The sequence below is a fragment of the Sturnira hondurensis genome, unplaced genomic scaffold, assembly GCF_014824575.4.
Source record: "Sturnira hondurensis isolate 20B ecotype Veracruz unplaced genomic scaffold, ASM1482457v3 Scaffold0024385, whole genome shotgun sequence".
NCBI classification, from domain to species: Eukaryota; Metazoa; Chordata; class Mammalia; order Chiroptera; family Phyllostomidae; genus Sturnira; species Sturnira hondurensis.
The window spans coordinates 276,548-410,940 of NW_028097016.1; the positions used below are offsets into that span (position 1 = coordinate 276,548).

The 134,393-nt window shown below is 52.8% G+C and overlaps 2 protein-coding genes across 5 annotated transcripts; one reads left to right on the top strand and one right to left on the bottom strand.

Annotated features, from left to right (window-relative positions):
- The first annotated feature begins 26,132 nt into the window (after positions 1–26,132).
- Positions 26,133–29,063, top strand: TPBGL (trophoblast glycoprotein like). The gene has a single exon (XM_037038425.1). The coding sequence runs from the start codon at positions 26,374–26,376 to the stop codon at positions 27,541–27,543; it is 1,170 nt and encodes a 389-aa protein (XP_036894320.1). The 5' UTR covers positions 26,133–26,373; the 3' UTR covers positions 27,544–29,063.
- Positions 29,064–39,582: 10,519 nt separating this feature from the next.
- Positions 39,583–110,902, bottom strand: ARRB1 (arrestin beta 1). Of its 4 annotated transcripts, none has more exons than XM_037038429.1 (16): positions 110,322–110,902; positions 64,552–64,582; positions 62,780–62,840; positions 60,000–60,044; positions 59,105–59,260; positions 57,734–57,793; positions 56,835–56,902; positions 54,604–54,739; positions 53,648–53,732; positions 53,143–53,215; positions 52,171–52,308; positions 51,403–51,486; positions 50,167–50,190; positions 47,992–48,062; positions 47,128–47,179; positions 39,583–45,795 (listed from the first exon to the last, which is right to left on the bottom strand). In XM_037038429.1, the coding sequence occupies exons 2-16, from the start codon at positions 64,557–64,559 to the stop codon at positions 45,684–45,686; spliced, it is 1,173 nt and encodes a 390-aa protein (XP_036894324.1). In that variant the 5' UTR covers positions 64,560–64,582; positions 110,322–110,902; the 3' UTR covers positions 39,583–45,683. The 4 variants fall into 4 exon arrangements, with proteins under 4 accessions (XP_036894324.1, XP_036894321.1, XP_036894322.1 ...); XM_037038426.1 differs by having other exon boundaries at positions 59,105–59,301; positions 110,322–110,900; XM_037038427.1 differs by lacking the exon at positions 110,322–110,902 and adding an exon at positions 77,628–77,649 and having other exon boundaries at positions 59,105–59,301.
- Between the last annotated feature and the right edge of the window lie 23,491 nt (positions 110,903–134,393).

Below are 134,393 nucleotides of genomic sequence, written 5' to 3' on the forward strand. Positions count from 1 at the left end.
ACCTCAGACAAAGAGACCACCTCCTCCTGTCCTCAATGACTGGAACTGGAGACACCACAGCTGAAAAACAGAACCCGCTCCCCTCTGCTTTGGAATCTGACAGGCATGGGGCCAATCCCAGCTCGGCCACTTTCCAGGTGTGGGAAGCCACTACACTCATCGCAGCCTTGGTTTTCTCATCTGAAAAATGGAAAAATCTAATTCCACCTTTCCAGGTTGTCATGAGGATTTAATGTGATAACGTGGTATGTAGTTAATTATTGCTGAGTAACAAATTACCTCAAAACTTAGCAGCTTAAAGCAACAAATTTTTATGATCTCACACAGCTCCTGAGGACCTAGAGCCCGCAAGTGAATTAACTAGGAGATCCTGGCTCAGGATCTCTCAGGAGGTTGCAGTCAAGTGTCAGCCAGGGCTGCAGTCATCAGAAGGCTCAGCTGGGGCAGAAGGACCCTTTTCCAAGCTTATTCTCAAACTACGGTCACAAGTTTCAGTTTCTTTCTATGCAAGCCTCTCCATAATGAGGCTGCTCGTGACATGGTGGCCAACTTCTCCTAGAATGAAATGAGTCAAAAAAGGGAATGTGTGTTACGCAGGTGAAGGTGAAATGACATACTGTAACTTTTGACATATTCTATTGGCCATATGGACTAACCTTGGTAAAACATGGGAGGGCAATACAAAAGGGTGTGAATACCAGGAGATGTGGATCACTGGGAGCCACTTGGAAGCTGGCTACGCAAGTGTCTAGGGCAGTGCCTGGCCCCAAATAGGTACTTATTCAGTAGCAGCTGCTATTAGTCTTCCAATGTTGATAGACTGAGAAGACAAGATTTGGACACAAAAAGATGAGAGACTTTGTCAAAGTAGACTGTGACTTGAATAGAGCACTGCTCAATTACATGATAGAAGAGAGTGTGCTGGGCAAAGGGGTATGAATCAGGGAAGACTTCCTGGCAGACGATGGAGAAAAAACAGGAGGCCAATCTAGAGAGGAGGCAGAGGGTGAGTATGGCAGGCACAGTTGGTTGCCTTCCCATAGCCAATTCCCTCTTCCTTAGTTCAGTAGCAAGATGCCCAGCAACAGGGATGATCCAAGCCATTCATGGGAATGCCTTCTCCTTTGCCAGTGAGTGGTCTCAGGGTGGACATATGACCTCATTTTGGTCCATGACATATAAGAGGATGGTCTGCTTGGAAAGCTCCCCTCCTGGATAAGAGAGAGGCATGAGAGGAGAAGACCCTTTTTGCTCCCAGGCCCTTTCTTCCTGTTGTGGGAAGACATGGTGCTCAGTATCACATCGGCCATTTCACGATCACGAGGGGAGTCTCCCTCAAGGCTTAATGGGAACAGTCTGGGCCATCAGAAACATGGTAGAATCATCAGACTAACCTTCCTCTGGCCCGTCTTAAAGAAATAAAAGGTAAGCCACTCTAAACCAGCCTTTCTCTAACTTGCATTCTAACTGACTCAGTGAGTGAAATATTCCAGTTCCCTCTGGGGTTATTTCCCTTTCCTGAGGAAGGCAGAGTGGAAATGTGAAACAAGAAAGAGCCCTGGCCTGGGAGTCAGGAGTCCTTGGTCTAACTCCAACTCTGCCTCTGAGTTGTGCTGTGATCTTGAGCAAGTCCCTGCCCTTTGGGCCTCTAATAATTATAGCTAATATTTATTGACTGCTTACTATGTGCCAAACACTCTGCTAAGCGCTCCCTTGCATTATCTCATTCAATCCTCACATCAACTCTGCTGTGTCAATATTATTATTCTCTTTGTTTCATGGACAAAGAAGCTGAGGGGTACAGAGATATTAGGTTGCCAGAAGTTACATAGTAAATTAGTGCTGTATCTCTGGATACAAGTCTGTCTCTCTCTAAAGCCCAGACTTCTGGCCATAATGCTGTACTGTCTTGCCAGGCAGTCTCTGGACAACATGACCTTAAGGGCCTTTCCAGCTCATAATATTCTTTGATTTGCTGTCCCATTTCTAGCTACATGATGAACAAACCAGCTTATCCTAAAGAAGAAAGAAATAAGGGATGCCTTTAGTCATCTGAAAGGCTGTGCTGTGAGTGGAAAACTAGCCTTATTCTGTGTAGCTCAAAGGACATGAACTGGACCAATGTGGGGACACCACAATAAGACAGAGTATAACTTACATAAGTTAGAACTTTCCAGCTGTTATTCAGCAGGGGGTAGACGTATGCACTGAGGTAAGGTAATTACTCCCCTATAAAGCAGCTTGTGGAAACCTGTGCTTGACAAAACTTTGTCAGAAGTGCTGCATTGAAAAGGTGGTGGGACTGAATGGCTTAAAACTTGTAATAGGAATTAAATGAGTTAGCATACTAGAATACTCCCAGCACCATAAGCAATACGGAGGAAGTCCATAAAATAGTGTTTCTTTTTCTCTTTGACACTGAGATGTCTTGGATTTTTAGATTCTCTATTATGGATTTTTGGTTATTTGGCTCTAAGATTCTACAGTTCTATAATTTCAACACACTGTGATTCTGCTCTGTTACAATGCAATGATTTTAATACTCCAACTTTCCATGATTGTGTGGCTCTAGAGGTTGAACAGTCTATGATTTTGTAATTTAATCGTCTCTAGCTTTAACAACCTAAGATTCGATAAAGTGTCTCTCGCCAACTCCAGAAACATGAGGGAGTTGCTCTAAATGATGTGCTTCATTGACCTGCACACGCCCAGGGCTACTCCTTCTGTCCCTTTTATCACTCCACTCCAATGCCCCCACCAGCCTCAGGCTCTCCCTTCCAACCAACCCTCCTCCCTGATCCCTACTTCATTCCCACTCTGCTGTCTATCTGCTGGCAACTATTCACTAAACAAGAGCCTTCTCTATACCCAGCTTGTGCTTATTACACAGGGGGTATAAGGGAATGAGAAGGTATGGTCATGATTCGCAGGGGGTATAAGATCTAAGGACCCAAGTACCTTCCTTTTCTTTAAACTCAACTCAGTTTCACCTCTACCAGAAAGATGTCCTTGATTGATACTAAATACCTAGCACCAATAACTGCAATCCCACGTGTGAAGATCTGGGCTCTTTGTTTGGTTATTTTGCACATTTTAAGTTATTACCTGTCCTTCCTGTCTCCTTGATTATAACTGAGGTTTTACCCTAAATCAAGAGCGTGTCTTCTTCAACCAGACTGAGGGTTTTCTAAAGACAGACAATGTCTTCCCCACCAGCCTGGTGGGTCCACATAGATACGAGCCATGACTCCCTTATACCATATTTGAGGTAGAGTTAAAGGTAGAGTGATGTTCCTCCACCAGATGAATGCATTCTCAAAGCAAGTTCATCTTGCACTGAAGATTTTATAAAAGCAGATGCTACATCTCCCTTTAAAATGGGGAGGTCCCCAAGGCCAAGGACTAAACTTCTATCCTCATACTGGGGGCTGTCTCCTTGAAAGCAAAGGGTGTAGAATTCTCTCCTCTTTTTCTATTCCTTCAATCCCGGCCCAGGACTCTGGCCATAAGAAGGGATATTTTTCCTAAAGCTGATAGATGAGTGAATGAAAAATGAAGATTCAGGAGGCAGAGCCTCTTTCCAATATGTCCAGACCCTTCCTCACTCTATTCTGGGCCATCTCCTACAAGCCATCCCTCTGTCAAACTGGGTTCCTCCCAGCTCCTCCCAGCAACTCAGAGCATTAAGTGAAGATGTCAGCACCTTGGACAGCGCCCAACCCATTACAGGACTCCGCAGCCAGCGGAAGGCAAGCTCTCCAACTCCCTTAGCCTCTGGGTGATGGATTTCCTTGTTTCTCAATTTGATTAAAGACCAGTAGATAACCAGAGCGCCTTGTTCCGTTCTCTTCTCTCTTCCTGATGAACATAATTAACTCTGCCAGGCTGGGAATACTTGCTCTTAAACACTGCCTGCCCAGCCTCCACCCAGGCATGAATCAGTATAACATGCAGCCAGAACACTTATTTGGAAGAGTCATATGTTTTGTCCTAGGGAATGGAGGTGGGAGAGGAAACTTGCCCTGAGAAAAACAGAGGCTGTGAGTGGGTCTTAAATGTAGTAGTTGGGTAAAGAAAACCCTGATCCAAAAGTCAGGAAACTTGAAATTTAGTTCTTGCTTTGCCACTAATCTAGATATGATCTAGAGCAAGTCACATGGCCTTTATGAGTCAGTTTTTCCATTTGTAAGATGAGGATGTTAGACTAGACAATTTCAAATGCTGTGTTCAGTGCTAAGATTCTATGAAGGGGAAGAGGAACCTTTAAAACAGAGAGGGAAAGAGATATGCCTGAGGTCACATAGCAAGCTCATGGCAAAGCTGGGTTTGAATTTGTGGCCCTGGCTCTCTACTTCAACCCTATTTCACTTGCACAGAATTTTTTCCTTCATCCACATCACAGACTTTGTTGCCTGGGTATGCAGCTGAGGAAGTTGAAGACAGGTGGGACTGAGTTCACTGGTGCTGACAAAAGAAAGTAAGTTTTAAGATACATGGAAATACTTCTCTCTCACCAGAAAGCAGAGCATGATAGAAATAATAAAAAATTGGGGGAAAGGGCCACCTGATAGAGACAGAAATACAACCACAAACTCACAGAAGCCCAGAAAGGTTCTGTGACTTGTCCAAGGCCATTTAGTAGGATACTCACAAAAATGACACCGTATCCAGATCAAGTGTAGGGGGGTGTCTCTGTCAGAGAAGGGAAATATGAATGAACAAGTATATATTACATTATTATAGTGTGCCCACCTGTGCACTTAGGCAAGGATATAAAGAATGATACATGAATTCTGCTCTCCAGGTCTTTGATGTGCTTCTTCTTCTACTTGGAATTACTTTAAGTGCATCTCTGTGTGTCCAAATACTGCTGTTCCATTAAGGCCCAAACCCAAAGTCTCCCCTGTTAGGAAGGCATCCATAACCTTATCCAGATGACATTTCTCCCTCCTCTGAATCCCCAAACCATTGTCTTTGTTTCTGTTTTATAATACTCAGCATCATCTACCTTATTAGCTCCCATCCTCTACCTAAGGAAGAGTGAAAAGAGAGGGGAGGGAGAGTGGGAGGGAGGGAGAGGGAGAAAGAGAGAGAGAGAGAGGGAGGAGAAGAGACAGAGAGCACACTGGTATTTTATTCAGCTTTAAACTGTTCAAAACATTCAATATTTGAAATGTAATAGAATCTCAGAATGATGGATGGATGAATAGATGATTAATATAGATGTACGGGTGACTAAAATAGAGAGTAAATGAAGGAGTGGGTGTGTGGACTGGTGAATGGGTATATGGGTATATGGTGGGTGAATGGATGGATGGAAAGGTAAGTCCGTGATCAGACAGATGAATAGAAAATGGATAGAATGGGCTGGTAGGTAGGTGGGTAAATGAACAGGTGAATTAGTGCATGAATGAATTTATGGACAACTGAATAGAAGGATATGTAGGTAGATATTGGGGTGGGTTAATGGATAGATTAACATATAGTTATAGTTGTGTGGATGAAGGAGTGGATAGATAATTGAATGACCATATGGAAAGATAAATGTCAGGGTAGATGAAAAGAGGAATTATGGGAAAGAAACATGGAGATGTTCCTAACATCACAGAGGTCATTTTCATGGAGACTTTCCATTGCTAATGTCAGAAAAAATGGCATTAGTCATTTGGGGGTTAGCTGACTCTGTGTTTAAGCTAAGTAAAAAATGTGCTACGGCCCCAGAAGATCTCAGACAATTTCGGGCTATATCAATGGAAGTCTAATAGCAAGATCAAGAGCGATGATGGTCCTGCCCTGACCTGGGCTGTTCACACTGCCCTGGAGTCTTTGTTCCGCTCTGTGCATCTGGGGTGATAACATCCATGGCTTAACCACAGAGCTACAGTGAGAACTAATCTCTAAAGTCACCAGGAAGAAACTGGTGGAAGAGCTTAGCTTAGAGAGGAGCAGTCACAGATGACATTCACCAGGTCTCAGGATCTGGCTGGCTTTCCTGGGATGTGCTCTGAACCCCAGAGGCAAAGCTGAGTTCCAGAGGAAGTTACAAGGCTGTCTCAGTCCCTTGTGAGAAAGGCCATCTCACAGGGAAGAATTATCTTTGGGGAACTCCCCACCTTAGGGGTGTACAAGCAGGATCTGGACATACTCTGTTAAGAAGCTGCAAAGTGGGAACTTGTTTGGTGTGGAAAGTAAATAAGGCAACTCCAAGGTCTCTTCCCACCTCAAAATTAAATCATGTATCATCTCTTCATCCCTCAAAAAGTTAGGTTTCCTGTGCCCTATGCTCAGATCAGAATACTGGGAATTTCAGTCTACAGCTGAAGGTTTAGGGAGATCTGAGAGATAGATAGGGTTATATGGGACCCTCAACTTTCTCTCCATGTAGGACTGAGCTTTGAGGACTGAGGAGGAGCTGAAATGTCCTTTCAGAGACCCAAATGACTGGGAGGGGGAGAATCAGAGCCAATCCATGACCTAGATTTCCTGTAATTAATGAGCCTACGTCACTGAAGTGTTGGCTCCTGATCAACACTGTCTCCCCAATCCCGCCCCACTCTCTGGTATGAGAAGATTAAATCAATTAGGAGGAGGAGGAGATCTGGCTGGCGCTGGTTGGGAACAGCAGATAATTCACTTACATAACAGGGGATTGAGGTTTGGGCTTGGCCCTTGAGTAGGGGGGTGGAGCCTAGCACCCAGGCCTTTGGGAAGAGACATCAGGACTTGGGAGTGAATGCAGGAGCAGAGTCCAGGGGAGGAGGCAGCAGCGACCCCAGGCGAAGGCCCACCTTCCATCTTCCCACTGAGAACTAATCCACTGTTCTCTGGGCTGGGAAACGGCCAAATTAAAAAATCACTCTTCGTTCCCCAAATGAGGGGGTCCAGCCACCACTATCATTCAACAATTAAAATCTGATTAAGCCTGTCTCCTTAGTCTGGCATTCAAGTCCCTGCAAGCTTTCCAGCTGCATCTCTGGCTTCCAAGGGGTGGGGGAGGGGACAGAGGAAATGTCCTGGTTTTCCCTTTGTGCCAGGCCCTGGCTAGGCACTGGAGGTACAGAGAGAAACAGATCCAGTTCCCCCAGAAGTGTTGCTTAGGGGGGAATACACACCCAAAACACTGTGCCACGTGGCATAACAGAGGCCTGCATGGGCAGGGCCCAGAGGAGGCACGATGGGAGCACCCCGGGCCAATTCCAGAAGGCTTCCCAGAAGAAGCGGTACTTACATTCATTGGGCCTTAAAGGAAGGATGGGTTAGTGGCAGCTGATTGGGCTGACCTGGTTGAGGGAGGGCCTTAGGTGGAGGGAACAGCATGTCCAAAGGTGTGGACATATACAAAACCTGGAACATATTTAGGGAACAGGTTGGTGTGGTTGGAGCCTGGAGCTCAAGGTAGGAATGGGGGGCATGAGGCAGGAAAGGTAGCTGGGTCTAGGTCTTGCTTCTGATGGCATGCCAAGAAAGGCCTGAGGTAATGATCCCAGAGCTTCTGATCCATCCACACTCCCTGAGCACTGACAGCAGGCCAGGCCCTGTGCTGGAACCGGGGGCAGGTGGGAGGGGGGCAATTAGAGACGATCCAGACTCAGGCCCTGTCCAGCAAGAGTTCGGGGCACAGAAACACTCCCCCTGCCAAGATGGATAGTCCCGGCATGGCTCCAGGTGTAATTCAGGTCTGGCTTGAGTCTTTGGAGCTCTGTTTATTGACTCCCCACAGCCCTCGCCTAAGGACTGAGAACCCCAGGAAGCAGTATTGCTTATCAAAAGTGAGCTGGCCTCTGGGGGTCTGCTCCTGTCACACGGCTGGCCTCCTGCTCACCAGCCCTGTGGAGAGCAAGGTCCCCATGAGCAAATTCAGATACATGAGAGACAGTGATGGGCTGGGCTGGTGTCCTGGGGAGGCAAGGCATGGATTGAGAAATGTTTAGGAGGTAGACGGGAAGGGTCTTGGGAGACACCCAGGGTTTTTATCTTGGGTCGTGCCGTCTCTTGGGAAAGCAGAAGCACGTAAGGGCAGGAGAGGAAGAAGATGAGTCACAATGGTTTCAGGCTGCTCGAGTCACAGGATTCATCAGATAGAGGCCGAGGAGCCTCGGGAATGCAAGCGGAGCACACACACACTGCCTGCAGGAGGTGGGCATGTGGAAATGCCTTCAGCAGCTCTCAGCACCTCCTCTCTCTAGGCAGGCTCTGGACTGAGAGCAAGACACAGATCTAGGGTCGCCCTGTTCTCTGGCCAAACGGCCTGCATCAAGTACATTTCTAGCACATCCAGGACTTGTCTGCATGAAAACTTTGGCTGGAAATTGAAGCTAGTGCCTGAAATTTATTCTGCTGTTGAAAAGATTTAGAGCCTAACTTTTGTGACTGCAAGCAACAGAAACTGACTCAGACTAAGCAAAACAGAAAAAAAAATTATTGGCAGTTCCACTAGGCAGCTCAGGACAGATGAGAAAGCTGGACGACCAAATGAGTGGGCAGCCAGGTTCATAGCCAAGGTCATACCATAGGAAGAGCTGGTCTCCATGCCTCCACCAGTACAGCCTTTCAGCGTCACCACCACTCTGCACACGCAGATGCGGCACTGCTACATGACATAAGCACAAATGAGTGCTAACACATCTTTCTCCCAGCCTCACTAATTGTCACACCAAAATCCTGAGCCAGGTACAGCTGGCCAAACTGCCAGGGGGTGGCAGCGGGAGAGTATCTGGCTTTCTTTGCCTTAGAAGAGGAAGGTGGTGTCCTAGTTTCCACAAGGACTCACCTCGTGGGAGATTCACGCAAAATACAAAGCAAGGGATTAGCCTAAGGCAGCAAAGCATGTGAGAAACATCCACTACGCCTTCACTGAGGACTCACTAAGCGCTGCGTGCATGGCCAGGGCTTTACATACACACGTCTGCAAAGCAGCTCTCTAACCGTATGATGGTGGATCCCATCTCATAGCTGAGGAGACTGAAGTTTTGACGGTGGGGTAACTCCCCGAAGGAAGTGAGCGAACCAGGACTTGAATACGGGTATGCGTGCGGCAGGGGGTGGGGTGCGGTGGGGGGAGGGTTGCTGAGTGCATTGTGCTGTCCCCCAAACTGCAAACACGGAGCACTTGTACTCATGGTTCTTAGCATGTGTTTTAAATGCTTGGGGCACAGAAAAACGATGGCATAAATATTCCAATGTCTTCACAAAATGGTTGATGGGAAAAAGGGATTATGAGTAATTTTTTCCTGCTCCTTAATGTTTTTCTGTACTTTCATTCTTTAAAAGCTTAATAATCATAAGAAAAAATAAAGTAAAATAGCTTTAAAGATCATAGCAGTGTTAATACAATTATGAAGAAAATATGCATAGAAAAAAAGTCTGGAAGAAAATTTGTCAAAAAAGTCTCTGGAGCCTAGAAATAAACCCATGCCTGTATTATTATCAATTAATATTTGACAAAGGAGGCAAGAACATCCGATGGGGTAAAGACAGTCTATTCAATAAAGGATGTTGGGAAAATGGATGATACAGATACATGCAAATAAATGAAACTGGACCACATTCTTACACCATACACAAGAATAAACTCAAGATGAAGACTTAAACGTAAGTTAAGACTCGAAACCATAGAACTCCAGAAGAAAACATAGGTAGTAAAATTTCTGACATCTCTCTTAGTGATATTTTTTCTGATATATTGCTACCAGAAACAAAAGAAAAAATAAACAAATGGAACTCCATTAAACTAACATGATTTTGTAGAGCAAAGAAAACCCTCAACAAAATGAAAAGATAACAGATAGGAGAGCATATTCACCAATGACACAACGAGAAGGGGTCAATATCCATAAAAAGGACTGAAATTTAACCACTGGCAACAGCATGGATGTACCTAGAAGGCACTGTGCTAAGTGAAATAAATCAGGCAGAGAAAGACAAATAACATGTGATTTTACTTATGTGCGGAATCTAAAGAACAAAACAAATGAACAACATTGAAACAGACAACAGACACAGAGAATAGACTGGTGGGTGCAGGGGGTGGGGACTGGATGGAAAGGCGAAGGGACTGAGACATACGCAGTGACAGCTACGAAGCAGTCGTGGGGACGTGAAGCACAGCACAGCGAATACAGTCGAGAACCCTGTCATAACCGTGTGTGGGGCCGGGTGGGGACCGGAAATGTTGGAGAGAACGCACCTGGAACTAACACAAAATGATATTGGATGTGAACATAAATGAGAGATAAAATGAAAAACCATCTTTGGATTGTGAGATTACGTGTGTTGATTTTTCTTTCAATTTACGTATAGTTTTCAAATTTTCTATGGTGAGCACACTCCGGGAAAAAGAAAGTAGAGTAAGTTACATTTTAAAACCAAGCATTAAAAAGTGACATTAACAGAGAGATGGAACTGCTGCGTCTCTGTCCTTTTAAATTTCTGTAGTCATGCCCTGGAGTAGTTAGGAAGCCGAGGTAGCTCTGGGTTTTCTGGGGGCAGCCTGGCAGTCCCTTGCAGTGTTTGTGTTTGCCACCAGGGTGGCACAGCTGGCATGGATCACAGCCCCCACCGCTGTCTCAAACCAAACACTCAGCCAGGTGGGGGACAACCCAGCGCACCCACCTCTTGTAACAGCGTGTGTGTCCCTGGGCCCTGCTACCCCGTGAGAATTCTGCTCCAGAGGCCGGAGTCCTCCCCTCTGCCGGCTTTACCTATTTCCCAGGCTTCGAGTTTTACTGACCATCTGCGAATGGGGCAGGGCTGCTCAGTCACGTGAAGTTGAGCCCCACCCCTGAGGCGCCTTCTATATATCCTGGTCCCAGCCCTTCCCCTCTCTGCCCTGCCCCAAGGCCAGTGCCCTGAGGACACACAGGGTGAAGTTCTGGTCCTGTCCCGGCCCCAGTCTGGTGGAGGAACCAGCCTTCCCACCTCAGGAAGACTCCAGACTATTCCCTGCCTTAGAAATGCCCCAATCATAGGGAAGAGGCAGTCCCTATCTTTCAGGAGCTCCTGGTGTGATGGGGAGACAAGCAGGGAGAGAGCGGGGGCTGATCTGTACAAGCAGAAATCAGTCCCAGCCAACTGTGACTCCTGACCCTTCAGCCCCAGGGCCCCCACACCTTTCCACCCATATCTTGAGGGGGGCAGTCACCAGCATGGCCTCTCCTGGCCTCCAGGGTCCTCTGCCCCTCCCCCTCCTCACATATCCGGGCACAAGAAAGTTTCTGGTGCTCTGTGCATCCTCTGGCAAGTCACCACTGCCCCCCAACCATCACCACACCCAACCCACTCCTCAGTTTCTTTCTGGACAAGGTAGGAAGCCAGATAATCCTCAAGGGCCTCCAAGCCAGGGGGACATTTTAAGTCTTGTTAGCTCCTTCCCAGCCCCTCCCGTCCCCTCTCCCTGCCCAGCATCTTCACTGATCTGCTCCCTCTCCTCCTCCTTCCAGGTACATCCTCTTCTTGCCAAGCCCTCAGAATCTCCAGGCAGATATCCACTTTGGCTCCTGCAGCAGCCAAGTGGCTGCAGTAAGGGGTGCAGGGGGGTAGAACAGAGGTGGCTGGGGAGGGAGGAGGGCCAAGCCAAGGCCGAGTTCGAGAAGGCTGGGCAGGGCACGCCGCCAGCCCTAGCAGCCCAGGCCAAAGCTACCTCAGCAACTTCTGCTAAACTCTAGCAAGGCATCTTGCCTGGGTGGCAGCCCCAGAGTTGAGAGGCTTGTGGGAGAGAAGGGCATCTGGTGAGGTCAGTGCAGCCTCCAGAAACCTCTCCAGAGGCCACAGAGAGTCCAGCCCAAACCCTGGACTCAGGAACAAGAGGACATGACATGTCCTCCTCCCTAGGGGATGTGCTCAGGTCCTGGAAAGCCAGAATCCAGAGCTGAGAGGGCCCCAGAGGACCCCTGCGGGATACAGGAATCTCCTCTACTCTCCCAGGGGATGTAGGGCCCTGCTCACGAGCCTTCAGGGGCAAGAAGATCATTCCCGCTGCGGCAGCCGCTCGCCTGAGAGGTGGTTCACGCATCAGTTATCAAACAGCCACCAACGCCTCCTCTTTGCCAGGACCTGTGCTGGGCTCTGGGGCTGCAGAGATGCCTGTGGTCCCTGCCCTCAAGGGGCTCACCTTCCAAGGGGTGAGACAGACACTGCCCACACGCTGCCATAGAGGAGCTATGGGAGCCTGAGCCAGCCTTCTGGCAAGGTAGATGGGGGGGCGGGGTCAGGAACTGCTTCCCACAGTAGACAGTGGACCCACAGGGCCCCTGAATAAGCAGGCAGCTTCAATTACCACTTAAATGCTGACGACTCTCAGCTTTGCACCTCTAGCCCTGACACAGCTCCCGAATATCCAGACTTAAATATCAACTGCCCGCTCAGTGTCTCCACTCGGCATCGCTAACTGATCCAGGGCACAGCCAAAGTCACCCTCTGACCACGCACTACCTGGTCTCCCTCTCTTGGTGAACAGTCTCATCATCGATAAGCCAGACACCCAGAGCCAGGCCTCCTCCTCACCCTGTGTCCTGCCTGTCAGCAGGGCCCTGCTCCTCCCCACCTCCGCCCACATTGCCACCCAGCCCAATCATGCAGTCCTCCACCAGCCCTCTTCCAAGTCTCCTCATATGTGTTTCTGCACTCAGCCTCCTTCAATCATTCAGTCACAGTGATCTTTCTAAAATGCAAATAAAATGATCACCTCTCTGCTTAAAAGCTTTCAGTGGCTTCTCCTTGCCTTTGGGATAAAGGTTAAAACCTTGAACCAGGCCTGCCCAACTGTAGCTCCATGGCGTTCCTCCCCCATCTCTTCACCCTTTGTGCTGGACCTACCTGGCTTTGTCCCATCTCAGAGACCTTTGTACATGTTCATTGCACTGTCTACGTCACGGGCACAAGGACTTGGGTGTCCCTCCTTGCCTCTTCCAAATGACTTCAGGGATATCTGTTCTTTGCATGTTCACTGAACACCCATCTCTGGTCCTTTGCACTTGTAGGAACCGCTATGGGACACGGCCAGTAGTTAGAAAGTAATTTACACACTCAGAGCCCGTGATCCCAGAGCCTCCCAGCATTCCCAGAGGCACGTCCCTGATTCTAGCTCCCCTCCTGCTCTCTTCTTCCATTTCTGGGCTGGGGGCTGGGAGCAAAGAGCTGGCAAAATTCCCCCACCCTTCACAGCCTAGACCATCCCTGGGCCTTAGAGAGAGCCCAGAAATGAAGTGCTCAGGCTGGTACACTCCACCTGGACCTCAACCTGCGCGTCCCCTGGGCTCCCAGACAAGCCAGCCGTCCTCTGTGCAGTCTGCAGGGACTCCCTGAAGCAGGAGGCCCCTGGTTATCCCTGGGCTCCTGTGACACTCAGCACGCCCAGCACTGTCAATTCGCTTGTTGTTGCACTAATCTTCCCCCCAGACCAGAGAGCGCTCGGCCTGCTCAGGGGCTGTGTGTTTCCATCTGCGCATCCTGAGCCTGGTTCAAGGGTGGTCCTGAAAAGGGCTCAGAAAAGCCTCGGCATTACAATTTGGGACTGATATCACACAACTATATGTGTCTGTTTTCTTTTTGCACAAACTACTATTCTATCTGCTTCCTCCGGAACCTTCTGTGAGAAAGGGCACTTCTGAGTCTGACCGGCCTCAGCACTGGTCTCAGCCATGCCTGTTACTACCTATGACCTAGTGCAAATGCTGAGCTCCTTAGGGCCTCAGTTTCTGCCCCTGTAAAAGGACAACATCCTCTTCTTAAGGGTTTCCATAATTAAATGAGTTGTTATGCAAAGGGTATGGCATGCAGTCTGTGCTCATTAATTTCTCCCCCTCTCCCCCACTCCAACCTTTGCACCCCCATAAGGACTTGATATTTACCTCCGTGAACTTGAACCTATGGTTGTCACCTATAGATCCACTCAATCCAGGTCATTTTGAAACCCAGTCCTGACACAGTCACTCTCCTGCCCACAGATTCTGATACGTGTGTTTTCTTTGGCCTCATCTGAGTACTTCAAAAATGCACCAGACTGAGCAAGTCAGCCCGAAGGACCGAGCCCCAGTGGGGCTGCAGCCTGCCCTCCAGGCTGCTATCGACCCACCAATCCATTCTCCTCCTCTGGCTGTCCAGCCAGCCAGGGACTCCCCGAGAGCATCACTATTTGATCCCCTCCCACACACATCTTACCATAAATATACCTTGGGAGATGTTCCAAATGCCTTTTCAAAGTCAAGAACCTCAGGACTCTGACAGACCCCTGACTGGTTCTCCCAGAGGAGGAGAGAGGGGAGGTTGGCCTGACTTCCTTTAAGGTAAACCCATGCTGGGTCCTGGTGACTATCACATTTTCTTCTTCATTTTTAAATAATATAAATCCACGTTGGGCTGTGTTTGCTAATGCTGTTAAATCTGAAACTTTTTCAGTCCTCGGCGAAACGGCCTCACTCAGGAATGACCGAATCCACCCAGGTGACTCTTCTGTAACAGTTGGCTCTCAGATGAAAAGCTTCCAACACTTAAGTGAGAACCTCCTTCCACCAGAGGCAATTTGCCTTCTGAACGAAGGTTTTCCACAAGAAGGTAAATTTCCATCCTGCTCTTCTGATTCATTGTCAGTGTGGAGTGGTGCAATTCAAATCACTGCTGTCCTCTTGTACTCTGGAGTCAAACTTTCACTTGTTAAAAATATAACAACATTGTGTCTTAATAAGAGCTTAGCTGTATATTTTAAGACCAAGAAACTAAGCGTGGCCAACTATGATGTCTGAGGTTTTGTAAGATTGTTGAGAACACAAAAAGCCAGTACAAGAGGGAGCACAATGACATCCAGCAGGAATAATTTGTAATTAGAAAACCCCACGCAATTCTTCAGCCAGGGATAATGGTGATCCGCCTCGACAACACGTGTCCCATGCTGGGCGCTGATGAGCCTCATCAGACACGCTCCACCGGCATTTTGCACCATCCTGAAGGGCCCCTCACTGCCGCTGGGTGCAGACAGGCAAGCTTCTTGCTGCTCCTCTCAGAAGACCTCGATGATTAAGAGCAGGCCTGGGGCCAACCAGCCAGGGCTGGAATTTCAGTCCTCCTCCTACTCTCTCTGGGATCTTAGGCAAGCTGCTTACCCTCTCTGGGCCTCCGTTTCCTCATCTTCAAACTCAGCTCTGGGAATCACTGCCTCTCAGGGCAAAGGTTACGAAGAATGGACGAGCTGCTATGGGACATCTGCCTGACTCAAAATGTGTCTTTACTCTCCCCAGTTGCTGGGGCGCTCATGAGCAAGGCCAAAGAAGGGTCCCTTCCCCACTCCCCGTCCTGCTGCCTTTTTTGTTAGGGACACGTGGCCCTTGCCAGAAGTTCCAGGCTATATAGAGGGGCACCATGCCCACTGTGGCTCTGCCCTGAGGTCCGGTGTTTTCTCTCCTCAATGCTTCCCACACCATCCTGGACCACACCTGGCCCTGGCCCTGGCCCTGGCCCAGCTGGACTGCTGGTGATCTGCCCAGCCTAAGCAGGGGTGGTTTGGCTCCAGCAAGGGCTAAAGGTTATTCATTTTGTTTTCTCTACAGCTTAACCACCTGGGTTGGGTAGAGGGGCAGGAGAGTGGTCAAGAGGGGAGAAGAAATGCACTGTCCCCACATTCCTTCCTCTCCCACCTGCCCCACCCCATGGTGAGGCACAGGCTGCATTCATTCTAGACTGTCCTCAGCCCCAGGAGAGCTCCCCCCAGGGGCCCCCTGCATGGTGTCTCAGGAGGTGGCAGGGGTCTGCCCCCTGTCTCAGTAGCACCTCCACCATCCCTCCACCTGCCCCACCCCCCACCTTTTAATGTCCTTCCCTGGTTCAGTCTGTCCTGCCTGTTGAGTTCAACAGCTTCTCTCAGCACTTGCCACGTGCCTGTCCCTCCCCGGAGCTGGGCACTGCGGGGCACAGAGATGATGCAGGCCAGGGCTCTGCCCTCCGCGCACTCATCTGACAGCAACAAGAACACAGGCAGCAGAGCGCACAGCCTGAGCTGGACTCCCCGCTCAGCCCCTTTTAAGCTGTGTGATCTGGGGTCAGCTACTTAACCTGACTATCCGCTTCTTTATTTGAAAATGGGGGCCAAAGTACCTCCACTTCAGGGCCCCTGTGAGAATTAAATGGAGTCATGTATGTGAAGTCCTCAAATCCGCACACCGCATACAGCAGATGCTCAGTCAAGTCTGCCTGCCTCCCCTCCCTCTCTCCTTCCCCCTTTCCCTACAGGCAGCTGCCTCTTCCACAGGAGAGGGTCATGGTAGGGCCAAGGGTGGATGCAGAGCCCTCCCCCGGCAGGGGGACCTAAGAGCCAGGGCCATTTGGGCCTGTGTGGGGCCAAGTCCCATGCTGAGCAGTGTGGGGCACAGACCAGCAGGGTTCTGCCTGCCAGGTGCTTTCTTTCAGAAGTAGACTCAGTCCTGTGACCTCCTTTTCTTTCTCCCAGTGGCTCATTAAGGCTGATTGTGGGCTCCTTTTTAGCCTTTCCTTTTCTGAACTTCCAACTGGCTTCTGTTTTCCCTCCCGGGGGCGTGTGCCAGAGACACACTAGCAGGGCCACCCTGAAGCCCCGCCTCAGCCAGGGAGGGGGTGAGAGCTGTTTACGCTGGGCGTCCCCTGGGAGCTGCTGAGGCACAGAGTGCGGGGTGGCCCCAACAGAAAACTACTTCTTGACTGCTTAGGCTGCTGTCCCTCCATCTGTCCTGAGGTTCCTGTCCTGAGTCCAGGAATATGTGGGGCAGCCAATATTGGAAGTTCAGGCCAGCTTTCAAGGGCTTCCTGCCCACCCAAGCCTTCCAGAGAGCGATGAGCTTAGAGACCCCCGGGGACATCTCTACTAGGGTGGAGGAAGCTACCCCAACCCCACCTGTGGCTGAATAATTTCTCTATCATTTTGAAATACAGTTGGAAAGTCCAGGGACTAGAACCTGACCCACTGGGGGCAACCAGCACTAGATCATCCTGGGAAATGGCCAGCATGAGGCTGGAGAGGCAGAGGAGCTCTGGGGTGCCCAGGAACCGCCAGCTCTGGAGGCCTGGGCTGGAGGCAATAAGGTAGTCTGTTTGCAAGGAGCTGGGCTCTACCACTCAGCTCTGGGCAGTGGGTCAGTCATGAGCCCCAGGGGCAAGGACTAGCAGCAGCGGGGCTGAGACCTGGGGGGACCCAAACATCTCCAATTCTACGGAAGGACTGAAACCGCAGCCCAGCAAGGCTGCTCTGCCTGGGCAGAGGGAAGGGGGGCCAGTGGCTGGAGCTGAGCATGGCTGACACATGCGAAGAAGCACAGATCTATGGAAAGGGCAGGCAGATCGGGAAGGTGTCATCTGGGGGCTCTGAGCTGAAGCAGAAAAAGAGACAAGGGCGTGCAGACAGAGGAGTCATCAGAAAGTCTTCCTGGAAAAGAGTGTCACTAAAAGTCAGGAAATCTGGTGTCAGAGATTTAGGAGGTGAACTAGAGGTGGGCTCACTGCCCATCTTGAGCACCAGGGCCTGTGCCATGGTTACCTCTGCAGTCTAGGTGGGTGCAGGGGGTGATGCTGGAACGACTCAGGCCAAGGTGTCCTCCCTGCTCCAGCTCCCGCTCCTGCGGGCAGGAGGCTGCCACATGTTCTCATCAGGGCTCCTCACCTGGAGCCAGAGCCTGCTGGCTTCTCTGTTAAGAGCTTCCAGGTGTGTCCTTGGGCCCGTGGGGGAGACATCCAAGAACGCACCCCCTCATACCCAAGTCTCACCCCTCTGGTCACCTTCAGCCGCAGAGCCTGGGCTGGCCCAGTGCCTCCTTGTGAGTCGGGTGTGTCTCCACCCGTGGGTCTCCATAACTGTGGGCCTGCTTCTTTCTACGCATCTGTAACTCTCTCTGCATGTGCGTCTTTGCAGGCACTGCCTCTATTTCTGAGGCTATGTGCCCAAGTGCTTCTCTGTGTATTTCATAGCAAAGCTTTCCTAGACTGTAATACCAAATTCCATCAGTGTTTATTGTCTAATAAAAGGAAGCCCAATATTGCACTTCCTGCTTCGCCTCCCTGAGGCCCTAAGTTTTTATTCCAGAGTTATTTTCAGCCTAAATGGAGAAAATCTGATTTATGCTCTGCTGGGGGTGACTTGGGCTCAAGAAGATGAGAGGCTCATGGCTGATGAACTGCAAAGAAGCCAGGCCACCGTAAATCACACCCCTGCAGCTCGCAGCAGGCCCCCGGCTCCAGACACTGGGTCCGTCTTCTGGCATTCTCCTGATCCAGAGGAAGTATGTGTTCCCGGACCAGAGCTTATACTGACCATCAGCCTTATCAGCGCCATCCTCACCATCACCTCCTTCTTCTTCACCTGAATCACCCATCTAGGAATGTCTCCACCACCACCGTTCCCACTGCTATCACTATCAGTGCCACAGTGACCGTCACCATCAACACCACTGTTCTGCTGCTAATGTCGAAGATGCCATTACTTTTCAATAGCTAGCTCTCCTTCTTCCTCAGTCATAAGAACCACACCTCTTTGCTGGGAACACTGCCTCCCAATTAAAAGGCTGTATTTCCCAGGCCCTTTGAAACTAATTAGATGTAGTCACGTAAGTGAAAGTGTTGAATGAAATTACAGGATGTATCCATAAAGGGAAGGGGCACACTTATTTATCCTTTGCCTCCATCTGCTAACTGATGTGATGGCTGGTGCTCTAGCAGCCATTATGCACCACAAGAATAAGGACTACATACTAGGGAAGGTAGAGTGGGAGGCTAGTAGGAGTGTTGGTTTCTCATGACTGTGGAGTAACCCATCAGACTCTGGACTGTTACATCTGGACTTTTTAAAAAGACTTTATTTATTTATTTTTAGAGAGAGGGGAAGGGAGGAAAAGAGGGAGAGAAACATCAATGTGTGGTTGCCTCTTGTGTGTCCCCTACTGGGGAACTGGTTTGCAACCTAGGCATGTGCCTTGACTGGGAATCCAACCTGCAACCCTTTGTTTCACAGGCTGGTGCTCAGTCCACTTACATCTGGACTTCTTATAAGAAAAAAAATGAGCTTCTATTTCTATATAATTTAGGAGATTGTTATCTTGGGCATTCTGATGCATACAGCTGAACCTAAACTTAATGAGTATACATCTTCACATGTTAGTTGCCTATTAAATAATCCAGGACAATGATCTCCATGAGATGTGGGAGGGGAGGTAGGATATGGGAAAGGGGGAAGGGAGAGAGGGAGGGTGAAAGAGAGGGGCTGAGATTGAATTCTAGGACATGGAAAATGATCCTGATTCTGACCCTCTGTGCCACTGTCGCCAAAGACGTTCAGCACCACGGACAGCTCACTGGCTGCAGTATTGAGGGCTGGGAAAAGTGGGTGGGTGTGTGTGTGTGTGTGTCTGTGTGCCTGTGTGTGTGTGTGTAGTGGTGGTGGTGGAGGAGGGGGTGGTAGTGATGGTTTGCTTCAAGATATGTCCGTTAACTCCTACTCTGCCCGTCACTGTGCCAGGAACTGGGATAAATACCAAGACAAAATTTCCACTAAGTCCACGTTCAGCTCCCAAGACCAGAGCAGGCAAATCAACATGGAAAAGCTTCCTGAAGCAGAAGAAAGGGACTGAGAAGCCAGACGAAGGGTGGAACAAGGCTGTGTGACAGAACAAACAGAACACTGGAGAGTGACGGACCCTGTGGGGTGGGGGAGGGCTCCAGGGTGGAAAGGGATGAGACAACTGCTCGGTGCATTATCTCCCGCCTAGTGCTGCTCTGTAGTACTAAAGAAGTGGGTTCTCAGGCCCTGCCCCTTCTATTCCTTAGACTCTACATCAAAAAATTTCTGTTCCCGTTTCTGATACTGTGACTGTACAGAATCTATGACTGAGATTCTACAATTCTAATTCTAAGGCTCTGAATCAGAATCAGTTATCTACTGCTGTGTAACAGCCTCCTCTCTGCCCTGCCCAGGACTTACCTGCTTAAAACAGCAACCAGTTAATTTGTTCACAATTCTGAGCCAGCAATCTGGGCTTGTGTCAGCTGGGTGGCTCTCCTGGTCTTATCTGGGGTCACTCAGACAGCTGCAGTCAGCTGGAAGGTCATCTGGCAACTGGCTGGTCCAGAGGGCTTCAGCTGTGATGGCCCATTTCCGGACTCCTCCTCTAAGAGGCCTGCTTGGGTTTCTACACATGGAGATCTCAAGAGAGCGAGAAGAGGGGAGTCGCAATGCACAAGCACTTTTTAATCCTCTGCTTGCATCACACTGGCTGATGTCTCAAGAGCCAAAGGAATTCACGTGGCCAACCCAGTCAGTGTGGAGAGGGACAGCAGAACAAGGAGAGGCAGGGCTCACTGGGGAACATTCACATAACAACCTTCTGCAGCCTCGAAGTGTTTCATTCACCACCTTTCATACTACCAGCACCACAAGTCATGTTCTGACTCAAACAGACCATGGTTCTATGGTTCTCCAAGTCTGTGGTTCTTAGAATTCAATGTTTTGACTCCAAGATTCTGTAATTCTAGAAGTAGAAGGCTTGGTACAGCTGAGGAGGATCACAAGGGTGCAAAGGAGACCAAGCACACTAAGGTCACCCCCAGATCTAAGCAAGAACCCCCTGCCTCTCTCATTTCCATCCCTTAGCCACCAACTTCCTGCCTGGAGAAAAGCCAAAGCGTGAGCACTAAGTGGGAATCAGAAAACATATATCACTAATCTGGGGTGACCCCAAGCATAGCTCTTAACCTCCCGGTGTTCTCATGTAACCAACAGAGATAGCAATCCCTGTCTTCCAAATGACACAGCAGTGGTGGGGTCAGACGAACCGGGCCCACTAGCTTCCATTACCAGGAACCTGATTCTGGTCCAGCTTAAGAAAAAGGCTTTGCTCCCACTGCCCCAAATGGCATCTACTGCTCCTGAGACCAAGTCTTAAGGAAATTACGGTTTCAATAGGTTATTGTCTTTAGTCTATACTGACCTCTACCTGCAAAAGAAAGGAAGGAGGGGAAGGGAGAGCAGGGGAGGAAAGAGACTCCTGCTCTTGACTCCACTGAATTCACACTGGAATCCTGGGGCCAGCCCCTGCCTGGCCTGGAGCCTCAGTCTTCTCTGCCCTTTAGCATCTCCAAGAAGAGACACATGGAGGCAAAACATAGCTGTGCAAGAGGAGATCTAGACCAGGGCAACAACTCATGAAATTTTACAGCTAAAGCGACCAGTGGCAACCCACCAGCTGGCCCACCTTGGAGCACCGATGAGGACACTGAAGCCCAGAAAGGAACAGGACCTTCTCACAGCCTCACAGCCATCAGCAGTGGGCCAAGAATCAGAGCCTGATGGGGTCACTTCCCTTTTTTCTAAACCTCAGTTTCCCATTTTAAACCAGGGATAAAAGATCCAGCCTGGGACACCACTCAGAAACAGTGAAGCACTGTGAAAGGTAGTAAGGACACAGGTTGTCCCCACAGCCTGGAGCCTTGGCGGGGGCGGGGCAGAACGGTGAGCAGTGAGCCGAGGTGAGGGCAGCAGCACTCACGACTTTCAGGGGACTCTCCCAGCTCGTTCATTCTGCCTCTCCCCAGAGGCCCAGGCCGCAGAGTGGAGGAGGATGCCCATTAAGTATCAGAGTTATTTAAAAGCCAATTGTCCCCCCCTGCCCCCCCCCGGAGTCCGTGTGGCCTCTCTGACTGAATGGAGAAAATGGATCTTGGGGCTATGGATCTTCCCCCGTGTCTCACAGTGGTGGGGGGAAGGGAGTGAGAAACGGGAACAGTGAAGCCTGCAGTGGAGCCTTCCCTCACGCCAGCGCAGAAGCGACACAGCAGGAGAGAACCTGGGGCCCGGCCCACTACCTAAGGACTGAGCTCTGTCCTGTCAGCCTTGCCCAGCTGCTCCTCTGCTTGCCTCAGTGGAAGGGGGAGCAGAGGGAAGGGAGGCTGCTACAACATCACCTTGGGGAGAACCCCCTATCCTATCACCACTTTCTAGTTGGGGTGGAGCCAAGTTCAAGGTCACACACTAAGCAGGATGGGGCACCAACTCCAGCAAGTCAGAGTATTACCTCCCCTTCTGTGACCCCCATTTGTCAAAGGTCAAGGGGCACTGACTCAAAAGCCTTCCATGACCATCACACACACACACACACACACACACACACACACACACACACACTTCTTTGCAGACAGGGGGGCTTAGATCTGGAAAGGCAGACTTTCACAGACCCCTCTGAGAGACAAACTGGAGTGGGAGAAAGATGGGGAAGGGGCTACCTGCTGGGTGACCTCTGGAAGTTGCCAAACCTCTCCAGGCTTCCCACCAAGGAAGTGGACCTCACAGAGGGCACAGCCTTTGTGGGGTGAGAAGAACCCCAGTGAGGGAGTTGAAATAGGGGAGGGAGTAGCACCTTGGAATGGTGAGAGGGGATCTGGGGCCAAGTGGGATAATAAATTCAGGAACTGGGGTCCAGAGTAACTGACATGGGGGATTCTCAACCCAGCACAGGGTGCGCCTGGCGTGACTCACTCGTTGAGTCCAAAGACAAGCCGAAGGGCTTGAGCTCTTTGCCCACAGGCTCCCAGGGGACCTGACCCAGCCACACCTCCCAGAGAGGCCTAGGAGGATGGGAAAGGCTTCGGCAACGAGGATACAGGACACCTGAGCTCCTGTCAGGCTCCAGGTCAGTCGGCTTTGCAACCCTGGGTAAAGCACTTAGCCTTTCTGGGCGGTGTCTTCTGGTGTAAAGCGGGGATCCTCACCTAGCCTGCCTCACAGGGCTGGGGTGATCAAGCCAGAGATGTTTAAATCATTATTTCATTTCATAAATGTTCCCTACTGCCTTCTCCATGCTGAGCTCTGAGTGGGGTGCTGACAATGCAGGAAGTCAGACCGGTCCTGAGCCCTGGCTGCTGACAATGAGGGGCTGCAGGGCCGCTCTAGCCCTCTGATGGTAAAGTGAAATTCGAAGGAGAGAAGAGAGCCAGGAAGGCTTCCTGGAGGGGGCAGAACTCAAGCTGAGCCCTGAGGGCCAGTGGGTTGGACTAGAGAAGAGTCGAGGGGAGGGAGCACCCCTGTTGGGACAAAGATACTTCTGAGTAAAGATACTTCCACTGGATGCCTCAGGGAATAAACACATAGCCTCAAATGCAACCAGACATACAGATGTCGAATGCCTACCATACGCTGAACTCTGACAGCCCTAAGATGGACAAGGCTGTTCCTCCAGAGAACAGACTTGGCTCCAGGGGCCACCTGGACAGAGAATGGAATCATGAGGAGAAGGCGGGGAGGAGGCCAGGCAGACGCACACAGCCACACAGCCAGTGGCGATTTTGACTACAGCCATGAATGTGCTGTGTGGGGCAGGGAGGAAGATGAAATGAGACAAAATGGCATGGGAGCCAATTAGTCCCAGAAAGGGGTGATGCCTCATCCAGAGCCACAGGGTGAAAGCACAGCAGGATGGGTGCTAGGCCCCCAGACCCTAGGTGACATGGCTCTTCTTGTTTTGAAGCACTTTCCATTTACTTTATCACAACAGCTTTGAGAGGACTAGGAAGGACAGGAATTCAGAAGCCCACCTACTTTTCAGAAGTAGATGCTGACAGCGCAGCTGCAGAGAAAGGTCCACGGGCACACTGGCCCGACCCTAGCATCCATTCCTGGTCTCAAGCTCCCTGGGGCCAGGATGAAATTTCCCGGTGGTGCTGGACCCTCTCAGATGCAGCCACTACCTTGCACAAAGCCCTGGGCAAGGACCCTGGGGCCAGGTTACCAGGCAAAGCCCTGACAACCACGGGCTTTGGGGCAAGTTTCTGGTCCTCTGACCTCAATTTCCCCATTTATAAAACACTATCATTGCCTTGTGCTCTGGTGCCTAAGCGTTCTCGGTTCTCTTTGAGTCTTCTTTTCCCAACTGAAGTGTTTAGCACTCCCCAGTCAAGGCTGCCACTGCCCTGCAGCCCTTTCGTGGTTGGGGTGGGGCATCAGCCCACCAGGAGCCAATCACCATGGGGATCTGGGGAGAGGGCTCTTACTTTGGCAGTTAGACTGTGAGTCCTCAGAGGCTGGAAGCAAAAGGGGCTCTATGCAATGGGACAGGAAAGCAGAGACCTTTTCATTCAGTCAGTCTTTCATCCCCCTACAAACATTTACTGTACACTGCCTTGTGCTAACCCCTGTAGTAGAAACACAGCAGGAAAGAAGAGCCAGTGCCTCCCTCTGGGGGAAATGTTAGAGTTGGGGCTTGGAGGTGACATGGCCCAGGGCTGGGGGCAAGCACAAAAGCTGAGTGAGGGCCCAGCCCCAAAGGCTGTATGAGAAAGGACACCACAGTTGGTTACCTCCACAGACCAAGGGCAGGTGGAGGTCAGGAGCAGGCTCAGAGTGTGTTGGCCAGTCTCTGGGTGCATATGCTTGCATGCATGGGTCTGTAAGCCTGCCCCTCCCAGAACACACCCAGGAACCTGCATGGGCCCTGAAGCATGAACGTTCAAGTATGAATGTCCTTATGATTCCGGGACACATACCAGGATGCACTCAAATCTATGTTCATATGTGCACATGTGTGAATGAACCTTCATGTGCTTGCATGAAGCACATCTGAGCCTGCCTGGAACCCTGCACAAGTTTATGCAAGCTTTCCTATGCATGTGTGTGCACATTGAATCGAGTATGAATCTTTGTGTGCTGACATGTGGACAACCTCACATGCACATATGTGCAGACATGCCCAGTCACACATGTGCAAGTTACTGTTCTCATCTGACAATACCTGGGAGAGAGAGGGAAGGGCCAGTTCCCCCTCCCCACCCCCCCATCCCAGCATCAACAGCCCTGGTCCTTAACATTGGTCCTTGCCAGAGACCCAAGCCGCAGCAGGGTCTGCCTCTTCTCCTTAAGTGTTATTGATCTGTTAAATATAACCTCAAGGAAGGAGTCAACCCAACAATCGTCCCTAACTCAGGAGAAAGAGACCGACTGATTCTTAGGTGGGGGGAGCCTCTATCCCAACCAGCTCTGCTGATACCAGAATGGCCTGCAGGATCAAGTGTCAGTCTCTCCAGCCTGAATAATTCATGTCAAGGCCAGGAGCGCTCCCTTCTCAGGGAGCGCAGGTTCCTTTAAGGCAGGTCTGGAGCTTCCCAGTTCTGGGGGAAAAAAAAAGTCCATCCAGAACTAAACAAACCCATAAACAGCTCATCCCTGAACCCCCTTAGCTTAACTCTCCATATTCCATGCTGTAAAATCTGCTCCTGTTCTCCCACCACTGAAGCCCCAAACCTTCCACCCAGTCATTACTCACAGGTGGGGCACCACGGAGGGAAGGAGGGACAGTTGATGGTGTCCAACAACCCAGGGTCCTGAAACCCAGTAGTACAGTCTAGCGGGGTGTCTGCGAAGGAGCTGGGGTAGGGAGGGGACAGGAAAGAGCTGAATCACCAGTCACTAGTCCCAAGGCCTGGGAGAGTGGTGGAGGAAGAGTCCAGCCTAGTGGAGGGGACCAGATGAAAGAACTCCTGGCTTAGCAGCCAGTGAGTTGGGAGCGAGGGGGAAGCGGAGGGGATGTCCCTGATTTTCGGAGGTTGGGTGGAACGGGGTCAAAAAACGCTCCTATTAAACTCGCAGTGGTGGTAACCCAGGCAGCCCTAACGTAATCGGGGTTCAAGCAGAGGGGGCCGGAGGCTGGGGATTTTCCAGTCTCTCCTTGCACAGCTCTCTCCTAGATCACAGAGATTAGGAAGAGCCTGAAAAATTAGTAACTCTCAGCTCACCCCTCATCACTGCTTGCGCTTGTAGGGGGGGACGCTAAAGTTCTCCTCCAAATTCTCACTCCGTGGTGCTGACCCACCTGCCTGCTCTCCTCAGTCTGGCCCAGCCCCACAGGTGCCAGAGAAGGAGGAAGAAGGAACCAGCTTAAACATGGGAAGTGGAGGAGATGAGGCATTGAGAACCTGGGAGAACCAAACTTCTCAGCAGACCCGGAGTCCGAGAAGGGGAGAGAGAAAGCACAGCAGCCAAAAGCCCAGATTCTCGGTAGCCTCCCACCCCGCCTCTCTGCGAGGAGGGCGCGGAGACTCCGCTGGGGGCGGAGGAGGAGGCTAGGAGGCGGCGTGGGGGGGGGGGGGAGGCAAACCCTGCCCACTCGGCTCCAAGCCCAGAACGGCCGCGGAAGCCGGAGGCCAGCGCGCAGGGCGAGTAGGGCACCGGGGGCGGGGGGCTCCGCTCCCCACTTGACCCTTCTCGCGCCAGCCAGGAAAGGGAAGGTTCCTCGGATTTTAGAGCCAGTGGACGGACCGACCGCGACTGCCAGCATCTGCAGGTCAAGGACTTGCCCCACCTGCCCCCCTCCCCGCCCCCAAGGCGCTCCGAACTCACTGGTGAGCGCGGCGACCCGGGCGCTGGATGCGGGGGCTGCCGCGATGGCCCCGCGCGCGGGACAACCGGAGCCAAGGGGGCCGCTGCTACAGGGGCTGCTGCTCGTGGCAGCAGCACTGAGCCAGCCCGCTGCGCCCTGTCCCTTCCAGTGCTACTGCTTCGGCAGCCCCAAGCTGCTACTGCGCTGCGCGTCGGGCGCCGAGCTCCGGCAGCCGCCGAGGGACGTGCCGCCCGACGCGCGCAACCTCACCATCGTGGGCGCTAACCTGACGGTGCTGCGCGCTGCCGCCTTCGCCGGCGGGGACGCGGACGGGGAGGAGGTGGCGGCGGGTGGCGTGCGCCTGCCGTTACTGACCGCTCTGCGCCTCACGCACAACAATATCGAGGTGGTGGAAGACGGCGCCTTCGACGGGTTGCCTAGTCTGTCGGCGCTGGACCTGAGCCACAACCCGCTGCGCGCCCTGGGCGCCGGCGCTTTCCGCGGGCTGCCGACACTACGCTCGCTGCAGCTCAACCACGCGCTGGCGCGGGGCGGCCCCGCGCTGCTGGCCGCGTTGGACGCGGCGCTCGTCCCGCTTGGCGAGCTGCGCCTCCTGGGCCTGGCGGACAATGCACTGAGTCTCCTGCCGTCTGCCGCGCTGCGCCTGCCGCACCTCGAGCAGCTGGACGCGCGCCTCAACAAGCTGACCGGTCTGGGCCCCGACGACCTGCGCGCGCTTGAGCGCGATGGCGACCTCCCCGTGCCGCGCCTACTGCTTGCCGACAACCCCCTGCGCTGCGGCTGCGCTGCGCGCCCCCTGCTGGCCTGGCTGCGTAACGCCACGGAGCGCGTCCCCGACGCGCGGCGCCTGCGATGCTCAGCTCCGAGGCTGCTGCACGATCGGCCCTTCGTGGACCTGGACGAGGCGCAGCTGCGCTGCGCGGACCGCGATGCCGAAGGTCGTGGGGAAGAAGTAGAACTCACCGGCCCGGAGCTGGAAGCTTCCTATGTCTTCTTCGGGCTGGTGCTGGCGCTCATCGGCCTCATCTTCTTAATGGTGCTCTACCTAAACCGCCGCGGCATCCAGCGCTGGATGCGCAACTTGCGTGAGGCCTGCCGGGACCAGATGGAGGGCTACCACTACCGCTACGAGCAGGATGCGGACCCGCGCCGTGCGCCCGCCCCAGCTGCCCCCGCTGGCTCCCGCACCACTTCCCCGAGCTCGGGCCTCTGAGCTTTGCCTGTTCGAGGTTGGGGGTGCCCCTGCCAGCCGGTGACTATTGAGGCTACCTGGCCTGAAGCAGTGGGTATGGAACATCCGCGAGCTTGGGGCTTTTGAGACTTGCCCCTGACCTGCCTGAGACCTTTGAATTCTGGCTTCACCTCCCGTCCCACCTCACCCACACACACACCTGGAGACCCCAAACTGCACCCCCTTCTTCCCAGCCTCTGAGAATTCTCACCATCAAAGACCAGATACCCACCTTCTGATTCCAGAAACCTTACCCACCCATCCCAGGCTCCGGACCCATCAACTCCCCTCACGCCCTCTTAAGACTCACCCAGAGACCTTGTCCTAAAATCCGAAAGTCCTGAGATTGCATTCACCAAGCTCTTCCTAAGCCTTTACTCTCAGCAGGAAACACCCTAGACCTCATTGACCCCCATCTCCAGCTCGGGCCCTTACATCCCACTTGGGTCTCAGAAGCAGAGCACTCCCACGAAAAGGTTTTTGTGGACTTTGAGCTTTTTTTCTCATACCAGAGCTCCGAGCCCTCCATCCTGCATAGATACCCCCGTCCCGGGGCTCCGAAGTGTTCGGTGCTCTCCCCTAGTCAGAGGGTGTGTTAGTACCACCCACCACCCCCGCTCTGGCTCAGGCCCCTTCTTTCTTTGGCCCCTGCTTGGGGCTGAGCTCCCGTGGTCTCTCCCATCCCAGAGACAGGCGCACACTGTGTAGTCTTAGTGTGGAGCCCATCCTCAGCCTTTCCTGCTGGGGCTCTGATCCCCCAGCACTCTGTTTGCCCCAATCTCAGACTCAGCTCTTCCCCCTGATCTGAATTACAACCCCTGCCCAAGTCTGAGGCTCTTGATTCCACCCACACTTGTAGCTTACACTCAATATTCACCCCTCCCACTCACTACTAGGTCGGGGTCCAATGAGGAATCCATCCCTGAAATGTGCTCACCCTTTTTACCTCCTAAAATGAAGTCTCCAGCCCTGCAAGACAGGTGCAGGTGCCACACACCTCATCCATACTGGTGGGTCTCCGCAGAGAAAGGAGATTCCTGAGGGTGCAAAGTCAGGCCTCAGAACCAGGGTCACCCCTTCACCATGGCCTCAGTGAGGGATACGGAAGGGGTCTCTGAAGGGCTGGGAGCTGCTGCGTACATGCTGTTTCCCACCCATGTGTCTCTACCCCTAAGGATTTCCTGCTGTGGTCTTCCCTACCCGCCACTCCATGCCTTCTGGAAGAGGAAAGGGGGTCTCACCTCCTGTCTCAGGCACACGCCCTTTTGTTCAGGGTCAGAGCCTCAGCGACCTGCCTTCTGCATGATCCCAAAGCACAATTGGTGAGTGGGGAGGCGGGTGCCTCTCCCTGACTCCCACCCCTCGGTCAGGCAGAATGGCTGGCCTGTGCTGCTTCTGCACACGGGAAGTCGCCCTCCAACACACTGGTTGAGGCCTGCCTTCTCACCCCTACCCCAGAAATCTGGATGTCCCTCGGACAGTTTTCTATAAAGGCTGCAATAATCTCCAATACTCTACTCTTGTAAGTCATGCCGTGTCATTCCTGCCGACCTTGGGGCATTGAAGGGGCTGGAGGGGATACTTGGGAGGGCATTTTGGACCTCCCTGAGGTGCGGTGACCCTTGGTGTCTTTCCTGGACTGTCTTTTCTGACTGGACAGAGCAGGGTGGAGGCTCGGCCCATAGACTTCCCGCTGGGATAGCACTACTCTCCAAACAGAGCTGCGTTTTACCCTCTGAGATGGGGTCATACACGGCCAAGGCAGGAGCTGCGCTTCCTCTACACCCTCTCACCCTTCTATTCATCACCACGGCGGTGGGGATGGGGGTGGTGGGGGAGATGTAGTTGGACTGATAAATGCTAGCATTGCACGAGGCTACCAGGGAGGAATTGCAGCCATGGAGAACCGAGTCAGTTAATTCAGACAAGAGAATGGATGGTTCGTTATTTGCTGCTTTGCCATCAAACCCTCTGACGAATTATCTGATACTTCCTTTACCCTTTGTCATGCCACAGTCTTCTGTCTAGAGGTGTAGGAACTGCTCCCTTGGGTATGTGAGAGCCTGGGAGGAGAAGCTGCCTCGAGGTGGGGGTGGATGAAATGGCTCCTTGGGATATGTGGGAGCAAGGAGGCAGCTGGGTGGGGCCAGGGGGGCCAGGCTGAGAGGCCTACCTCCTGCCTCAGGTTCCCCAGGCTGGGTTGTTTCGCACCGAGGATCTCGGAGTCCTGGAACCACGCGGCCCAAGTCCAGACCGCTGGCATTTTAGATTGTAGGGCTGCACCATCCTAGAATATGTGCCTTCTAAACATTGAAAAGGACCTCAGAGGTAATGTGGGAGCCATCTCTCAAAATACCTCAGTAAGGAGCACCCTCTCTCTGTAAGGTGCTCACTCCTTTCTTCCCGGGAGCATTCGTTTAAGTGCCAGAGGCTTCCGCCGGGACTTCCTGACAGTCCAGCCCCAGCTCTGCCTTGGGGCCAGGAGTACAGCTCACCCCAGGACCACTCTTTGCAGAGTCAGGACCAATGCAGGTGTCCTAGCTTCTCCTAGCAGATCCCCTACCCCATCATTCCTCATGAGAAGGGATCACATTCTCCTGAATCATTCCCACCTGTCAATGACCTTCAAAAGGCAAATCCTCCAGGAAAGTGGTGGCTGTGTCTCTGACATGGTTAGAGAACTGTCTTTAACAGGTCACCTCCCTAGTTCCAAAGATGTGCCCTCTGATGATATGGCCAAAGGCTGCAATAAGCCCTGGCAAATAAAACACGCTGTTAGTTGTGGGTTTGCTGTCAGCAAACATCTTTGAGAGTTTATATGAGAGCTGCTACTGAGCTAAGTATCAAATCGGTAGTTGTCAAAAATCAGACAATTGATAGTTTCACGTATGCCAGTTGACATTTAACCTTAGTGCCCATTAAATGCTGTCTCTGGGCTGCCATCCTCCTTGTAGCCTATTAGTGACCTTTGGTCTTATGGGACTATCACTAGGTCTCAGGGCCCCCAGCCCTGCCTCCTCTGCAGATCCAGCCATTCACTCAGCCTCTACTGAGTACAACTTTTCCAGCGCCAGAGAAGTGAATGACCTAGGGCAGGAGTCATACCTAATCAAGGTTTAGAGAAAACAAGTCCCGGGAAGCTGAAAGTTTAGAGTAAGGACCCCTGACCCAACCTGCGGAGACTTCTTAGAGGAAGTCAGGTTTGGGTGGGTTTTAAAGGATGAGTAGGAGTTTGCAGAACAGAGAAAGACCTTCAGACAGGAAGATCTTATCAGTCAGAGAATTGGAGAAGATCATTCATGGCCAGGAGTAGGTAGGAGGATGTAAGACGGATTCGATTCCCCTGCGTTCTGTACTGGGTGGCAGTAGAGAGACCTCCCCCTTCACAGACGTCAGGGACGTGGGTGCGATAGACGATCCCGTATAGGAAAAGGAGAGGTGGAGGGATCTGGCCAGTCGTGCCCTGATACCCTCACGCCACCCACCCCCTCCAGCGCCCCCCTCAGCACTGCCAAGGCCCCGCCACAAGGCCAGACTCCCCCTTCAATCTCACGCCAGGAACGCTGCTGGAAGGCTGAGGTGGGGAGAGACTGCAGGGGCCCGCAGGGGCCAAGTGCCAGGGGGAAAATTCCATCTAGGACGTCCCCTGGAGAGCAGGCAGGTAGAAAGCGGGAGAGGGAGAGAAAAGGTGTGTAACTGTCAGTAAAGTGATAGACGCGAGACCAGCTGTGTACTTTGAGGAACATGTCACTCCCCAGAATTCTGTGACCCTGTAAAAACCGTGAAATTTTTTCTCAAAAACAAAGGGAGCCATCTCCTTGAGTTTATCTGTGACCCCTATCCTCCGCGTGTCCCTCAGTGAGGGCCAGGCTGGGGTCCAGAGGACGAGGCCTCAGTCTGAGCTCAGCCTGACCTGCTAAATCATTTGGTTCTCACTCAGAAATCCCGGTTGAGACCTTACTATATACACTGGGTGCCAGGGACTCAGCTGTGGACACGGCAGAGCTGGCTCCTGCCATCCGGGCCCAGTCTGACACTGAGCATGGACAGCCCTGCCTGTGTCTGGCTCCAGGTCCTCCCCCCCCCCCCCCCCCGCCTCACCCCGTCCTGGCTGGGGCTGGACTCGTGCCCTCCAGAGGCACTGCCTGCACTCCCTGAAGTCTATCGTCTTCCTCATTAAGTCTCTGCCTAGCAGACTAATGTACGGGCATGGCCTTTCCCAGACTGGGAGAAGGGGCAGGGGCAGTAAATAGTCCTGGGATAATGCACTCGGCTTCTTCAGAGTCCCTGCCTTCACCCCCTCACCTCTCCCTCACTGCCCAGCCCCCTTCCCTTAGTGCTGCCTCAAGGCAATTTATCCTGTGCTGGCCAATCCTGTGCAGACCACCTCAACCAACCCTTCATTGTACTGGAGGGGAAACTGAGGCCCAGAAAGCCTAGCAGCCCTCCTCCAGGTCACACAGGGCATCAGGAGCAGAGCAGATCCAGAGCCCAGGATGCACCCTGGGGGCATCCCTGCCCTGCTCTGGATCTGAGGATCTGACCCTGCCCACCCCACCTCCTAACTCTGTGTCTCCAGCCCCAGGGCTCCTTGCCTCTGGCAGCAGACCCAAGCCTGTGGTGGCCTGGAGATGCAAAAAGGAAGTGTGAATGAGGAGGGGGTGGAGAGAACTCTTCAGCTTCCATTAGCACCTAGCAGCAGGCCTCAGAAGCCTGCTCCAGCCTACGGCAGGCAGAAACCCTGCTGCGAGATCCTTCTCCATGGTCCCAGGCCTGAAACTCACTTTCGCTGGGCCTCTTGTCTCCGCTGAGATGCTGCTGAGATGGACAGGGCCTGCTCTTGTCCTCAGTAGAGATGGGGTCGCTGTGATCATGGAAGCACATGGGGGGCCCCCAACTAATGTGACCACACACACCACGCCACTTTGGACAGTGAAAGCGGCCACTATTAATAATTACACGGGGACGAGAATAAGCTAGGGCTGTACCAGGCTGGTGGGCCTTGGACTCCAATGACTTTTGAAAAGACCTGGGGCGGGGGCGGGGTGGGGGAGGAAAAGTGCTAGACTGCTAGACTAAGCTAGCCTGCCAGCACTAGACAGCTAATACCCTCCCTGACCTTAACCCTGTCCCCCATCCACACTAGACAGCATCTTCTCCAGCCACACCAAATTACTCAGATTTCAGTAACTGAGCTCAGGTATTCCAAGCCTCACGCCTTTGCTCACACAGCCCACTCTGCCGGAAATGCCTTGTACTGAGAGCAACGGGACAGCTCAGGGCTGTCTGCTGTCCTTACCTCGACCCTTGCTCCTGTCACGTTGCACCCCATCCCCCAGACGTTTATTTGTACAGATTGGTTTTCTGGACCAATGTCAGCACCAGACTAGAAGCTCCCCGAAGAGGCCCAGTACCCTTTCAGGTCCCTAGTCCTGGTGCACAGAGACAATTTGTGAGCACTGTCCCTGCCCTGAGATGTCCACGGCACGGGGGAGAAGCATCACACAGGGTTTGTGGATTCCTACCGTTGTGTGTCAGACGCCCACTCCCTTTGGCGCCCACAATCCCCCACCTCACTGAACCGAGGTTTCCCTTTCTTGGATGCCTGCAGGGTCAGCTCCTTGTTGCAGCTGCTCCCTCAGGTGAGAGAACAGAAAGACAATACAGCTTTAGAATATGTATTCATGCAAAACATAATTCAGCTTTTTGACTTTGACTTTGACTTTGTAATACAGTTATAGTTTTCGGGCCCTCCATCTGCAGTAGTTGTCCAGAGTCCTATCTGATCAACTTGCTCTGGTGGCTCGGCCGAGGTTCCTTGCCTCCGAAGCGACGTCTGCTGACAGAGTTGTGCAGAAGCCCAACCAGTTTTAACTTTTCTTTGCATACGTGCGTCACCTGCTGGTGAAGATGAGAAAGTTCCTCTTTCATTGAGTCACAACCCATTCAAGTATTTTAAGTGCCTACTATGTGCCAAGAACTGTGCTAGTAAGAAATTGAGGATACAGTATTGAAGAAAATGACAAGGTATAAGCCCTTATAAAATAATAATCGTGATAAATAACACATATATGCTTACTATGTGCCAAGGATTGTTCTAAGCACTTGACATATTAACCCATTTTACCCTGATGACAATTCTGTGAAGCAGGTATTATTACTATTTCCACTTTGCAAATGAAGAAAGCACATAAAAATGAATCGTGTGTCACGGCATGCTAATAAAGGGCCAATTTAGGCTTAGAACCCAGAGCCATGTGCTTAGACTGTAAACAAGTAAATAAACAATACACTTCTCAGGGGGAAACAAACAGAGAGATGGGACAGCGGTGGGGAGGGGTGTCCTTTCAATGGGGTGGTCAGGCAGAACCCTCTGAGGAGGTGGCTTGCTCTAAAGAATGAGAAGGAACATGCTTTGTAAAGAGTCCAGGAAAGATCAATCCAGGCAGAAGAAACAGCAAGTACAGTTTCTTCTTCGGACTGAAAGTTCAAATATCAAATGGGAGGCAAGCCCTGGCTGTGCTACCCTTAAATATCTCTCTAATCTGTTCTTCTGCTTCCCCATCTGGTCCCCAGCTCTACTGGCTGGCTCCCATCTCTCAGCTGGCTCCCTGCCCCTGTTCCTGTCTGGTCTCCCTGCCCCAGGTCCTGTCTGGTCCCCCTGCCCTAGGTCCTGTCTGGTCCCCCGGCCTCTAGTCTCTTGCTCTGGTCCATCCTCCACAGTGCAGCAGAGTGACCCTAAAAATGCATGAATCTGATCCCTTTTACTGCCCCGCTAAAGCCTGTCTCTTGAAACTGATTATCGGTACCCTCCCTCCCCATGGCTGTGGTCTGGGCCCATCTCCTGTCAGCTCTGCTGGCTCCCTTCATCCTAGCTACACCGAAGTCCTAACAACTCCCTGAGGGCCCCAGGTTGCCTCACCCCCTGAGGCCTCCCAGGGACCTTCCCTTCTACCTGGAATATCCATAGCCTCTCCTTACCTATCTAACTCCTCATCCTGCAAAACTCGGTTCAGACAATGCCTCCTCTAGGAAGCCTGCCTTCTCCCCCATCTCATGCGCCTCATGGCCCTTCATCAGTGCTCTCACGCAGGCATGCAGTGCGTGCATGTGGGCCCATCTCCAAGACCACTCGGAAGCAACTCTAACCCTACGTTGTCTTGCCGCATCCTCCTATGAATCTGAGGCCTCCTGGAAGGAAGTGGGTGTGCCTGTTACCTCTGTGTCTTCAAGGCACAGTGTAAGCCCCAGCAAATGGTACTGGCCCAGTAAACATCGTTTGTGGCCTTACAGTGGGCTATAAATTGTTCAGTGTCTTCTGGTCCTGCCCTTTTGCTTCTTTATTGAGGTACATATCTGCATAGAGTAAGATCCACTTTGGGGGCATACAGTTGATTTGGACAATCCAGACATGGAGCAGCTCCATCCCCACCCCAAACCCCTCCTGCTGTGACTTCGTAGCCCACCCTTCTTCAGCCACCACCAGTGGCAACGAGGGGTCCGTTCACTGTCCCCACGGTTTTGCCTTTTCCAGAATGCTGTGTCAGTGATATGTACGATTTGTCCTTTTAACTCGGGCTGCTTTCACTTGGTCTCATGCATTTGAGATTCATCCCTGTTGTCGCTATCACGAGTTGGTTCATTTTTATTGCTGATCAGTGTTCCACTGTGTGCTGTACGATATATCGTTCATCCATTCACACTTGTGCAAGAACATCTGGGCTGTTGCTAGTCATTGACAGTTATGAATGTGGGCATCATTAACGTTCGTGTACAGGCTTTTGTAGGAATGTAACTTTTCATTTCCTTTGGGAGTGGAACTACTAAGTCTTATAGCATGTTTATTTTTTAATTTTTAATTTGTATTGAATTTATTGGGGTGACATTGGTTAATAAAATTGTATAGGTTTCAGGTGTACAATTCTATAATACAAATTTATGAGAAACTGCCAAACTGTTTTCCAAAGTATCTGCTAGTCTTATCAGGGTGATCACTTCATAAATCATATAAATGAATAATCACTCTGCTGTACACTTGGAACTAATATAATACTGTACATCAACTGTAATTGAAAACTAAATTTTTAAGAAAATGTTTTACCATTTTGCATTCCCATTATGAGCATTCCAGTTCCTCCACATTCTCACCAGCAGTATTTATTGAAAACACAACAATTTAATTGCCTTCGCATCTTCAAAGAAAATCAGTTGGCAGCGTTCAATCCACTGAGCCGCACCAGCCGGGGCCAGCTTTCCTTTTTAGTGTTGTTTATATAGTTACTTTTCCCATATTTTTACTTTCATCTTATCCGTGTCTTTATATTTTTTAAGGATTTTATTTATTTACTTTTAGAGAGAGTGGAAGGAAAGGAAAGAGAGAGAGAAACATCAATGTGAGAGAGATAAATTGATTGATTGCCTCTCAGATGCCCCAAGCTGGGGCCCTGGCCTGAAACCCAGGCATGTGCTCTGACTGGGAATCAAACCAGGCCTTTCAGTTTGCAGGCGGGTGCTCAATCCACTGAGCCACACTAGCCAGGGTTTTGTCTTTATATTTAAAGTGGGTTTCTTGTAGACAGAATATAACTGAATCTTGTTTGGTTTTTTTTTTCAATCCAGTCTGACAGTCTCTGCCTTTTAATTATGTTTAGGCCATTTACATTTAATACAGTTATCGATATGGTTGGATTTAGGTCTATCACTTTTATTTTTTTGTTTGTCCTTCCTGATTCTTGTTTTGCTGTTCCAACTCTCCTGCCTTCTTTTGGAATAAATTAATATTTTTAGTACGCCATTTTAATTTATATTTTTGGCTCTATTTTACTTGTTGCTCTAGGAATCACCATATACATATATAACCTTTCATAGTATACTCAGGATTAATATGTGATTACTTCAAGTATATATAATACAGAAGTCTCAGAAATAGGTCTTTTTATTTCCCCCCACTTACCTTTACATTATAGTTGTCATATGTGTTCCCTATAGAGGGATACATTGATATCCCTATCAGACAATGTATAATCTTTTGTTTCAGCAGTCACATGTATTTAAAGAACTCAGGATTTACAATGTAGCCTGTTTCTCTTAATTCCTGGAGATACAGATTCATCTCTGGCATTATTTCCTTTCAGCCTAAAGAATTTCTTTTATTTATTTATTTATTTTATTGCGGGTCTTCTGGTGACAAATTCTCTTACATTCTCTTCACCTGAGAATCTCTTTATTTTAAATCATTCTTGAAGGATATTTTCCCTGGTTACAGAATTCTGGGTTGACAATTCTTTTACTTTTAGCACTTTAAAGATGTTGTTCCATTCTCTTCTGGCCTCCACGTTTTCTGTTGAGAAAGCTACATCAAATCATCATTCTTTGTATGGAAGAATGTACAAGAACGTGTCATTTGGCCCTGACTGGTGTAGCTCGGTGGATTGAATGCAGGCCAGGGAACCAGAGTGTCAATGTATTGATTCCCAGTCAGGGCACATGCCTGGGTTGTAGGCCAGATTGCCAGTAGGGGGCGCACTAGAAGCAACCACACACTGATGTTTCACTCCCCCTCTTTCTCCCTCCCTTCCCTTTCTCTAAAAATAAATAAAATCTTTTTAAAAATCTGTCATATATATGTATATATATACACATATACATATATATTTTTTTTTAAAAAAGAGTGTGTCATTTTCTCTAGCTGCTTTCAATATATTACCATTTATGTTTGGTTTTCAGCAGTTTGGTTATGTTTATTATATGCTTTTCTTTGAGTCAGGAATTAGCTCAGCTTCTCAAATTTGTAATTTTATGTATTTCATGCAATTTTTTTCTGCAGCAATATCTTCATTTTTTTTCAGTCTTTTTTCCTTTGTTTTTCAGATTGAATGATTTATACTGATCTGTCTTTAAGTTCGCCAACTCTTCTTCTGTCACGCTCATCCTGCTCTTCAGCCTATCCAGTGAATTTTTAATTTCAGGTATTTTATATTTCAGTCCTAAAAAATCCATTTGGCTCATTTTCTAGTTTCTAATCTCTGTTGAGAGCCACTATCTTTCCATCACTTTCAAGTTCTAATAGCTACTTCAAAATCTTTTCTAATAATTCCAGCATCAAAGTTATCTTAGAGTTGGTATATGTTGATTGTATTTTCCCTTGAGAATTGGTCATATTTTCCTGGTTCTTTGTTTGTTGAATAATTTCAGATTGTATCCTAGACATTTTGAATGTCATATTGTGTGGACTCGGTCCACTTATGATCCTTTGTGGAATGTTGATTTTGTTGTTATGTTTAGAGACACTCAACTAATTTAGGTTTAGACCCTAATTCCTGTCTTACCTTGCATTGTTGGTGGTTCTAACTTCAGCACAAATCCACAGGAGAAAAGAGGAAAGAAGGGGAAATTGACCCCAGATTACTTTTTCAAATTTTGAGTCCTCTGCACCATCTTCCTCCTTTTGTTTAATTTTCAGAGTCATTAGGTAGGTTGTTTCGTATTTTTGTCCAGAGTTTTTCTATGTAATCAGTAGGAGAGATAAGCTATAGTGGACTTACCCTGTCTTGGCAAGAATTTGAAATGCCTCCCCAGTTGATTTTGACTTGCTGGAGTTTCCAAAAGCTGGATAAACGAAGTCCCGGAGCACCACCAGGCAATGACGGTGGGAAGTGAGCTCTAAGCTCAGAGGCAACAAGTCCCTCCCCCTGCTCAGCATCCTGGTCAGATGTCAGGGCCCTCCTCTACACTGTGATATCAAGACCAGTGTGGTTATTTCTATTTCTGGGTGAGAAGATGAAGGAGAAGCTGGTGATTTGCCTGTTTGGTCTCCCGTCTAATCCCCTGGCCTTCTCTGACTCTGCACAGCAGGGCAGCGACCACTGCAAACTACGTTTCCAAAGATCCCTTGAAAATGAGCTTCAGCCCGTAGGAGGCACACACACGAAATCAGAGGGCGGTAGGAGAGGAGAAACCAGCGTATTTCTCCCACTCTCTCAGCGTCAGGCAGCATCTCCAGCAATAGCTGTATTTCTTCTGTGGTCCAGCCTCCTCAGATACCCTCTCCCGCAACGTCCCTGCTGGGCAGCCCTGGTTCCTCAGCCCCATAAAGCCCACCTCCTCGCCACACCCACACAGGTGGTTGCGGGTTCCCGCTGCACCTGATCTCTGGGTTGCCTCATGTCCCATTTACCCTTTCAACTCTCACAACATTTTTGTAACCAGTTTTTTCAATTAAATTCCTGCTACTGAAATATGGGCACAGGTGCTGGTTATCTGGGCTCAGACTGATCTAGTCCATGTGGGGGCAGAACGGAAACTAGCTCAGGTCTCCTGGTTCGAGGGTCAGTATCTTCCCGCTCCCCTTCTCTGGCTGGGAGGGGCATCAGGAAACAGGCCACCTTCTGGCCAGCCAGGAGGGCAATGCTTTGATCTAAGTTGTGCATCATTTTATAGGAATGTCAAAGTTTGTCTTTCATATATAATTCACTTTCTAGGAAAGTTGTTTTGTATTCATCAGCACCTTCCTTTCATGTTAATACTGCACATTATCATTTAGAATTTTGACTCTTTTGCACCTGTATCCTCACTCCTCCCAGGTATTCTTTCAGAACAGGCAGGGGTAAGTTGTGGAAAACAGGGGAGACTTTGGGAAGACCCAGCAGAGCAGGAAAGGGGACCCCAACACGAATCAGGGCTGGAACTGGGGCAGGACTTCGGCGGAAGTGGTCAGTGGTGCTAGGAGAAAATGGGATGGCTTCACCCCAGGAGCAAACCAGGGGTCACGGGACCCAGTGGACCTGACAGGGATCGGAGTTTTGGCAACTTCCCCAAGGCCTCAAGGCTGGTAAACGGCAGGAGAGGTGGGGGAGAGAGCATCCTGTCGGTCTCTGGAATGGGGTGCAGCAACCAGGTTGGAGCTGGGACCACAGACAGGGGAAGAAGACACCTGACCCAGCCATGGGCCCTTTCCACCAGTCCAGGGTGTCAGGACCAGCACTTGCTTTATGGGACAGAAATAAAAGCACAGCCAGCACCTGTCACAAAAGACCTTTAATGGACATCTATTTATAGTTCTTTTGTTCACTGTCCTGTTAGAGTTGAATAAACTGCAATAACTTATCTGAGATAACAAGGAATGCCACGGGTACAACAAATAAACCTGGCAGATGGCCCAGGAATGAGGGTGTCACAAACTAATCACTTCACAGAGGGCCACAGACCTGGAGAGCTGTCCCAGTCACTGGCCAGTCCCCACACCCAGTACGTGCACCAGGCTGAGCACTGACTCCGAGTGGGAAGAGGCGCCCCAGCCCTCATCTCGTCCCCACCCCACTCCCAATGTCTGTGGCTGACCCCACGGAGCAGACACGTTCCAGGAGGACCGTGCACCCCACATTTGTTCCCCTAAGCGCTCTGCTGATCTGCAGCGCAGGCCACGGTCGCACCCCGAGCTCGAGAGGCTCCCACTTCTCCTGTGAAAGCACCTTTCACACCCACACCTCTCATAATCCTTGCAGTCGTAATTCCTGTGAGGTGGGCAGAGCCTGGTGCTAGCCCCACAGCGCACACAGAGACACTGAGGCCAGTGGGTTCCCAGGACACACTCGGACTGAACACAGAGCGACAGGTGGCACGCTTTCTTCCATGCCACACGGCTCGCAGTGCCCTGAGCCTCACATTTGCCCCTAGAATGCCCCGGGTGGGGGAGGGGCAAGATGCTGTGTAAGGGCTGGTCCAGATCTCACCAAGGTGCCCACCCTCAGCCTTGATGAGGGACCCAGGCAAAGGGGCAGGCTGGCAGGGGGGGAGTTTGGGAGGCTGCAGGTGGGGGACCAGCCTCCCTCAGGCACCCTCCTGCAGCCCCCACACACGACTACCCTCAAAGGTGGGAGTGGAGTCCTAGCAGAATCGCTCCAGGGAAACTTGCTGCCTGGAACCTCTCTGGGCAGATCCCGCCCTCACGGGAGGGCCTTTGGCCGGAAAGTCCTGCCTCAGCATTTCCTCTAGAAACCTGGACTGCCATCCACCCGTCCACATGTAAAGAGGAGCCTGACTCTAGTGTCTCCACCCATCACACTGCTCCTTCGGTCATCCCTCGTGCCTGGGTCAGGAGAACTGGGTGTCCTACTGGGTACAGACATGAGTCCTAGGTGAGGGCTGGGCCTGTTTCTACGCCCCACTGCCCCCCCGCGCTGCATGGGCCAATGTCAGGGTCATGACCCCCCGTCACCGAGCACCAGACCCCTGCCCAAATGAAACCTAGGCCCAGGCTTCAGGGCCGGGGGCTACAAAATCACCAAATGACAAAATGTGTGTGTGTGTGTGTGTGAATAAGCAAATGACTGGGCCTGGGCCTGGGACCCAAGTTCCGGTACAAAGGTACCTGCTGTTGGAACACTACAGCCATTCCACCAGGAAGAGCAAGGGCAGAACGTGTGCCTGCTGGTCTAACATCAAACCTCGGAATCGTGGTTTGAAGAAATTTTTTCTCCAAAAGAAACTTTGAAGCCGAAACTTCAGTAGGCAAGACAGATAAAAGCAGAGCTGCTCTGGTGGGAGTGGGGGTGGGGGCGGGGCTGGAGGCCTAGGCCACGCCTCCACCCCTCCCTTCCCACCTGAGCAGCCCGGCAAAGCGCTGTGGAACACCAGGGGCCCCACAGCGCCTGGTGGGAAAACCACTGTGTCAGGGTGTCTACCGATCGTGGGTCCGTGGGACCTGTGCTTCGACTTCCCTTTTGGGGTAAAGGGTTGGGAGAGAGTGATGGGGGAAGGATGCCCCCCTCCACAGGCCTCTCTCTGAAGCCACTGTGCGGTGGCCCTGCAGGCGAGCATCAGAGGTGGAGAGCCTGCCCCTTCGGGCTGGCCATTTCAGTCCCGGAGGGAGAACGAAGTGGTGGAGCTGCCCGGGCTGAGTCACAGGCTTATGCACGAGGGTGGGGGAGTCTGTTTTGGTCCTTGTTGACTTGGAAAAGAAAAACACCAGAACAGGCATAGGCTGATGACCATGAGACCCTGAAAGAGTTCAAGATTGGGGCCTAACGCCTTCCTCCAGGATGGGTTGAGGATGTCCCATCCCCGGTCACTGGCAGGGGAGAAGCCGCCTTTGTGGGCTGCTGGAACTGCTGGGGGACAGGTCAGCTGTGGCTCAGCACCACATGTAAGAGGCCTGGGTTTCCCCCAAGTGCCCCAAATAACGTCCCAAGTATCATCATGAAGTACTGGCAGCTCTGGTTGACACCGGAAGGGGCCTTGTACCTTGAAGGGAAGGAGCAGGCGATTTCCATTCCACGTCACCCTTGGGTTCTTTGATGGAGTAGTGATTAGGGGCTGGGGGCTGGAAGTTTGCACCAACCTGGGCCCAGTGCCCCAACCACTGACAGTACCCATGTCTTGTCTCTCTGTCCCGATTGCTGGGACCATTATCTGAGGCATGGCACTGCTGAATAGTGCCTCTGTTTTCTCCTCAGCTGGGTCACCAAAGCCGACCTGGCTACATCTCCTTCTCATTGACATCTGCCTAAATGAGATGACCAGAAGGCCACAGCAAACTTCCTCGGAGGCCTTGGGCCACTTGGCTGCAGTGGAAGGGCTGTGGCCTGTGCTGCCATTTGCAATTTACAGAGCTGACTTTCAAGTCTACTGACTGCTATCCACCTGAGCTTTACAATTCCTTGAGGCAAGTCGGGAAGGGATTGCTGTCCCATTTTACAGTCAGGGAAACCGAGGCTGAGAGGTTGGGTGAGTTGCTCAAGGCTACTCAGCCGAGTAATGACAATGAGGACACAGAGGCACCGTGGGCTTTTAGGCCAGCGTGCTTTTCACAGCGCCATGGGAAGCAGCTTATCAGCGACTCCCCAGCTGGAACAGTACTCCCGAGGCTGAGGAGGCTGGTGGGGTCCAGCCAGATACCAGTCCTCGGGTTCACTGGGACTGACTCTTCTCATAGTTGGAATGCGGAGCCCAGCTGACCCTCTGCCTAGGGATTTTCACTCAGGGCCACAGTCTGTCTTCCACCCTAAACTGCTACCTACGTGCCACCTTCATGCCCACTGGCAAGTCCCAGTGTGGCACTGTGCTCAGCACGGGACCCAACAGCATGCACAGAATGAACTGACACTGTGTGATGGGGCCTGGGGCTCAGTGGGTGCCCCCAACTCCCAGTTTCACTCAGGGGTCTCACCTGACTCCAGATGGAAAGGGGCTCTGCAGAGAGGGGTCCAGTCATGTCTGGGACTATAGGAGTCTAGAGCCAACCAGAAGCTTGGGAAGAGGATCTGGGCTTTTCTCACAGGAAGAGGCCAGAGGAAACATGGGTCCGAGGGCCCTCAAGCTGCAGTGCATGGCTTGCAGGAGCGCGCCCAGCCCAGGGGCAAGCAGGGCTAAACTCCAGCCTGGGCACCCTTCACAGAGCTGTCCATTCTAGTGTAGGCGGAGTCCACCTGGAAGGGGCACCGTTCCTGATTCGCAGCAAGGCACTATGTGGACGAGGAGCGGCCCTGGGGCCATGAATAACATGGCCCTGTTCTTCCTCCATGACTTTCCCTGGCCACGAGCTTTCTGGGACAGTGCCTGGGACTGACCCATCTCTGTGTCTCCAGTGCTCAGCGCTGAGCAATTAAGGTATCAGCGGAGGATGGTCAAGCCAAATTCAAATGAACTTGACCACTGCCCTTCTGCAGCCCTGAACCCAAAGAGTAAAAGGCTAGATGGCACTATGATGCTTCTTGCAGCTGGAGAAATTTTGGGTAACCACGGAGATAAACCCAAAAGGGTGAGGGAGATGTTGGTGGGGTGGAAACTCAGGAAACCAGGGGCAAGCCTTTCATGTGCACAGGTCAGGGATGGAGGAGGAGGTGTGGAGCAGAGTGATTACCCCAAATCCTAAAGGGTCTTATCCCAGCTCCAAAGGTTCCCGAAGAAGACCCTGGCGACCACATGCTTGTGGCGCACTGCTCCTGCATTCCATTGGCTCTACAGCCGCCCGATGGAGTGCGAACCACTCAGCGAGCTCTGGTGGGGGCTTGATGCCCAGGGTGCCCGCAGTTAGGGCCCGGGACTGGCCAGGGGAGTGTGACTGTCCCAGCTGACTGGATCCTCACCTGAGCAGGGTTCCCTAGGGTTGAATCTTCATGAGAGGCGGGAGGGAAGGGCTTGATGCAGAGCCGGGAACAGCAGCTGGCGGTCTCACCCTGGGAAATGGCTGCCCAGTCCACCCCAGGAGGGCCTGGACTGAAAAGTGTTGAGATTCAACTTGTGTAATGAAATTTGGTTGTCCCCCTTTTCAGGCAAGTATGGGCTAGAGAGAGAAGGAAGCAGGAATTGAGGAGAGAGCCCCTTGCCCCATCAATCAGTGTACTTGCTTGGGTACAAGGTGAAGCTCAGGCGTCCACATCTACAGCGGCTGTGAGTTACTGGAGGCCTTATCCCCAGCAGCCCTCCAGCCCTGCTGGAAGCTCGGCAAATGTAAGCTCTGTCCTTTCTTCATACTCAGGCCCCGGGGCCAGGCAGCTCCCGTGCTGGCTGTGGCCACACCTTGACGTCAGGCAACCCCCCAGAGGCCCCACAAGGGTCCTGCTCAGGCCTGCCGTGGGAAAGTAGAGCTCTCCATGGCCCTGACGCTGCCAGGGTCTGACCAGTGAGCCCCTCTGGAGGCACAGAACAGAGTTAGTGGCCCTGGCTCTACCCACTGAGCCAGAAACTTTAATGTTCACAAGTTCTTGGAGGACAGAGCTGGGAGGGCCCTTTGTGATCATCGGGTCAAATCCCTTGGTTCTCTAGGTGGCAAACTGAGGCCCAGAAAGGGAAAGGAACTTGCCCAAGGACACAGAGTAAATGAGCAGCAAAGACCAGACAACAACAGAGACCTTCAAACACTTTCCACCTCATCACCTGCCTGCCCTGTTACCCTGGAAACACCCCTGACGTCAACCACACACACCAGCCAATGGGTACGGGGTCCCCATGGCACTGGGAACCACTGAGGGGGTCATCAAGTCCCCAAGGAAACAAAGGGCTCCTTGCTACCTGGCAGCCCCCTTTTAGGTGAGGGTATCCCAAAGGACCCTGCCACCTTCTGAGGAAGGACCCCTCTTGCCTGTGGGCCTGGTGGCCTCGCACTGTCTCCCAGCCTGCACAGCCAGTCCAGCCTGGCCCAGAAGAACTGCAGGGGAGGGAGAAGGACACTGGTGTCCCGAGCCCCCTCTGGACTTCCAGCCTTGCTTCCCATGGGCTCACCAGTTGCGAGTCCACAAGGAAGGAGAACAGGGCAGACTCTCCGCTTCCGGCCCCTGCACCCACCTCTCAGAGCCACCTTCAGGACACCTCCTCTGGAGTTTCAGCTCGTCCTGCCTGGAAGCAGGGGCAGGAAGTACTTTCTGAAGAAAGTATCCCTTCCTTCCTTTCTCTCTGCGCATGCTTATTCACAGGACAACCTGGGTAAGATGCCAGGTAGCTAGGAGACCACACCCCGACAACACTGAAACACACTTGGGCTAGTTCACGCTGCTTGCCCTAGACTAGGTAACTGCTGGTAAGAGAGGCCAGTCGCTTTTCTCCACTCCTGGGGTTTATACCAATGTCACTGTCAGATGCAGAGGGACATGGGGCAGGGATGGGCGTAGAAGGAGAATGGTGTTAAGTGGGTCAGAACTGCAAACGGGCAGTTGAGAATCCATCCGTGGGCTGCCGGCCCAGCCAGAAGACGGTGGCCTTTGGCATGGTCATCCTTTAGCTGCCAGACTGTACTAACCAGCTGGGACCGTGGACATTCTCTCACAGTCTTGAGCCGCATCCCCACCCCTCCAAGCCCAATGCCCTATCCTCCCGGCTGTTCCCCATCCCAGGTCAAAGTCCAAGGCCAGAGCCACGGTGGCCTCTCTGGGGGTCAGCAGGAAGGGAGGGGGACGAAAAGGTGACTGCAGTGAGAGGGCTATGGTGGCGCAGGTGGCCCTGGGAGCACGGGGATGCGGGGCCCATCCTGAGGCCAGAGGCTCACCACCACAACCTGGAAGACCACTGGGCCCCATGGTAGAAACGGAAGAACGGAGGGGACAGGGCACCAGGACAGGAAGAAGACGAACGAGCAGCCCAGTGCAGGAGAGAGGACCTGGGGCTGCCCGGGGTGGGCTGGCCCCAGTCTATCTGTCGGTGAGCCGTGGAGAGCCAGTACCGTCCTCCTCCTCCTCCTTGTCGTCCTTCATGCCTTTCAGTCTCTGACGGGCAAAGTCCTCAAACACAATGTCGTCGTCGCTGGTGGGAAAGACAAGGAAAACGAGGGGTATTTGCAGGGCAGGGTGAGTAGGCTTATTCAGAGGAGTGAGAGGGCTTGCCTGCCAGTGGGACTCGGGTACCAGCCTCCAGGGCTGACCGTGGGCGGGCGGGCCTGCCAGGCTGGCACATCCCGATGCCCACCAGTGACCGTAGGACTGGTCACATGTGGCCTCCAGCCAGTGGTGGTAATGCCAGAGGAAGGCCAAAGTTTGCCTTTCGTGCCTGAGGGCTGAAAAGTGACCCGGTCCTCGAGCAGTTTGGGGGTGCGGTAAGGGGGGTGAAGCTGGGCTGGGGCCAGAGGAATGACTTATTCCCACGCCGAGGGGTCAGGCCATCAGCAGTTTTACAGCATATTCTGAATCCCCCAAGAATGAGCCCAAGAAACCCCACCCACCCAGGAAGGAGATACTCTTAGGAAGCATCTCCACTTCTGCTGGGGAAAGAGCCAGCTTGGCTTTATGGAAGAGAGAACCTCAAAGACCCTGCCCCAGGAAAGCCTCGGTTCCCATTCTACCCTGCCGGGTCTTAGAGAGGAAGGGGCTGGCAGCAAGTCTAAGTAGGGGGGCGGAGGAATGGTGGGGTGGGGAAAGGGGTGCCTGAGTGGGGTTTCAGGACTAAGGACTGCTTCTAAGAACAATGAGCTCCCCTCTACCATGAAACATGTCCACTTAGGCCCATTCAAGTCCCCCATCTCCCAGAATTCAGCCAGCTGTGTGGGGTATGCTCATGGGGTGACTTGAGACCCCAGATCCCAAATATCTCCAGGCAGAGAAGGGAAGAGTGGATTTGGAGCTGAAGCCAAAAAGCTGGTTTGCCCCGGAGGTGGTTGGCGATGTCGACCCAGGTCTCCCCCTCTGGCCACTGTCCGGCGAGCCGATGGCCTTTGGCCGCAGGGAAATCCGCATCAGTCCTCAGGAGTCAGGAGCAACAAGATCCCCAGAACCTCCCCCACCCCACAGCTTGATTCCACCGGTTGGGCACGGGGGAGGCAGGAGAGTCCCAGCCCAGGGCCACGAACCAGCCCTGTGTGAGCTCAGCAGGTGCTGTGGACGGACTGACGGACGTGCAAGGATGAGGGAGGAAGAACAGACCCCACCAAGTCAGGAGGAAGAGGAACAGGCACGGAGGGTCCTTCAAGTCACATGCAGGCAAGCGGGTTGCTGAAGAGGCGAGCAGAGGCGGCTCTCAGCAGGAGGGGTTAGCCCAGCTGCTCATCAGGGATTAATAAGCATATATGCAAATAACCCTGTTGCCCCACCCACCTCCCCGAGGCTCTCCCCCCCAGACGTCTGCAGGCAGGGTTCCGCTTACTTTGTATCGAGTTCTATGAGATTGGTATCTACTGGTGCCTCGTTCTCTGGAACTGAACACAGGGTGGGTGGGTACCCACGGATTAGTGGTGAGTGGGTGTGGGGGCAGAGGTTCACACCCCGGAAACACCAAGCTAAGATGAGGAGGGCAAGGGAAGAAGGGAGTAGGGAAGGAAGGCTGGTTCCTGGTCTCGGGAATACCCCCGCATCAGCCTAGAGGCAGGCCGGAGGGTTCCGGGCGGCCCCAGAGGCCCACCGCAGCCCCAGCACACAGAGGAGCCTCTGGCCCTGCTCCTTCAGGCATATTCCCAACGTGACTTAGATTCATTTCTTGCATGCATGACTTACTGACTCTAAAACAACCATTTTCACATCTCTGAACTGTGGGTATTTTTACAATCGATGGCGTTGCGTAGTTTAATTGTGGGAACATTTTTCTTTCTTTGTGGTACATACTATAATGTCTCTTTTGACTGAATAGTCTGAGAGTCAATGAAGTATGAGCAATCTGGTATCGCTTGGAAAAACTGTGGGGATATTGTGTCCAGGGGCCACCCTGTCCATGCAGCCCCTCCCCTACACCTGGATGCAAGACAGGGTTCCAAGCACGGCCAGGGGGCCCCCTCCACCCCAGCCTCCGCCCATCCCCATAAAGAACAGAGCCAGACCTCTGTTTCATGGGGAGGTAGAGGTAAATAGGAATTCGGGTCTCACAAAAGATCCCGGGGAGCTGGGGAAGAGGGGTGACCCAGGGCTGAAGGCTGACCCAGAGGGAGGTGGGGTGATGGGAAAATACAGCAGCTGGTGGAGAAGGGTGTTGGCTGTCTGGAAACCCCCACCCCAGTGACCCACAGACCCCACTTACCTTCTCGGTGTGGGGGTTCCTCTTTGGGCTTGGGGTGCATCAGGGTGAAGGGCAGTTCCACGGCCACATCACTGAAACAGAGACCCAGACCTGGTGAGCCCCCAGCCCAGTCTCTGGCTGTGAGATCAGCCCCGTTGGTTTGAGGGCCCCAGGGGCCCAGGGGGGTGGGCTGTGGTCAGAAGAGTTAACTCTGGGCTGAGAGATGGGAAATCTGGCCCCAGGCCCTGGTTCTGCCATCCTCTGAGCCTCAGTCTTCCTTGGAGTCGAACTAGCAAGCCTCTTATCCTGGATCCAAAAAGAAGGGAAACCACCCGTTTCCTGAGAAGGATTCCTGGACTCCCACGAGCTGGGAGGAGGAACAGGGGTGGGAAGAGGGTTGTCTAGAACAGTGTGTGCATCTTGGTCACTGGTAGTTCCAGAGGTGCCAAGGGACCCTGCCAACCTCAAATAGCCACAGCCAGCCCAGCCTTCCCTGACACTGCCCTTCCCAACTTCCTGGCTGGGACCCCTGCCCCGACCCTCACCACGGCCCATCTCCCAGCATCTCCAGGAGGCTCCTGGGAAGTGCTCAGGTGGCCCTAGCCTCCTGCCCCTCGCACTGCTGAGGCCTGCTTAATCAGATTGAAGTTTCAGGGGACCCAGGCCCTGGGGCTGTCTGTGCTGGGCATGGAGATGGGAGGGAGGGTGGGGGGTCAGGGCCGTGGAGGTGATGGCACCAGCCAGCGCTTCTGACAGCCAGAAAAATAACAAGACCAGGTACTTACAAGGCACTGACTCTGTGCCGGGGGCTATCCCAGAATTACTCTAATCTTTACAAGCTGTTATTGTACCCAACATACAGATTGAGAAGTTGAGGCACAAGGACAGACAGAATCTTCCCCAAGGGCAAGCAGCTATCAATGTGAAGTGACAGACAGGCCTCTGACTCCCTGAACCACTGAGTGATAGCCGCTCATAACCGAGGTGCTATCACCCACCCTCTGCTCTGCACTCTGACAAAAGCACCCCGAAGCCCCTCCTCTCAGCCTGAGGGCGGATCCCCCTGGGCCGCCCCACTAACCCCCCCCTTCCTGAGCTTGCTGCCCAGCAAGCCCCGTTGGGAGAAAGGAAGGGACAGGGGAGCAGAGGGGACAGGCAACCAGGAGGGTCTGTTCCACCAGCCCCGCCACTCAATTGGGGGCACCTGACATCCTCAAGTCCTACTGAGCTCATCGGAAAATGGGGATAACAACACCTACGTTCCAGAACCACTAGAACTTCCAGAAGGTGATGTGGGTAAAGGCTTGGCTACATTGTGAAGTTTGTGCCTGACTTCCCTGCAGTGAGAACTGGGAGGTTTCCCAAGGCTGTTGAAACAATTTGGTTCTTTTTGCTTCACAAGGGGATTGCTTTTCCAGGTCCACTTGGTAGAGTGAGCTCTCCGAACAGAAGCTGGTGGAAGATAGAGTTTGCCACTAAAACCCTACAGGATACGGATGGACGGACGGACAGAAGAATCTGAACCTTGACCTCGCACCAGGCCAGGAGCGATCGAGGGCGGGGGCTGTGTCTGATCCTTCTCTGGAACCTCAGCAGCCAGCACAAGCCTGGGCACAGGCTGGGTTCGGGAAATCTTTACTGAAATACATTGAATTGAACTGAACTGGATTGAACTGAATTGCACCCCAGTGCAAATGAACTGATTTCTGGGGATCAGTAATGTCACCATCTTGTGACAGAAGGAGGCGAACCTCTGTGGGGGGGGCACGTGCCTTTTCTGGAACACATGGGGATGCCGCTGGCGGAAAGGGAGTCTTGTCGACAGAAGCTGAGCTCCACAAGCCCTCTCCTCAGCAACCCTCAGCCTGCAGTCCGTTCTCACTAGTGGAGGAGTTTGGAAGCCATGAAGCTGACATTTCTCCAAAACATGCTATAATTCAGACTAATTGGGGGCTACTCTCTAGATCAGAAACGCTGGCTCTGCGATCTGCAAAGGTCCTTGTCACTTGGGTGCAATGCTCAAGCAGGGTGAGGTTTTTAATGGAAAAACTGCATCCCCTTGGTCCCTCAGGAGAGGGTTCCAAGCCCAGTGCATGGCTGAACCTGGCAATCCAAAGTGACCCATAAGATTCCTGCCAACCCAGGGCCCTGCAGTCCTGGGAGGTGGGTCCATCAGGTCGAAGGGAGGGACTTTACCTGCACGTAAGGTCTCCCAACAGGCTGGGTGGGTCAGAGGAGGCGGGAGAGGTGGTCAGGAGAGAGTTCAGAGCGGAAGAAAACAGAAAGCATGTTCATTCACCACCTGCGCTGTCCGTCGGTTGAGAAGACCCTGGGACACACTCTCACCCACCCCCTGCATGGCCGTAACTGCTCATCCAGGACAGACACGGCATTAGCCTTTCCCGGGGGGCCCTGAGATCTGGGCCTGGCTCGGCCAAACCCTCTACAAGGCCTTGCTGAGCCACAGGACCCGTGTCTGCAAAGGAAACAGGAGAACGGAGCCCTGAGCTGCCTCTCCTGGGAGGCCTGTTCGAGGGAGGAAGCAGTTTGGGATTCACCAAGGATTTCTCCAGGAAGCAGCCTGAGGAGACCAGGTCCTGTGAGAGTCTCAGGCCGTGGGAGCTGGGGTCGGCAGCTCCGAGACGTCCTATAATTCGCGGTCAAGTTACACGCTGCCAACCTGCGTGAGGCAGGATTCTCATAATAGAGGGGACTGAACATCAAAGGCTATCAGCTTCCCCATCCGTGTGCACAAATGTATTAATTAGAAAAAAATGCCTGTGACAAATTAGAAACCCTAATTCTAGGTTTATACCAACAGTATGGGGGAAGGCAGCTCTTTCTGAGCCTCCCTGCGCCAGACTACGCTCCAGGGCAGGGACTGTGCGTGGCCCACGGCCTTGACCCTGGCTCCCAGCCCGAGCCCTGAGATCAGGGGAGGAGACTGCAGGAGAGGTTTGGGGAATGGCTCAGGCCTCTGTTTCTCCATCTGTAAAATGAGAGAGTCAGAACACCCCCTATTCCAGCTGTGGGGTCCTCAGTCCCCAGCAGATCACCATGGGCATGAGTGGGGGTGGGTGCTGTACCCCAGGGTGTGATGAGGGGTGCAGGGCCCCCCAGGTACCCCACAGCACAGACTCTGGGAAGCCTCCCCCCACCCATGTGCCCAGAGGGGAGGACGGGGAGGGGCGGGGCAGAAGACAGAGGGGAAGATGGGAGGGGCAAGGTTGGGGCTGAAGGCCTCTGCAGCAAGAGAGTAAGGGGGCAGAGGAGGAGGAAGAAGGGACAGAAAAGGAAGTCCTAGAGCTTGGTTCACCCTCAAGGTGGATGCAGCTAAAAAGTCCAGCAAGCAGGTGGACGGGGCAGCAGGCTGTGGGTGGTTAGGGGCACTGCCCCTGGACTTAGCGGTCGGGGCTGCACCAGCGCACTCACCCGCCCCGAGACACCACCAGCTTCACTTTCACTTTGTAGGAAACAATGATGCCCAGGATCTCCCTGTTGGCTCCTTCCCTCAACCTGCAAGGTGACATGAGGAAGCCGGTCCATGGGAGGTCCCTGGGTGGGCAGGGCGTGGCAGGGGAGGGGTGTGGTGGGGGGCGGGGCCATCCGCCCCTCTCCTGGACCACTCAGCCACCAGGAGCTAGCAGACCGCAGTGTGTGAGAGAGGGAAGCTGTGCCCTGAGGTGGTGGGAACTCAGAAAGAAATGAAGCCCTGCCTTTGAGGGGCACCCCCACATCTGCCCTCATCTCTCCAGCCTCCCCAACCCCCTCACGATTCACTGTCTCCTGCTGAGGCCGCTCAAGGAGCTACTCCCTCCCCTCCAGCCTCACTGTGCCTCAGGGACAAACCCCATCTGGTTGAAGACACTAGGCTAGGATTTGCTGCCTCTTACAGGAAGCCTCTCCAGGTTGCTCTCCCTCAAGCAAGCCGGCAGAGCCCTGCACTGACCAAGGGCATGGGTCTAGGGGGTCCATCATGTCCCTGGATCATTCCTGGATAGTGGTGAGAATAAAGGGACAGCTTTCCCTGGCCATCTAAGCTCCTGAGGAGGGACCCTGGACAACACTTGGGAAGAGGGGAACCTATGCTTCATGCTAGCACTGGTGGGCCCAAGGTGGGTGTGGATCCATGGGCACAGGGTGGACCTCCCAGAGCGGGGGGGTGGGGGGTAGGGGGCCGTGAAGGAAGGTGGTCCTCACAGGGTGCTGGAGGCCAGGTTCGTGTCTTCATGCTTGAGCTTCCCGTCCAGAGCGAGGCCCCGCTTCTCTCGGTTGTTGGCCAGGAAGGGGGTCAGCGTGTAGACCTTGCAGAACGTCGAACTGGGGGCCACCGTGTCACTGGGCAGAAGGAAGCTGGGTGTAGAGATGCCCATGCCCGAGCCAACCCCACCCAGCCAGGACCCCTCGAAGAGCCCAGAGCAATGTTGTGAAAGTGGTTTTTTTTTTTAGTGGTTTTAGTTGCAAAACTACTGATTGCTATCACATGTAAAGAAACACACATACATAAGAAAAATTAAATGAAATTAACCACTCAAAAAATTATATGCAGGGCCAGGAGAAAAAGAAAACACCACATGTGTCTTCTAATAGGAGGCTCTATTTCCTTTTGGTGAGAAAAAAATGTTTCATTTGAGGTCTCTCCTTTCCTCAGCTGCTAACAAGCTTGGAACAAAGTTCCAGGATCAGTCAGAGTAGCTCTCCTCAAACCCAGATGTTTCTAAAAAAAAATACTCTCTACCCCACCCACCCAACCCCCTTTACCCCATGAGCTGGATTATTCTTTTATCAGACAGGAAAAGCTGTGCACCTAGTGTCTTAACCTCTTTGCCTTGGCTACCAGGAAGCTCAGAGCAAAGCACCTACCTCCCTTCAGTGTAGGTTTCTGATACAGTATCGTTATGACCCCAGGCCCTTCAGGTTCATTAGCTCTTATTTTGTCATTCTAGTTTTAGTGGGTCTTTTCCTTGACGGTAGCATGCATTTTCTTGTAGCTAAACCAAGTGAATGTGTTCTAAAAGGCTGGTCAGGATCATCGACTGTGAGTGGCAAGGAAGTCTGAGGCCCAGCCCTCTGTCAGGTAAAGAAGAGGCTCCTGGGCCTCTATGTGGACCCAGGGTTCCTCCTCTGCCCACCCAATCCCACACGTGCAGGGCTGGGCTTATGTTCACTTACTCGGCCTCTTCCATGGCCACGGGGCACTTGTACTGTGCTGTGTTGAAAAGGCAGATGTCTGCATACTGGCGCACTGGAGAGGAAGAGGGAAACGAGGTGGTGTGAGCCAGGGATGCAGCTCCCAGGCATCCCGGGCTCCCCTGAGTTGGGGGTGCTAAGCCCCAGGCAATAGCCAGAGTCCCCTGGAGGCTTCCATGGGTGACCGTCCCCACTCTCCACCCAAAGGGCTGCCCAAACACACCCACTCCCTTCCACGACCAAGAAACCTTCCCCTCAAGGACAGCTTTGCCCTGAGCCCAAGGGAACCTGAGAGGAGGCGGCTGACAAAGTACACACGTTACCTGACCAATAAGCAGCCTCAAGAGCCTCACCCTTTGGCTCAGAGCAGGGCCTGGGCCCCCCTGCAGGCCAGCAGTTACTTACAAGGCTATTAGCAAGGGGAGGGCCTTCAGCTACCCCCACCCCGTGGGAGGACTCCCTCTGGCCCGCCCTCTGCATGGGGTACCGGAGATCTTGATCTTCTTCACGGTCTTGTTGGTATTGTTGGTGACATGGACGTTCACGCTGATGGGTTCTCCGTGGTAATAGATCTGAGAGGCGGAAGGAGGGAGCAGGGCTGGGTGGGAGGACACCCAAACTCCAGAGAGGGCCGGGGCAGGAGAGGCCTCGTACAAGTCTCCCAGGGCTCCCCAGACCTTGGCCACTCTGACACGGGCCCCTAGTTCATCAGCCTCTTCCCACTGAGGCCAGGCCACCAGGCACGTTAGACTGCGGTTCCTCCGTGGGGCCTTGAAAGGTCACTGGGTTAGAAGGTGACATTCCTGCGCTCCAGTCCTGGCTTGGCCACCAGAAATGATGATCACAATAATGACAGCAATGAGGAGAGTGATGCGACCTTGCACAGGCTTCCTAAGCCTCCGTTTGCTCCTGTGTATGATCGGGCAACTGGACTAGGGGGTGATGGATCAAGTCCCTGCCGGCTCTGGCCACTGGCAGGAATTTTAGAGACGGGAGGATCTAGAAGAAGCTGGAGAGAGGTGGGGAAGAACTGGCCCACTCACTGAGGGACCCAGCTCTGCGTCCTCACGGAGGGCCCTCAACTTCAGTCCTGCCCCGAGCACTTGCTTTCAGTGGTCCCTGGAGACGGCTAAGGGGTGTTCACAGCCCGAGGGTGGATGGGGGTGCAGGGAGATCACCAGGACCCAGGATCCTTCCGGAGCTGCACTGATTTCTGCAGTCAGTCGCATCCTTCAGGAGTATGCCTCCTTCTGACACCATGTTAGGTCCCAAGAGGCTTCCCCAAACCCCCCCCGAGGGAAATCTCAGGTCCTCAGAGCCCCTAGTGCTGGGGGCAGAAGCTCCTACCTGAGGCTTCCTGAGGCCAGGAAAAGCTGGGATCTGAGCAGTTCCAGCCATGGTAGAGGCGCCTCTACCCCCCTCCCCCACGTCTGAGGCCCCTACCTCCTTGTCCAGGGAGGCCTCTAGATGCAACGGCTTGTCCGACATCAGGAACTGCCTGGTGGTCTCAGCTGTGGGCTGGGGGCCAGGCCTCTCCGGGGCATATTGAACCTTCCTGATGACCAGGCGCACAGAATTCCTAGTGGGGATGGGCAGAGCAAAGACGACCAGAGTCACCTGCCTCTGGTGACTTTCCTTGCGATTCTCAATCCTCCTGCTCAAGAGACAGCCACCATGCCCCACGGCCTCAGACTTCAGTCCAAGCTGCAGAAACTGGCACAGGAGCCTTGTCACCATCTGGCCCTACTCCACCACCCTCATCCTGTCCCCCACCACCCCCACATCCTCACTGTCATCCTTCAGTCCTTTCTCTGAAGCGTCATTTGCACGGGGCCCTTGCCTGTAGTACCCTCTTCCCACCGCTTCTGCCCTCATTTGCTTCTTTCTTCAAGGCCCAGCTAAATGCCCCCTCTTCCAAGGAACCTTCCCGGATCTGCCCACGTGGATCTTCTCCTGGTCTGAACTCCCACAACACCAGAGCTGAACACCCCCAGCAGGTCCTCTGGGTCTGTGTCCTGGTGGCCAGTAGGATGGTGAGAAGGGAACTATGCCTTTACTTCCGGCATCCCTTCCGGCATCTGATAGTGTAAGCTCCTTACAGACAGAAATTTTTGTCTCGCTTGTTCACTGCTGTTTTCTCAGCACCCATGACAGTGTCTGCCCGCTAACACATGCTGCTAAATATCTATGAAACAAAAATATGCAGAGGGGACAAGGGCCCCACGAGGAAACGGCACCATGGAGAGGTGACAGGGCGGTGGGGGGGGCGCAGTCCGTAATGGGGCGTGGACTCAGCCTGGGGATGCAGGTCCGGAGGATGATAAAGACTCTGGATGGGGGTGGAGGCCCAGAGACAAGACGGGGCTCAGTGATGGTGACAGGGGCTCAGAGAGAAACAGGACGAGGACAGAACCCGGACTCGGTGAGGCAGTCCCTGGGGCATGCTGAGCATGCTGGCATCCCTATTCATCAGATAAGCCACCTCCATTCCGAGGGGCCGGTTGGCCAGGGCAAAGTCCTGGCTCTCCCCTTACGAACTTATGACCTTGAGTAAATGAACCTGTCTCAGTTCCTCATCTGTAAATCAGTAACAGTAGCAGGACCAATTTCTTTGGGTTGCCATGAGAATTAAATTAGTTCACACATGCCCATCACTTTGAATACTATCCAGCACTTAATAAATCTCTGATAAATGATAGTTGCTATTATTAGTAGTAACTCTGGTGAGGACTTAAAATGTCCCATTGGTGGTGAGGAGCGGGTGGCAGTTCTCAACGTTGCTCCTCTTCCTTTCTCTGATCAGGCTCCAGCCCCCAAAACCACAATCCCCTTCCACTGCCCTGGCCTCAGACCTTAAGAAGAAATGGAGAAGCAAGGGAGAAGGGCCCCATTTCCTGTCCCCCAACACACACAAGGGGCCCAGGCTGGAGATGGAGATGGATGCAATACATCTTGGAGCCACCAGGTGGCACACTCTGCCCACTCCCTAAGAGATTGCCAGCCAGCCTTGGGCAGGAACTACCCTAGGCAGGGCGTATCTGAGTTGGCAGCAGAGGAAGCCCACCTCAGAAGTCAAGGCCGGCTGTTTCAGGCTGCCTTGGGCTGTCTGCCTGCCCAGGGCTGTGCCTCTCCAAGAGAACGCTTCCCTTCTTTAAGACATGAGCTGACCTCTCCCTCCTTCTTTCCTGGGTTCACTTTCTCCACTTCCCTCCCTAGTTTAGAAGCCTCCATGGACACCCGCTACCACCACTACCTGCCGCTGATAGACTCCCAGGAAGAGAACTGGGAAATAGGGTCTAGGATGGCCTGGGAGGTAGGTCACTGATTAAAACAATCTGAATTTCAGGGGTTGTTTTGCAAAACAAAGTAAAGAGACGTGTAGTCTGGAGGCGACAAGACTACCGGCCGTGAGACAGGGGGAAGCAGGTACAACGGTCTGAAGGGGAAAATGCTGAGGCCTGAGCCGGGGCCATTAAGCCACCTCCCCAGGGAGCCCTCCACGAGCATCCAGACTTCCCGAGTGCCCTGGTCAGACCTCCCTGGGCTGGAATGTGTGGCCCCTCCTCAAGCACTTCCAGGTATTGTTACTTATCTCTCCTGACTCTGCCTGGCCTGTCCCCCTCTCTCCGCCAGCAGGCAGCCCACACGCGAGCCCGACGCTGTGGCCTTCTCACCGCTTGTGGATCTTCTCCTCCAGGTTCTCTGCACAGAAGGCTTTGACTTCATAGTCCACACCACAGGCCTGTGGGGAGGGGGTCACTGACCGCAGGGCCTTGGGGTGGGCAGAGTCCCCAGAGCACCGCCAGTCGCCCTCTCCTCTTACAGACAGGACACCAGAACAGAGCCCCAAGCTCCCATGGTCTGACAGACCCTTAGTCTGACTCAGGAGCCCTGTGCTCGGCTCCAGGGCTATGCTGCCTCCCTGTGCGGACGCCTCCCCCATCTGACCATCCCACAGGGCTGCTCCCCAGCTCTCCCAACTCGGGGCATCCAGAGCCACCCCAACAGGGCTCTATTCTGCGGACTCCTCCTGCCTCGCCTGGTGGTCTCCCTCACCAGGGCAGCTGCCCAGACATAACAGGACCCTGGGCACCCTGTTTGGGAGCAGAGCAGGCACCATGGGCATCGTGGCAGCGTCTCACTCACCCTCTCACCGCACGAGGAGGCACATCCTATTCCCTCCATTTCGCAGATGAGCAAACCTGGGCTCAGAGATCGGGGCCTGTGATACTAGTGGGGTCACTTCTCTCTGAGCCTCAGTTTTCCCACCTATGAAATGAACGCGCCTCCACATGAGGTGTGAGGCCAGGGGGACATCCACAGCACATTTGGTTCTGTTGCAGCTGACACCAAGGTCAGTTGGAGTGACTCAGGAGAGCCTCTGGACACGTTGCTGACTGCGGGTCAAGAACAGTACTATGTCTGCTACCCTCTTGGTAAACAGACAGATGAGATTCGCCTCGACAGGGAGGGCTCTACAGGGAGGGCTCCAACACCCACTGGAGAGGAAGCCAGGGACAGGGGGACGCAAGTGTCTTGTACTCAGAGAGATGCTCCCTTTGGGGTGACCCACCTTCCCTGTGTCTTCAGGCCCTGGCTGCAACGTCACCGAGCATGGGAGGTTCGGAGGGATCTGTTGAGAGGACAGCCAGAATGAGCCTCCTGCCACGCTCACGACTTACCTCCCCAGGTCTCCCGCCCACACGCTAGCACGCTCGTCCATCAGACTGGGGCACTCTAAGGACAGGCACGTCTCTCCCATCAGGTTAGGGCCTCCAGAAGGCAGACCACTCCTCCCCCACCAGACTGTGCCAAGCCACGCCCCACATGGGGCCAAAGGCACCTCCACTAAAGCCAACGACCGCAGTGTTTCTCTCCATCCAAGGGTTTAGCCTAGTCCAGTCCTCACAGACCAGCAGTTGAAAAAGATCTTCCCAGGATGTCTGCTGTACTGGGCAGAACAATGGCCCCAAAGACGTCCACATCCCAACCCCCAAACCTATGACTGTGTTGCCTTCCATGGCTAAGGGACTTTACGGTGTGATTAAGGACCTCGAGGTGCAGAGATCATCCTGGTTGTAACCACGAGGCTCCTTAACAGTGAAAGCAGGAAGCAGAAGAGTCTGCGTCAGAGGTGGGATGTGAGAAAGACTCACATGGGGGGTGGGGGGCAGGGATAGGCCACGGGCCAAAATGTGAGTGGTCTTTAGAAGCAGGAAAAGGCAAGGAAACAGATTCTTCCCCCACCCCCTGAGCCTCCAGAAAGAACAGAGCCCTGCTGACACCCCAATTTTAGCCCGGTGAGGCCCGTTTCTGACTTCTGACCTCCAGAACTTCAAGGTAATACATCTGTACTTTAACTGGCGGGTTTAACTGCCACCACGTTTGTGGTAGGTTGTTTCCACAGCCACAGAAAACCAAGGCACTAATGAAGGAGAGGATGAACCGCACCGCCTCCCCTTCTCTACCCTCCAAACAGCAAGGAGGGTTCACTTTGTCCCAATCAGAGTTTGAGAAACAGGACGTGCTAAATCCCAGGACGTGGGAGCCTCGGAATGGACAGTGCGGGGAGCCGGGAAACCCACTACTTGCCATCCCTCGTCTGTGAGCCGGGCTGAGGCTGGGCAGCCAGTCTGAGGGAAGAGACAGCCCTGTGGTGACCCAGGAGCAAGAAAGGGCCCCTGTCTCTGCAGCCCCCGTACCCTCTTTCTCCCACCAGTGACCTGGACTCAGGAGGCTCTGGGAGCGGCTCAGAGGTAAGGGTGACACCCCCGGCAGACGAGAGACACTTGCCAGGCCGTAGGGCAGTGCCCCAGGTCCCAACATACACCCGGAAACCGGGTCATGTGGAGCCACTGTCCCCGCTGCCCCCACGTGCCCGCCCAGAGGGCTTCCTACAGGTGGTGCGTCTGGAATGGGGTCCCAGGGGCCTGCAGTCCCTGACCTCAAAGGTGAACGGGTAGGCGTGCTCGCCCAGCTTCTTGATGAGACGCTCCTGCAGCCGCGTCAGGGGCTTCTTGTCCTCGGGGGCCGGCGGGAAGGACTGCACGTTGGCCACAAACAGGTCCTTGCGAAAGGTCAGGCCCAGGACGTCCAGGTCCTCCCGTCCATAGCGGAAGGCGCAGGTCAGTGTCACATAGACTGTGGGAGCAGGGGCACTGAGCGGGGGCCTTGGAGGGCACCAAGCAAGCCCCCCACAACCACAGCTGTAGCCCTGAGATTGACCCAGCTGAAGGCCACAGGTCTGTCCCACGGTTCCCGTGCAGAGGGCTGCACTGCCCTTGGGACAGGGGTGCTGGGGACCTGGGAGAGCCACTGTGGCCTGGCACCTGGAGGAAGTAGGGGCTGACCGCTGGACCAGATCTGTCCTTCCCCACCCCCACCCCACTTGAGCCAGGGTATGTGTGAAGGGGCACAGATAGGTGACTCTGGGTGAAGGCCTGGGGTCTCGCCCAATCCACCCCCCGCCTCCCATCTTCCTGCTGACCTTGGACAGCCCCTGCACCTCCCCAGTAATCAACTGTTTCTCCTGCACAAGGAGACTCTAACTTCTGCCCTGGGTGCAGCCCAGCCTTGGGACCGTCACTATGTATCGATGTGAAAGTGCTTGGGCATTAAAACAGCTCTCCCCAGGGGCACAGCACAGGGCTGCCCAGGCCAGGAGGGCCGGGGCTCCCGCTCTGATGTGTGTTGGGGCTGTGGAGGGAAGAACCAGAGGGGATGGGCAGGGAGAGGCGATATGATTGGCTGCTGCCCTGCCTGGGAGCCAGGGAGATGCTAGGCTGGAGGTCAGAGCAGGACGAGGAGGCCCCTGGGCAGGCTGGGGGTGGGGGCCTCACCTCTCCTTTCCTTGAGGTACTCAGGATCCACCAGGACCACACCGTCTGGAGGGAGGACAGAGAGTTGAGCAGACCCTCCCAACCCGACCTCTCAAACTCCTAAGCCCTGAACACCAAGCAAAACCCAAACTCAAACCCAGATGCAACCGTCTGTCTGTTCAAAAGCACCATGAGAGAAATGGGGAGGCCGGCACCCAGGGGGATGGCACTGTACCCCTGCCACCCCCAGCTGGTGTTACAGATCCAGCTGGTTCTTCTGGTGGGTTACTTCTGTTTATCTGTCATGATGATAATTTGGGTCCAGGCCCCAAGTTGTCAGGTATTATTTGGAATTTAGAAGTTCTGAATTGTAGGAAGGCCATGAGGTCCATCCTCCATGTGCTCTCTAACGCCCCCTGCAGGATCGGGCTGCGCCCCATGCTCAAACCCACGCTACCTCTGCTGGGAAATGTTATTCTCACTGAGAGGCCAGTGAGACCTCGAATTGTGAATAGTTTTAGACTTTAGAGCTCTTGGATTCCGGGCCTGCAGAGCCGGGTGAGTGGCCCTGCTGTGCCCACCTCATCAGGCTCCTGTGAGGACTGAGCCAGTTCATGCGTTAAAGCAGTAGAGGGGGATCGGCATGCGTGACACCTCGGAGAACGTCCCAAGGCCTGGCCTTGGGAGGGTGGAGCTAGCCAGACACAAAGGCCCTCTCCTCTGCCCAGAACCCCAGGGGGCCAGATACTCTGGTTCACGGTCACATTGCCAGTCATCTCTGGCCACACTTGACCCAGTTACATGCACTGAACAAGCCCAATCTCTCTCTCTGCCCACACCCTAACCCACCCCACCCTCACACCATGCTGCCCCCACAGCTGACCTCTCAGGGACTCTCAGAGGCCACATCTGGAAGTGAGTGCCCAGAGGGCCCTGGGTCCTACCCCAGTGGCGGGCAGGTTCAAGGGACAGGTGGTTGGGGAAGTGCCACCCCCTCCCAGAGCCTCCGTGCACCTCCCCTCGTCTTATGCAGTGCGTTCCTTCTGTGCCTGGCACCAAGGGCTCAGCGGAAAATCAGCGAGGAGACGTCCCAGTGAGGACACTCCTTCCAGCCAGGGGTGTTAGGGGAGGCTCCCTGGAGGAGGGGAGTGGTACCAGGTCTTAAAGGGCAAGAAGGGTCATCAAGAGAAGACCAAGGCAGTCCTCTGGGGCCCCCACAGGGCCTTCACAGGGCCTGCCACGCAGCAGGTGCTCTTGCGAACACTTGCTGAGCAGCTCTCTGGTGCCCGGTGCGCTGGGGGCGCCGCCCCTCCCCCTGCCTCAGTGCCTCCGCCACTGTGGTTCCTAATAAGCCAGTGGGTTGGAAATGGCACCTCAAAGGAGGCCACAGGGGAACACTGGAAGGCTCCTCACAGCCTCCAAGGGGCCAGTTCAGGGAGGAGACACAAATGGCAGAGGGGACACTGAGCTCGGGGGACACCGAACAGTGTCCCCAGACAGGAGGGGTGAGGAAGAGTGGGGTCACTCTGCTCTGGGCAAGAAGGAGGGGGACTGGATGGGAGCAGGTCTCTCTGCAGCTCGGGGCCCTGCTCACACCCCTGCCGACCTGGGACTCCCCAGGTCTCCTGTCCCAACGTCACAGGGGTCTTCCTCTCAAATAGCTGAATGGCTGCTGGGCTCTGCTCCCACACTGGCTCTGCCACCCCTCGCTCGGCCAGCTCCCGCACTCCTGGCCCCAGGGCAGCCCCAGTGGTGTGACGACAGTGGCCACAGTCTCCGTGAGTTCTCACCCCCCACACCTCAGTTTCCTCACCGGGACTTCTTGGCCTCTGCAATTTCCAGCACTCACCCTCCCAACCCGTCCCCTCCACCGGCCTCACTTTGGTTCGTTCGTGTGTCCTGTCTTTAAAAACCATTTAAGGTCTCCAGGCCTCATTGTCCCCATATGTACAACGGGGTATTTGGGGCCTCCCTTCCTCCAAGAGGTGTGGGAAGAAGCGATGGCTCTTAGATTCCTAACTGGGGGTGAACGTGCCTTCCAAGGGGATGTTTAGCAATATCCAAAAATGTTTTTCGTCATACTGGGATAGGGTCTAGCAGGTGGAGGCCAGGGATACTGTGGAATACCTGCAATGCACAGGGGAGCCCCAACAGCAAAGTACTACCTGACCTTCCACACCAGGGGTGCTGAGGCTGAGAAACCCTGAATGAGAGCAGGGCCTGGGAGAAGCATGTCAGCCTCTGGGAGGACCTGCATGTCTGTGAGAACAGCCTCCACCTCACGAGCCCCAGGGTTTTCCTTCCACCGCCCATCCCGTGCCATCAGGAGGCAGCAGAACAAAGGTTCTGTGGGGCCAGGCTGCCCGGGTTTGAATCCAGGCTCTGTGACCTACTAGCTCTGTGACCTGGAGCAAGTCCCGTAACCTCTCTGGGCCTCGTCACCTCACCTGTGGAGCAGAGGTAATAACAGTACCTCCCTCCCCGCTCAGGGTATGCTATAAGCCATATGGCAGCAGCGGGTGGGGTGGGGAGCTGAGGTCATCATCGGCCTCAGCCTCCCTATTATCACCGGGGTTCCTTCCCTGATTCTCGCCTCCATCCTACTCACTTAACCCTCAGCTAAGGGGGGGAAGCTGCTCTGTAAATGTTTGCTGACTGAAGCAGGAGGCCTCTCACACCCTATTCTTTGTACCAGAGGGAAAGCTGTTCCCAGGCTGCTTCAACACACCCTTCTCTAGAAGGGACCTGGCAAGCCCCGCCCCCCCCCCCACTGCCTTCCTCTCTGGGCTCCAGGGACTCACCCACGGGGTCCACGAGGTCGATGTGGTCCACAAAGTCCCGCTTCCCCAGGTAGACGGTGAGCTGGGGAGGAGAGATGCAGGGTGTGTTAGCAGCTGTGGGCCTGGAGAACACACTTCTGAAAGCCACTGGCCCTTTCCCTGGAGAAAACCATGGGAGCTGCCCCTGAAACTTGAACCCATCCCTGACCCTCACTGAAACCCTCACTGGCCTTGGACCTGAGCCCCAGCCTTGATAAGAAGAATAACTAACCCTTGCACAATTTTGAAAGTACCTGTTCATTCTAACCCCCTGTGAAGAAGTTGCTATTGTTTACATTTGACTGATGAGGACACAGCCCTGGAGAAATTTTCCCACCAAGCACCACAGAGGGTGGGGCGGCTGCAGCAGCGAAGAGGTCTGCTGAGCGGAGTCCTGGGCACGTCTCTGAGAGGCCAGAGGAACCGAGGGCAGGGGCACCGGCACGAAGCTCTGAAAGCTGAGTTCCTCCCGCACAGTCTAGCAGAAAACCTCTCCTGTGGGGGCCGGTGTTCCGAGCAGAGAGGAATCCGGAACTGGAGCTCCACTCAGCAGCCAGCCCTCGGGGGAGACCCTGAGCTAGAGCCCAGAGGGTCACGCTAGACACCTGCTCCTCACAGTCCGCAGATACCCACGAGTCCCTCCACCACAGCCCTCAGGCCACCCCCTCCTTAACCAGCCTGGCCCTTCTAAAATGCTAATCTAATGATGCTAGTCCCATCTTCAGAGGCTATTCCCATCTGAAAACCCTTTAATGGTGACTCAGTGCCCAGAGGTAAGATGACAAATGGGTTTCATTCCAAATGCCAACTGTGATCAATTGCTCGAATGGCCGGAGTTGAGAAGGAATCTAGGACCGGATCCTGGTTCAGCGGGAAAAGTGGCCAGTGATGTTTGCTGAGGAAGCCCACGAGGTGCCGTTTGCCAGCCCAGGCCAGCGGTCCAAACCCCTGCGCCCTCCACCAGACTCCCCAGGACCCAGCCCTGCGGCTACCCAGCTGAAGCTCCTGCTCCCTCAGCCTCCCTCTGGGCACTCAGACATAACTGCCGTGACCCTCCCCCACACCCCTACACACACTCCCTACGCCTTATGTGCAAGCCCAGAATGCCCTTGCCACCATGCTTTGCCTGGAAACACACTCCAGGCTGGGTCCTGCAGCCCCTGGGCAGCCCTTTATCTCACGCCTGTCACTTTAGATGAGAATGATCACGTCTGTGTCTGCCTACCCTGTCTGGCTGCGAGTGGAGGGGCTGTGCCTTATTTATCTCAGTGTGGTCTACCCCAACCCCACGCGCTCGCCAGGGCCTGACGTGACTGATGGCAGCACCATCCACGTGCTGAGCTGAGAGGAAGGCAGGATGGAGCCTAGGGTCTGCGGGAAGAAATCGAGCAGGACAGGCACTGGGAGTTGCCCCGGCAACTCAAGGACGCCTGGGCAGCTCCAGGGGCCTCTCACACCAGGGGGGGCAGGACCCCTGAGTTCCTTGGCACCTCTCTAATTCCTGCACTCACACCAGAGTCTCTGCGATAGCCGTGTACCCCCACACCAGAGCAGGGGCTCCCTGGGGTCCAGAGGGGACTGTACCACCCCAATCCCAGGAGCAAGTTTCCCGAGGGCCCCCAATCCTGTGGCCAAGGCCTCCTAACAGCCTCAGATGGGGATGTACAGGGTCCTACGTGGTCAGGAGACATGCCCAAGAGAGGACAAGAGTTTGGGGTCAGGCAGAAGCTGGGGTGCAGGTGTTGTAGACTCACCTTTCCATTTGGGCTTGCCTTTTTGAACACCCTGTGGAGGTAAAGAGAGGGAAGGCCAGGGTTAGCACCCAGCAACCAGGGAAGTCTCCTGCAGGCCACCCTGCAGCAGGGCTGAGGATGAGGGGCCTGGAGGGATTGTGCAGGCACCTTCTGAGCCTTCAGAGCTGGAACAGCGCCCAGCACAGGTCTCACCGTTTCCACCACTGCCCCCACCCGAGGCACCCGTATTGCCATTGTAGCTCTCCTGGGCTCTGGCCACGGCCCCCTCAGTGTTCTTCAATCAGCAGGTGGAACGAGTCTCTCAAGACGTAAGTCAGACCGCACCTCGCACTTGCTCAAACTCCGGCCCATTCGGGCAGAGGACTGGCCTTGGTCGGTGCATCTGCTCTGCCTCTGTTACCTCCCGGCCTCGACTCGCCTCTCTCCCCTCAGTCCTCCAGCCACAGAGTCTCCTGGCTGTTCCTCCCACACACCAGGGTAGCTCCCACCTCAGGGCTTTCGCTCTAGCAGTCTCCTCCCCAGGACACTCCCCAAGACCTGCTTGCCCAGCATTAAATGAGGGTTCTTCACCCTGTGTCTGACCCACACTCTCGCTCCTTCTCTCCTTCTACTTTCCCTTTTCCCGCAGCCCTCACCACTTTCTAACCTGCTACATAATCACTGGTTACAGCCATGCCTGTCTGCTCTGCTAACACGCCAGCTCCCTGAGAACTGATTCTGCTCAGATGTATCCCGAGTGCCCAGGAGGGCGCTCCTATTAGGTGTTCAATAAATGCATTAATGAATGGCAAGTAGCAAGGACTCGATAAATAGTTGAGTGGGTGAATGAATGAAGCAGTGAAGGAATCAGCAGCTGAGAAACTGAGGCCCAGGAGAGGGAGGGGACATGCCTGTGGCCACAGAGCAGATCTCTGGGTGTGGAGTCAGGCAGAGGGCTTGTCGCGGAGTCTCGCCAAGGGCTCACCTTCTGGAGCACACTGCAGGCTGCGGCAGCTCCCCTGGCCTCTCCCCCTCGCTGTGTCTGAGAGCCCGAGGCCCCTCCCCTGACCCCATTGTCGAGCCCCAGAAATGCTCAGTAATGTTGGGAGGGAGAGAAGAAAAGTAAAAGACAGAGACAGAGACCCAGGGGATAAGAGAAGGTGCCGGAGGAGGGGGAGGACAGGTGAGGGGCATGGCCGGGGAGCTCTGAAAATAAAAGATGGAATTAGAGATGAAGAAACAAACAAGTGAGAAAACGAGAAGAGGGCGAGAGGAGCAGTCACAAGCAAAGACTTGGAGCAGAGGCAGGGCAATGGGGCGGGGCCACGTGCAGCCGAGAGGGAGCACACAGCCCCAGTCCCTCCCCGGAGCAGGAGGTCCAGCAGGCAGCCAGGGCGAGGCAGGGTGAGGCCAACTGGCGTTTCGGCAGCAGTCTCTCCTCCAAGGGGCGGGGGGGGGGGGGGTGGCCCTGTGTTGCCTCCACAGCCTCCCACACAGCTACCCCTCGTTCCAGGGCCCGAGGGACCATTGATGCATCTGAGCTTGGCTTGCAAAGAAGGGCCTAGCACATTCCTCCCTGACATCCCCTAGGGGTTCTGAGCTTTTCTCCTCATAAATATTTATCAGTGTTTGGAGTGTGAAGATGCCACTGTCAGCAGAAGTGTAATAATTGCTAAAGTGAGAAAAAAGACACATCATATGGTTTGAACCAGCAGCTACCAGGTTGGGCTGGGCCTGCAGAGGAGGCCAGAGAACCCTCACAGGGACAAGTGGCATCCTGGCCACCAGAGGGGGTGGGGGCTAGGCTGAAAGAGTGATGATCAAAAAGGGAAGGAGGGAGGGAGGAAGTAACCTTTGTTAAGTGCCTAATTTTTTCTCCTATCAGCACTGTAAAATGGGCATTCTAACCCACTTTACCGCGTATCTATGCGCTCCTAGATAACGAACTAGGGGTTCAGAGAGATGTGGTAACTGGCCCAGAACACACAGCAAACAAGGGGCAAGTTCAGGATTCAGCCACAGTTCTGCCTGTCTGCCTCCAGAAGCTGGGTACTTCATATCTAACCCCGCTGCTTCCCTAAAGCAGGCGTGTTATCAAGTTCAGGAACAGAAATGAGGGGAAATGAGGGCAAGAGTGGGGGTGCGGGGAGAAACAACAGGGCGAGTAAAGGGGTGAGAGGAGGGTGACAGGGGCAGGAAGGTGGCCAGTAGCGGGGAACGTTCTGACTCAACCTCAATCAGCCAGGGCGGCCCCTTCTCAGGGAGCCAACGCGGGGGCTTCCTCGGACAACGGCAGCAGCTGCCCGTGATCTGACAGTGTTTCGTGCCCTAGTCATGTCTCCAAGCATCTTTCCCCAAACGCTGCTGATCCTTCATCAGTCCCATTTCAGAGATGAGGCAGCGGAGGGTCAGACGGGCAAACGATGGCTACCTCTCCCCTCGTCTAGCCCTCCCTGAAGCAACTGTACCAGCTTCCTGACCCCAATGTCAGCAAAAAGAGCCCCGTGGGGGTGCTTCCAGGTCACCAGGACCCCCCACGTGTGGCGCACCACACAGGTGGCTTCTGCCCATCCACTTTGAAGAGCAGTACAAATGCACAAGACTGTGGTCAAAGCCAAACTTCCAGACGGCGGGGCGGTGGCTGGATCTGGTTTACTCCCAGGTCCCATCTGTGCCCCACGAGCTGGGTTCTCGAGCCAAACAAAGCCCGGTCCCACACAGAAAATACCGGTGATGGTGCAGCTGAGTAAGGCTTACTGGAGACAAGGAACAGAAACCCACTGAGGGTAGCCCAAGAAAAGGAGGAGGGTGCATGATAAGGAGACAAAAATCTCACGGGAAGAATGCGCAGGCTGGATGCACGGGGGCTGGAGTCAGGAACAGGGAAGCCATCAGCCTCTCAGACGGTTGCTATCTCTCTCCACTTCTCCCTCTGGGGCTGCGTGTTCTGCCGCTGCACTGCTCTCTGTGCGGCCGCTCCATTGTCTTTGTGGACCAGCTCTCTCTGCTTACTCAGTGCTTTTCGGCTCCTCCATCATTTTGGCTTGCATCTGGCTCTCACTCTGACCCTCTTTCTATTCTGCCTCTCCCTCAGCTTTCCACTGTTAATTGCTGAATGGCCCAATTCCAAAGTCCCAGGAGAAGAATTTCATTGGTCAACTTTGGTCAGGTGTCCCACTCCTGGGCCAATCAGCTCTGCCTAGAGTGTGTCATATGGTCCCTGACACATGAGCAGAAGAGTCTGTAGAGCAATGTTTTTCAAAGCAGGGGCCACAACCCATTAGTTGATCATGAAGTCAACTTAATGCATTGCCACCAGCACTTGTTTTAATGGAATAGGAGATAGAAGCATGAGGTACAGACAGCAAGCATATAGTACATACACTATATTTACCAATATTCCATCCCCCTCTAAGGCTGGGCAAATTTCTCCGGTCCTGTGAACCCAGGCATGCCCATGTGGCTTGCTCCAGCCAATGAAGTATGAATAGAAATGCCACATGTCATCTGTAGGCAGGGCATGTAAGGACTGGTACATGATCCCCAGGCCTGCTATATTAGGTTTCCTTGGAACCTATAACAAATGGCCACAAACCTAATTAGTGAAAACAACATGGGCTTATCTTACAGTTTAATAGTTCAGAAGTTTGAAATGTACCTTACTGGGTCAAAATCAAGATATTGGCAGGGTGATGTTCCTCTCAAAAGGCTCTAGGGGCAAATTCGTTTCCTTGCTCTTTCCAGCTTCTAGGGCACGCACCTCACGTCCCTTATTTCAAAGCCTCTTCCTCCATCTTCAAAGCCAGCAACAGCAGGTTGAGTTCTTACCACATTGCATCCCTCTGACCTCTTCTGCTTCCCTCTTCTCCTTTAATGAGCTTTATGGATACATTTAGTGCCCCTTTTAAAAGCTGACTGATTAGCAACTTTAGCTTCCTCTGCAACTATAATTCCCCTTGTAACATAATATATTCAAAGGTTCCAAGGATCAGAGTATAGGCATCTTGGGGGGAGGCATTCTTTGGCCTACCTCACCCTCTTTTCCCTGCCACAGAAGGCAGCAATGACCTGCATGGGGAAGCCTCCAGCAACCTAAACTCCAGGGCACTTCTGCTACGTAACAGACTTGCAGCATGAGGGAAAAGGAAAGTTCTAGCACCACTAACAGCTAAGGGTTGTTTGTTACTGCAGCAGACCAGCTTCTCCTGACTGATACAAAAAGTATGACTCAGTGAAACTGAGTGAAACTCAATTTTCGTAATGTTGAAAAACATGCCTATAACAAATGCACTCTCCGTCAGTGCCGCAAACTTATTGGATCCTGTTTCCTGATTCCACCCCATCACGGTGGTGCTGCCAGGCAGGCTGGCAGGTCAGCTGTCCATTAACCAGATGCTGGCTTCTCCAGGGAGCCCCAGGCCCCACCTGCAGTGTGGGGCACCTGTTGACCAACTTTACCCTAGTATTCCACTGCTGTTCTGTGGGCCTCCTGTCCTCCCAGGGCCCATTCGTGCCTGTAGATGAGATCTGCACCATGACAGCCCCAGAACAAAGCACGCCTATGATAAATTACCCAACAACCAAGAGCTGGTAATCCTGTGGAACAGCCAAACGAGAGAATATTACATAGCAGTGAAATTATGCTTGCATCTTCCGTAAGATGGGAAGTGCCTATGACAGAATAGTAAGCAGAGTAAATCAGGACTCAAAATACCATATTGGGGATGAGCTCAATTTGTACTCACTAAACACCAAAAATAAAGAACGATAAGATGGCAGTACTCCTCTAACTGACCTGCAGAGTCAGTGCAACCCCCGTCAAAGTTCCCACTGGATTTCCTTCAGAAATTGGCAGGCTGCTCTGAAAGTTCCCATGGGAACACAAAGGACCCAGAATAGCCAAAGCAATCTTGAAAAAAAAAAAAAACAGAACAAAGTTGGGAGGACTCCTATTCCTGAATTCATAACTTACCACGGCTATAGTAATCAAGACTGTATGACACTGACCTAAATATAGACCTACAGATCAATGGAACAGAATTGAGAGTCCAGAAATAAACCCATATATTTACGGTCAATTGATTTTTGACAAGGGAGCCGAGACAAGTCAATGGGAAGAAAAGAGTCTGTCAACAAACGATGCCAGCGCACATGGCAAAGAATGAGGGCGAAGAATGAGGTTAGATCCCCTACCTCACACCATGTACAAAAGTTCACTCAAGACAGATCAAAGACCTAGAACTCCTAGAAGAAAACATGACCTTGAATTAGGCAACGGTTTCTTAAATATGGCACCAGAAGCACAGGCAACTAAAGGGAAAAAAAGAGATAAAATTGACATCATCAAAATTAAACACTTTTAAGTTGCAACGGTCACTGTTAAGAAAGTGAAAAGACAACCCACAGCCCTAGCCAGTGTGGCTCCCTTGGTTGGAGCGCAGTCCTGTAACTGAGAGGTTGTGGGTTCAATTCCCAGTCAGGGCAGATTTCTAAGTCAAAGGTTCAATGCCTATTCCAGACACATACGATTCCCAGTCAGGTGTGTATGGGAGGCAACCCACCGATGTTTCTCTCTCTCACTTCCTCTCTCTCTAAAGGCAATGAAAAAAATGTCCTTGGGTGAAGATTAAAAAAAAAAGAAAACTCACAGAATAGAGAAAACATTTTCAAATCATGTATCTGATAAGAGTCTAGTTCCAGGATACATAAAGACTTTACTTTTGTCCAATATCAAACAGGCAATAACCCAATTAGAAATAGACAATGGATACGAATAGACATTTCTCCGAAGAAGACGTACAAGTGGCCAACAAGCACGTGAGATGATGCTCAGCATCATTAGTCATTGAGGAAATGCAAATCAAAGCCACAGTGACACACTTCGTGCCCCTAGAATAACTGAAATTAAAAAAGGATAACAGCAAGTGTAGTCGAGGATGCAGAGAAACTGCAACCCTCATACGTTGCCGGTGGTGATATAATGTGTGTGGGGGGGTCATTTTGGAAACAGTCTAGCAGTTCACCCAAAAGTTAGGCACAGAGTCTACATCTGACCCAGCAATTCCAGTCCGAGGTACATACCCAAGAGAACTGGGAACAGATATTCACACAGACACGGGCACGTGAATGTGCCTAGCAGCATTGTCCATTAGAGTCATAAAATATTAAAAAGCAGGTATCAATCAATTGATGAATGTATTTTTAAATGTACTGTGTAGACAATGGAATATTATTCAGCCACAAAGGAGATGAAGTGCTGGTCCGTGCTGTGCGGGGAAGCCTTGAAAACGCTACATTAGATGATAAAAGCCAGTCACAAAAGAACACACATGGCTTGATTCCGTTTACATGAAGTGTCCCGAAGAGGAAAATACGTGGAGACAAAAAGTGGGTTAGTAGCTGCCAGGGGCCGGTGGGAGGGGAGCGTGAGAAGCGACAGCTAATGGATGCGAGTTTCTGTTTGGGGCAATGACGGCGTTCTGGAATCAGACTGTGGTGATGGCTGTACAGCCTCGTGAACAAACTAAAACTGTGATTATTGTGGTATTTTGCACTAAAACTGGACTATTATAGCATGTAAATTATATCTAAAAAAAAACACGCTAAAAACAAGCCCCCAAACAATGAATGAAAGGAGAGGACATGTTTCTAAATACTAACACATGTTAGTATTTAGGGTTTGAAAGAGACTCCCTCCCTTCCTCCACCCACCCACCTACTCACTCCCAGCTCGCTCTTTTCCATTTTGTACACAAATTACATTACAAAGTTGCCAGAGCTTCCCTAACAAGACATGTCCCAAGTCCTGGGGAAAGGAGAGCCTGGACAACACGCTGAAAGTAAAGCAGAGAGATACGGACCCTACGACTCTGAAGCCTGTGGAGTCAGAACCTCCGTTTCTGCAACTTTGCGGGCCAGAGTCTGCATCTCTGGGACGCCCCAGGTCTCTCCCCAGGCCTGCAGTGTCAGCTCCAAAAACTCTTCACACTGAGTCCTCCGCCCAGCTCTCTCCTTTTCCAGGCAGCCTTCCCTAACCTCCCCCAAGGCTGGGCTAGGTGCCCCCCCAACTACTTCACCTAGTGAGTCCCCAGTCCCAGCGTTCCCCACACTCCGTAATGGTCTGTCCACTCACCCCGTGCTTCCCTTATATGGCTTCAGTGAGAATAGAGATTTTATTTGTGTCATTGCATGGTGCCTGGGGCCCAGGAGGTACTCAATAAATAAATACAGGCTGACTGTTGTTGAATGAATGTTCTAAGAGAGGATGAGTCAAAAGTGAGAGTGAATGAAGTTTAAATAGATGGTGGTCAGTCATGATCCTCCTCTCTAGGTAAGTGAACTCCACAGCTCTCCTTCCACCTACAGTTCTCTCTGGCCCCGTAGGGTCAATTAACGGGCATCAGGTTTAGAAAAGGGCTTCACAGGGGCTGGTCCCAGCCACCACCAGGCTCACCAGACTGCAACTGATACACCCAAAACAGGCATCTGCTCAGCTCTGACCAACGTTTCTCCCACGTACTTTTCACTCACATTCACCGAGCCTCCCTGCCCCGCCCCCCCCCCCACCACCACCACCACCACCACGTGCCAGGCTCAGGGCTGCACGACAAAGAACTCATGGTCCCTGCTGACAAGACTCCTGGGACAGCCAGTTAGGGACCCATGCCATGCATTAAGTTCTACCCGAGAACGAGGTGCTGTGCCCTATACTTCACACACGTCCCGATATTATGTTATCCCACTAAATACGCCCGTTTGCTCAGAGGAGAAACCTGAGACCGCGTGACCCTGAATAACTTACCCCACGTCAGAGAGCAGCCCCATGAACAGCCCTACGGGAAATCACTGAGACAAAACACCTCTTAACATCAGAAAACTCACCCTGGGGAGACTCTGGGAATGTGGGTTCACCACCAGCGACTTGACAGATCACTGGTGATAATTCACTCCTTTGAGGACTTTGGAAAAGTCACGTTGGAGCAACACGTTCTATTTTTCAACAGTGACTGTGGGAAGACCTTCAAATGCTACTCCAATCTTCAGTCGGCATCAGAAAACCCTCCTAGGAGAGAAACCAGGTGCCAGTCCCTGCTCTAAGTGGGCAGCAAATATTAACCCACTTGTTCCTCAGACAGCCTTATCAGGAGGGACACGGCCAACCCCACTTCAGGGAGGCGGAAACGGAGGCACAGAGAGTCTAAGCGATTTGCCTGAGGTCACACAGGTAGTGAGGGGCAGGACTAGATGTCAGAGCCCAGGCAGTCTGGCTCCAGAGGTCACGCCTTTAACCACTCCCAATACTGCCTTTTGGGCGGGACTGTGTGGCTCTGGGAAGTGAAGAGAGGCTTCTAGGGAGGACGCAGCAGAGAGGGAGGTTCTGGAGAGCAGTCTCGGAGAAGGGCCAGCCCTGCGGGAGGGCAGGGGAAGGCCCAGACAGGGCAACCGTGTCCCCGAGGGCTTGGGCCGTAGTGGGCAGACTGATGAGGCTAAAACGTGCCCTGAGTGCCAGGGGGGAGCACAGGGAGGAGGGTGGGCCTGTGAGGCGTCTGCTGACTGCCAGCTGCTCCTGGAGCCCCTCCACACACCAGGTCCTGGGCTTGGTGTGAAGGCTCTTAAAGGCCAAGCTCAGGAACTTAGACAGTACAGAAGGCAACGGGGAGTCACAGGCATTTAGGGGGAGGACGAACGATTGGCCTGGACTGTATTGTGGAGACAGAGATGCTCCAGACCCCCAAACTTTCCCCCATGACTGCCTCTGACAGCAACCACAGCTTAGCTGGGCAGCACGGGGAGCACGCAAGGAAGGGGGCACTGATTCTCAGGACCAGCCGCCCTGTATTCTGACCCACTTTCCTGGGTGTGAAAACAGCCATGGGGGGGGGGGCAGGAAGGCGCGAGGAGCAGGTGGCTGTGCCCCGGAGAGGTTTCTAGGGCCCTTCTCACACTCCCTGGCAGCAGAGTTATTTGTGCACCAGCGTGCCTGCTCTGCCAGAACCGAGCAGCCTCCCTGTGTCAGCACACCGCCTGCCTGTTTACGCACCGTTCGCACACCTGCTTCTCAGGACTGCCGGGAGGGGGAAGGAAGCAGGAAGACAGAAACGTCACCCCCATTTCACAGATCTGCGGAGCCTGTGGGCTCACAGGGCGGCCTGCTTCATTTCCCAGATGGAGAAATCAAAACCCAAGGGAAGGAAGAGTCGGGTGCTGGGGCCAGGAGACTCGGGCTTGCGCTGGTGTGCTGACAGCCACAGAGAGGAGAGCCCCAGGCTTCTGGCGCTCCTGCCCTGTCCTGGCTCAAACCCCTTGTGGGCTCCCAGGGAGCATGGTGATGTGTGGCAGGTCTGAGGGGCACGGGTGGTGGGTGGGGGTGGGGGTGGGGGGTTCCTGGACAAGCCAAGCTCCTGGCCTGTGGCTGCTAGGCAGACAGGGTTTCCTCCAGCTACCTGCTGCATTCACGGGTTTGTTTTTCTGGCCACTATCCATAGTTGTGGAGAAGTTCGGGGGGGGGGTGCAGAGTGAGAAAGGGGGAGGGCCACCAGGTGGACATGACAAAGGGGAGACTTTCTTAAAGGAGCATAGCCTGTTTTCCGGTAACCCAAAAAACTGGAGAAATGAGAGTCAAAAGCTAATGAACATTTCACCGGCAGGGCTGGCAGCTGGATCCCACAGAGCCGCCCCGGTGGCCCCTGTCACTCTCCAGGCTTCTCCACTGTGGAGAGGGGGGAAGGGAAGGCTGCTGGCAGACGAAGCAGCGTGGACGCTGCAGCAAGCAGACCCTGCCCAAGGCCTGCATGACCTAGGGCGGGGTTCGAATCCTCTCTGCAGCACACTTGCCCTAGTCTGGAAAATCAGGTGGTGTCTACCCCACTGGCTGAAGGCATATATGAAAACTCAGTACAAAAAATAACAAAAGACTTGACACCCAGCAGACAGTGGATAAAGAGAGGCTGACACCAATGGTTCTATCGTTGTTACTACCATCCTGCCCCCCGCACCCCTGCCCCCACCAGCTCTCTGCCCTCCCTCCCCTTTGCCAAATGTCCCTCAGGTGAAGAGGCCTTGGCCTCGGGGCATTGGAGGAGGGGGTTGATGACACTCCTACTGGAGACAGGGAAATTCGTTTGAGTTGTCTGTCTCCCTGATAGTGTCAGATGAAAAACAACAGTTTTGGACTAAATGAAACTCCAGTTTAGTCCCTCACATTCCAGGAATCACCAGGGACAAACCACCTGCTATTCTCTTTCTGTACCAGCTTTTCCTTCATTTCTCCCGACTGCAATCCTCTCCATCCTTCTTTCCCAGTGTCACCTCATCCTAGAAGCCTTCCCTGCCTGCTTCAGCTTGACGCACCCTTGCCCTGACTCCTCTTCCCTGCAATGGGCGAGGCTTTACTCGCTCCTGGTCCCCCACCTCCTTCCCGTCTTTCCTCTCTCCATCCACCTTTCCCACTTCCCTCCTCTCTTTCCTTCCTTTTGTTTGTCCAGTCTCTGGCCCTGACACTGGCCTCACCTGCCGGAGCCCCTGTGCCCTGTCCCCACAGCACCTGCACTCTGAAGCAGGGAGTTTCCACAGATGAGCAAAGCCTCCCTCAAACGCAGAGGGGCGGGCGGAATGAGGTGATGCGCAATGTGCCCAGCTCAGCTCCGGGAGCACCAGGGCCACCAACATGCCTGCACAGCTTCCTGCTCCCGTCCTCCTGCCGGCATGCCCTCAGAACCCCCATGGGGCCTGCACATCCACTCCTCAGTGGGTGGCCTTAGAAGTGAAACCTTGGCAAACTCTAGAGAGCGGGGCCCCTCTTCCTTAAGTCGTTCATTTTCCTTGGAACATAATGCTGAATAAATACTTGGAATAAATTAACAAACAAGAGCCAAACTCTGAGCTCAGAACTTGGAAGAATAGGACCCAGGCGGAGTGGGGAACCAGAGGCAGGCAGCCTCGCTCTGATGCTGAGACACGCAGGGAGTGGGGGGCCGGGGGGCAGGCGGACGTGCATGCCCTCGGCAGGAGCCAGTGAGACACACACATCCCAGGATGCTCCTTGCAGGGAGATCTGATTCTGTTTCTTTGCTTGGTTTGCCAATTTGAAAATACAAACTTTTAGGAATATAGAGTTATATGCTACATTAGAATGAGATACTAGTTCAGAAGCATTATATTTTTCCCATTTTCACATGTCGTGAAACATCAGAATGGATCAGAATGGTGGTGCATTTCTGACTCCACCTCAGCAGCCACTCGGGGGCCCTGGGGGGCTGAGAGCCCTCTGCGGTCAGGGGCTCCAGGGGACTGACAGCTGCGGCCTGCGTTGGCCGCTCTTTCCTAAGAAAAAATTTGGAGGGGAAATCAGTGCCTTACATTTAGCCAGATGAGGAGCCTCACTGTGCTGGAGTTAGCTCACGGGAGCCAGCTGCCACCCTGTGGGGGGCTCTGCAGGCTGGTTGGTAAACACAGTCCCCACCAGTGGCTCTAGGATGGGGCTGAATTTGCCCCCCAGGGACATTTGGCAATGCATGGAGACTCGGGGGCGAGGTGAGAAGGGGCTACTGGCATCTAGTAGAGAGACCAGGGATGCTGCCTACACAATACACAGGTTAGCGCCCTCCTGGGCCCCAGTGAAGAATCCCCAGTCTGATGTGAGCAGTGCTGATAGTAAGGAATCCTGATCTAAACTTGTAGTTGAACAGATTATATTAAAAACAAAGGGAACACATACTCAAATCTTATCCCTTACTAGTTATTTTACTAAATTTTACTGTGTGGACCTCGATCTGGTATAATTTACGTCTACTACCCTGTGTGGTGGGAACGCTGTTTGATGCGTCCCCCTGTGCACCTCCTCCAGCCTCCACGCTCAGCGACATCACGTTAGTCTTGCGAAGTCCACGGTGGGAGAATTTACACCACAGACATTGTCAGATGCCACAACCTTCAGCGCCCCCTTTTTTCTGGAAGGCCAACTGTTACGAGGACACCACTGGGCATAACCCCAAGTGGAAAAGGGAAATTCATGAGCCTGGTGGATGCTTCTAGGGTGCAGCGCAGGCAGACGGCTCAGTGGCAGCCTGCTGCATGTCATGTGGAGCCAGGATCTGAGCGTAGCCACATGCACAAACATCTCATACACACACACACCCTATACACCACACCCACCACACACCAGCACCCACAGACACCACACCCACCACACACAGACCCCACACACATTCCATATATACTTCACACCACACACTACATGTATGTCCACCATACACACACTTATACATACCACATACACAACACACACATAGACACCACTCACACACCAAGTACACTGCACATACACACCCACACAACATACTCCACATACCTCTCATGCCCAACCCCACATACCTACACCAGGCACATACCACGCAAATACACACATGTCCCCACAGTAGCCCTCCAGCTCGCAGAGGACTGACTCAAGCAACAAGAACATAGGAGAATGCCAGTCTGGCTGGCCACGTTCTTGGACGTCTGAGCACCTTGTACCTTCATTGCCTCCTCATCTGTGGCTCACCCTTCCCTACACACCCCCTCACCCAGCCTGCTGAGGTGGAGGTCTCCACACACCCCCCTGGGAGCAGCACCCAGTGACCCCATCTCAGCACCCCATCTCAGCCGCTCGCCCCTGGAGCCCTCGCTGGGTTGCCCCCATCCTGCTCTGCGCCCAGCTTTCCGCAGGCTCCGGAGCTGAGCCTGGCCGGCTGTGGTCTCCAGGGCCTGGCTTCCTCCCCTTCTTGGAGCCCATGACAAGCAGGTCCCTGGGTGACTCCACCCACCCAGCCACTTTAGCTGCTACAAGATACTGGTAGGTCCACACCTCCATCTCCAGCCAGACCCTCTCTGACTCCACACCCACTTGCCTTGGGACTTGTGTACCAGGACGTCCCCTGCCTTTTCAGACAAGTCGCAAACAGACTTCCTGTCTGCCCACATCTGCTCCTGCCCACTGCTGGCAACCCTGCCTCCCAGAGGTCAGCACACAGCAATGCTCAGTGCCCATCTCTGTTCTGTCAACCCTAGAAAGAGAGGAGGAGAACAAACTCTCCTATGAGGCAGAGAGGAAGTCTTACCCCATTTTATGTGTGACAGCCCCGTGTCTTGGTGAAGTTAAGGGACCAGCCCAGGAGCAGCAGGTGAGGAGGGGGGCTGGGTGGGATGGAGGGGGGCCCTGGAAGAGCCAGAGCCAGGGTCTGTAGGCAGCAGCAACCGGGCCTGGGCAGGCCCTGCAGGATTGGCTCTCCCCAGCCCCAAGTGAGGGGGTTAGTTATAAAGAAAAGGAAAAGGCGTTCCTGATACGCGTCCTGTTTCCTCTCCTCCTCGGGGCTTCTCGGGCCTTGGAGGGCGGATGTCTCTGGGCTGGCAGCCCTCGGCCAGTGGGTGGACCAGCGGAGGGTGAGGGTCTCCAGGGCCCTCTCCTCCCCTATAGTCTGGCCTGCGTGGAGACAGGGGCTCCCTGGAGTGGGCGCTCAAGTCTCCCTTCCCAGCCTGGGAGAGCCTCCATCCTTTATCCCCAGTGGGCACTCAGCCCAGCTGGGCACCTCCTGCCCACCAGACTATCCCATAAAGACTCCTCCACTGGGGATCTTCCACGTCATCCTTACTTGCTATGAGGACTCCTCTGTAGCCCCTCTTCCTCCTGGCCCATAGCAGCCAAACACACTTCTCTGTCCAGCTTTCTTTTACCTATTACCTATGAGCCTGGGCTCCCCATGAATCAGGTGGGGCAGGGAAGGAGGCAGGGAGGAGGAGGGCAAAGGCAAAAGCCATCCAATGGGGCTTCCTGAGTAAGAATCGACAAGGTGGGTCACCCCCATCAGACGGGCCTTCCTGAGGAAGGAGGTCAGAGTTCCTGGATTGGATAAGGATTCCCTGGGGGAGGTGGCCATGACCCCTCCATCAGACAGGAGGCTTCTGCAGGGCAAAGGTTATGCCTCCAGAGGACATCAGGGCTAGGTCCTCTCCCTCAGGGAGTCCCAGGGAACAGGAGCCACGTTCCCTGTCAGGCAGGAGTCTCTCTCCTGGAGGATGAGGCCCTGCCTCCTCCATCAGACAGGGGACTCCCAGAGGGGTGACTCCATCTGTCACTCCCCCCATAGTTCCCAGAGCAGACTTCCGAGTCTGACACTCGGAGAAGGGCTTGCCCTCGGGGCAGAACTGGGGGGACACTTGCCTACTTCATCCCTTATAGGGGGTCCCCTGCCAACTTCCCATTCCCACCCTCAGCTAAACTGAAGCTTCCTTGCCATCCTCATGAAAGCCATGTGTCTGAGCAGCAGCCAGTGGCTATCGGTGCTGGCCAGGCCCGCCAACTTCTCCAGAGACAGTGAGGTGAGCAACTGGGAGATCCCCAGCCAGAGGATGCCTGGGCCAGGCTGTGTACTTAGCTCTAGTCCAGGTGGGTCCAGGTGTGTGGTCTGAATGGGTCTCTGCTCCTGGCTCGGCCACTAACTGGGCAAAACTCCTCACCTCCCGCTCTCCAATCTCCCAACCCTGTCGACACCCACTTCTGGCTGCAGTGGTAGGAGACATCAGGGAGGAGGAAGAGCAAGGCCCTTCCCAGGTACCGCCTCGAGGACATGCTGGCCTTCCCTGGGGGACGGTCCCTGAGCCTGGTCTAAGCTGCCTCCACGATCATCTTCCCTACAGGCGCGCCAGCTCCAGGGAGCTGCTATTAGTTAGCATCGATTCACAAAGTGCTTTGCCTACACGTTTTATGAGCTGGGAGCTGGCAGCTGGGAGCCAGGGGTGGAGCAGAGTGAACCCAGGCCACTGGGCAGAGCAAGGGAGCAGCCGGGCCCCAGGACAAGGCCCAGACTCGCCCAGCACCCGCACTAAGTAGAGGTTAGCTGAACGCGTGTTTGCCAAAAAGCAACCTGACCGTATGTGGTAACTCACTCTGGGTATGTTTTCTGATTAAGAAATAATAATAGCTGTTATTGTTATTATTATTATAACTGATGTTTGTGAAATGTTTAATACATGCAGGACACTATTCTAAACATTTATTAACTCATTTAATCCTCACGAGAACCCTGTAAGGAAGATACTCCTGTAAGGAAGAAACAGACACAGAGAAGTTGAGTGACTTGTCCAAAGTCACAGAGCAAAAAAATAAGACATGTACCATCTGCTGGATTAATGAAAAGGATTAGATACTTTTGAAAGACATGATGTATCCTAAGCGTCTTCCAAACTAAACGCTCTCTTGTCAGACAAACTGCGGGATACCCGAGGTCCCCTGAATCAGCAGCATTGCCACACAAGGCACGTGCTCACCAGTCACCTCAAAATCACTGCCAACCTTCTTGTGAGACTTTTAACTGAGTACTTTTACTAAAATTTAGAAAAAAACAATTATTTTAAGATATATCACTTATTTGTCACAGGCTAGGTACTTTATGTCATGTTTAAAATGGGGGGACAAGCCTTGACCGGCGTGGCTCAGTGCCTTGGGCATCATCCCACGAAACCAAAGATCATGGGTTGGATTCCCAGTCAGAGCACATGCCTGGGTTGCGGGTTCGATCCCTGGTCAGGGTGTGAGCAAGAGGCAACCGATCGACGTTTCTCTCTTATGTCAACATCCTTCTCTCTCTCCCTCCCTTTCCCTCTCTCTAAAAATAAAATAAAATCTTTAAAAATAAAACAGGGGGACAACACAAAAGGGAAAGGCATTATTCCCTTTACTGTGCCTTTAGGCGGAGGGTGTCTATCGCGTGTCCCTCCTCCGTGTCTGCACCCCCAGGGTAGAAGCGGCCCCGGGGCCGGGCCATGCGTGGTGCGGAGAAGCTCCATCATAAAGGAGTTCAGGGCTCGGGGCTGGGCAGGCCCGTCGCTTCCTCAGCCTGCAGCTCAGCTGTCTGGAGTGTTAAACGAGGCTCTGTAGGTGGTGAAAATACAAGCCGCCATCACAATGCACAGGCCAGCTGGGTGGCCTTGGGCAGGTCCCGTCCATTTATCCTTAGCTGACTCACTGGCTCTCAGTGGGGGCGATGTCACCTCACAGGGGCCAGGGTGACTGAGAGGAGCTAATGGGTATGAGGCGTCCCTGGGAGGCCAGAGTGCTGGGCGGAGACAAAAGCCTGCTATCACGTCGAGGCTCAGTTACCAAGCTTTTTTAAGAAATGTCTCCATTACTTCCAAGAACACACAGGCTTGAACATGAGGCGGTCACAGTGAAGCCAGTCAAGCTTGGCCATCCCCGAAGCAGCGAGCAGGGAAGGGTGCTGTGGGGCACCTCCGAACCTCTGTCAAACCACACCAGGGCTTCGTAATAAGCACCCCCATACTCACCCCAAACCCCACTTGCCCCCTTCTTTTCCCTGGGATGTTGTGGGAAACCTGCCAGGAGGAATGACGCTGGCACTTCCCTCAGCCACCAGCCTGTCTGTGGTGACAGCGTTGGAACCAGCCCCAGCCTAGATGCTCACATTCTCCTGAGCCCCAGGGAGGCCACACAAATGGTGACAGACACGAAGAAGGGCAACTAGAACCAGGGTCTGGACCTGGCACTTAATGGCTCTTTGCCCACCTGTCCTCACCTGGATAATGGGTTAACACAACCCACCTCCGGGGTGCTGAGGGGGGCGAACAAGCTGAGGTCTGCCTATGCCTGGCACATAGTCCAAGTTCGATGATACATGGCAGGACCCGGCACTGAGAGGCACAGCACTGCCAGGGCGAACAAGGCCACCCAGGCCCCACTGGCATGTGGGTTAGAGTCCAGTGGGGAAAAGAGTTAAATAATCACATGAGAGAACACACAGCCGGGGGCAGAGAAGCCTTTGACCACCATGCCACATGTCCCAACATTTGTTCGGCACTCTCTCTGGGTTCAGTGGGCCGTAGGCACTGGAGTGTGGGCCCCGGGGGGTGCTTGAGCGCGATGGATGGGACTGTGAAACACGCTCCGCAGGCCTGGGCAGCGCCGCCCTCAACATTCTCCCCCTTCTCTGGCTCAGCTTTTACTCTCATCGGGAAGCCTCATGACCAGCACGGCCCCCCTTGAGGTCTTGACTATCTGTCAGCAGGACGTCCCAGGCGCAGGCATGAGCTTTCACATCAAAGAGAGGGAAGGGCCCTGTGCCTGGATGACTTGGCTGCAAGTTTTGAGCTGGGTCGCGGTGACTCTGACTGAATCGGTCATGGGGGCCTGCTCAATCCAGCGGGCTACACTGCCATGCCTGGGGAAGCTTGCCCAGGTCAGACCCAGGGAGGCCAGTGCCCCCTGCCTCTGCCGTTCTGCCTGCGTCCTGCCACAGCCACAGTGACTCTATGAGAGGCAGAGGGGACCATGGTGAACGCACTGTCCTCGTGCGATGGGTGTGACAGACGCACACAACAGCTGCCTGGAGAAAGGCACCGAGAGAGGGGTTACAAAGAAGGCGACGGTAGATCCAGGAGGAGGAGGCCCAGTTCTTCCCAGAGGGGCCAGGCCAAGGCTGGCCGAGGAGGGAGTTACAGAGAACAGGGGTGCCTGAGCTGGGACTTGAGGAATGGTTAAGAGTTGGCCAGGTTGTCAAGGTGCGGGAGAGAGAACATTAAGTGACAAGTGACATGTGTATGCATGAAATTACACATCCTTATATAGCAGAGTGTACCTTTCAAAATCTCTACCTTATAGATTCTCTCACATCCCATAATGGCGTCACTGCCTACCTCTGCCTCCATCGCACACACGTGCAAATAAGAAAAGGGAGGCAGATGACAAGCCCCAGGGTGAACAGGGACTGACTGCTGTGTGGAAGGAGAGTGTGGGGATGGACCCTGGCAGAGCTGGCCTTCTTCTCCCCGAGGGCAGTGGGCATTTCTGTCAGGCAGAAATCCCTCACTTCCAGCCCCCGCTGGTCTGTGACACGCTCCTCCTGTCCCCAACACACATACACACTCCTCTGGGCCCCAGGGCTTCTCAGGAGGGGTGGCTGGCAGAAGGACTGAGCAGTGTGGCTGGGGCCAGACCACAAGGTAGAGAGAGGCCTGACCATTCCCTAAGGTCCAGCTTGGAGGCCCTGCCTGACCCTCTCCCACTCATGCTGAGCTCTGACCACCTCCACCTCTCCCCCTGCAACTCTCTTCTCCTGGCCTCTCCTCTTCCCTTTACTCATAGAAACTGCTGCCTGCCTCTCTCTCTCCTCCCTCCAGCCTTTGACCCTCCCCAGGGATCGGTGAGCTCAGCCTTTCCCATCAGCTATTCCTGGGAATGATGGGAAATGCTCAGCAGGCCAGGAACTGAGAGGAGGCCTGCCCCGGCGGTGAGAGAGGGGGAGCAGGGGCCGTTCAAGGGCTGCTGGGGGCGTCCTAGGGGAAGGGCTCACTCCTGCTGCTTTCCATGAATCCCACGCTAGGCCAAGGGCACAGTCGGCCTGTCCGTGCTGCACGCTCTCCATAAGGTGAGATCCCACTGCTGAAGAAGGGCAGGCCTTGGTTCATGAATGGGGAGACAGGCCCAGAGAAAGGAGGGAGAGAGAGGGTACTGGGGGATTGAGTGCCACCTCCCAGGCGCCTTCCGCACGTCTTGGTCTCATTTATTCCTCACCACTACCCAGCAAGGCTGAAAAACGGCCCCCAAGATGACCACGCCCTAATCCCTGGAACTGTGAATGTTACCTTACAAGGTACAAGGGATTTTGCATATGTGATTTAGCTGAGGATCTGAAAGTGGGGAGATTACCCTGCACTGCCTGGGCGGTCCCCATGTGATCACACAGGTCCTTATAAGAGGGAGGCAGGAGGGTCAGAGAGAGAAAAGACAAGGTGACAATGGCAGGAGCACTGAGGGACTGGAAGACTCTACACTGCTGCTTTGTCATGGAGGGTGGAGCCAGAGGTCAAGGAATGCAGGGACCTTCTAGGAGTTACAAAAGGCAAAGGGACGAGTCTCCCTGAGAGCTTCGGAAAGGAACACAGTCTCTGGAACTGTAACAGAATAAATTTGTGTTGTTTCAGGCCACTAAGCACGTGGTAATTTGCTATAGGAGACTAACCTGGTAGATAGTCCCATCTTCATTTTGCAGATGAGGAAACTGAGGCTCAGGAAGGTACGTGAGCTCCACTCCACACTACACTGATTTACTGGGAATCTCTGTGGCTCTTAAGGCCACAGCCCCTAGGCCAGGGCTTCAGGGCTGAGGAGAGTCTAAGGAGGAGGCAGGGGTCGGCCAGTGCAGGGCAGAGGTTGAGGCAGGCAGAGATCTGGCAAAAGTCAAGCTTTGCCTGCAAGGGGTTACGTCATGGCCAGGCCCTCCTGGAACCAGTGACTGGGTCCTGCCCTGCCCTGAACGATAAAGCAGGGAGGCGGAACGAAAGGGCCTTGGTTACACAGCTGGGCTGGGCCGTCAGTGTTTGCTGGATTAACTGGGGTTAGATGAAATCCTTTCGTGATCTTTCTTTGATCCTGATACAATCCCTAGAAAGAAGCTCCTTAGCCTTCTTCCTCCACCACTACTGGTGAGGAACATGAGGCTTCAGGGTGAATGACGGGCCCGAGGTCTCACAGCCAGGAAGGAGAGGAATCTGGGTGTTCACGACCAGCTGAACGACAAGGATCACAATGGCGTCTGACGCTGTGAACGCTGGGTGCAGGACCCCGTGTTAGCTCGCGCTGGCAAGTTCAGTAGTTCTGGGTGCACACCTGATAAGTCCCTCCTCTGCCTAAAATTTCTTAACTGCTCCCCACAAACCCTTGGCTATCCACACTCTCCAGCCACGCTGACCTTGGTCAGCTCCCCAGAGCCTCCAAGCCCTTTCTAACTTTGGAATCTCCCACAGGGCTCCAGCCCCCCCCCCCAATCCTGGGCCACACGCACTTGTGGTGGAGAAACCACGGTTCTGGCCATGTCTGCTCCTCCTTGTGGGTAAGGGAGAGGGAACGGGGCCCGAGGTCAGCCCCGGATGGCAGCACGCCTGGGAGGCTGGAGCAGAGAGGGCCCGAGCAAGCCGGTCATTCGCTCCACAGTAAAGGCAACAAGCAGCCAAGATGCAGGACAGGGTGTGTGGTCCCAACCTGGGAGACAGGCCCTGCCAGAAACGCGGACCCCAGGACACTGGAGCTGAGGGGGTCTCAGAGAACATCAGGTCCCACTGCCCTGTAGGGCACATGTGGAAGCTCCGAGGCCCAGGGAAACGCGGGACTTGCCCCCGCCCCACAGTGCGTCGCTATGGAAGTCAGTTCCAGGTAGCGGTTAAGACTTTGGGGTCTGTCCCTCACTGGCTGGGTGACCTTGGGCAAAGAGCCAGTCACTCTGATTCACCTCTGAAATGAGTGGTGAGAATGCCTTTCTCAATGAGTGCACGGGAAGCACCTGGTGCAGTGAAGCTGTGACGAATTCAAGCTGCTGCCACCACTGAGAAAGCTGGGCCCGGACTGAGGACTCACCCCTGTCTGTTCTATAGCTGATGGGGTTCAGTGAACTCCCCCAGGCAAGACCCCCAAGGGAAGAGTTGGCGCTGCTTCTGGACCCTCGAAGCTGGTTAGCTCTTAATCTCACCTGATCATGTCTATGAAAGGGATTACAGCCTCATTTTCCTTGCCGTTAAAGGAAGGACCCCTCCCCCCACCACCACCACTACCAGGGAAGCAAGCCTGGGCTAGAGGGAGGGGCTCCTGGACCAAACCTGGGCTCCCCACTCCCACATCAATGGAGGGTAAGTGGAATCAACTATGGACTGAGCACCTCCTGTGGGTGGCGCTGTGCTGGGGTTTCTGTGCGATCACCTCACTTCCACCTCACCACAGCCCACTGTGAGGGGCCCATTTTGCTGGAGAGGAAGCTCAGGTTTTTGGAAGATTAATAACCTGCCTGCCTGTGGCACCAGCTGGCAAAGCCACATGCCTGCCCTGCTCCAGGAGGCCTCTGGGCAAGGGCCCATTCCTTGGAGCATCATGGTCTAGGAGCTGTCTAAAGGGAAGGCACCCAGACCATGCTCCAAGGTCCTGAGGCTGCCCCCTGACCTGCCCCCAGCCCCTGCGTCCGGGCTCCTCCCTCTAGGACTTCTCATCTCACTTCAGCCTGCCACGAAGGTCTGCCATTAATGACTAGGAAAATAACACATCGTGATGCTGCTCCTCCTTTTGGACAATGCTGTCCGCCCTGACACTGAGTTCACTCCACTCTGTCTCACTGCGTCTCAGGGTTTTACTCATTAGGCACTTTCTCAGAAAGCCTTTAGTGACCCACAACTAGGTCAGAGTCCCCCATTACGCACTCTGAGAGTACTTCTCACAGCGTGAGAAGTGGCAGGCTATCTCCCTGCTCCAGGCCATAAGCCCCATTAAGCCATGGTGTCCCCAGAGGTGCGCCCAGAGCTGGCACACAGCCTCAGGAAGCCGCTCTCCACTTGCCTGGGCCAGGCACCAGGCCACCTGTGGAACACAGACATCGAGTTTAACCCTCACCATTACTCTAGGATGTGGGGACTGTCACCCCGGTTCAGATGGGGGCAGTGAGACTCAGAGAGCCAAAGAAACTTCCCTGAGGACACCCAGCCGACCTGCCCCCAGGACTGGTCACATAATTTGTGGGCCCAGAGTGAAATGAAAATGGGCCCCTTGTTCATATCTCCAGATGGAGATTATGAAGAACAGAAGAACATTAAACCAATTATGAGGCCCTTCTGAGCTCAGAGCTGTGTGTGACTGCACAGGTCACAAGCCCATAAAGCTGGTCCCCTGCACACCCCTGCCTTCTGACTCCAGGCCCTGAGCCGGGCCCCTCCCACTGAGACGCCCTTGGGTACCTGCCCCTAAGGCAGTGGTTCTCACCCTTGAGCCTGGGCCAGAATCACCTGGGGGGCTTGTTAAAACCCAGCCTTGCTGGGCCCACCCCTGGAGTTCCCATTCAGTAGGTACCAGAGGGGCGTGAAAATCTGCATTTCTAACTATTGCATTTCTAAGAGTGATGCTGATGCTGGGACCCTGAGACACTGTCCCAGGGGAGCATACTGAACAGAGGCATTCCCATCCCAGGGCCTTGTGGGAAGGTTTAGCAGGAAGCTATCGGAGCTGAGGATGGCCAGAGTCCTTAAATCAAACTCAGGGCCAGTCCAAAGGGAGTGTGGGGGAGGGAGGGGAGAAAGAGGGAAGGACAATGGAAAACTTTACACAAGTTACCTTGTTTAATTCCCGTAAAAATCTTAAGAAGTACCTTCTATTGTCTTTGCTGTAGAGGAAACCACAGTATAAAGAAGTCAATACTTTGCCCAGGATCACAGCCAGGAAATTATGGAGACCACGGCTGAACCAGGTTCTGTTTCACACGTTATCATAAAGCCTGCTTTAACCAGCTGGCCCTGACGGGTTCTAGTCCCATGACCTGCTCTGCGCAGGGCAGCAGACCCAGTCATCTTTGGATGAATCCACGCAGTCCCGAGCCCTGACAAGCCCTTAGGGCCCTCCCTTCCACTGCCTGCCTACCCTCCAAGCCCAGGCCTGCAGCACACAGACCTGAGACCCAGCCAAGGGAGCTACTTGCTGATATCATTCCAGCAGGCCAGGCACCCCCTGACCCTCTCATCAGAGGTTCCTTCCTGTACATCCAGGCCCTTCTCTCCAGCCTCCTCTCTAGCCACTTCCCCAGCATACCCTAAGCCCTAGATCACATGCCTCTGTTTAAGAGGTTGCACCAGCTGTTCCTTCTGCCTGAAATAACCTTCCCACCCTGCCTTTCTGTCCAATTCTTACCCCCATTTCAAAGCCCTGGGTCAGCTCTGCCTCTTCTGGGAAGTGCTCCCTCAACACCTTGTCCATCCACAGTCCTCACTGCTCCTTTATGCCTCTCTCTGCTTCCCAGACTGCTCTTCCAACCCTGCTCCCGGCACAGTGCACAGTGCTGAGGATACAAAGTCCAGACTGAACTCTGTCAGGCCAAGGCATGGGTTTGCTTCACCCTGTGAACTTCTGCCAGGAAAGGCAGACAGAGGGGGTCATGAGAGTCCCCAGTGGGTGATGGGACCTTAGCTGGGGGTGTGAAAAAGTGGAGGCAGGAGGCCAAGAGGAAAGTAATTCAAATTCTATGTTCCAGGTCACTGCCAAGTTGTAGGGAGCAGCCCCCCAAATCCCCAAGCCAGAAGTAAAGACCCTTGGCAGAGCAGCCCGAATCTACCACCCAACGAGCATGCTGTGTGCTTCAGTGCCAAGGGGCTGCATTGGCTGTGGGCTCCCCTAGGGAACCGAGGCCCGGAGGGGGAATGGAATGAGCCCAAGGTCCCACGCAGAGCAGGAGGCAGCCGTGGAGTGGGCCTGCAGCCTCCTCTCCCGGGAGACGTGAGTTTTAAACAATGGAGGAAGGAGGGGCAGTGCACCCCCACCCTGAGGGAGTGCCCTGCAGACCCCTCCTTGGGGCAGAAGGTGTGAATGGACGCACTCTGGAAAGCCACAGCCCACAGAAGCCCCATGTGGGAGAGGACGGCTGCTGCCTGCCCGAGGAGGGGAGAGGCTGGAGTAGAGCCAGGCTGACAGAGGAAACATCCTGAGAAGCAGGCGGGAGGAAGGGAGGAGGAATGAGAAAGGAGGAAAGAGCCAGACACGCAAACACCTCCGCCTCTTCTTTCCAACCAAAACAGAATTCCCAGCAGACTGAACCTGTGAGGAGGAGACAGGGATAGAAGCTGAGGCCTCCAGAGGGCAGGTGGTTGGGAGGGCGCTAGGGGCCAGAGCCTCTGGAAGCTTAGGGGCTGGGGAGCCCTGTGGCAGGGTGGGCGGGGGGAGTGGCAGTGGTGGGGACGCCCCATCAGTCACCAGGACCTGCCCCACTCTGTACCCAGAGAGGCAAAGGCTCAGGAGGTTGGGGACGTGGGCTCAACCTGCACACCCCTACTGCTCCTTCAAGACCCACCGAGGTACCATCTCTTTCCAAAGCCCCCGGACCCAACCTCTGGGCTGGGCTGGGCTCCACACAGGAGTAAGTGCAAACTCAGAAAATATTGTGGAGCAAAACTGATCTGACAGGAGAGTCCGGCCTAGCCCTTACAGAAAGCTTCCAGTCCAGTGGGAAACCCAAGGAGTTCAAAGGAGCAAGTGTGGTCACTGAAGCTGCTCTGGACTCCCAGACAACCGGGAACTGACAGTCACTCCCAAAGCCTTAACAGAGGCCTGTTCCCTGGTAGAGCACGCTGCCGGGGTCAGGAGTCAGGAGGAGCTCTGGAACCGAGGAGGAGGAAGGCATCAACTTTGCCCCCCCCCATACACACACATACACACACTTAGCGCTGAGAGCTGTGGGGGCTTCCGGGGACCTGGGTTCTGGTCCTGGCTCTGAGTCTTGAACAAATCCCTTGACTTCTGTGGCTCTCTCCATTCTCTCACCTGCATGACAGGGCTTTCCTGCCCCCGCTTCCCCTCAGAGGAGGCCCAAGGTGAAGGACAGGCCTCCAAGGAGGGGAGAACTGAGGCCTCCCGTGTGGGAGAAAATCCCCCCCCCAACTCCCACCCCATCCCTGCTCCGGCTGGCACCCTCCTTCCTCGGGCCCCCAGGAAGGGTACAGCCAGCCTGGGAGACAGGCTGCAGTCAGGAGAACAGACAGCCAGGCCTGGCACCCAAGCGGCGGAGTGGCCCCAAAGCAAATCCACTTCCTGTCCAGGGGCCTGTCTTCCCTTCCTCTCTCCCTGCCCACATGTAGGTCCTCACCCCCGTTTGAGAAGCTTTATTGCAATGACTTGTGTTCCCTCCCAACCCTCCCAGCCCTCATTGAGTGGCTCTGAGCCGCCAGAGTTTGGGGACCCTTCCTTCACTCCTACCCCAGTGAACCAGCCTGCTGCAGTTGAAACCTCTAGCAGTTATGTGACACCCCCCCCTCAGGTCGTCTCTGTGTCTGTTCTGAGGATTAAATGAGCAAAGTGCCTGCGCCTAGTAATACATATTAGCTCTATTGTTACTAATAATATTCAACCAATATGTACTGAGTACCTATTGTGTGTCAGACACTACTGGTCCCCAGAAGTTTTCTTTCTGAACAGGGCGCTGCACGACCCCAGGGGTGCCATGGTACCACTCACGGTGGTACCGGTGTCCCCTGCAAGTGTGCGATGCCACAGCCCACAAGATGGGCGGGAAACAGACAGCTAGCGCACAGCGATTTGATTAGCGCCGTCAGTGCAGGGCTCCAAGAGGCCAGGCTGGGCGAGCTGACCAGCCTGCAAAGTTGAGAAGACTCCCCAAAGAAGTGACAACTGAACCAGGAGCTAAAGAAGCAGCAGTAGGAACTCCGAAAGGGAAAGGTGCAGACGGTGCACTGCGGCAGAGGGGAGCAAAACCCGCAGTGGGGAGGCTCCCGGGGGTGGAGCAAGGGAGTCGGGCAGGCGAAGCCAGCAGGGCCCGGTCCCCAGCAGCCTCGGTCAGGAGTCACAGTTTTACTGTCATCGTGTTAGGGCGCTGATAGGGTGTCAGCAGAGGAGAGACAGACGTAGCTGCACTTCCACATGCTCACTTTGGCTGCTGGCCTCCTTGTGAGGATTCAAGGAGCAATTTCACGTACGTAAAGAACTTGGAACAATACCTGGTCCACAGACAGTGCTGAGTGTTTAGCTGATATCATTCATCCTGGTGAGAAATGAAGGTGGCCCAGCTTAGCGAGGTAGCAAGGAGACAGGAAGAGAGAGAGCGAGAGGGAGAGACATGGCCAGATTCCAGGGACTGTGTTACCAGGCCCCATTGTGAGCACACAGCTGCTGCAGCCCCTGAGCCAGCTGCAGCCACGAGAGCCCCTGAGCCAGGACTGCCCAGCCCAGCTCCTCCCACATCCCTACCCACAGAAACCAGGGGATAAGAGATGAATGTTGTTGTTTTGAGCTACTAAGCTATTGGGTGATTGATTATGCAGCAGAAGATAAATGAAACAACTCATATTGAGAGTACCTGGAGGGGACATCCTCTCCCCCACAAGCAAGAAGCTCACCTCGGGAGCAAGAAAGGTGTGCAGGGGTGAAGGAGGAGGGCGGCAGCCAAGCCCGGGATCCCTGCAACTTTCAGGCTTCTGCCCTCAGGGAGTGATTGGGTAGCTTCGAAGCTAATCATTTCAGCATTATTTACAAGAGGAATAAACGGGGGAAAATGTAAATGTCAAATAAGGGGATGGTTCAGTAAACTGTGGAGCATTCACATGAGGAAATCTCGTGGGTCATTTGCAAACACAGAAATTGGGGTAAGTTAACGGCATGGGAAATGCTGAAGGAAAAGAAGCCATAATCAAATGCCACACGTGGCTTAAGCACAGTTGTGTATGAATACACCGATGGGGGCTAGCTACCCCAAAGGGAGGCAGAAGCCCAGTCCCCAGCCGAAGCTCAAGCAGGATGGCCCAGTTCCCATCCTAACCCCTACCCTGGCTGGCCAGTTCCCAAAGACTGCCCACTTTTTATAAATTAAATCTCGGCAGTCATGAAACCTCAGGCCCATCCCAAATATGGGATAGTGAACTTTGTGCTCGGAAGTCTGGAAGTCAGAAGACACTGAGGAGAACCCCCGAACTCAGCCAGCCAGACCTCTCCAGTGACACACAAAGGAACTAAGGCCCGGGGACTTGCCAAGGTCCCCACAAGCCCAAGGCACCAGCCCCCGAGCTCAGGGCATCTTCAAATGCCATGAAGGAGGCCTGCCTGGTCCTGGGGGAGGCGGTGCCTGTTCAAGCAGCTCTGGAGAAGCAGGAGGTGATGAACCGTTTTCATGAACAGCTGAAGCCACAGGCGCAGCTAGGGAAGGCGGGTGCTGCGGGTGTGACTCCTGCACCAGGACCTGAGGGAGCTTCTGAGAGGCAGCCCTGAGTCATGCTCACAGCTGTGTCCCCAGCATGCAGCTCAGGGCCCGCCTCAGCAGGAGTGCTTGGTGAGCGAACAGATAAATAAAAGTGTGAATGGGAATTAATAATAGCAGTAGCCAACACTTACACAGAACTTGCTTTGTGCCAAGCACTATTCCAAGCTCTTCACAGATATTAACTCATTTAATCTTCAGAAAGACTTCCAGATTTCCATAATATATGATTAAGATTCCCATAACAAACACTTTATTTTTCCCATTTTATAGATGTAGAAACTGACGCAAAAAGGGGTTAAGTAACCTGTTCAAGGTCACACGGCTCTGAACCCTGGCAGTCTTGGTCTGAAACCCTGGGTGTCCACCAGTCTGGCAAACTGTCACCCGCTCAACCTTAACCCTGTCACAGCTGCTCCCTCCCACACCATCCTGTCCCAGGGAACCTCATGCCAACACCCATGTCTCATCTCCAATACCCCTTTCTAACAGGCACTGCCTTTTTTTTTGGCAATTTTAAAAAATAATTTATTGGGGTGAAACCCACATGACATAAAATTTACCATTTTGAAATGAATAATTAGTGTCATTTAGTACATTCACAGTCGTGTGCGAAACCGCCACGTCTGCCCAGTTTAAAACACTTCGCCGCCCGCAGTGAAATCCCCGGCCCAGGAGCAGCTTCTGCCCATCCTCCCCTCCCCCGGCCCCTGGCAACTGCCACTGTCGGTTTTGTGTGTCGACGGACGTTTCTATCCTGGACATTTTATATAAGCGGAATCAGACAGTATGGGAGCTCTGCGACCAGCTGCTTTCACTCAGCACGCCGTTTTCAAGGTCACTCGTTTTGTGGCAGGGGTCAGTCAGCATTGCATCCCTTTTGATGACTGAGTATTATTTTCAGGTACGGACACACCACAGTTCACACTTCATTTATCCAGCCAACCACTGATGGACATCGGGCCCCCTGTTTCCCCTTTTTGGCAATTGTGGGTAACCAGTGCTGCCTTTTGTCCACACCATGACCCTCTGAATGAGGACTGTTGTTCTATCTTGTTTTCCAAAAGGCAACACTGAGATTCATTCCTGGTGGAGATGGTGACTTAACTGAAAGCCACTGCCTCTGGGACTAGCGAGTCCTTCCCTGTGTCCTTGTCTCCCACCAGCCAGTCACTCACCCACTGAGTCATACTTTTCCTGGGCATCAGTAACCATTCCATGCCGGGCTCTAGGCTAGGTGCTGGTGACATAAGTGAATGGCTCAGGCTGAGGCACAATCTCCACCATGGCCTGAAGCCACAGGGTGGGACTTCTGCTCAGCCTAAAGGTTCCAGGATCCAGGCACGGCGAGTCCAGAATGAGTAAGAAGCAGGAGTGCCCTGCTTCCCTTCCTCTGGGTCTCAGCTTTCCTCCCTACGGAGAGGGAAGAAGGCCCGCCGCAGAAGGCTCCAGAGATCTGCACAAGACTGTCCAGTGGATCAGGAATTGCTAGACTGGAAGAGCTTTCCAAACACACAGAACTCACAACCCTGGTGTGGGGAGGGCCCGTGGGATCAGGCCAGCCCGTGAGGGTTTCCCTGCCAATCAGCCATTTCCCTCTCAGACATAAATGCGTTAGAAAAAGCCCTTTGCCAGGAGTCCCCCCTAAGCCTTCCTGCTGTGTAACCTGGAGCCAAACCTTTTCTGAGCCTTCTCTGCCCAAAGGTGGGGGCTTAAGGATCAAGAATTCCAGATTCTAGGTTGGGAGGAGTGGGTTGGCTTAGTGGGCCCTTCCTGCGGAAGACGGCTCCCCAACCAGCTCTTAGTGTGGATGGTGTGGCTATCAGCCCGTCCGTGGGACCGTCCTGATGGAGCATCCGGTGAACGTCTCAGCCCAGTCCAGTCACAATCCCTCAGTGATTTCCCAATGTCTGGCTCTCTCTGTTTTTAAATTTTTATTTACTAATTTTTAGAGACGGAGAAAAAGGAAGAGAAAGAGAAACATCCATTTGTCGTTCCCCTTATTTATGCATTCATTGGTCGATTGTTATATGTATCCTGACTAGGAATTGAACCCACAACCTTGGTGTATTGGGATGATACTCTAAGCAACTGAGCTATCCAGCCAGGGCTCTGGCTGTCTTCCTTAGCCTATTTTTTGACACAACTGCCACGTGAACCTTCAGATCCTGCCTCAAGCTGTGCAGCCTTGAGCAAATTGCTTCATTTAGCTGATCTTCCTTCAATTCCTCATCTGCAAACAGGGAAACAACTTATGGGGTAATGAGAAGGATTAAAGAGAAAGCCTATACCAGCACCTCAGGGGCTCGGGAGGAGTTCAGGAAAAGCTGTTGAAGGAGAAGAGTTTCTCTTTGGCTCCCCACCCCATCCAACCCCTCCTAGCCCTAATCCTCAAATCCCTCTCTGTTCCAAAGGCTGGAGGGAAGAGCCTCGCCCCTGGGCTGGCCTCTGGCTGGACAGAACTGTTTATGCCAAGCCCAGCCTCCCAGGGACAAGTTATTTGCTCTGCTCATAATTAATTGCAGAAGGCCCGGCTGGGTAATAAACTCTGCTGGGGAAACATAAACAGTTTGTACAGAGCTCCAACTCCATTGTGAGGTCAGTGGAGAGGGTCCGAGGAAATGAATGTTCTCCCCAGTTTCCTCCTAGCCAGAGACAGTAAGGTCACCAAAGGTCAGAACTAGAGATCATTTGAAAAATAGCAGCTGACGTGACTGGGCGCTCACCTTGTTCCAGGCACAGCTGAGCGCTTGATTGTCTGGGACCACTATTTTCCTCACGTTAAAGAAGAAGAAACCGACGCTGAAAGAGGCAGGGTGACTTGCCTCAAGTGGAAAGTGGCTGGGTCAGAAAGGATACCAGGCCTGGCTTCAGAGAAGGGAAAGAAAAGGACAGCCATTCATTCAATGAAAACGTACACGTGCGCCCTGTGCCAGGTCCTGGGACCTGGAGACACAGCTCAGGTGGCCCTGGCATTCCAGTTGGGGACAGGCAGACCTCAAATGCTAATCAAATGATGTTCCAATTACAGGGGTGCTGAGAAGAAAAAAAAAACAAAGTCCCTTGGGTAGCAAGATACAAGTGGCTACCGGAGCTCTGCAGGGTGGAGACCACACAGTAGGCCTCAAGAGAAACACATAGTAGGTGCACAGTGAGTTTCTGTCTTTCCTTTGGGCCTGTGCAGCTTCTGACCAACCAATTCAAAGTGTTTCCAAGGTACTGTGCCAGAGCCGGGGTATAACGATGGAAGAACGAGACACAACCCCTGTCCCAGGCAGCCCACAGTCCCAACTGTGGGTAAAGGGGTGAAGTGCAAGGCGAGTTGATGAGGGTCATGGGGCAAAAAAGAGGAACAACCAACATTTATTAAGCAACTCTTTGTGCCAGGCACTGTGCTAAGCCCTATGTTATCTCATTTAAGATTTACCACAACCCGGGGGTGGGGGCGGGAGAATGCTATCCCCCTCATTCTAAAGATGAGAAAACTGAGGATCAGGGAGATGACCCAACTGTCAAGGTCACAGACATAACAAATAACGGGAGTGGGATTTGAAAGCTGGCCTGACACCCAAGCCCATGTCCCTTCCTCATAGCCCCCACTCCAGCCTCCTCCCACCCCACGCTGGAGAGGATACTTCTGTTGGGAGGCACAGGAGACAGACACCACTTGGCTCCGTCCGACACTGGGGGGAAGCAGCGCACCCTGCCTGCCTGGCTTCCTTTCTGAGCAGGAAAGGTCAGCTCAGCCTGCCCTGGAGCTTGACTTAGGCACAAACAGGTCAGGCTCCTCACTCACCCCACCCTCCCAAGCCCAACCCCAGCCCAAGAGCAGAGAAGGTCCATCCAGACTTCTACCCGCCCTTCTCCTACCAAAAGGCCAGTTTATACCAGCCCTGCCCAAGGAGCTGAATTTCATGGCCTATAAACACTCTTAGCTCATCTTACCACCTCCGCCCCAGCAGCTGTGTCCCCAGCAGCCAGCATCAGGCCCAGCACAGGTGCCCACCACAGCAGAACGGGCTCTGTCCCAGGAGGAGGGCGGGCCCCCCTGAGTCATCTCCATCCAGCTTCCACCAACATTTGCTCAGCTCCCATGTCAAGCCTGAGGCTGTGCCGTACAGTTGCATCCCCCGGTACATTATCTAAACTTTCCCACAGCCCTTTCAGGTAGGTATGATGCCCACTTTGCAGATGAGGAAGACTGAAGGCAGGGAAGCCTTTTCCAGTCTCTTATTTACCCAGCAAGCAGAAACCGTGAGCTCTGCCCGTCCCAGAACTGGCTCTGCAGGATGCCTTTCAGGTCCTGCTTCAGCCAGAAGGGCTCTAGCTGATGGCCAGACCTGCAGGGTGGGATGAGGTCTCCCTGAAGACACACGGCAACCTGGCACCGAGGTCCTGGCACAAAGCAGCACCCAGCCAGAGCAGGGATGGTTCCAGGCTTGAATGAACCTAAATGAAGCTCATAGACTTTGGAAGCCCTCTAACACACACACACACACACACACACACACACACACACACACACACACTCATTCTTTTGCACATTTCACAAGACCCCTGGGCATGGAGACGAATTGCTAGGCCTTGGAAAAGGCCCTGGAGTTTGAAGGACCTGAAGCTGCTGCTGCTGCTGCTGCTGCTGCTGCTGCACCAGCCTCATGGTGAATCCGCCTCTGGGCTGGAGGAAGGGCCCAGAGGCGATCTGAGCACAACTCGCCTTCACAAAGGCCCTGCCCCCAGCCCAGCAGACGGGTGAGGCTCCTGAGGGCAGTCCTTCTTCTTTCTGTCTCTTGCCACTGTTTCAGAAGCAGCAGAGCCCATCTGAGTGCAGGGGATGTGTGCGCGGGCGGGCAGCACCACTGGGTTTGTGATCCTGGAGCACAACCTGGGGCAAACCTTTTTATGTCCTGGTGAGCAGAGTTAGCCCCCACCGGTGCCTGGAACCCTGGGCTAGCAGGCACACACCCCACATATTTAAAGGGCCTTACACAGTTCAACCAGGGTCCCCACATCCCATTCAGCCCATGAAACAATCCTGGGAGGCATACAGGGCAAGTTTTATTGCCCAATTTACAGAAGAAGATAACAAACAACACAGCGCACCTACTATGTCCTAGCAATGCCAAGGCACCTTCCACAAGTGACATCTCACAGACAGCCTGGCAGGAAGGGCTGTGTCCCCTCAGAGCACATGGAGAAACCGAGGCCTCACTCATTCTCTGGGCCTGGGCCTAAGGATGGGGCTTTGGCCCTGCTCTCCCACCTTGTGGTCCTGGCTCAGGAGGCAATGGGCAGACAAACCGGACCACAGTGGGCTGGGGGGCAAGAGGCCTCCAGCTTCTGAGACAGAGGAGCAGCTGGGGGCTCACTGTAGCTTTCCCAGGTAGGATGAAAATCAACAACGTACTCGTCTCTGGACATGCCAGAGGGAGAACTCTCAGGCCTTAGAAGCCTGGAGCCTGCTTGAAAGCAACAGCCTGAGAGACTCACAGCCCTGTGTCTTCCCACACCCTGCCAAGCAGCAGAGGGTCCCGTGGCTCCTCCCCCCAGTTTCCCCCTGCTGGGCCTTCTAGACCCATCACAAGACCATACCTCTTACCCCCCAAACCAGCCCCCCAGCACTTGCTCATCCACGTTCCACCTCTATCCCCCCATCACAGTTCATTCAGTCATATATCCGTTCTACAAACCCATATGGAAAAGGTAGCACACAGTGACACGCTGTCCCTGCTCGCCCAGGACTGTGCGATTTCTCTGGAGGCAGAACTGAGACAGTCCCAGGAGAACTGGGGTGACTGGTCACCCTCACGCACTCTGTGCCTGGCCTCATACTGAGCCCGGAGGACACACTGCGCGTGGCCACCGCCTTCAGAAAGCTTCCCATCTGAGAGGGGGTCTCCCTCCACTGGGAACCACTGCCGAAGGCACCTGCTCGGCCCCTCACTCACATTCTCAACTACAACCTCATAAGGAGGGCGTCCTCGCCTCTGTGGGATACAGAAGGAAACTAAGCCCCGGAAAAGTGATATGATCCTCCCAGGGTCACAAAGCTGTAAGTAACATGTCAAGACTTGAACTCAAGTCCAGTGAGACAGACAGAGGAAAAGGCAGGTTCCAGCATAAACATTAAGGAGACAGACAAATATAAATGTCCAACATGAACTTTAAGAAGAGAGAAGAATACAAAGACATCTTTTATTTAACAATTTTTGTAGCCTCTGTGTCTGGCATATTCTAGAGGTTCAGAAAATGTGTGTGGAAGGAAGAAAAGGAGAGAGAGAGAGAGATGAAGGCAGACAGGAAAGGGTGGAGGGACAAGGGAAGTACAGGCCTTTTAAAATCATCCCCAGGCTAGGAAATCCCAGCCCCTAATTCAAAATATACACTTACATTTCCTTTTTGCAGTTTCAGCTGTTTTCTTTCAGCACCAAGGCTAGGAAGGAAGTGAGAAGAGGGAAAGAGCGCTTCTCCTCTGGGTCAGCAGCCCTGGGGTCACTTCCTCCAGGAAGTCTTCCCGGACTCACTCCCTGACCCAGTCCTGGTCCCCTCTCATCTGAGGCCCCTTCCAGGTGCTAGGGTCCAGGAGTCACCAAACACACATCTGCCCGCTAGCACTAAAACCTGACACCGTAACAGTCAATGACAATAAGCCATGCCATTGGGAAGCCTGCAGGGCACCAAGGGAGCGTGGAGGAGGGCACCGCCTCTGCTGGTGCAGGGAGAGAGGAGTCGAGGGACAGCATCACTCCCAAGCACCGAGCAGTGCCCAGTGCCACATGCTCAGCTGAACTGTGTCAACGTACAGTATAAGGGGGATTTCATCAGTCAGAGGAGGAAGGGACCCCAGACCAAGCGATTGGCTCGAACGAAGGCACAGAGGTATGAAAGTACAAAGACTGTGGAGGAACACCCCAAAAGTCGGTGTGGCCAGAGCGTTGGCTGGGTGGTGGGGAAAGTGGAAAAGGAGCATGGGAAGAAGTTTGGCACAGACTATGAAGGGCCACCAGTGCCACCTGAAGAATGGGGGCTGTCCTACAGGAAGTGGGGAGCAGCAAACCAATTTCTAAGCTGGGGAAGAACAGGGTCAGGTGTGAATTTCAGAACAAGAGGAGGGTCTGCAGGGTTGGGGCTGAACAGAGGGTCAGTGGCCAGAATACCACTGCAACAGTCCAGGCTGGAGGGGCTCTTGGACTGGGCCGGCGGCAGTGCTGTGGGGAGAAGAAACCTCTCTGGCGATGGGGGCGTGTATCCATCGCATCAGGTGGGGACTGCCAGGGTTAGGACCAGGGCTTCGCTTCTCCGCAGAGCTCCCTGCTCCTGTGCTCCCTCACCAGCACCTCATTCCGAAGGAAGCTGAGGCCGGAGGGAGCCGGGTTGGGCTGCGGCCTGGGTCAGGGCTCCGTCTGCAACTGGGTCAGAGTTCTGTATTGGAAAGTTCTTCCTATTAAAAACTTCTATTTTTTTCCTTTTCTTCTGCAAAGTGGTGAGCGTGAGAGATGGCTGCATTGTTTCAAGTAGGCACACTGAGCGGCCGCTACTGAAGTCAGCACTCTCAATGGCCTGAGAAAGGAGTATGTGCATATTAACCAATCGGTTATGCTGCGTGATCATCTTGGTCGTTCTTAGGATATTTTAAAAAAAATGTATTGCAAAAGAAGAGGAAGAAGAAGAAAGAAGAAAGGAGTGGGAGAAGAAGAGGGAGAGGAAGAAGGAAAAGGAGGAGGGGAGGGGAGGGGGAGAAGGGGGAAGGAGGAGGAGAAGTTGTTCTTACTGAGTTTAAAAAATGCTTCTAGGTTTCTCCCACTGCCCTGGAGCTATACGGACCCATAATAAAATCAACTCGCTAATGTGCTGGACACTTTCATTAGCACAGATAGAACATGAAAAGCAAGGCAGCTATGCCCAGAGGCCAAAAAACGTACCACAGACGCAAAGCTGCTAGTAGAGGGGAGGTGAGAACAGCAGCCCGCCGCCCCTCCCCACCGCACCCCGGGGCCCTCAGAGGCGCAGAGACAGCACCCATGTCCCAATCCTGCTGCCACCCACAGCTCCACAGCCTGGAGCTGTTTCTCACAGGACGTGGTTTCCTGACTACTTCCTGTCCATCGCTCACTGGGAATAGTCACCAGACCTCTGCAGGGTCTGTTTGGCCAGAGGGAAGCCTTTGTTCCCCGCAACTCCACCAGAGGAGTGCTGGGCAGACCTGGGTTCCAGTGGTGTCTTGGCTGAGCCCAGGGCCTCTGCATAGACCTGCCCCGGGTCCTCTGTCCAAACACCCCCTGGATGCCAGGCGGCAGAACTTGCACCTTCGCACTAGAAGTCTGCAGTCCCAGGACACCCCTTCCTAATGACAGATGAATGAGTGTCTGACACCATGCCTGGCACATAGCGGGTCTTCAGGTACCTGAAGAAGCAGTCAGTCCCGGCTAGAAGCGTCTGTCACAAATACCACCAAGATAAGCAGCCCCTGTGGCTGACCTCAGCTCACTGCCAGGCTGGCTCCAGTGCTCCCCCTCCTGAGCACTGCTCTGACCCCACCAGCTGGGCTCGCTCTGCCTGAAACCAGACCGACCCCCTTACCCCCTTCTTAGGGTGTGTTGTGATGACCCAGCTCCTCTCCCCCAAAGGACGTGAGCAGCCCAGGGGCCAAGGTTTGTTTGTTTCCTCTTCATACCTCAGATGCCCAACCCAGGCCGGCAACGGGGCAGATTCTCACAGTCATACACGTTCACGAGACCCTCCCTGGGAGGGCGGGGGTGGCTGAACAGTAAGGGTATAAGCCAACCCTGAAACCCCTAGCCTGGAGGGATGGGGATGCTCCTTGTCATGATGTTCCCTGCCACCCCAGAACCCCACAGAGCCAAACCCCACCCTACAAGACAGGGCGTGGTCTTAGGTGGGAGACAGGGGAAGAGCTGCTCCTTAAATCAGCTTCCCACTAAAACAGAGACAAGCCCCTGGGGCAGGCCGGGCGGCTGCAGGGCCAGGCCTTGAGTGGAAGTCTGGGCCTGTCACCCAACGAACACTGAGAAATGTTTGTGAAGTTGAATGGAACTGAAATATGCTGGTTGTTTGTTCGTCTGGTTTCAGAGAAGCTCCCCTCTGGGGGCCACTTTGCAGGCAAATTATCTCAGGACACGGCGGCTTTCTCTAATGACGCTTCTCTCTTTGCAGCTCGGCTCCCAACAGTGGGGGAAGGTGGGCAGTGGGAAGAGCCAGCCCCGGTGGCCTGCACCTGGGTAGCGCACACAGCTTTCCTCCTAAAATGCTATAGGCAGCACCGCCCCCTAGCCCCCACAAGCAGGAGGATGGCCACAGGGACCTCTCAGGCCCAGGAATTCTGAGCAGAGTTGCACCTCCTCTATGTGGTCCCTCTGGGGAGGAATGAAAGAAGGAAGCAGGGAGTCGTGCTGAGTTATGTAACCAGCTTCCTCGGAGTCAGAGGCCCTGGCTGTCACAGCCCAGAGCTTTGGGGAGAGGCTGGGGGAGGGGAAGGCGGCTTTCTTCTCTGCCTTTGCTGCCTCTCTTCCAGACCTTGGCAAACCCCTGCAGGCGCGCTTTTCAGGTGCCCCGGATCCAAGGAGGCACCTCCCACTAGGGACTGGGACCCAGGAAAGGCTGCTGCCAGAGTGTAGGAAGCAGAGTCGGCTGGCTTCCCCGGCAGAATACCAGGCTCTGGGCTCCCCGCTGGCATCTGGGCGCTAAAAGAGAGAGGCCTCAGGCCCTCCACAATGCCCACCCATGCCCCACTTCCTCCTAGAGAACCGGCCGTGGGTGAGGAGCCAAAAGGGAGGGGACCCAGGCTGCCCCAGCACCACTCTGCTCCACCCCTCCCCTCCCCGGGCAATCTCACTTCCCTTTCCTGCCATCACATGAGCTTCTCCTCTGGCCCAGCGCAGCCCCCGCCCCCGCATACCCAGCTGTGCGCACAGTCCAGGACAGGCCGGAGAAAGCGGGGCAGAGACAGAAAACCCGAGATCCACTCCAGGTCCTGAATAGTAATGACAACTTTTGATCACGTCCTTACCCTCTCTGCCCCCAGCATGCAATGGTGTTATTACTGCATCGGTTTCACAAATAGGAAAACCTTCACCCACGATCGTGGAGATAGTGAGCAGTGTTGCTGGACAGCGAGGCCGAGTCTGACTCACATCCACATTCCAAACCTGGAGGTGCTACCTTTGGGGAGCAGGATTCCCACACACCTGGGGGTGCTACTTGGGAAATTACGAGACCCATGGAAAAGACACTGGGCAGCCTTAAATGGCAGCTCACTGAGAACACGAGTCGTGAGGATGGGGCAGAGACGAGGACATGACAGAGGCCCAGGGCTTGCCAGCTGCCCCACACTCTCACCTTCTGACGAACCCCTGCAACTCAGTCTGAGGCTGGGACAGACCCGCATACAGCCCGCCCGTCCGGAGGATGGGGTGCTGGAGGCCACGCAAGAATGCAGCCTGCTGCTGCTGATGTCTCCCTTTCTGGCGCTGGACTCAAAAAGGGAAGGTCCTAGAGACCTCCTGGGCCGACGCCTCCCCTACGGTCTGCTTGACACAAAGGAGGAAAGCGGCTCCCCCGCGGTACCACAGGGACAGGGGAAAGAGGGGTCGGAACCCTACTCCTGAGTCACATCGCTGGGGTGCTGTCCTCACAGAGCACCTCCTCTCAGCTGTCTGTCTGTCAGTCTCCCTGCGCCCCGGCCCACTTCCTGCTTCTCTCTTTCAGCTGTGCCCAGCAAGTCCAGCGTCTGAACCTCCCTTGCATGACGTCCCTCTCATTCTCACATCTCTTCTGAGACTCACCACCCCCACCCCCTTTCCCTCCACTCCTCTTGGCCAAAGAGCAGTTCTTGGGTGGTTTAATTAGCTGATTATGACCTCAGCCTGCTGGACGCAGTGCCCAGAACTCTATCCCCAGCAATTAGGTTCTTGAGTACTTGCCCAGTGGAAGCCGATGGGGAGCTCTGTGCTCTCCAGCTGCATAAAGAGCTCGTTGATCACCAGTGGGTCGTTGGAAGCCACGGTCCCCTCCTCAGGCCAGGTCACACCACATGAGATATACTGCAGCCGATCCAGATGTCTATCCTAAAGAGGATCTACCCATTGTCCACACCTTTTCTGCCCAGACCCAGCAAAGGCTCAGTAATGTCTGAGGATGGGGGCCAGCAAAGGACGGCTCCACGGCTGGGGCACTTATTTAGGAAGTAGGGTTTGGACGAGCAGAGAGAGAGAAGGGAGGATGGTGCTCTAGATGGGGAAGGCAGCAGGGGCACAGGCATGGAGGCTGGAGCGAGCCACCAACCCCCCCTGCCAGGTGGCTCTGGCTGTCGGAGAACACTCTCCCAGCAAGGTGAAGCCGATCATTTATGACCTCGGCCTTGGGGTCACAGAGAATACTCCACTGCCTGTGGCTCTGACCCACCTTTAGACATTTAACAATCACCAATGACGTCCCATCGTCTTCACCCACCACATTGCTCACCCCACAAGTATATCTTTTCCCAGTGAAATACCTACATTCAGTCTCCTTCGCTAAACAAATATTTATGGAGCTCAGTGCCATGCCAGGTCTGCACAGGCTCTAGGAACAACAGGCCCAGGCTAGGTGCCCTTGGCCTCACGGAGAGGACATCACAACTGTATGAATAACCAAGACCCAAACAAAAAGGGTGGGACTAGTGTGAGAGAGAATGGCACAAAAGGCCACACGGCACAGTGAGGGCTTCCTGGAGGAGGAGGCCACGTGTGATCCAGTTCTGAAATGATGGGAAGGGCCCTGAGCATTGTGTGGGGTCAGGTCATTTCCCCTGTACTGACAGCCAATGATAAAACAGGCTTTTGCTGAGCCCTCTGGGGTCCCTCACAGCCAGAGCTCACAGCCTCATGAGCGAGGCAGGCCAGTGAGCGGTCAGCCCACAGCTCACCTCAGTAACACTGCCCTTGTGCCAGGGACTGTCTCCAAGCTTCACCTAGTTTAACTCATTTAATCCTCACAACAACCTCCGGTGCAGGCGCTATTACTGCCCCTTTTCCAGCCGAGGGGGGCTGCAGCAGAGAAAGAGTTAAATAATTGGAGCAGGCCACTGAGCTGGTAAGTGGCAGAGCTGGCATCTGAAACCAGGAAATCTGGTTCTCACTAGAGCCTACCTAGTATTCTAATCGGCCTCTCATCTATGCTAATCAGATCACAGGGGAGGCTGTGGACACCCAGAGGAGGGTGTCCGTGAGGAGGACACAGCCTGGGCAGAGAGAATAAAACAGTCCAGGACCTTCGGGGTCCTGCAGCAGATCTGGATCTGAAGGCGGCTGAGACGAGGACTTGTGTGAGAAAGCACAGCCCACACCACCCAGCCCAGCTCCCTGGCAGTCCCAGTGCCCTGATGTGTGCCGGAGGCATGAGCTGCCTGATCCCCGACTCCGGTCCTCCAGAAGACAGGTCATCCCCAAACACACTAACAGAACACAGGAAAAGGGCGGCTCAGCCAAAAGGGCCTTGCATGTGGTGGCTGATTTGATTTCCACAGGGACACCACGACCCAGAGTGGGTCAGTGCCATGCCCAAGATTGCACAGCGACGAGTAAGCATTTAGAGCATACTTCTGGGACCCTCCTGAGGTGCTGCACCCCAGCTGTCCACTCCCTAACCTCTCCCCATCCTTTGCCAAAACACACCCATCCATGTTCATTGGTTGCAGCATCTAGGAGAAGGGGATGAAGCTGCAAAAGGAAGCAGCATGCAGCTTCTCTCTCTCAGTGAACCTAGGGGCTCAAGGCCAGAATGGGAGGGACCTCCTGCCTCATCCAGGACCAGACCTGTTCAGTTTCTACACCTCTGGGTGCAGCAGAGAGAGAAGCTACACCCTGCAGGGCCACTGAACAGCTCAGACCTTGAGTGCAGAGTCCTGCTAGCCTGACATCAGCCACAGCACCCCACTTCGCTCCACATTCTTTAGAACAGCAGACAGATCCTGCTCCAGGTACAGCGGCCCCATGGACTAACTGCGATCTCAGGCAGGCCCAGCCCAGACTTAGGCAGCAGGAAAGCTGCTCAGTTGCCGTGATGACTTCAGGCATACAGTACTCCAGGGACCCGTCCGGTCCAGTTCCTGGGCCTTGGCCTCCTGGGGGCCTTGTCTGGCACCAGGTCTCCTGGGAAGGAACAAGCAGTTCCTGCAAAGTGGGACTAAAGATGGACTAGTCCCAGGAAGGAGGAGGCGTGTCTCCAGAGAGACGACCCTGCCAGGGCCCCTGGGGGGTGGGGACAACAGAGTCCTTTGTTCCCCTCTCAAAAGCAGCCATCCTGTCCTGCCCCACACCCCACACCCTCTGTTCTACACCCCCTGCCAGGACACAAGAGGACACTTGGGCAGGACCGCTCCTGCACACGGAGGGGAGGGAGGGTGCCTGGGAACCATCAGGGATAGTACCTGCTCTCTTTGCAGGGGTCGTGCTGGAGACAGGCCTCACCTGGGGGGGGCGGTGCCCAGTCTGATGAAGGAGACATGGCTGCCGCTTGCAGAAGTCTGTCTCATGGTGGAGAAACGGGCTTCCCTTGCAAGAACTTCATCCTAAAAGGGGTGGCATATCCCCTCCCTCCTGACTTCCCAATCTGATAGAAGAGACCCCCAGCACCCAGTCTAATGGGGGAAGCATGGCCTCCATCCCTAGAATTCGCCCATGGAGAAGACCTAATTTCAGCCTTAGGGAGCCCCTGGGGTTATAGCAGAGGCAAGAAGGGGGGAAGGAGTTAGTCCAGCTAATAAATTCCTGCCAGATGTCTCCTATAGTCCAGACCCAGAGGTGAATAATGGACGAGCGAACAGGAAACAGAAATAACAGCAACCCGCGGGCGCTCACCAGCCGGGGAACAAAGATACCTGGGTTACAAATAAGAGTCAGGAAGTGCCTTCAAACACACCACCCCAGCAGCCAGGGCCTCTCGCCAGGGCTCCCACCTCCACCGCCGGCCTCACCCCGCACACTCGCGCCCTCGCGTCCACTACCCACACCTTTTGGATGGGCTCTTCCATCTGCCTATGACACCTAAGCCTTCCTCATGCCTTAGGACCCAGCTCGGGGGGCACCTCCTCCAGAATCCCTCCCCAAGACCCCTGAATGCCCTTCTTTCTGGTGTCAGCACAGACATGCCTCCCTGTGACCAGCTCACACTCCTGAAATGTCCCTTCCAGCCCTCTGCTGAGACTCATGCCCCAGGTTCCCACACCCCAGCCCCACCTCCCAGGGCCTTGCACTCACCCCAGCTCCAGGCACGAAGAACAACAGAGTCCTCCCCCTCTCCCCTGCACCTGGACCTGGCTTTGTCCTCACTACCTGCTCCAAACCCACCCCCATCCCTGCACCAAGTCAACAAGTGCCTCCTGGCTAAATCCCAGGGGTCTTAACCCAGCTTGTCCTCTGTTGGTCCTTCCCTGCTTCTTTGGTTCCCAGGACACAGCCTCCCCTGTGCCCACTCTCCTCTCCCAACCTTCTGCCAAGGCCATTGGCCTTTGGTGCCCTCCATGGCCCAGCTGTCCCTAACTGTCCTCTGGTTACAGGCTACACCTTCTCCCTGCACCACGTCACTCACCCTCTCCAAGTCAACCGCCATCTCTAATCCCAAGAGTTTCAAATCCCCACCTCCACCTCCACCCCCATTCCTCCCACCCCCAGGTCCTGACCCATCTGTGCAGAATTATCCCTGCATCTTCCTCACCTTCCAGCCTGGCTCCTTGCCAAGCTGCTCCCTCTTCCCCCCAGTCCCTCACAGGCTTCATTAGATGGTCAGTATGGTCATAGTGGCAGCAGTCCCAGGAAGCCACTCAAGGCATGCTGACCCCCAGCCTAGTGTCCTTCCCTTGCCACAGACCTGAGGTGTCACCAGCCCATGACTCGGGACCCCTGAGCCTGTGCTTCAGTCTCAGGCAAGAAGGCCCGAACTCAGAAGGGAGAAAGCCACGAAGAAGTCTGAAGCCCAGGGGCCAGCCTAGAATCAGGGATCAGGGATCACAGCAGGTCAGGTTCAACACTTCTGTTCCGAGCAGCCCCACAGATGACCCTGGCCAAAGCCACAGGATTTCCCCACGTTCTAGCCAAGATGGGACACACAGAGCTTAACCGCCAACAGAGACAACAGCCAAGGCTCACAGACAGCTGGCGACCATGCGTCCCCATCACACCCGCCCTCCACCACCACCAGAAAGGAAGAGTTTGTAAACATCTGTATGAAAGGAAAACCCATTCCATCCCACAGCTTCTCAGGAAGTCCCTCCTGCTGTCTGACTCTGATGCTTCATGTTGCCAATTGAGTTAGTAGGAGCAGCAAGAATCAGTGGGAAACACAACTTGAGGATGGAGTCACCAGGGAGTTGGAGGAGGCTACCTGTGAGCCAGACAGTCCCTCCCGCTGAGTGAAGGCACAGAGCAGCAGAGGGGCTTTGTGGGCAGACGGGCCTTGGTGCAGGAACTCACTGGCTAAACGCAGTGGACAAATTACTTCGTCTTTCTCAGTGGGTTGCCCCATCTGTGAAATGGGAGCAGCAGTCCCTAGGTGAATAAGATCATTGGGAGAACTAGAGGAGATCGTGCACGTCAGAGACCCAGCCAGTCAGGCTAAATGGCTCCCCCTCCTTCTTCAGGTTCTTCGGTTCCATCCTCTGCACAGCCTTCGGTCAGAACTTGCCTTCTGCCAGGCCCCTCCTCGGCCTCCTCATTGCTCTCCTTGCTTCCAGGCCTGCTCTTCTCATCTACCCTCCTCGCCACTGCCAAAGGCCCTGCTCTGAAATGAAAATCTGCTCCATCCCTCTCCCCTCCTCACACTCCTCTCTTAATCACCTTCCATGCAGGAGAAAAGCTTGTCTCCTTAGCTTGGCATTCCAGGCTGTTGACGGCTGGCCTGTGTTTACCTCTGAAGGCTCACCCAGCATCCCCGGCCCAGCCCACAGCTGCACATGTTGCTTCACGCCTCCAGCCTTCTCACATGCTGCGCCCTCGGCCAGGAGTGATCCCACCCCCTTGGCCTCCTCATCCTCCCAGATGAGACTCAGTAGCTCCAATGCCCCTTCCTTCCCAGGAAAGCTTCCCTCACCATGTGGCCTACTGGGTCTGGGCTGGGGACTCCTCCTTAGCCTCTCACAATACATGTCTTCCTGCATTACAATGACCTGCTCTGCTCTCAGTCCTTCGGGGACGCAGGGGAGGCATTCATCTTGAACCCCCAGCCCTGGCATTCAGTCAGCATTGGTTGAACAGGTGTATGACTCCTCCCAGGGCACCTCGTTAGAGCAGGCAGCGTACTTCCTGTCTTATCACGAGTCCTATCCAGGTATCTGTCTTTCCTCCTTGACCCCAAAGTTCCTAGAGGGCAGTGACGGTTTCTGACTAATTCCCACTGTCACTCTCATCATCGGGGATGAAACCCAGGCTCAGGGACGGACAGACGACTCCCAATCCTTAGAGTGCTGCACATTTGCTGTTGCCCCGTCTACGTCCGAGATAAAGCAGAGTCCTGCGGCTTATGGCAAAAGGCAAGATACAGCCCATTATGGACTCTGCCCTGTTCTTCCAAAGTAATCGGGAAACCTGCCTGGGAGGGAGAGGGAGGCCAACTGGGGCTGCAGGAAAGGCTGAGAGGGGAGCAGGGCTACCCCTGGCTGGAGTGCAGCCCGACCTGGGCTCCAGGCTCCAGGCAGCACCTCCTCCCCTGCCCAGTGAGCTCAGCGAACACAAGGAGAGTCCGGCAAACTTTAACAATTAATGGCTCCAATTTACAGATGGGTAAACTAACGTCCAGAAAGGTGGAGACAATGCCCAAGGTCTCCAAGGTCCCTCAGTGAGTTAGAAGCAGAGCAGGGAAAAGGCCCTGCTTCCAAGCACTGCATCTCCAACAGGTGCCACACTGCTCGTGGTGTCTTCATCCTGCTGACCACCCACGGCAGGAGGGGAACAATGACCATCCTCCCCAAGTCAGAGTGAGGCAAGCCAAGGCCCAAGAGGGGCTGAGTCACCCTGAGGGTGAAGCAGCAGAGGGAGAATGAAAGAGAGCAAGAGCTCCTGATTTCCTGCAGGGAGAAAAGTCTGACCTCAACGGCCAGAAGGATATTGGCTTTGAGGGACACAGATGTGGAAAAGAGATTCACACATTCTCCCACTGAGGACAGGGTCCTGGGTCACAGTGTTCGCCAGCCGGCTGCAACGGGGACCAGCTATCAAGGTGCATGCAGACACCTCACAACCTTCAGAAGCCTCCCCCACCAGCCTGGGCCTCCACACACAGGACAGGGTACCCCACCCAGAACTCAAATCCAGGGCCCTCCAGGGGCGTGGCAGTGCCAAGCAGTCCCAGAGAAGTAGGACCATGTGGGCTCTAGTCTAGGCCCTTGCCTCTGACCCCTCCTGACATTAAGCAAGTCAGGTAACCTCTCTGAGCTCTGGTTACTCTTCCAGGAAGTGGGAAGAGGAAAATTAACCTTCTTACAGAACTGTCAGGATGGTTGGGAAGAAGTTCCCAAATCATAGGAGCACCAGTTACCTCTGAGCCTCCATTTCTTCCTCTGAAAAATTAAACAGTCTCTGGAGGACCCCTCTCATGATGCTGAAGGAGAGCGTCATGGCAGTGGGGGGGGGGGGGTAGCTTTGTCGTGGTCCCGAAACATGGGGACCACCGGGGTCATCTCTCCCCAGTCTATCTGCTCCTTCAGCACACATCTTTGACCCCCACACTAGGCCTAGTATGCAGCAGGTGCTCAATAAGTAATTACTGGAAGCAAAGAGAGGGGGAGGGAGGAGGGGGAAAGAGAGGAGGAAGCCATGGGGCACAAGGACAGGAGAGAGGAAGGAAAGGAAGCATGCAAGAGGGGCTGCAGGAGGGGCAGCAGCGGGGGGGGGGGGGGGGGGGGGGGGGGGGGGGGGGGACNGGGGGGCGGGGCAGGAGAAGCTTCTAGGAGAATTTCAGGAAGTGGGCAGAACTAGGGTGACAAAGCTGAGCATCTGACCAGGGCTGTCCCCAGGGGCCACCCTGCCCCAGCTCCAGCCCCCCTCCCCTTTTTTGTCCCAATTTTCCATTTCAGGGGCATGTCCTCTCCCTTTTGGGGAAGGCTTGCTTCCCCACCCCGGAGCTCAGAACAGATCCTGGCCAGCCTGGCCTGGCCTCGGCCTCAGGGAGGTCAGAGGGAAAGGAAACAGAGCGGTTAGGGTGCGGTTTTTCCCACTGTGTGACCTGTGGGGACCAGAGCGCATGTGTCAGCAGCCCCAGGGACTGAGAGCTCATGACCATGGGGTGCCAGTCTGCGTGGGCATTTGTCCGGCTTGTGTCCGTGGGGGTCGGTGCTGGTGTGGTCCCGTGAACACCATGTTAGTGAGATACATGCCAGCACAAAGTGGTCATATCAGTAAGGGTCACAACGTGTGTATCCCTGTAAGACTGTCTGCTACAGTGAGCAAAAGTGACAGTGTATGCGTGTAGGCCAACATGTGTGTGTAGCATAAGGGTGTGTTAGAGTTGGCATGTTGGAGTGTGACACATCTGTCATACACATTATGTACAACAACATGACTGTCGGCAAGAATGTGTTAACAAGTACATACCACTGGGTGTGCGGCAGTGTCGCCGTGGGATCGGAGTGTGGCAGTGAATGTCAGTGTGTGTGTGCCAGATGAGTGTGCCCGTGGACGAGTGCGCTGGTGTGCCCACATGAGCGTGTGTGCCATTGTGTGTCAGCCTACTCCCGGTAGCTCCCCGCATCTGCTGAGTGCCAGCGAGTGAGTGTGTGTGAGTGTGTCGCCGAGAAGCCATGAGCCGTATGGGGCAGCCTGGTCCTCGCGTCTTCGTTCCCCAGCCTACGGCCCTACCAGCGACTACCCAGGGAAACCTCGGGGGCAGAGGAGAACCGAGCGCCGCTGAACCAGGCATTGGCCGTTCGGAGGTGCCCGCGATCGCAGAGCCAGGGCGCGAACTAGAACCCCTTCCCTTGCCTTCCCCCAGGTCAGCCCCACGCGCAGCGAACCGGCCGCCTCCCGCACTCACCGTGTCCCTTTGTCGCCCATGGTCCGCGGCGGCCGCAGGGAGGTCCGCGGCGAAGGCGCCCAGGCTGGAAAATCCCCGGCGGGCAGGAGGAGCTCGGGCCAGCAGGCTCCCGGTTCCCTGCTCCGCCTCCTCCGCTCTCCGGCCTCCGCCGCCGCAGCCGCCACCACCCCCGCCCCCGCCCCCGCCCCCGCCCGGGTCACCGCCCGCCGAACCGCTCCCCTCGCAGCACAGCACCCAGGCCGCGGCCAGGGGCGTGGAGCAGTGCGGGAGTGTGCGCGTGTGTGCGTGTGTCTGGGTGTGCGCGCGCCGCCCAGCCAGCCGCCAGGGCAGCTGGAGGCGTCAGGGCCTGCAGGGCATTTGGGGGTCTACACAGGTGCGTGTCCAGATGCATCTATGTATGTGCGTGCGTGTGCGCTCATGTGGTGTATTTGGTGTGTACGTGAGGGCGCACGCTGCGGTGAATATACGTGCGCGTGTGTGCACGCGAGAGTGTGCTGCTGCGGGGACGTGTGCACGCCGTGTGCGCGGGCCGGTTAGAGTGTATTTGTGTGGATGGAGTGCTTTGCAAGTCTTGGTGCAGCCCTGCGTGTGCGCAGGCTGCTCCCAGGGCACCTAGGGGGCAGCCTCTGTGTGTTCCAGAAGGTGAAAACCGAGGGTCTGACTACTCCAAGCCCCAGTTCCTGGTGGCACCCCTAGCAGGGCAGGGATGGGGGTTGGTGGGGGACTCCGGGTGCCTGGCAAGGCCGTTGCCCTGTGCTCCACCCTTCCCCCACCCCAACTCCCCACCCTTCTGGAGAGATAACACCCAACAACCCAACAGAGACAGGAAGCAGGGGTGGAGGGGGCAGGAGTGAACACAGCGTCAACGCTGGGGAACAGATGACAGCGGGAGGGGGACGGGAGTGAGCAAGGGCAGCGGTAGTGGCTGCCCTAAAAGAGGAAGCAGTGAGAAGAGGAGATAAGGAAGGGGGCATAGAGCTGGCCTGCTGGGCCTGGGAGTCTGGCATGGTGAGCTAGTATGATGGCAAGCACCCTGGCGCAGCTCCAGGGGCTGCTGGGGGTGGCCTGGAACACCAGCTCTCTCAGAACCAATCTCCAAACGTATAAAGTATGAGACCTGTATTTTGCCAGGTATAATGTGCACCCACGTTGTGTGTGTTGTATACGGGATTATTATACCCATGGTATATATTCATTATACTCCTGTATAATGCACATCCTTATTTTTCCTTCAAAAATTTGGGCAAAAAAGTGCACATTAAACACAACAAAATACAGTAGTGCCAGCTTGCAGAATTGGTCATAGATGTTTGCTGGTCCCTACTGAGTGCCTGACAAACACGCTGCAGGGCCCAGTCGTTGTTAACCCAGCCCCCCTGCAGCCCTCTTGGTGTCCTTCAAAATCCTGGCTGGGACCCTGCTTTGTCTGAGGTTGCTCCTACTTTGCAGGTGGAGGGACAGTGTGAGGTCTTTCACTCTGGGATTTGACTCATTGGCCCTGACAGGTCCCTAACATTGGCCTGTTAATGGGAGGAAAGGAAGCTATCATTTACTCAGATGCGATTGTGGGTCTGTAAAAATCTCCTGTAATTATGCTCAGAAACAGATACCTACGCTAGTTACATAGTTGGGGGAAGATATCCCAGCGGAATTACTGTAATTACTTCCAGATGGCAGGTGGTTGGGGGCTGGGGAACTGACAAGCAGTCAGGGTAGTCCAGGGTCTGGACAATGTTAGGAGCTAGGAGACTGTGGATTAAGGCTTAGAACTCTCCTCCTGGCCTTGGCCTCTGGGCTGCCCCCTCACTCCCACAGGGGAAGGAAAGGAAGCCACCTGCTGTTCTAAAGCCAGGGATCTTAAGAGGAATATACCATAGTCTTGCGTGGTGAGAGGCAAGGCTACTGTGTGAGCCAGAGGGACCCTTACCAAAAGGGAGAGGCCAGGTCCTGCCACTCTCTGCCCCAGTTTCCCTACCTGGAAAATAGGAGTTCAGCCAAACCAGATGACCTCCAGTGGTTCTCCCCTCCCCCGATGATGCCCAAAACATTATTTGACTCAATACAAAATGTAACATTGAAATTATTTCCACGTAAAACAGCCCAGGAAGATACGTCAGATGGTTTCAGGTAAACTGTGCTCTTGGAGAGAGGCGTGGAGCCAGCACTCGGCTCCTCCCAGCAGGGTTTGGAAGCTCAGCTCTAACGTTCTTTCTCAGGGCGTTGAGCAGATTCGTAGCCTGTGGAGTCATCCTGCAGGACTGCAAGTTCACCCTGCTGGCCCATGAACTTCACGAGGGGGTGTACGAGGTCCCTGCCACTACTTGATGCTCACAATTCTGTGAGATAGATGCTCTTCTCCCTTTTGGGATACATGAGCAAACTGACACTCAGAGAAGCTAAGTAGTTTGCCCCAAAGCCATAGCTTTCTCTGGACCTTGCCCTCTGACCTCCCCTCCAAAGCCCTCCCCAAAGCGAAGCTAATATGCAGTAGAGCCAGAACGTGGCCCTTGATTTACTTTTCATTCAGTAACTGTTTGTCGAACGGGCTGTGCATGGTTCTAGGCCCTCACGAAGGGTGACCGGCAGGACCAACAAAGCTGTCACTCCGGTGAGGGATCTAGGGTGGGAGAAGAGAAGCAAAGGGGTATTTTCACTTTGCATTTTAGGAATACACATTGTTATGTATTCCTAGTGTGATTAAAGTTAATAAAAATGTGGAAGTGGTAATCTTGAGGAGACCTCTATGAACATAAATAATCTAATTTCAAGCAGTAAGAAGTGTTATGGATAAAATAAAATGATGATGAAACGAAGCATGATGGGAGCCAGCATACTTAGCAAAAGCTCCTCAAGGAATGAATGGACCTGTGGCCTGAGGCCTGCAGTGAGGAGCCAGCTCTGTGCAGTGTGTGGGAAGCGCCTGGGGCAGAGCTGCCCAGACAGAGGGGGCAGCAAGTACAGGAGCTGGGCCTCTCGGAAGCCCAGGAGCAGGGTGCCTGGGTTTGGGTGAGTGGGGAAGGAGTGGTGAAGATCATGCAGGGCTTGTGGTTGGGGCCAAGGAGTTTGGGGAGCCAATGGAGGACTTTGGAGATGAGTAAAAGTCACCCTGGCTGTTGGAAGGAGACGTCGTGGAGTGAGACAAGAGCAGAAGCAGGGCATTCCCCGATCACAAGAGGCAAGAGAGAGCGGGTAATAGTTTAGGCTAGGGTGGTGGCAGCAGAACTGAAAAGAAATGAAGAGGTTCGTGTATATTTGGAGGTAGAGCCGACAGCACCTGCCGAGGCGCTGACAGTGGACAGTGGAGGATCGGGGATCACGGAGGTGAAGGGAAGGTCTGTTTGTTCCCTGCTCCACGCAGACCACCTCCCTACGCATTTCTCCGAGGGCACGGATGGTTGGGGGGCCCAGAGGCTCCTTCCTTCCTGTCTCAACCCATCTCTTCCACATGAAAACCAGAGTGATTTTTCAAAAAGGCAGATAGATTCCACTGTTGAGACTCATAAGGAGATGGTCATCTCCAGCTAGGTCCCAACTATGGGCCGGTCGTGTGCTTGGATTTTTACCTCACGATAATAATTTCTTACCAAAAGAGAGAGAGAAAAAATATTATTCCTGCTTCAGAGATGAGAAAAGAAAGGCTGTACGAAGGAAAGTGCCTCAGCCAAGGACATAGCAAGTGAAAGGTAAAGCTGCAGCTCAGCGTGAACGCCTCTGCTTAGCTGGTCAGGCAGCTGACGTGCGAGTGAGTGGGCGGGTGGGGGATGGGTTTTTGGTTCCCTGTTCAGCAAAGGATCTGAGCCTGACTGGTGCACGCCTTGGAGATATTAGAGGTCGACACTCTAAGGAGCTTCCCCAAACCAGAAATCCGAGTGTAACCCTTGATCCTCCTTCGATCCCCTCAATCTTTATCCAGCCAGTCCTGGACAACTATCTCCTAAGTATCTCTCTACCTGGAGGATCGTGTTAAGGAATTTGGTCTTTATCCTAAGGTCAGTAAAGAAGCTTTAGAACATTTTAAGCAGAGCAGTGGCATGCTCAGACACGGGTTTTGAAAAGATGGCTCTGGCTGTGGTGTGAAGTGAGCTGGACAGGGGCCAGAGGGGACGCAGAGAGGAGACCAGTGAGGAGGCGGTGTGGGCAGCTGAGGGGGGAAGAATGGTAAGTGCGTGCCAGGGAGAGGACATTCAACAGCTGCAAAGCCAGGGAGGAAGGAGAGGGCAAGACATTTCAGAGGAATTCAGATGGATCTGTGGCCAGAGCACAGAGAAGGGTGGGGAGGGGCGAAAAGGAGGAGGGGCCATGAGGGAGCAGGCTCAGGGATGGGTCAGCCCCCAGTATGCTTTACATTTGTCTGACCAGACTTCTTCACGGTGGGATTACTGGTACGTAACTGTCACTAGGTGGACAATTCGAGTTTCTCATTTGTAGTGCACAAAACCAATTCTGACTGATTTAGATAGACAACGAACCTACTAGCAGGATATTCAGGAAGCTGCAACTGATGAATACAAAATGCTGCATCTCACTCCTCCACTATTGCCAGCACTAAGTCTAGCCCCAGAAACTAGATGTGGCCACTGCCACCTCTCACCAGAAAGGATTCTTGGCTGGACCCACGGACTTGAGCCCAAGTCCCCCATGCCTCTGACTGGCTGCGCCTCATCAGGTGCCCTTGCCCTAGGTCACGTGACCCTGCCCTCTGCAGGACCCAGAGGTCGTGTTTTTGGTGTTTGTGATTTCCACGGTGGGAGGCAGGCTTTAACTTACTCCCAGAATCGTAGGGTGAGGAATTCCCCAAACATAAGAAGGGAGTTTAGAGGCTGAGTAGCCAAAAAATACAGACATCCACTTTACTGTGAAATGCAGCCAAGTGAGCTACAGGAAGAACTCAGAGCCAGGAGATGACAGGAAAGGACGTGTGCCCTTGTTAACAGAAAAGCCTCTGCCGGGTTGTCTGCTAGCTTTCTAAAAGACAGAGAGAGCGAGAGATTGGTTCCGATTCTAGTAATACTAAAGTATCTTTTTTTTATCCTCACCTGAGGACATTTTTCATTGCTGAGGGAGAGAGAGACATCAGTGTCAGAGAGAAACATCGATTGGTTGTCTCTGATTGGCTCCCGAATGGGGATCCAACCCGCAGCCTAGGTACGTGCCCTGACTGGGAATTGAACCCTCGAACTTTTGACGAACAGGACAATGCTCCAACCAACTGAACCACACCAGCCAGGGCATTGTGAAGTATCTTATATCAGAATAATCCTCCTGCAGATAGTAATACAAACCTTGGGCAAAATATGACAAGGATTGGAAGGCACTGGAGAGCAAGCAAAAATAGTCAAACTGGAGAGAATTTCATTATTGAAAGATGAGAATCACACTGGGTGAAATCTAATTCTGTACATATGGTCCCTGCAGGACTTCCCCATTCTGGGCATCACAGGGAAGCTGGAACTCAAGCAGAAACCTTGAGAGAGGGAGGAATTTGGGGTTGCAATGATGGCCAGAAGTCGAAGGGGGAGCCTGAAAAGGAGAGCAAAAGTGGGGTTAAGACTCCAAATCTGCGCAGGACTGATCTCAAGTCCCTGGCTGACCCCTAACTTGGCCGACCCAAGGCAGGGTTGATTTTCAGTGGAAAGTGGTAGCTAGGAAGGAGAAAAAACCGAGCAGGGGTCTCAGATGTTTCCCACCACAGGGAAGGTACGTTTCAGATTCCCCAGGTGATTGCAACTTAGTAAACACCTTGGGTTTTCCACTGAAACCTCAGAGGTGCTATACCTCAACAATAAAGACATTGTGTCAAGGCTGGGAATTGGGCCCAAGATTAAAGGCAAAGTAAAATAGACCCAAGAGCCAACAATTGGAAGCAATCTAAATGTCCATCAACACGTATCGACAAAATGGGTAGATCAAATGCAGTATATCCACACAAAGGAATATTATTCAGCAATTAAAAAAAGTAGAATACAGCCCTCGCCAGGTAGCTCAGTGGGTTAGAGAATCATTCTGAGACACTAAGGTTGCCAGTTCGATCCCTGGTCAGGGCACATACAAGAATCCACCAGTGGGCACATCAATAGGTGGGACAACAAAGCGATGACTCTCTCTCTCCCCCCTGCTTCATTCACTGTTTCTCTCCCTCGTGCCCTCTTTCTCTAAAATCAATAAAAATTAAATAAAATATGAGGACCTAAATCAAATACAAATACATGCTATAGCATGGATGATCTTCAGAAACATTATCCTTTGTAAAAAAGCTAGACCCAAAAGACCGTATGTTGTGTGATTTCATTTATATGAAATGGGCAGAAAGGCGAATCTGTAGGGATAGAGAGTAGATTAGTAGCTGCCAAGGTCAATAGTAAGAAGCAGGGTAACGAGGATTCACAGCGACGGCCGGAGGGGTCGTATTGGGGTGAAGGAAATGTAAAACTTGGCAAATTTACTAAAAAGAATAACTGAATTGTACGCTTGAAATTATGGTTAATTATATGATATGCTCATATGTAAAAGATGCCTCAAGAAGGTTATTTATTAAAAATTAAGTGATAAAATCAACAGAAAAGATTTAAACATTAAGTGATGAACTGTAACAATTTTTTCTCATATCGTCCCCCAAAAGGCAGCTAATTAAGAGGAAGAGATAAATTCCAAACAGAAGTGCTGAATGTACTTTTAGATTGCGCAACAATTTGATTAATGAATAGGAGTTATTCCTCCTATTTGTCCTAATAATTAGGAGGAATTCACTTAATACATAGTTTTAATAATCAAACTAACTGAAAATTTTTTAATATTTTCCAGATTTGATACAAAATACTGACATTAAAAAAATAATGTAAAACCAATGACAGGGAGGTCCTCAATGACAAGCTAGTTAAAGACTAAACATATATTTAAGATCAGTTACCATATACAAAAAAATGAATAAAAAGGCCTTAAAGCTCATATATAAAAACATTAAAGTTTTGTACCAAATTTGACAATGACCTCAAAATTTTATGTGACATTACCAGTAACAGCTAAGCTAAAAGAAACTTTCTACACCATTAATTATTTCACAAATAATAAATGAAATGGGTCTGTCCTAACAGGGCGTGCAATCGAGCTTCCACAGTTCAGGATGACCAGCCAGTGACTGAACTGCCTGCTAGAGTGAAAGTCAACTCTCCCATAGGAAGGTGACAAAACCCAGAGTCCCCACAGCACATCATCTGAAATGTCCAGTGCAGAAATAAACATTACTGGACGTGCGAAAAGCAAACAAACAAAAACCAGGAAAAGGTAACCCGCAGTCAAACAAAGAGCAGTCAACAGGTGCAGATGCCAAGGTCACCCAGATGTTGGGTTGATCAGACAAGAATTTCAAGTCAGCTGTTATAAATACGTTCAAGAACACAAAGGAAAACAGGTGCAGAATGAGCAGACAGATGGCTTGGCTTCAGCACAGAAATAGAATAAAATTAAAAAGAACCAAATGGAACCCTGGCCAGCTTGGCTTGGTTGGTTGGAGCGTCGTCCCTTAAGCAAAGGGTTGCTGGTTCGATTCCCGCTTGGTGCCCATGTCCTGGGTGTGGGCCCGGCTCCCAGCTGAAGCACATGTGGGAGGCAGCTGACCAGTGTTTCTTTTTCTGTTTCCTTTCCCTCTCTCTCAAATAAGAATAAAATAAACCTTCAAAAAAGAACCAAATGTAAATGGTAGAGCTCAAAATACAATATTTGAAGTGAAAAATTTACTGGTTGGGCTTCCTATTAATTGGTGGCAGCAGAGGAAAGAATGAGTGACCTTGAAGATCAGTCTAAATTATCTAATTTGCAGGGGAAAAAGAATTGCTTCACTGAACTGTGGGCAAAATCATGTAAGTTTAGTCCTAGAAAAAGAAATGACCCCTCACCAAAGTGGATATACAGATGGCAAACCAGCTTCTGAAGATGCTCCACATCATGAGTCATCAGGGAAATGGAAATTAAAACAGCAGTGAGATACCACTACACACCCATTAGAACGGATAAAATCCGAAAAACACTAACCACTCCAAACGCTGGAAGGATTTGGAGAAGCAGGAGCTCTCACCCAAGGCACAATGGTACTACGGTTTGGAAAGACAGTTTTATGATTTTTTAACTAAATTGAACATACTCTTAAATAATCTAGCAACCATATTTCTTGGTATTTACCTACATAAACTGAAAACTTAGGTCCACACAAGAATCAACATACAGATGTTTATAGCAGCTTTATTCATAAATGCCAAAATTTGGAAGCAACCAAGATGTATTTCAGTGTGCGTGTGCATAAATAACCTGGGATGCATCTGAACAATAGAATATTATTCAGTGATAAAAACACATGAGCTATGGAGTAGTGAAAAGACATGGAGGACACGTAAGTGCATTTTACTGTGTGAAGGAAGTCGACCTGAAATGCCATGTACTGTATGATTCCAACAGTATGACATTCTGGAGAAGGCAAGACTATGGACAGTAAAAAGATCAGGCATTGAAGGGAAGGGGGGGATGAATAAGTCATCACAGATGATTTTTAAGGTAGTAAAAATACTCTGTATGATACTATAATGGTGGGTACATATTATAAATTTGTCCAAACCCCTAGAATATCCAACATCCAGAGTGAGCCCTAATGTAAACTATGGCCTTTGGGTGATTATGATGTATTATCAATGTATGTTCATCAGCTGTGAAAAATGTACCACTCTGGTGGGCGAGGCCTTACAGTTGTGGAGGTGGGGAATATAAGGAAGATCTCTATACCTTTCTGAATGTTTTCCCTTTAAGATAAAGAATAAAACAAGGATCCCAGTTCTCATTAGTTCTATTAACTTGGTACTGGAAATTCTAGTCATTGTAATAAAGAATAAAGAGAAATAAAAGACAAAGATTGGGAGGAAAAAGGAGAGCTATCTATTCGCAAATGATATGCTTGTTAACGTGGAAAATACTAAGGAACGTATAACTACCAGAATTAAATGAAGTCAATATATAAAAATCAATTGTGTTTCTGTATACCAGCAGGAAGGGATTGAAAATGAAATTTAAAATTCTATTTACAAGAGTGCAAAAACATAAATATTTAGAAATAAATTCAACAGAAGACATGTAAGACCTTTACCCTTACACTGAAAATTATAGAACATTGTTGAGGGAAATGAAAGGAGAGCTAAAAAAAGTAAAGAAGTATATCAAGTTCATGGCTTAGAAGACAATATTAGGTTGTTATTTACCCAAAATCAATCTACAAATTCAACAAAATCCTAATTAAAATCCCAAGGAGCTTTTCTTAGTAGACATTTGTACGGAACTAGTTAAATCAGTCTCCGGGGGTGGGGGCGAAGGTGGAGGACCCGTATTACATGACTTTAAAACTTAATATCAAGCTGCAATCACGACGACATCGTGTGCAGGGGCACACACATGCAATGGCATGGTGTACAGATAGACAAATAGATTTCAAAAATGGATAGACTCACAGGTCAACTGTCAACACCCACTTCCTGTCTATAAACTCTATCTGTATCTGAATCTGTTCGGTTCCTCGAAACATCCCGGTGTCTAAAACAGGGATCACTTAATAAATGATTGAACTTAGTAATCAGAGCATAGTACATAGTAGGTACTCAACCGACATGTATTAAATACGTGCATTTTAAGGAATGGGGTGGGGATAACAATCAGGTCTCTTCCCAAGGTCAAACATTATGCCCCCAGACATGCAATTTTGGAGGCAAAGAAGCCACCCTTCCTTAAGTTACCTCACCCCATCTCTCCTACCTCCCTTACTTGTACCCTCTTCCCTCCACCTTAGCCATCCAGAAATCAGCATCATCACCTTCTTGATCTGCCACCCACGTACCCTAGGACTGCAGGGCCCCCACCCCCAAATTCAGAAAGGAGATCATGCTGTCAGCTCCAGAGATGATACAAGCCATGCATTCTTTGGTCACCTCCAGTGGAGCAAAAACCAAGGAGAAGTGAGAAACAGGGCTGGCACTGCCCCTGGGCAAGGGTGACCAAATGCCCAGGTTTGCCCAACAGGATGGAAGGGTTTCCTGAGAGGAAGGACGTCGAGTTTTAAAACCAACACGGTGGTGGGCAAACCGGAGGGGTGGTTCACCATACCTCTCGGAATCCTGCCCCAAACCCCTTCATGGTGAAAAGGAAAGTGCACATGGACAGCACACCCTCCCAGAGGTGGGGAGCGGCTCTAGCGTGAGCAGTCTCCTGTAACGATTGGTTTAAATACCAGGAGCAGAGGTAGCTCCAAACCTCTGCCTCCCAACAGGGTCTGAAACTCAGCCAGTACTGGGTAAGCTGCTGGGTGGATAAACATGCTGAAGGAGCAGAGGGAAGGGGCCCTGCCTCTGGGAACCCCCTCCCCAGGGTGGGCTGCTTTCTGCAGAAAGGGCTGCCTGCATGCACTGCGTCTCATCAGCCTATAGGTTCGCCTCCCACCCTGCAGTTCCATCGGGCACCGCCTTGCTGTTGTGTTGGACAGTTACAAACACGGACATTATTTTTATAAAATGTTTTTTCTATCACATTTATTTTTTAAATGCTTCAATTCAGAATATTACTAAGGGAAAACTCAGTCTTGCTCCATCCTATCTTACCTTGCTCTAGGTCTCCTCTCTGAAAGAAACCCATAATCTTTTCTGCTTTACGATGTGGTGGCTTTCACCACAGATCTGATTAATATGCATATACCCCCCCTTCTTGATGAGCGGAATTAATTTTCAGTATTAATTATCATATCCACTCATGAAAACATGAAGACATCTGCTCACACTACTCATCTTCCAATTCCTTCCACATCGTGTTACTTATAATGTCATTTATTTTTCTAATGATTATTTCTTCAAGCTCAATAATTATTTGAAATCTTTATTTCCAGTTCCATCTGCTTCAGCTGCAACTCAGGACTTCCATGTAAAGTGCAGTCAGCACCTGTGGTCTGCTTCACCTGACCTCCCCCTAACCTGCTGACTCTGACAATTGCACTATTACTTTTACATTGCCAAGAGTTATCTTGCTTCCACATATTTCAACTATAATTATGTGTTTCATGCTTTGTCTAGAGAGTAATTCTGATCTTTCAAATCCAAGAAACAGCATTTACAACATTATGATTAGAAGTAAATTCTAATTGGGGAATATATTGGGTCCGTACAACAAAGAAAGGACTGCTAATAAAAGGGAACAACCAGAAAACAGGAACATTTTCTGGGAAATTAAAAAATATGTAGTTGTTTGCCCTGGCTGGTGTGGCTCAGTGGATTGAGTGCTGGCCTTCGAACCCAAAGGTCGCCGGTTGGATTCCCAGTCAGGGCACGTGCCTGGGTTGCGGGCTGGGTCTCCAGTTGAGGCATGCAAGAGGCAACTAGTGGGTGTTTCTCTCCCTCTCTTTCTCCCTTGCTGCCCTGTTCTCTAAAAGTAAATAAATAAAATCTAAAAAAATATATAGTTGCCAAATCAAAAACATATAATTTGAAAGTCTAGAAGCTAGTACCAGAAAGTAAGGAAGTGCTTAAATAAATCAGGATGGGGTGTGTCAGAGGGACACAAACTGACCTGAAAGGGTTCTCAGTAGCCAAATTTGAGCAACAAAATAAATAGTGTAGTATTGGAATATAACCCCAAGTCTAAAATAAATATACATGAGTCCGTGCTGGCCTAAATGAATGATTGAATAAATAAACACATGGGGAAAGGGGATGAATCTCCCTTACAGCAGAATCCCCAAATAACATATGTAGCTACTCTCCTCTCCAGATGGAGCTTAATTGGTTCTCCCGACAGGAATGTGCGCTAGATTTGGTGACTCACTTCCAAAGAAGAAAGCATGGAAAGGGGGAAACAGTAATGTCACAGAGGATCAGTCTGAAAAATTGCTTTAATCAAGCAATCGAGGTTACGGCCACCAGCTGATATCACGTGATGTGAGGAATCCCTCACCTTTTCGATATTCTTCCCAGAAACACCTCACCCCAGTCTAACCAGGAGAAAAAAATCCAGACTGAGGAATGTCCTACCAAAGAGCTGACTATGCTTCAAAGAGCTAAGTATGCTTCAAAACTGTCAAAGTGATAAAAAAAAAAACCCAAAAGGCATAGAACAAGGAAAGTCTGAGAAACTGTGATGCTGTAGACTCAGAAGACATGATAACTGAAGGCAGAGTGGTGTCCTGCACTGGGTCTTGGAACAGAAAAAGGATGTTAATGGGAAAACTGTTGAAATTCTAATAACACCTGGAGTTTGGCCATAGTAATATAGAAATGTTTACTTCTTAGTTTTGATGTATGTACTCTGGTTATGTAAGGTGCTCAGAGAGGAAACTGACGGAAGGGTACATGGCACTCTCTGTATTATCCCTGCAAAAAAAAAAAAAAAGAGTACTTAGCCCTGGCTGGTGTGGCTCAGTGGATTGAGTGCCGGCCTGAGAACCAAAGAATCGCTGGTTCAATTCCCAGTCAGGACACATGCCTGGGTTTCAAGCTGGGTCCCCGGAGTAAGGGGCACATGAGAGGCAACCACACACTGATGTTTCTCTCCCCCTTTTCTCCCTCCTTTCCCCTCTCTCTAAAAATAAATAAATAAAATCTTTTTTTAAGAGAACTTAAAAGTGCCCTGGCTGGTGTAGCTCAGTGGATTGAGCACGGGCCTGTGAAGCAAAGGGTCACTGGTTCGATTCCCAGTCAGGGCACATGCCTGGGTTGCAAGCCAGGTCCCCAGTAGGGGACACACAAGAGGCAACCACACATTGATGTTTCTCTCCCTCTCTTTCTCCTTCCCTTCCCCTCTCTCTAAAAAATAAATAAATAAATAAAATATTTTTTAAAAAAGAGTACTTAAAAGTGTTTAGAAGGAAAAGTTGTGGAATTCTCCAAGAATATAGAGGCAAAAAATAACCTTTTTTATTAAGGGGGAAACAATCAAGTCATAAGGGATCATATCAAAAGCCAGATATCTGCGTAATGAGAATTCCAGAGAGAAGGGAAAAGAGGTGGAAAAATAATCAGAGAAATAATAGAAGAAAACCCCAGAGCAATGGAAAAAAAAATACATCAGATTAAAAGTGTTCATTGAATGCTGATCAAACTCAAAGAAAAATCATGCAACCAGGGTCTCATGAGGTTTCAGAAAGCCTAACAACTCTGCAAGTTGAAAGCAAACAAGCAGGTTATCTATAAGGTAATAAAGATCAAATTAGCCGACAGCTCCTCTGACGCTGGAAGCTTATGAACGATGACCTGCAAAGTCCTGAGGAGAGATGTTTTTGAACTCACCAAACTAAAAAAAAAACCAAAACAAACAAATAAAAAAACACAACTAGTAGAGGCAAAATAGACTTGTCAGAACAAATAAAGTTTACCTCCCATGCACTCTGGCTGAAAAAATTACTTGAGCTCGTGGTCAAAGAAAGCAAACGCAGAACCAGGTAATATAGTGCTTTGATTCTCAAAGTACAGTTCCAGGGGCTGAACCCGGCAACGTGTCAGAAGTGCACATTCTCAGGCCCCACTTCTGATCTACTGGATCAGAAACTCTTGGGGTGGGGCCCAGAGATCTGTTTTAACATTGTGAGGACCACTGGAGTCGTGGATGGTGCTCTCAAACCCCCTCCACCCGACTGGTGTGGGGCACCCATCGCCCAGCTGCTGTGAGTGGCTTCACAAAATGCACCCCGGTTTCAAGGGGGTAAACTCCAGAGTCTCTGTGGGGTCACACTGAACTTGGTGTCCGGCCCAGGACCCTTCCTTGCTTCCTGGGTCTATCCTGGTGACGGTGAAGGAGTGGTCTCGCTTTCAGCAGAATCCTCATCTCAGGCCCTGCTCTCGGGGAGCCCGGCCTGACACGCAGACACAATGGTCATCCAAGAAACAACGGGACTGACCCAGACCCACTCTGAACAGAAAACGTTCCGTGTGGCAATTGTTTTCCTGGAAGTATCTGAATGAAAATAGAACAGGAAAACAGAAGGCTCTGATTAACGGTGTCTTAAAAATGTTTTCAAGAAGAAAGTAAATTCCAATCAGTTGGTAGTACCATTAAGAAGCTAGACGCTCTTGGGCACGTGGTCGAAAAGGCCCCTGCTCCTCCTCTCAGACTCTGATGGGAAAAGGAACTCCAAGAAACTCCAGGAAGGACACACACCTGTACCAGAAAACTGGTTCAGACTCCAAGTAAACAGACAAAAAGGTGGCATGATGTTCAGCAATGGATGCTACCTAAGGAAAGAGAAGTATTCGATCTTAACATTTGAAATACTCCAGTTTGGGCCTTAGTTTAGTTTACCTTTTTTATGGAAAAACTCAAACATATGCAGAGGTAAAAAGAAGAGCAAAATGCACCCCATGTGCCCATCAGCCAGCTCTGACGGTTATCAAGACCTCACCCTCAAATACCGAGTCAGTTCTCCAATCTCCCTAAATACCTCTCTCTGTTTTTGCTCTTTGACAGTTGGTTGGTTTGAGTCAGAATCCAGACAAGGTGCATGGGGCGAATACAATTGCTCTGTCCCCTACATCTCTCCTAGGCTACAGTGGGACATTTCACTTGAGGCAGTGCCAGCTCGAGGGCTTGAAATGACATTTCCTTCCCGGCTGATCCAGTCACGGTCAAATCTGCCGGGATAGTTTTGTTCCTGTGTTTAAGCCAAGCCCTTTGTCTTAATCACTGTCATCTCTTGAAATAACCACAGGGTATCTTCAAATTCAGGCTGCTTCGAGCTCTCTCCAATCTTCAGCTTCTTATAGTCAAAGCAATCTCTTGTCTCTTTTGGTTTTACAGAATTCTTTTTCTCTCTCCTTCTTCCTTCCTTTCTTTCTTCCTTTTAAATTTATTGATTTTAGAGAGAAGAGAGAAAGGGGAAGAGAGAAACAGAGACAGAGAGAGATGCACTGATTTATTGTTCCACTCATTCGCTCAGCTGTTGGTTGATTCTTGAATGTGCCCTGACCAGGGATTGAACCTGCAATCTTGGCATATTTGGGTGATGCTCCCACCGACCGATCTACCTGGATGGGGCGAAGGACTTTTTCTTGATGATCCAGTCTGTATAGAAATTTGGGATCCCCCATTCCAAGATAAACACCAAGGCAGGTGTCCAATGTCTAGGAATTTTCTGGAGTTTTCTGTTTAGCAAAGTTTAATAAGAGCTCGCCTGGCTACACAGGTCATGGACACTTTAGCGCCAGATGCGATTAAAGAGATCTAAACCGTGTTCTAATATATATCCGAACTTCTCAGAAAATCTAAAAACTTTGTGTCAGAAACCAAAACATGTTTGGAGCTGCAGCTGCAAAAGGCCCTCGCGGACGAGCTGCCCCACAGGTTTTGTTAGAAAGAGCCGCTTCCCAATGCAGATGAAGGCGGCCTGGCCTGAGGCACGCAGATTGCCTTCATGGAATCTTCTTTCCAACCCTGAGTCAGAGGTTCTGGACTTTGCCCCTTCAGTCCTCTGTATGGTGGTGGCTGGTTACGGGGGGGGGGGGGGGGGTTGGGGGCAGAAAGGAGGCAGTTCCGGAGCGCAGGATGAAGGGAGCTTTGACCTTCGTTGCTCAAGACCTCACAGTTAGTAAGTCGTCAAGCCAGGGTTTGAACCCAGGTCAGTCTGGCTTCAAATGTTCTCCCCTCTGCTTCCTCCCCATTCTGGTGAAAACCGGGAGGCCATGGAGAAGTCCTGATTCCACCCGGTGCTCCCCGAGGGGCCCGAAGGGCAACACCTGGAGTCAGAGTGACCGAGTTCCCGGCGGTTAAACAGTTGACTCAGACAAATACCAACAGACACTCCCAGAGACGTGAAACCAAAAGTTAGGCAACCAACCTACAAAAAAAACCAGTCCCTCTGATAGGTGAGAGACAATCAGAGAATTATTCGAATCAGTCTCCTCACCATTGCCCTGAAGGCCTGGAGAACTCAAACACCAACCAGCTCGTTTCTGTGGGGGTGGGGACAAGGCGGGTACTGAGTCCTTGCCCACAGGGAAACTTTTTGGTGCTCCGTTCCCAGGAATGTGAATGAGGAACCCTTGACACAGGGGTAATTTTCATCATGTTCTCAGGGCCAGGCACAAAATAAACCCTCACTCTGCCCTGGCTGGTGTGGTTCAGTGGTTTGAGGGCCGACCTGTGAACCAAAGGGTCACGGGTTTGATTCCCAGTTGGGGCACATGCCTGGGTTGTGCACCAGGTCCCCAGTAGGGGGCAGGTGGGAGGCAGCTACACATTGATATTTCTCTCCCTCTCTCCCTTTCTTCCCCTCTGTCTAAAATATAAATAAAAACAACCTTAAAAAGAAACCCTTCACTCCATGAATGAATTTCACTTTTGAAAATTAACCCAGTCTCTCTGCCACCTGATCATTCTTCATGAATTTAGTGATTTTGTACATTTTTTAAAAAGAGGAAACTATAGTCAGGGAAGGGAATTGAGAAGTGAAACGAGGCATGTTGCCTAGTAGACAGATTTCTCAAATGTCTTCCTGGGTAAAGCAAGGGAAGCAGAGAGGGAGAAACAGTCCGCCTTGGAACAGCGCCCCTGTATCTACTCAGATAAAAGACTTCGGATTTCTGGAGGGGGTGTGGGATGGCAGGGACCATGGCTGTGTCCAGGAGTCTCTACGGATCCCAAGGCTGGAAAGGAGGCAGACTGGAATGGCCCCCAGGAGCACATCTTCAGGCTTCCAGGTATGAGGTCATTCACTCCGTCAACATGTAATTTATTGAGCACCTACTATGTGCTAAGCCATGTTGGAAGCACTGGGAATACAGCAATGAATAAAATGTTTAAAAATCCTTCCCTCTCCTGGAGCTTACAACCTAGTCAGAAGAGCAGGAAAAAAATTAATAAGATAAAATTATAAATGTCTTTAGCCTTGACCCAGCAATGCCACTTCTGGGACTCTGGGTGAGAGCGTCATAGGCACAGGAAAAGAATTAGGTGCAAGGTTGTTGACCGCAGGACTATCTGTAACAGCAAAAGGCTGGGCACAGCTTGTAGTCTTGAACTATGTGAACATGTCCTTTCAAATCAAAACAAAAAATATTTAATACAGATTTCACTAGATGATGATAAATGTATTTTGGAGAAACAGAAAGTAGGGAAGGGGACTAGGTAATGCTGAGAGTGTTGCTACTTTAAACTGATTGTCAGGGAAGGCCTACTGGAGAGGATAACATTTGAATAAGAACCTTAAGGAAATGAGACTGCCTGCTAGGGAAGTGGTCCAGGCAGTGGCAGCAGGTGCAAAGGCCCTGAGATAGGAGCCTGTCTGCCACGCCCGATGACCAGCTGGGTTGCAGCAGAGTGAGCCAAGGCACTCTGAGTCTCCGGGGCCATGACTATGGCTCATTGCCCCAGAAGGCCTCCTTCTCCTGCTGGCGTCCCCAGTGCATTCCAACATTTCCCCCCCGTGACACTTGTCCTCCCCTGGGTCTTCTCTGCGAGTGAATGTTCATCCCAAAGTGAGATGCCCAGGACTGTGCTGGCTAGTGTCCTCGTGTCCTCCATCACCATCCCCAGCTGGCCTGCCTCCCAGTAGTGCTGGCTGCTGTTGTCTGCTCCCTCCTGGGTACTCCACACTGGCCTCCCAGCATCCATCCCTCTGACCGTTTCTCCAGGTGTCCCTCACTGTCCCTAAACATGCGGCTCCTAGGCTCTGTCCTCACCCTCTTTTCTCTCTCTGACCAGCTCTGGCGCTCATCCTCCCCCAGGGCTGCTGCCCATGCTTCTCTGCCTAGCCTGGACCCAGAGTTCTGGCCCCTGGACACCTGCCCTAGATGTCTCAGGCACCTTGGACTCTACACATGTCCACGGCTTGACTTACCACTTGTTGATCACCCTTCTGCCCCACAGACTGACACACTGGTCCTCTGGGTGCCCTCTCCTGGACAGCCCTGGCGCTCCCTGCGGGCACCTCCCATACCTGCCCACGGAGCGAGGGCCAGCTCGGCCGGATCACCGATGCCTCCCCAACCCCAAGCACGGGGCCTGGCACACCGTAAAGCTTATTGAAGGGCTGAGCTGTCTCCTCCACTGCCTCCAGCTTCTGAATCTCATCACCTCTCCCAGGGACCCCTGCCAGGCCCAGTGAGTCCAGCTGCAAAGGCCCTGCCTCCCCAAACCCTGAGTGGAGGAGGCCCCAGGAGCCTGCCCTTCAAAGCTCTCACAGACTCCGAGGTGTGCTTCCTGGGGAGATTGGCTGCCAGCCCTCTGGACAGGGACTTCATGTAGTCCTTCGGGTTTCAGTGACTTCTGCCCGTGGGGGACACATTGTGAATACATTATGGAAACCCTTGGGGAGAGCAGTTTGAGTAGCAGAAGGGGGCAGACGCAGAAGGGGGCAGACGCAGAGGTTTTGGGGAACCTCCGTACTGTTTCCCACAGTATCTGCACCCATTTGCAATCCCACCAGCTGTGGGAGAACCAGCAGAACCAGGAGTTGAAGAGCCCGGCAAGCCAGGCGCTGGAAGAACCTTAGTGGTGCTGCCCGACACACCACCCTGCCTTGCTCATGTTCCACGGCCCGACTGGAAGCCCCACTGCGAGGCCCTCGGAGCCAGGGCCCTTCTGTCGTCTCCTTTACAGACCCTACAGTGGGGCTCCCAACAGCGAGTGGCCCCTCCACCCCGTCCCTAGGTTGCTAGGTGAAATACAGGCCGTCCACTTTAGTTTGAGTTTCAGAAAACCAAGTAAATTCAGTAGAAGTATGCCCCCCATGTCTTCTGTGAGACACTTACCTAAAAAATCATCTGTTGTTTATCTGAAATCCAAATTCAAATTTAACTGGGTGTGCTCTATTTTTTCTTTAACTAAATCTGGCAACCCTGCCCCAGGTGACTTTTAACAACGTCTGAGACCTCTGCAGTCTCAACATTGCCACACTGTTGCGGGGGCGGGAGCATGCTACGGCATTTAGTGGGGATAAATGCCCACTGGGGTAACCACGCTCCGGTGCACGCTCCAGTGCATGGGACAGTTCTCACAACCGGGAACCACCCAGACCCAATCTTCCAGGTGTCCAGGTTGAGGAACCCTCCTTTCGAGTGCCCAGGCACACAGAACGCCCCACCCAACCTCCACCACTTGTCCCTGCTCACCTGCCTTCCTTCCCTCAGGCCATTGAGAGAGAGGGAGAGAGAGACTCCTGGGCCTGTCGCAGATATTGGCCAAGGCCCTTGTGAAGCTAACGAGGAAAGCAGAACGCAAAACCATGTACCTTCTCAACACAGCTTCGGGGTAGACAACACGGGGGAAACCCAGCGGAGGAGGCGAGGCAACAGAAATGGTTTTTCCTCTCATTTTTTCCCTTTCCTCACACATTTCCTGGGAACCACGTTAGTAAAATATTTCTGAATTTTTAACTTTTAATTATATAAGTAGTGCATGAGTATATTCTTCTTATATTTAAAAACATTTTTTTAAAGATAGCCCTGTCCAGGTAGCTATCTACCTGGTTAGAGCATGGTTCCCATACACCAAGGTCAGAGGTTCAATCCCGGGTCAAGGCACATACAGGAAGCAACCAGTGAATGCATAAGTAAGTGGAACAACAAATCAATGTCTCTCTGTTTCCTTTCTCTTTCTCTAAAATCAACAAATAAAAATAAATTAATTTAAATAAACGACTTTAAAAAGCAGAAACCGCAGAGCAAGGCCAGTCTCCTCAGCCTCCTTTGGTCGGCTTCTCGGGTCTGGCCCCAGCCCCGCACAGAGGCCCCTGCAGCTGGGGGCCGATGTGGGCCCTGGGAGGGACAGAGCTCCACCTCCGGCTTTGAGCTGGAAAGGGAGTCACACCGTGACAAGGCAGGCACATTGGGCTAGGTTCCGCCAGGCCCTTTGACAGTTGGCTGCACCACTCGACTCCGCCATCAGGAGGAAGGTGTTGCAGGGCCAGTGTGAGCCAGCCCTTGCCGCCCGACTCCAAAATGCCCGCCAGTCTGACAGGCGAAAAGTGTCATCTCAACTTAATTTGCATTTCCCTTATTACGACGAGGTTTGTTCCTGGCTTTGAGATTTAACTGAAAAATGAAATTGTGTAAGTTTACGGTTTCCAACGTGATGTGGTATACGTATATATCACAAAATGATGACCACAGTAAGATTAAGTAACACATCGTCACCTCACACTGTTACCTCTTTTGTGGGCACGTGGGGAGAACTTCTAAGCTGTTCTCTCTCCCCAGCGTGCAAGCACATAAAACAGTACTGTTTATCTAGAGGCGTCACGCTGCCCGGACGTCCCCAGGACTGGGAGTTTGTGCCCTCTGGCCGCCTCCCCCCCGCCTCCCAGCCTCCCCAAAGCGACTACTGATCTCTCTGTTTCTAAGAGTTCGGGTATGTTTTCTTATTCCACATTAAGATTACACAGTATTGGTCTTTCTCTAACTTATTTTGCTCAGCATCCATGATGTTGCAAATGGCAGAATTGCTTTCTTTTTTATGCCTGAATAATATTTAATTACATATATGCCATACCACATTTTCTTATTCCTTTGTCCATCAATAAACACTTAGGTTGCTTCTATGTCTTGGCTATTGTAAACAATGCTCCTGTAAACATTGTTAATTTCCTTTGAATATATACCTAGAAATGGAACCTCTGGATCGCATGATAGTTCTATTTGTGAGTTTTGGGGAACCTCCGTACTGTTTCCCACAGTATCTGCACCCATTTGCAATCCCACCAGCTGTGCCAGAAGGTTCCCGTTTCTCTGCATCCTGGCCAGCGCTTACCTCTGGTCTTTCTGATGACAGCCCTTCTGACAGGCGTGAGGGGCTCCCTCGTGGCTTCGATGTGCATTTCCCTGAGGACTGGGCATGTTGAGCGTCTTTCCACGTCCCCGTTAGCCACTTGTCCGCCGTCTCTGGAAAGATGTTGTGACTGAGATCGAATATCTTCAGGTGTTCTTTTTCATGTTTAAATTAGTTAGCAATGTAACCAGTGTGCATGCACATCCTACAGCATTCAAAGAGAGTAGTCAGTGAAGAGACAGCCATCTTCCCGTCTGAGGCCCGGCCCTGCAGCCCCTCCCTGGAGGCCACGTACTTACATATATAGCCTTTCTTTTTGGTTTTTACACAAATTGTAACATTTTCCACACTGTTCTGCACTTTGCTCTTTTTTTTTATTTTTTAAATCTGGAAGGTGGTTCATCACACCGTATGGAGAGCCTTGCTATTCTCATCCATGATTTCCCAGCAGCCCATCTGATGGGCATGTTGCAATGTGTTTGAACGGTTCTGTGGTGTTGGGCATGTTGCTGGTGCCCAGTCTTTTGCTACAATGAATATCTTATGCATATATGTTCTCTCACATATGGGGACATATTTGTAGCTAATTCCCTAGAACTGGAATTGCTGGGTCAAAGAGCGAATATAGCTAAAGAGTTTTGGATTGTATCCAAATTGCCTTTCATATCAATGTACTGATTATGTTGTTTCATGATGGTAAAGAAACGATCTTATTTTTAATTCAGAGAAACCATGACTTAGAAAACATCTACTTTGTGTCAGAAACTTCACCCATATTACCAAAAACACTCACAAAACACTCTGAGGCACAGGGAATTAGGCTTTTTGTTCAAGGAGCCCACAGAGCAGGTGGCAGAGCGAGAAATCAAACCGCGGCCTGCCTGGCTCCCTCCCCTGGGCCTGAGCCTGAGCCTGGGCCTTGTCACCAGTCAGGAGGCTGACACCCTGGTATGAGAACTGGATTCCAGCATAACTCGGGGGAATGTCACGTGACAGATGCCAGGGGCCTGAACCAAGTGCCTGGGAACACAGGCCTGGGAACGCATGATGAGTAGGGGTGGGGCTGGGTGGACCAGAGGGCTTTGCAACAGTGAGAGCTGAGAAGGCGAGGCCTGAGAGTGGAAGGAACAGATTTTGTCAGTGACAAATGGAAAAGGGTGGCCCAGGCGGAGCCCCAGGAGCCAGGCTGTCTGGATTTGAATCCTCCTTCTGCCACTTCCCAGCTGTGTGATCTGTCTTGTCTATAAAATACAGAACCTAACTCTCAAAGTTGTAGAAATTAAATGCACTGAAGCATATCTAAAGAGGAAGAAAAGCGCTTAATGCTTTGCAAGCATTCCAGAAGCCTTAGCCACGTATTAGAGAATAACTAAGTTGTTTTCAGAGGTATCTTAATTGATCATTTTTTTCTTCATGTTGGTTAAAATTCTAAGCAGTTGGCAGGCTGTACTAATGGGATTAATTACTGGCCGAAGGTGACAGGAGGTGACACCGTAACGAAATCATCCAGGCACCACGAAGGTCCGGTCAGAGCAACACCAGGCCCAGCACGGGCACCGGCGGCTCTCAGCAGTTTGTGTATCTTACCAAACTGTTATTCTTTAAAAGTGTCGAAATGCAGTTATGCAAGTGTAAATTTTTAAGAGTTGATATTTATTTAGCTCTTAATATGTGCCAAGCACAACTTTGGGTATGTATTTCATCCTCACAGCAAGCCTCTTAGATAGCTACTATTATTACCCACATTTTTCAGATGAGGAAACTGAGGCACCAAGAGAGCTTTAAGTCATTTGCCCAAGGTCACCACAGTGGGGGCCTGTACCAGGTTTGGGGAGACCAGGGCCCGCTCCCACGTCTCCGAGATCTGCCTCTCGGTGGGGACTGGGCCTAGAATCAAGCCGTTGTCCTCCTCCCAATCATCCTGCTCTTTGGAAGTGAAGCTCTCAACTCTGGAACCTCCTTAAGCCCGAACAGCTCTGATCTCTGACCAGGGAAGGGCAGAGGGAGCAAGAGGCGTCCTGAAAGTTCCCTAATCTGGGAATTTTTGAAAGCAGCTCTGGTGTAGCAAAGAGGGGCCTGTGAGATGCGGAGAGAGGCTGCAGCACCCCGGCAGGAATATTGCGGGAGGCGTCTGGTGGAGGGTGCTGTAGGTCAAGGCTGTAGGTAGGGCCAAGAGGGGTCCCTGACCCTACCTACAGCCCTGGGATGGCAGGGGAATCCTCCTTAGACCCTTGTCCAGCAAGAGGTGCTGACCTCCTGGGAATTAAATGTCTGTAGTCAGCAGTAGCTATTGCACCCTTGACCTGTGGCTAGTCCAACTCGAGAAGGGCTGTAAGTAGAAAGTACGTGTTGGATTTCAGAGACTTAATATTGTATTAAAAAACTGAGATATCTCAGTAATTTTTATATTAATTGCATGTTACAATGATACTTCGGATCTACTAGGTAAATAAAATATTAAAATTAATGCCACTTGTTTCTTCTTTTCTCTTATGTGGCTACTGGAAAATTTGAAATTATGGATGTGGCTCACATTTTATATTTCTGTTGGACAGCAGTGGTCCATAACCTTCCTCGGGGCACCTGCCTCCTTTCTCCGTGGAGGGAAGCTGTAGCGGGCGGTGAAGGCCCATTGTTAGTGAGACGTGCTCTCTGCCAGGGTTTTTCACTGGGGTTCACTGGACCAGGGGACCACGGGTGCGGTTCCCCGTGACCGGTCCGGGTCTGCTGTGCTCTGTCGCCCTCTAGCGGCTACTCTTCCAAGCTGTTCTGCTGTTCAGCGACCTCCCATCTTCCTCATGGGACTGGACTGGACTTGGTATCCTGAAACACTCGGTGATCCCCAACCATTTATTCTACTCACCATCTTCTTTTGATTTTAGATAATTTAAAGTCAATTTAAAGAATTTAAGAGATGTCATGGTCCCTAGTTACTATCTTCTCACCAGGTCTCAATATGATTAACTGGAGGCATCTTAAGTCTTCTTAACTTCTCCTACTGTGGCTTTTTGTTGATAGAAAATGATCAGTAACCAGTCGCATCTGGGAAATGACACTGCCTAACCCTTTACATTCCTGGATATTAATAAGTAATTTTACTTAGGGGGCTAGATTTTTGGCCTTAGGAGACAGTCTCCTCCTTTTGTTGGTAAAATGAGTTAATAGTATGGTAAATAGGTTCAACTGTATCGTGGTTCAGACCCTTCTTGATGAGTAAACGAGGGAGGACGGAAAGAAATTAAATCTCCATTCGTCACTGACCTGGGAAAAACAGCCAGCTGGTTCCGGGTCTTCCTGGAAAACGGC

Bases quoted from the DNA above. Each gene is read 5' to 3' on its own strand.
- TPBGL (XM_037038425.1), top strand. From the start codon at position 26,374: ATGGCCCCGCGCGCGGGACAACCGGAGCCAAGGGGGCCGCTGCTACAG.
- ARRB1 (XM_037038426.1), bottom strand. From the start codon at position 110,341: ATGGGCGACAAAGGGACACG. The intron at 48,063-50,166 runs GTAAAGTCCCTC...TCTCTGTTTCAG, and splicing joins TTGGGAGACCTTACGTGCAG to TGATGTGGCCGTGGAACTGC. The intron at 47,180-47,991 runs GTAAGTGGGGTC...CCCTGTGTTCAG, and splicing joins GGAACCCCCACACCGAGAAG to TTCCAGAGAACGAGGCACCA.